Source organism: Diabrotica virgifera, chromosome 7, assembly GCF_917563875.1.
Source record: "Diabrotica virgifera virgifera chromosome 7, PGI_DIABVI_V3a".
NCBI lineage: Eukaryota > Metazoa > Arthropoda > Insecta > Coleoptera > Chrysomelidae > Diabrotica > Diabrotica virgifera.
In genome coordinates, this window is record NC_065449.1 from 20,983,817 (window position 1) to 21,127,995 (window position 144,179).

A 144,179-nucleotide genomic window follows, 5' to 3' on the forward strand; every position below is an offset into this window, starting at 1 on the left:
CTTAAAAAAGAAGAAGGGGTAAAAAAGTTTGGAAAATACTGCTTTAAATTAACTCAAAAAATGCTTTAATTTTTGCGATTTCATTTTTTATTATCTGCGATACTTGCATTGAACACGTCTTTGAGACATTATTCATTAAAAAATAAAAAATAAAAAAATATGAAAAAAAAATATTTTTAAGAAACGCTTTTCTTTAGTTACGAGTGACTAAAATTAAACTAAACATATTATAAAAAAAATCAACTAAAAAGCAAAAAATAAAAAAAATTGAAAATATCTAACACATTCGTCAAAGAAAAGCGTCTTCATCGAATAAACGGTTATCGCCCCACGCTTTTCTTTAACAAATGTTTTAGCTCGTAACACTCGTAACTAAAGAAAAGCGTTTCTTAAAAATTTTTTTTTTCATATTTTTTTATTTTTTACTTTTTAGTCTTACATTTTTCAAACATTAAAATATAACGTCATGTTTATTAAAATATGTATAAAACATATGATGTACAAACATGAAAAGTAGTCGGAATCGGCAAAAAATTTGAAACTTTATTGTTTATTTATGAAGCATAAACGTAAACAATTAACGTAAAAAGTTAAATTATGTATAGTTCATATAATTGGCTACAATCTGTAAAAGTTTCAAGTTTCTTCATTGTAAAAAACAAGAGAATTTAAGCATTTTGCGTTAAAATCGTTTTTTTATTTAAACAATTAATAAACAAAAAATTTTTTATTGACTATTGGTGTATTGTTCCCACGAATGCATATGTCTGCAAATTTTTAGTCATTTGCATTGAAGAAAAGGCAGTCAAATTAACGTCCAAAGATTAGACCCAAAAGATTGAACTAAAGAAAAGCGTTTAATTAATTAATTCGACAAAACGAATTCTAATGTTAATTGTAGCACAAAACGCCTCTACCGGTGGTTTTTCTAAAACTACGATAAAAACACGAATTTTTTGAATTCGAGTTTTGGTTGAAGTTTTGTTTCGTATGGCATTGAAATTTGACACGAATAAACGCGGATTTATATATAAACAAATATATGAGTGTTCAAAATTTGAAACTTAATTGTTTATTTATGAAGCATAACGTAAACAATTAACGTAAAAAGTGAAATTATGTATAGTTCATATCATTAGCTACAATCCGTAAAAGTTTCAAGTTTCTACATTGTAAAAAACAAGAGAATTTAAGCATTTTTCATTAAAATCGTTTTTTTTTATTTAAACAATTAGTAAACATAAAATTTTTTATTGACTATTCGTGTATTGTTCCCGAGAATGCATATGTCTGCAAATTTTCATTCATTTGCATTCAAGAAAAGTCAGTCAAATTAACGTCTAAAGATTTGATGCAAACTATTTAAGTAAAAAAAAGCGTTTAAAAAAGAAATGTTTGTTCCTGCTTCATTTTCATTTCGTTTATTTTCATATTCATCCTTGACCGGTATGGTGATGGTAATTAACACTTTGGATGGCATCAAAACAGTTTCGAGATCCTCGTATTCGTATTCCGAGTTAATAATAGGTGTATTTCCCATAATATTATGTGAGTAAGTACCTGTTCAACAGTTCGTGGAGTTTCCGTAGTATGTGAGTCAAGTATTCTGTATTTGTGTTTGTGTGTATATAAACCAAAAACTATTGCGTCAAACAGTAAGTACTTTCTTTATTATTTCTTATTTACCTTTGATATCAGAGAAAATCATTGAATATTGAACTCACCATTCCTCATCAAGTCATCAACCTTATTATTACCTACAGATTATAGAACATATCGACACATTTATAATTTATAATAATGTTTTTCTATTGTCTTTTATTAATTAAACAAAATATTACTAATGACACTGAATATTCATTATCTAAAGCCTGTCACTCACAGTACTGCGGTGTGCGTGGTTGATGATATCAATTCTGTAGTACTGCAGCAGACAGGCCAGTCTCTTTATGGTAAAATTGTGAGATTTCGTTGGATGCACAGTCACATACAATCAAAATTTTTGTTAATTAGTTAAATTCAACAAAATTAACGACTCCGAAGTATCGTGAGTGGCCGCCTTAAACATTTGAAACTTAGTGAAACAAGTTCAATGCCAAGCTCTGACGTCATTAACTATAAACTTATGAAATGAAAGTGAAATTTGGAAGGTCCTTTCTTTAAATCATTTTATTATCGCATTCACCTTCAAATACATATATGATTTTAATGTGTTGTGCAATGATGACTAACCTGCATATTCGTTGTTACAATTCTACTTCAAACGTTATTCCCCGTTTTACAAATGTGTGGTTATTTTACAATAAACAGTAGCTGCTTATACGCCAGTCAATGGGAGCAAGAATAGGATATTACCTCCAAATTATATCCTACTGCATGGATTTTAATGAAATTTTGGGCCTGGCCTCTACTTATCTCCTAATTGAAAGTCTACCCTATGCCGATGTGTGCTTTTATCTTAGGGGTGGTTCCCACCCCTTCTTAGGGGTGAAAAATTTTTTGGTGAAAATTACGACGGAATTCGCTAGAGAACCTAATTCTAAGCAAAAACTGTTCTATATTTTTTTTTGAAAACTCAATACTTTTTGAGATATTCGTGGTTGAAAATTGGCCATTTTCATTGAAACATAATACCTTTTCTAACGGTTTGGGAGCATCCATAAACTACGTCGTAAAAAATTTGAACTTTTCAATACCCTCCTCCCCCCTCCGTCGTAATTCGTCGTTTAGAGACGAGCCCCCCCCCCATGTCGACGTCGTCGTTGCAACTCACTACCCCCCTTTCATTGATTTAAAAAAATCAATATTATTTCTATTTTTTTTTAATCAAATATGAGGGGGTAGGCCTAAAATCTTGGTCCAATGCTATTTAAATGCATTAATTTTTTTCGAATCCTGAGAAAACTAATAAATATATTTGAAAAATTTAAATGCAGAATAAAAGAATACATTATTACCGAGAGTTGAAAGTCCCTTAGAATAAACAAAAGGTTTCTTTTGAATGAAATATTTGAAATAAAATATCAGACAAAATTTTCTCTTTTTTTTTCACCCCTGTAACTTATTAAAATAAACATTATAGATGTTTTCAGGAACTTTTGGCCCTCGGCAATAATTCAGTCTTTCAACCTGCGTTTAAATTTTTCAAAAATCTTCATTAGTTTTCTTAGTACTCGAAAAAAATGAATGCATTTAAATATAATTGGACCAAGATTTTGCTTTCTTAACTGCATCATATAAATCTTTATATTTATTTTGTTTTGATTTCGATGCCATTTCTTCTAAAGTATAAATACGACTTACTTACTAAATAGAAAACAATATTGTATTTCTATTCGTTCTTTCAGAACTGTTGTTTCACACACAGTATGCAGCATATAAATGAACTAACAATTTAATATTTTTTTGCTCCCAGACGTTGTTCTGTATATAGAAGCGATTGTTTAAACCCAAAGAACAATGTCTTATTGTTTGTTGTCCTGTACAAAAGTGCTACCTAATATATTATTTTAACGATGTGATGTGACTGATAAAAACAAAATGAAAAGGCGGTAAAAGTATCTATAATAGAATTATTCTTTTCAATTTTAACAAAGGTATATTTATTCGTAAACGTTTTGTTTTATTTTTAATTTCATTTCAAAAACTATACGTTTTTATATGAATATCTGATACTTTAATGCTGGTAGAAGCTAGTAAAAAATTATTTTTATAGACACAATAGCGACAAATTTAAATATACCAATATATTAAACGACGTTGAATGGGCACTCATACCCCTTCCCCCCTGTCGTACTTCGTCGTAATAAGCAAGCCCCCCTCCCTCTTCTCAACGACGTAGTTTATGGATGACGCTTTTGCGAATATCTTAAAAACTATGCATCTAACTAAAAAAACTATATTAAACATTTTTGTAGGTTACAAAAAACAAAGAGACACTTGCCTTCATAAATCTTTTAATTATAATACAAAAAGAGATATGGTAGGTGAAAATAATTTGTTTTTTCGTACATTCTCAAATTGGTGTATTCAACTTGAAATAACAGAGAAACGGTCGATTTTAGGTGTATAATGCTACTAATACCTTTTGTAGTGCTATAGACCTTTAAAATGAGCTATATTAAAGGTCCATTTCAAGTAAAACTAAGCGAGATATGCTGCAAACAAAATTGATAACTAATGTATTTTAAGAAAAAAATGAGAAATAATTTTAACCCACATCCACCAAAATGTAAATGCATCGTTTACCTTCTACAATACATTTTACTACAGTGTTATTTTTATGTTCAAAAAGTTGAGCGGGTTTAGAATGAATGGTTTTTGAAAAAAATAAGTTCAAATTACAGAGCGCATATTTAAATTTTCTTAAAAATCTTCCTTTTTCTCCATGTAACTTGAAAAGGATAAGAGATACTGTTATAAAAAATAAAAAAGAAATTTTTATCTGAAAAAGCCCTACATTTTTGTATGGTATCTTTTATTCGTATCTCTTATCTTTTTCGAGTTACATGGAGGAAAAGGAAGATTTTTAAGAACATTTAAAAATGCACTCTATAATTTGATCTTATTTTTTTCAAAAACCATTCATTTTAATCCAGTCCAACTTTTTTAACATAGAAATAACACTATAATAATAAGTATTGCAGAAGGAAAACGATGTATTTAAATTCTGATGGATAAGGGGTTAAATATACTTCTCATTTATTCTTAAAATACATTAGTCATCAACTTTTTTGCAGAATATCTCGCTTAGTTTGAATGTAATCGACATTTAGTATTGTACATTTTAAAGGTATTTTCAAGCACTACAAAAGTTATTAGTATCATTATACACCTAAAATCGACAGTTTCTCTGTTATTTCAAGTTGAATACACCAATTTGAGCAGGCAGCAAAAAAAAAACAAACTCTTCTTACCTACCATATCCCTCTTTATATTTTAACTATAAGATTTAAGAAGGAATGAATCTCTTTGTTTTTTTTATAACCTACAGAAATATTTTAATATACATAGTTTTTTTGTTAGATGAATAATTTTTAAGGTATTCACAAAAATCCGTCCGAAAAGGTGTCATTTTTCAATGAAAATAGCCAATTTTCAACCACGAATAACTCAAAAAGTATTAAGTTTTCAAAAAATAATTTAAATAGAACAGTTTTTGCTTAAAATTAAGTTCTCTAGCCCCTTCCGTGGCTTTTTAACAAAAACATTTTTCACCCCCGAGAACGGGTGGGAACCACCTCCAAGATAAAACGCACATCGGCATAGGGTAGATTTTATTTCTTGAGGTATTCCCTACTTACTGTGAAAATATCAAGTAAATCGATGTAGGATGGAATTCAGAGCCAAATACCCTCATTGACTGCCCTATTAGCATTTTTGGTAAATAAATCATTGTAAACTATAAATAAACTCAAATTTACTGACATTTTACGAAATTGAACACGTTCGATGCCCACGTCGGCACAACGGTTTCATCGAGGGTGCCTACGACGCACGAGTGTCGGCGGTGGTATTGCCACCTCAATTTGAGGTCTGCTTGTATAGTCCAGGGTAATAAGGTTTTTTCCATGACACTAGAGCAGCCAGGGTACTGAAGCGTTTTTTCGACAGGTAATACCGACAAGAGCAAATTGTAACTATTTCCTGCGTAGGATCTGGCGGCCATTTTTATTTATAAACAATTAAGTGTCAAAAAACGGCATTTTTCCCTTTTTTTTTCAAATCAATGGAAAACAGTGAATATTATGGTTTTTTTAGTACAAATATCTTTGAGATTATGAAAAAAGCTTTAAAATGACGTATTACAATGTTTGATATACTCATTTATTGTTAATTTAATTGCGAAAAAAGGTCGGAATTGTAAAAAAAATTAATTTCGCAATAACTAATGTAAAAATTAGTGTACAGCTTTGAAATTTTTGTCATATAGGGTTCTTTGGTGCTTAATATGTGATAAAAATTTCGATTCGAAGCGATTCATTTAATTGTTTAAATTATATTCAAATTGTTTATCCCAGAGAGCATTTTTTTGCAATAACATAAGTCAGAAAAAAATGACGTTAGAACCATTCCACAGATGTCAAATGAAAGAGCATGAGCTATATTTTCAATTGGTTTAAAAAAAGTGAATAAAAAATGCATTTATTAGTAATAAATAATTATGCAAAAGTATCGTAAATCTTTCCTTATAAACTTTATATTTTGTTATACCTATAAGAAATTATATATATATATATATATATATATATATATATATATATATATATATATATATATATATATTTCTTCTTCTTAGCCTTCTATCGTCCACGTTTGGACATAGGCCTCTCCCAACTCCTTCCATCGGTCTCTATCCTGAGCAACATATTTCCAATTCGTTCCGGCTACTCTTTTAATATCATCAACCCATCTCATCTGTGGTCTTCCTCTCGGTCGTTTACTTTGGTAAGGTCTCCAATGTTGTATCGTGGCATTCCAACGTTGGTCTTTTTGTCTAACAGTGTGGCCTGCAAAGCTCCATTTAAGTTTGGCAACTTTTGTTGTTATGTCCTCGACTTTTGTTTTTGATCTTACCCAGTCGCTCCTCTTTTTATCTGACAGTCGTATACCTAACATTGCTCTTTCCATAGCTCTTTCTGTTGTAGCTAGTTTATTCATATTTGCCTTGGTTAGGGTCCAGGTTTGACACCCATATGTCATGATAGGAAGGATGCACTGGTTGAACACTTTGGTCCTCAAATATTGAGGTATTTTGCGGTTCTTAAGTATCCAACCAAGTTTTCCAAATCCTGCCCATGCTAGTCTTGCTCTCCTATTAATTTCCGCACTTTGGTTTTCTTTGTCAAGTTTCAGGATTTGGCCTAGGTAGATATATTCCTGGACTTTTTCTATCTCACTGCCATTTATAGTTATACGTCTGGGGTCATCTGTGTTTGTCATTATTTTTGTTTTCTTCATGTTCATTTTTAGACCGACGTATTGGGAGCTGCCTGCGAGTTCCTCTATCATAATTTGCAGTTCCTCGAATGAGCTCGCTATAATCACAATGTCGTCAGCGAATCTGAGGTGATTTAGCTTCTTGCCATTAACGTTAATGCCATAGGTTGACCAATTTGTCGTTTTGAAGACGTCTTCTAGTGCTAGGTTGAAAAGCTTTGGCGATATTACGTCTCCTTGTCTCACGCCTCTCTTAATAGGGATGGGATTTGTATTTTCGTCTAGTTGTACTATCATAGTTGCATTTTCATATATATTATGTATTAGTTGTCTATATCTCGAATCTATTCTACAATTATTAATAGCTTGTTCTATGGCCCACATCTCGATACTATCAAACGCCTTTTCATAGTCTACGAAGGCAAGAAATACGGGTAGTTGGTATTCATTTGCCTTCTCTATCAATGTTCTCATTGTCAGCAGATGGTCTGATGTACTATATCCTTTGCGGAAGCCAGCCTGTTCCACTGGTTGGTAATTGTCCATTTTGTAGGTCAACCGGTTGTTAATAATTCTCATGAATAGTTTGTATACTTGACTGAGCAACGATATCGGTCTATAATTCTGTAGGTCACATTTGTCCCCTTTTTTGTGTAAAAGTATTACTAGACTTTCGTTCCAGTCTTTAGGGATCTTGCTATTATGAAGACATTTATTAAATAGCTCTGTTAGTATAGGGATTGTTACTGTCTTGCTTGTTTTCAAGAGCTCGGCAATTATACCGTCCTGTCCTGGAGCTTTATTATTTTTTAGTTCTTTTAAAGCTCTTTCTATTTCGAATCCCTTTATATTTGGTAGTACTTCTGATCCCACGTTTTTTATTTTTCTTTTGACGTTCTCCTTTGTTGATTCATTAGGCTGGCTTTGCGAGCTGTACAAGCTTTTGTAGAAGTCTTCGACTATTTTTGTTATTTTATATTTGTCCTTCTCTTCCTTACTATTGGCGTCTTTAATTTTAATGATTTTTTGAACACCCAATGCGGGTCTTAGACATTTTAAGCCTCTGTTGTTTTCAATGACTCGCTCTATTATGTTCTCGTTCCATTTTTGTAAGTCGCGTTTTAGTTCTTTTCTAATTGTTTTATTAAGTTCTATGTATTCTTGAGTATGGCGTTTGTTTTGCGTTAGTAGTTGTCGTCTTTCCGTCATTAGTTGTTTAGTTTCGTTGCTTATTTTTTCTTCTTTAGTACTTGTTTTCTTTGCGACCTGTAGTCCGGCTTCGAGAAGGTTCTTATTGATGTTTTTGTTAATTTCGTCAATTTCATCTTGATTATGTGAAGGATCATATTTGAACTTATCCGCTAAGACCTCTCGGAATTGCTCTTCATTTGTTTTTACTTTAAAGGCATCTATTCGCGTTGTTTTTTTAAATAATCTTTTCCTCTCTTCTTTCATGTTAATATTTATTTTTGCTCTAACTATACGATGGTCACTACCCGTTGTTACGTTGTTTATTGTTGTTACGTCTTCGAATATTCTTTTGTTGTTTGAGAGAAAATAGTCTATTTCATTTTTGGTGGTTCCGTTAGGTGCAACCCATGTCCACTTTCTGTTAGGTTTCTTTTTGTAGAAGGTATTCATAATATACATGTTTTCTTGTTCCAGAAATTCCATGTTTTTCTCCCCTTGTGTTTCTTGTGCCGAATCCAAAATTTCCAATCTTGCTTTCAGAGTCTTCAATCTTACTTCCAATTTTGGCGTTAAAATCTCCCATTATTATTATTTTTTTGGATTCTCTGTTGGTGTCTATAGCTTTTTTAAGATCTTCGTAAAAAGTATTTATTTCTTCATCAGTTGCCTTTTCAGTTGGAGCATAAACTTGCACAATCTTTAATTTGGTTTTTGGATTTAGTTTTAAAATCATGTATGTAACCCTGTCTGAGATGCTGTCAATTATTTGAATTTGTGATTTTCTCTTCTTGTTGATTAAGAAACCTACTCCACCGTATGTATAGTCTTCATTGCCTTTATAATAGAGCCTGTTGCCTGAGTGTAAGTCTACATACCCTTCACCTCTTCTTTTAACTTCTGATAGTCCCATTATATCCCAATTCATATTCCCTAATTCCTCTTCTAGTTCGTAGAGTTTTTCGTCTTTTGCCATGGAACGGATGTTGTAAGTTGCTATATGGAGTTGTTTGTTGTTCTTCTTTTTCAATGTCGACTTGCCTCCCCCAGAATCCTCGAGGCAGACCGTTATTTCGGTGTGGGACTGTGGAATAAACTTCCTACCCACCTGGGGTATCTTCCGTATATCTGTTGAAACCGACATTTTTGATTTGTGGAGGTTTTGGCCATAACCCACCACGCTGGCCAGACGGGTTGGTGGGTTGGAGGGGATATTAGGGAAGGAATTTGGGGTTTGGATAGGATAATACGGAGGTTGGGGCCTGGTTACCTCTAAATAGGAAATGGAGGAAAAAACCAGGAGCTCGCGTGGTCAGGGGCGCTAAATCCCTGAAGTAAGTCTGCTCTCTATCGGGATCATAGAGGGGTACCTACCCGCTACCACTATATATATACGTCTTCATATCAAGGCGAGATCCGACTAAATCGAGGACAACCCGAGATCCACCAATAGGAAATTAATTATTGGAGTATATTGTTCATAACTATCTTTATAATTAACATATTAATCATGGCACACTTAGAGGGGAAAAGATTTTTGTACTTAAATTTTTCTGATAAATTTACAGCGAAACGAGATCCGTAGCTGACAAGTAAAGGGGAGGACTTATATACGAAATTTTAGATATTTACCGGTCAACGCGAGATCACACACTGATGCCAGCTCTAAAGAGTATTAGTCGAGCGATTGGAGCTCGTGTTGTATTGTATATTTCCCACGATATACAGATAGCGTTGTCTCGAATTCTTTATGTAACTTTTAGGTATCGCTTCTTTTGTGTCTTTAACGTCTACCGTGGTTTTCTTTAAATATTTTGAATTTATTGTGTTTCAACCATATTTACTACCCACTTTAACTATAACTATTTAGATTTACCTTTCAGAAAGTCCCTTAGTTTTGTTACATACATAAGGGTGTGAAAAAAGAAAAAGAATACTTAACAAATAATAACCATTTAATAATGATAATTATTTGCAATACAATATTTTAAAACTATACATTAATATTCTTAAAAAACACTTACTACGAAACCCAAATGTAATTATTATATTCTTAAAGAATACAAATTGTTACAAAATAATTATTTAAATGATTGCTTGTTTTAAAAATACATTACAAAAAAGTAAAAATTTTTATAATTATTATTAAAATTTAAAAAATAAAATACCTCAATATGTAATTATTATTTGATAGTTAAAAAATGATTTTAAGTAAAATGATTTAAAAGGGTCAACTCCTAATGCATGAAAAATTGGATTTAGGTTTTACCCATCCCCCACTTCAAAGTTGAAATCGTGCCGTTGATTGCTTTTACTTGGAGGGTGAAAAAATATACGTTCATAATAAGTCCGGAAACAGATCTGACTAACTTTAAGCAACTTTTGTTCTATAGAGTTTTTTTAACTTACGTACTAGGTTAATTCAGTAGTAGGTACTAGAGTCACTTGCGACTAAAAATGTTTACTTTTCGACAAAAAAAAAACACGTTTTTCGGCGGTTTTTCGCAAATACTCAAAAAGTAAGTATTTTATCGAAAAAATATTCTTGGAAAAAATGTAGCATATAAAAAAACGAAAAAATGGTATATTCTTAGTCTATAGAACCAGTAAAAGTAAATTTGTAGCTCATAAAAAAGACGATCTTATCCTTCAAATTCCAAATCAAATATTTTAACGTGATACATAGTACCAAAAAATGAAGCTCTTTTCGGGGAAAAACCCATTCAAATTTTTTTAATGTGTTTACAAAAAGCTTGATTATATTTTATAAAAGTTATATACGGGTAGGAAAGACAACCGAACGAATTTTCGAACGTTTAAACAGACGACATCCCAGATTTACCAATTTCTGGACAATTGATCCAAAGGCTGGATTCTAACAACGAAACAGTTGTGGATTTTCAAGTTTTCAATGAGAGTCAGAATGAAAAAATATTAGTGACCTCGAGTATGATGGTTTGGAGAATTTGGCTGGTTATATCTGCCATAAATTGAAGGACTCCAGTATTCAATCCGAAGATGTTTCAACGTACACGTGGGTGGATCATTTGAGTAAGTGTGGTTTATGTAAACCATCAGACACTCTCTTGTCATATATTAAGTAACTGGAGACAGTTTTTCCTTCCACATGAACGGTGATTCCATTTTGGTAACTAAAAATTATTTAAAAAACCTTATGTCCAAAAGTGTAATTGTAGACTGTTCTAACAAAGCGAACAAGTTATTTTTTAGGTCTCGGATGTACTTCCGAATTAAAGAATTAAACAAGTCTCTTAACAACCTGACATTGCGTAAAAGAAAAATTATGAAAACTGCTACATAGTTGCTGTATGTACGTCTATTTCACATGCACAAAATTTGAATAAAGTGCATGGCATGAAAACTGTAAAACTTATTTTTGTCTTTTCCAAGCCTCTTACTTAAATCTGATGAAATACATTATTTAAAAAGTAAAAAATTTTGTTTTTTTATCAATCCATTAAATTTATGGTTTTATTTTGGGGCTTTTCTTCCCCTTGGTAAAAATTATATTTACTAATGTGTAGGCCACTAATCAATTTTAGCCAACTAACGAAATATAATAATTTTATTAGATATCGATTATATGAATATTTTTATTTTCCGGATACCAATATAATCAAGAAACTGGGAACTTTACAAATAACTGAAAATCAATTTAAATAAAAGTAAATAGTTTAATAATTTTCCTCTAAACTATACAAATCACTTAGTTTCTTTTAGTCATAATTCATTCATTTGTACTATTCTCAAATTTCATTCGCGTTCGTATGCGCCAATCGGACGAGCTTACGTAACTAGAATATCAGGGTGTGCATATTTCCGGGTCCCGGTGAATTCGTATCTATTTTAATCCCCCATCCTAATTACAGGCCAACTGGCAACTCTGGTGCGCAGATAATTTTTAGATAACCCATTAACTACCGGTGAATTGGTAACTTTCATTTTTTAAGTATTGTTGATAATCTAATATCGGTATTCCAGGTATTTAGCGCTGCACTCCTAGAAAATGGAAAAAATGGCACAGGAAGTGAAACCGATGACGAAACGAAACGCAAAAGAGAAAACTTGGATGATTGTTTTAATATAAGTAAAATTACAAAACGGTCACCAAGCAAAGTAGGCAACGAAAACAAGGAAGACATGGAAAATGTTATGATTACAATGATGAAAGAGCTAATGAATAAAAACGATGAAATGCTTCAGAAAATAAAACAAATAAACAAAGAACAACAACAAACCAATAAAAAGTTCATGGATGTAAAAGCAGAGAATCAAAAACTAAAAAAGAAGTAAAACAGCTACATGAAAGAATGGAGCAACTGGAGAAATTTAGCAAAAAGAAAAGCTTGATCGTAACTGGGTTGAAAGTGGAAACAAATGATTATAAGAAATTAAAAGAAGAAATAGAAAATTTCATAGCCCAAGAGTTGCAAACACAAATAAAACTAAGAAGTGCAACAAAAATAGGAGAAACAGTATGCGCAATAGAAACAGAAACCCTCACGGATAAAATGGAAATCCTAAACAAGCAATGTAAACTAAAACAGCATAAAGATCGTGTCTATATAAACAACGATTGGACATCGAAAGAAAAAGAAATACAAAAGGAAATAACTAAAATAGCAAAGGACGAAAGAAGCAAAGGTAAGCAAACGAAAATCGGCTACAAGAAATTAATAGTGAATGGCAAAATCTTGATATGGGACGAAGAGAGAGAACAGCTGATATAAAAATTCAAAAAACTAATAAACGAAGAACAGCGGCTGAAATATGATATTGATATGGCAAAAAAAGACTCGGCAATGCAAACGGTTAACGAAAACAAAATAACGCACACAAAATAAAGAAAGAATCTCGATAAAAAGAAAAGAACAAAACCCATTAGAATGGGATCTTGGAATATTAGAACCATGCTGACAGTAGGTAAGATGCAAGAAATAGCTCTTAAAATGAAAAAATACCAACTAGAAATCCTAGCCATACAGGAAATACGATGGAAGAAAGAAGGAAAAATTGAGAAGAAAAACGTTAGCATGTATTATTCGGGAGAAAACGAACAGGGAACGAATGGTATGGCATTTATGGTGAACAAAAAAATGAGGGAAAAAGTGATACAATTCAAAGCAGTTAATGAAAGGATATCCTACATAAGAAAATAAACAAGCCAACATCTCGATAGTCAATTGCTATGCACCCACCAAAGAAGCAAACCAAGAAGATAAGGCAGAATTCTACGACATCCTGGAAGAAACCTGTGAAAATATTCCGAGGAATGACATATTAATTATATTGGGTGATTTCAATGCAAAGATCGGAAAGGAGGACTATAATCGTAATGTAGCTGCCAAAGAAACCATTCATGAAACTACGAATGATAATGGAGGAGAAATCTGAAACCTAGCAGCAGCAACAGACACATATATAGTTAGTACTGGGCATAAACATAAAAAAGAACACAAAATAACATGGATGATACCAGGAAGAATGGATGGAAACCAAATAGATCATACTTTAATTTCGAAAAAGTGGACACAAATAGTACAAGACGTAAGGTCATATACGAGGGGCAAATGGAGGCACTGACCACATATTGTTGACAGCAAAACTTAAGATGAAAATAATCAAAGCAAATAATCATAAGGAAGGAAAAAGGAGGAAATGGAATATAGACAATCTAAAAACGCAAGAAACAAAGCAACAATATATAGAACAACTGGAACAGAAATTGGGTCAGTACGAGCACGTAGAAATAGATGGAGAATGGAAAAACATAAAGAACAGCATAATAGAGACAGCAGAACAAATAATAGGATTCCAAAAAAAACAAAGAATCGAAAGAATGGTTTGATGAGGAATGTCACCAAAAAAGTCAACTGAAGCACCTCGCAAGAAACAAATGGCTACAAAGTGCCGAACAGGAACAACTGGATTAATATAGAAAAAAAAAACAAGAAGCATTGAAACTCTATAGAAGAAAGAAGAACACATGGATCTCTGAACAAATGCAAGAATTAGAAACGAATAATAAAGACAACAAGAAATTGTTCGAGTAGATAAAACAACAATACAGTACTAAAAAATCTGCCACAAAAATAAACAAAAAAGATTGGGAAAAACATTTCACGGACCTATACAAAAACGACAACAAGGCATATTCAGAGGATGAGGATATAAGAGATAACAGAGATGAAGAGGAAGGCGCACCTACTTATCAGGAATTCATGGAGGTATTAAAACAACTAAAAGTAAACAAAACACCAGGGCCAGATGAAATCAACAACCATTTGATCATCAACGGAGGAGAGGAGCTCACGAAGTGAATGCAGAAGTTAATGGTTACAATTTGGAACGACGAAAGCATGCCCATAGAATGGAAAAACGGACACATCGCACCAATCTTTAAGAAAGGTGATCCAACTAATTGCTGCAACTACAGACTAATTATGCTACTAAATACAACGTATAAGATAATAACCACAATTATAAGAAACCGACTAAATCAATACACAGAAAAAAATTATAGGACCATACCAACAGGGTTTTAGAAAAGGAAGATCAACAATAGATGCAATACACGTACTGACACAAACAATTGAAAAAAGCTATGAACATGACATAGAATTACACATACTATTCATCGACTTCCAACAGGCCTTCGACAGCATATACAGACAACAATTATTAAAAGAAATGAAAAAAATGGAGATACCGGCAAAATTAATAAGACTAACTAGAATGACAATAAAAGACTCAACAACAAAAGTTAAAACAAATGAGGGCGATACCAATGACATCAAAATAGAACTTGAAGTAAGACAAGGAGACAGTCTGTCAACGACACTATTTAATATCGCTCTAGAAGGAGTAATTAGGGACACAGGGCTGAAAAAGACAATTATTCAAAGCTCAACACAGATCATAGAATATGCAGATGACCTGGGACTGGTAGCACGAGATAAAAAAAGACTAGAAGAGGCACTTTTAACCCTTATAAGAGAAGCAAAGACGAGAGGATTAATAATAAATCAGAATAAAACAAAATATCTTATAAGCACACGAGACAATGTCAACAGAATAACAAAAATAAAGATAGGTGAAAATACATTCCATAGAGCAGGACTGCTTTAAATACCTGGGGGTGATGGTGGACGGCTAAAACGGAAGGAGTATAGAGATAAACGAAAGAATTAAAGTAGGTAATAGAGTATATTGGAAATATCACCGACTACTCAAGGACAAAAACCTGAGCAAAAAAACAAAATCAAAAATATACACAGCAGCAATCAGATCAGTGATAGCCTATGGAGCAGAAGTAATGTGCCTTACGAAAAAAGACGAAGAAAAGTTAAGAATAATTGAGAGAAAAATTATGAGAAGAATACATGGCCCAGTAAAGATAGAAACAAGGGAATATAGAAAGCTGATGAACCATGAAATAATAAATATAAATAAAGGAGAAGATATAGTAAAATTCATTAAAGCACAAAGGCTCAGATGGTTTGGGCACACACAAAGAAGAGGGATAGAAGAACTGATCAGGAAGATAATGAACTGGAAACCAGTAACAAATAGACCAAGAGTAAGACCAAAAATAAGATGGGAGGATCAACGGCTAGACGATATATCAAAGATGGAAATTGCAAACTGGAGAGAAAAGATTCAGGACCGGAGAGAGTGGAAGAAGATAGTAGAGAAGGCAAAAAAACATCACAACCTATGAACTACGACCTAAAGGAAAAGCGGACTAATTTACCGCGTGAAATGGATGAAAAGAGCTCATATTTGAGCGAACTATACTCTAACAAGAGTGAACGGTCCATATAATAATTCCAGGTATGTACCTGTATAAATTACCCTCCTTGAAGGTGGTGTAAAAGGTACTTATCATTTATGTATTGTCTTTTGGAAGGATTACTAGAGAAAATCCAAATAAATTTTGAAAAAATGGGTGAAATCGCTGAAATTCTTGTAACAGATTTCGTAAGGAGTGAACATGGGTGTAAGTTATTGGTGGTAAATGATTTTAAATTTCACTTAAAGAAAGTTCTAAAAAGTGGAAAACATGTATGGGTACTGTTCTGCATCTGGTTGCCAGGCCACCTGTTATACCGACGGTTAGTTTTTTTTAAATATTTTGAGTAGTAACTATGTTGGTTATCAACAATTTGATGTCAAACATGCACATTTTGCCATTTTTTGTCTACCAGTAAGAAGAAAAACATTCAAAATAAAATTTAAGATAACCGCATTATAGAGCATGTAAAACAATTTAAACAAGGTTTGATAAATTTCGCTTTACTTAATTGTTAATTATAAAACTATAAATTAAGTCAGTTTAACGTTAATATAACTTATGTAAAAATACAACTTATATCTCGATATTACGTGAAATAGCTCAAAGAAATGAGTAAAAATACACGGTTTTTATGACACTCAGTGTAACTGCATAACAATTGTTTTAGTTTCTATATGGACGGAATAACAAAATTTATGTAAATCTGACCAATTTAATTATTTATTGACAATTTAAATGAGAAATAGCCGATTTTAAGAATTTTCGTCTATAAGTTACAATATTTTACCAAAAAACTGAAAAAAGAACCGATTAGTTTATTGAAATAGCCTTAAAATGAGTTGAAGTAAAATATAATTGGAGCTTTGTTTATCAATAAACATTAATGAAAAGTATACATTTGCGATAGGCTCTGTGTTGGCTTAATCCGTTACTGTTCAAATTTATTTCTTACGTTTTAAGCTAACTACCTGAGGTATAGTACCCTCGGAGATCCGTGGAAAAAATTTACACCCAAAATACCAAAATTCAGTTTGGCAACACTGTGCGAATGTTGATAGTAGCATATCCTTTTTAAGATAAGCACAACTGTAATTTAGTCCAAACAAATTAATATATTTTTTTTGCCAACAAAAATGAGATTTTTCAACCAAATAATGTTTCAAATATGATGTGCAAAATAATTTTTAATTGGGTTCTGCTAATGGGCTTGCTTTTTTTGTCATTAAAGTAAAAAAAAACTAAATTTTACTCATTAAATCAATGTTGTCCGGTTATCGTCTTAATTATTTTAACTGTACTAATATCCGTTGAGTATTTATGAATGATTAATAGGTCGTTAAAACATTTTATCTCTAGCGGCTTCTGGAATATCTTAAAAATATCGAATTTCATTGATAAAATGCGCATATTCCACCGATCTTCGCTTCGACAATACCCCTAAACCCTAAAAATGTCATCAAAACGACTATTTTGAAGCTCTTCCGACTGGATTAAAGAAGCTATTATCGATTCAAACAAAAGTTGTGTATTTTTAATTCTAAATTTCAACAATTTAATTAAAAATAAAGGGTTTCAGTTGAAAATTCATAGTTGCTACACCCACCGCTTTCGCAGGCAAAATAAGAACCCTGATATTGCATAAGTATATAGATTTTGAAAAACCATTAAAAAGGCATTCCAAAGTTTTTTCGATATGACGTCTAGTTCTCGAGATATTTGACAATCGCCTTTCTGGACAGAGCCCTTAAATAATGTAAATATTCTTATTCAAGCTAGATATAAGCCGAGTGAGAGAGCTGACCGTGAAATTCATTACGCGCTGCCCTCTACAGCGGATTTAGTGGAACCACTGCAATATAAAATTCACCAAATGGGGTGCAAAATGAGGTCCAGACAAAAATCGATTTCCTTGTTCCCCAACCATTGTTACATCAAGATGTCACTATATACACGTGAATACAAGGTGAGATCCAAAATCGGATCTCGCCTTGCAAAACGGATCTCATCTTGTATAGCTTATGATACAAACGGATCTCGCCTTGATATGAAGACATATATATATATATATATATATATATATATATATATATATATATATATATATATATATATATATATATATATATATATATATATATATATATATATATATATATATGTAAAATATTATACGGGAAATAAATATTCTACCTTCGTCTGTGCTGCCATCTTGGGAACGTTTTCGCTGTCTACAGCTCATCAGCCAAGCTCTCAGAACAGACGAAGATGTAGAATATTTCCTCCGTATACCCGAGGCCGTAAGACAGCCATGCAGTCCTTATGGGACTAGCGCAATCTGAGTTAGTTAGAAGCAACCTACCTTGCTCGTTTCGGTACGAAACCGATCTGTGCCTCTACTTTGAGGCCACGAGATGTCACCTGGTATTTATTGAAAAATACCTACGGCGTCAAACAAGCAGGAAATAATCGCAACTTTCTACTTTTTAAAAAGTATGAAAATAATATGTAAAATATTATACGGGAAATAAATATTCTACCTTCGTCTGTGCTGCCATCTTGGGAACGTTTTCGCTGTCTACAGCTCATCAGCCAAGCTCTCAGAACAGACGAAGATGTAGAATATTTCCTCCGTATACCCGAGGCCGTAAGACAGCCATGCAGTCCTTATGGGACTAGCGCAATCTGAGTTAGTTAGAAGCAACCTACCTTGCTCGTTTCGGTACGAAACCGATCTGTGCCTCTACTTTGAGGCCACGAGATGTCACCTGGTATTTATTGAAAAATACCTACGGCGTCAAACAAGCAGGAAATAATCGCAACTTTCTACTTTTTAAAAAGTATGAAAATAATATGTAAAATATTATACGGGAAATAAATATTCTACCTTCGTCTGTGCTGCCATCTTGGGAACGTTTTCGCTGTCTACAGCTCATCAGCCAAGCTCTCAGAACAGACGAAGATGTAGAATATTTCCTCCGTATACCCGAGGCCGTAAGACAGCCATGCAGTCCTTATGGGACTAGCGCAATCTGAGTTAGTTAGAAGCAACCTACCTTGCTCGTTTCGGTACGAAACCGATCTGTGCCTCTACTTTGAGGCCACGAGATGTCACCTGGTATTTATTGAAACCCAAGGTAGGTTGCTTCTAACTAACTCAGATTGCGCTAGTCCCATAAGGACTGCATGGCTGTCTTACGGCCTCGGGTATACGGAGGAAATATTCTACATCTTCGTCTGTTCTGAGAGCTTGGCTGATGAGCTGTAGACAGCGAAAACGTTCCCAAGATGGCAGCACAGACGAAGGTAGAATATTTATTTCCCGTATAATATTTTACATATTATTTTCATACTTTTTAAAAAGTAGAAAGTTGCGATTATTTCCTGCTTGTTTGACGCCGTAGGTATTTTTCAATAAATACCAGGTGACATCTCGTGGCCTCAAAGTAGAGGCACAGATCGGTTTCGTACCGAAACGAGCAAGGTAGGTTGCTTCTAACTAACTCAGATTGCGCTAGTCCCATAAGGACTGCATGGCTGTCTTACGGCCTCGGGTATACGGAGGAAATATTCTACATCTTCGTCTGTTCTGAGAGCTTGGCTGATGAGCTGTAGACAGCGAAAACGTTCCCAAGATGGCAGCACAGACGAAGGTAGAATATTTATTTCCCGTATAATATTTTACATATTATTTTCATACTTTTTAAAAAGTAGAAAGTTGCGATTATTTCCTGCTTGTTTGACGCCGTAGGTATTTTTCAATAAATACCAGGTGACATCTCGTGGCCTCAAAGTAGAGGCACAGATCGGTTTCGTACCGAAACGAGCAAGGTAGGTTGCTTCTAACTAACTCATATATATATATATATATATATATATATATATATATATATATATATATATATATATATATATATATATATATATGTATTTATTAAAATGTTTTATCAGTTATGATATAAATAACATTACTTGGTAGTTGTGCACTTAAAACAGGGAAAAAAGTTAATTTTTTTGGAAAAAGTTATTCAAAAAGTTTATAAGGAAAGATTTACGATACTTTTGCATAATTATTTATTACTAATAAATGCATTTTATTCACATTTTTTAAACCAAGTTGAAAATATAGCTCATGCTCTTCCATTTTACATCTGTGGAATGGTTCTAACGTCATTTTTTTCTGACTTATGTTATTGCAAAAAAAATGCTCTCTGAGATAAACAATTCGAATAAAATTTAAACAATTGAATGAATCGCTTTGAAATTTTTATCACATATTAAGCACCAAAGAACCCTCATTTGACAAAAATTTCAAACTTGTACACTAATTTTTACAACAGTTATTGCGAAAATAATTTTTTTTGAAATTCCGACCTTTTTTCGCAATTATTTTAACAATAAATGAGTATATCAAACTTTGTAATATGTCATTTTAAAGCTTTTTCCATAATCTCAAAGATATTTGTACTAAAAAAATCATAAGTTTCACTGTTTTCCATTGATTTGAAAGAAAAGGGAAAAATGCCATTTTTTGACAGTTAATTGTGTATAAATAAAAATGGCCGCCAGATCCTACACAGGAAATAGTTACAATTTGTTCCTATAGGTATTACTTGTCGAAAAAACGCTTCAGTACCCTGGCTGCTGAAGTGTCACGAACAGGGTATATTTTTGTCTTATTACCCTGGCCTAGTATATATGGGCATCGAACGAGTTAGTAAACAAATGATTTAATTAATTTTAGGTACAGTAAGTTTACATACATTCAAGGTAACAGTAATGTCAATAAAAATTCACTTAGATGATCCAGGTATTCTTTCTCCGGGAGCTACAATATCAGGAACTGTAATATGCCATTTTGAACACCCGGAGGTTGTAAGAGGTAATAACCGAAAATATTAAACTAACTAACATTCCTACCCCCGGGCTTCTCCCTAAACCCCCAACCCCCATGAGTTAATTTGTGTAAAACTTTATTGATCTTTGTCTATATTGGTAAAAAATGCATTGTAATAAAAAATATGTAAATGTACTTTATCTATTTGTCTATTTATCTATCTTCTTCTTGGTGTCCGTAGCCGTGGTGACGAATGTTTGCGATTATCATGGCAATTTTCTCTTGTCTGCAGCAGCGCGGAAGAGCTGCCCGGTTCTTCTTTGGGGACTTTGTTGTTCTTCTTCTTTGTGGACCTCGCTTTCCAAACATTTTCCTTGCAGGATGGCTTGGAGGAGGGCATATCTGGATTCATTTAATATAAAGTGTCGGAAGTATAGCTTTCGACTTTTGATGGTGGTCTGTACCTATCGGTTCCTCTTCACTCTTCTGACGGCCACCCCATTTGTGACTCACTCAGTCCACAGGATTTTAAGTATTCTCCGATATAGAAACATCTTAAATATTTCCAGTCTTCTGGCGGTTGTGTTCATCCTCCATAGTACTTCTTCTTCTTCATTGGTGACTTTGTCTGTCCATGGTATCTTCAGGATCCTTCTGTACAACCATAGCTCAAAAGCCTGAAGTTTCAATAGAGTTTCTTCCTTCAACGTCCACGTTTCTACTCCGTATAGAAGCACTGAGTATACGTAACATTTAAGGATCCTCATTTTTGTTTTTAGGGTGCGGTCATGGTTCTTGAACACAGAGCTCATAGCCAAGAATGCACTTTTTTCCTTTCCGATGCGACATCTAACAAGGGCGGATCCAGGACCGATTTTCGGGAGGGGCCATGACCTTTTTTTTTGGAGAAGTACCAGGGGATCTGGTGGTAATTTTTAAAAATTATTGTTGCAATGGCGAGTTTTAAGACACTTTTGAGGGCCATAAAGACATTCAAAACGTAACGTATTATTAAAGTCAGTACCGATTCCTACACATTTCTTCGGATCCAAGTGCAATTATTTCAATAAGTTTAATACTATTTTTCCAATGCTTTTTCTGTCAGGCCTTCTTTTCCCCCTCTTTCTTGATTTTCACTAATTATTTTTATGTTCTCATAAGGGTCAATGAACTTGACAAAGTCTTCACGAATGTTGTTATTGTGTATGTATTCGGCAAATATAACAGAGTAATAATTTGCACTTTGAACCTGATTCATTATTTGTTCAATTATTTCTTCACAACATGTTATCAATTTATTTTGAATGGTGCTACTAATTGTATGTTGCTCAGGAAGATCTGTGGATAGGTGTTGTTTAAGAGTCTGATCTCCTGACGCGATTTTAAACCTTAACAATTCCCCTCCGTTGCTAGGTCCAACATCTTCGTCCAGAAGCAGAAGGTCATTATCACGATGACCTCTTAGAGGACTATTTTGTCGACCTAAGAACCCTATAGGTTCTACTATTGGTCGTAGTCTTTCTCAATTTTCTTGTATCTCTTTAGACCTCTGAGAGTCTATCTGGTTAATGACTTTTGCGGGTTGCGATAACTCTGTAGAAAATCCAACCCAACCTGAACGAACTCCTTGTGGTATGATGATTTTTCATGGGTTTGTATGCCTCCGTCTTTGCCCATGAGTTTGCCAAGAGATGATAAAGGTTTAGTGACAAGGCTTTGGGCTGACATCCCTTTATTGTGACCATATTTTTCATTAGAAAAATAACACGCAATACTTGCAAAACAATCCCTTTTGATTGTGCGAAAGTACCAACCAACTTCTTTGTTCTCAGTGCTGGTGACCCAAGTAATGCTTCTTTTCTTTTTTAGTCTGTATGTGTACAGAATGTGGAAATTGATACTATTTTAATGGCTCCCAAGGTCGTTCTAAAAATCGGCACTGTGTAAAATTATCAACATTTTGATTTACAAAACGTCCTATGTCATTCTTGAAGCTTCGGTTTTGTTCAATTCTCGACCAGAAGACATATTTATCCTCTGTTTTATAAATATATATGTGTTTAAAACTAAAAACATTTTAACTGCAAATATTTAAATTTATATTTTTTTAAATTCTCGGAGGGGGCCATGGCCCCCTTGTCCCCCTCCCTGGATCCGTCCTTGACATCTAATTTCTTGAGTATTGTTCCACGACTCATTGATATCATAATCATGTATATACTCTTTTCTCTATCTCTCTCCCTCTTTATCTCTCTCTTTCTCTCCCTCTCTTTTTCACAGTACCATGGACCTTAAATATTTGGTATTGTACCCTCAGAGTAAAGGAATTCGTTAACTCTTTTTCCAACAATTATTGGTGGAGACTGAACTAAAATCCCACGAGTAGAAATGACCTTCTGTATTCTTTTTCTTACTAACTATCATGATCTTTGTCTTATTTACGTTTATATTATTTGTCTGATAAAAAATTATTATTATTTTGGTTTTAGGGATTACGTGTGTATTTAAAGGTAGAGAATATACCCACTGGGATGTACAACGATCAAGAAATAGTGTTAAGTTCCATGGAAAAAATGACTTTGTGAATCAAGTACGACAGTTTGCCCATGCTGGTAAGCAATTAAGTACCAGTATCACTGGTAGATTTTCTTTTGGCATATTTCTTAAAGTTATTACTTTGCAACATTCTAAGGCTTTTGTTTGGAAAAGCCTGAGAATTGGAAAAATTTTCCTTGCAAACTTTCCGTATTTCTCTATTTTATTAGGTATAATGTTATTTAATGTTGTTAACACGATTTGAGTAAAAAAGAAAGGAAAATGTATAGAATGATAAGACAAAGAGCAATTGAAGAAAGAAAAACTGGAAAACAACTTAAAATTGGCTTTAGTAAAATAATAGAAGGAGAGGTATCGAAGTGGGATAGAGAGAATGAAAAAAATGAAAAAGCAATAAGGGCCGATATGGCTGATATGTAGGAAACGACCCAAGCAAGGAGCAACAATCATTACTGGTTATAATAATTTGGAAAGTATAAATAAGAAAAATAATAGAAAGGGGCAAAAATAGCTGATAGGGGACCTTTAAAAGAGAAAATGCACAAACGAGATGATACTAGAAGCGACCTGGAACATTATAGGGTCCGTTTATGAGAGAGCGTTTAAAGATCTAACCAATGAGATAAAGAAATACAAAATAGATGTTTTGACTTATGGCTTTATAACGGAAGCTGAGGGCATAGCGCTATTTAAGAGGGACGGGGAAGACAGATGCTGGAAACAGGTTTCTTTCAGACCTAGCTCAGACAGAATGTGCGTAAAACAAATGAAGGAAGAAAAAGGATTAATATGAGCATCTACCAAAAAATGATATAAAAATAGTAATCGGTCTAGTTTCAGTTGTTTCTGTGACAAATGATAATGGACAATGAGTAATCAATTTTGTGATGGAAAAAATATGGTGGTGAGGAGCATCCAGTTAGAACATCCGTACATAAGGAACATGGATGTTTCTTCGTGGAAGGACGGTTAACCAGATTTATCACGTATTGGTGGAAACAAAGCATATGAAATGTATAAGGGATATAAGAAAAATGAAAGAAACCGAAGTGGAGTCGGTCCTTTTTGTGGTTAGAGCTTGTATGTGAAATTGATATGATATAGAAAAACTAAGCTAAGTGCAAATAAAAAGGTATACCTATAAATGAAATAAATAACGGGCTATTATCCAAAAAAGACGAAGAGAAATTAGGACTAGAGCAAATGTAGCAAACTACAAGAGTTGCGATAACTATATCAGATGATAAAACTATTTCACAAAATAGCCAAATGAAAGCAGGGAAGAATTGGTTTGATGAAGAATGCCTTAACATAGCTGAGGGAAAGAACAGATTAAGACAATTAGTAATAACAAGTAATAATGATGGTATGAACCAGAGTTGCAAAGACCAACGAAGAATAATAAGAAGGGTGTGTAGATGAAAGATCAGATAATATAACGAAAACCTAATAAAAGAAATAGACGAAATATGAAAAAAGAAATACGGTCGTTCTATCAAGAAGTTAAAAAAACTGAAAGGGTATACCGGAATTACAACTCATACATGAAAAAAGAAGATGGGACACTCACGAATGAAAAATAATCAGAAATGGGTATATACAGGGTGAGTCATGAGGAACTGTACATTCTCCTACCTCGTATGCAAGCCTCTATGGGGATTAACAAATGACCATTAAAAAGGGTCTGCTCCCATTGTTTAATAATATACAGGGCGAGTTGTTGATTTTTACAGAAATTTGTATTCGTCATAATTTTTGAACAGTAAGATCTTCTTCTTCTTCAAATGCAAATCCACTAATGGATGTTGGCGATCACATTTTCCATTAACTCTCTGTTTCTTGCAATGTGTATCAGAGATTGTATGTCGTTAATCCCTGTCCATTGCCTTCTTATGTTTCGGAGCCAGGACATTTTCTTGCGTCCTATTCCTCTCTTGCCTTCAATTTTACCCTGGATTATACGTTGAAGGAACTGGTATTTTTCGTTTCGCATGATGTGACCCAAATACGCCGTTTTTCTTTTCTTGATGTTTTCGAAAAGCTGACGTTCTTGGTTGATTCTTTTAAGTACATCCATATTTGTGACTTTCGCCGTCCATGGTATCTTTAGGATACGGCGATAAAGCCACATTTCGAAGGCTTCTAATCTGTTTATATCCCTTGTTTTGAGTGTCCAGCCCTCTATGCCATATAGCAGCACCGACCACACGTAGCATTTAGTAAACCTTAGTCTCAGTGTAAGGTCGAACTCTGAGCAGGTCAGTACCTTCCTGAATTTTACGAAAGCTTGTCGAGCTTGCTCAATGCGACATTTTACTTCCTTGTCCGATGCCCAGTCTTCAAAAAGCCACGTTCCTAGGTATTTGAATTTGCTCACTCTCTCAATGGACTTAGTATTCAGTGTTATGGTGGAGTTTTCAAATGCATCCAAGTTTCTGAAGATGATCATGAATTTGGTCTTTTTGGTATTAATCTCTAATCCCATTCGCTTACTGTATTCTCCGATTATAATGACAAGTTGTTGAAGATCTGCTATGTTGTCGTAAATTAAGACAGCATCATCAGCATATCGTATGTTGTTGATCAATACCCCATTCACTTTGATTCCCATCTCTGCATCTTCCAAAGACTCTTGAAATATGGCTTCCGAATAAATGTTAAATAAAAGAGGGGAAAGCACACATCCCTGCCGAACACCCCTTCTTATATGTATGGATTTGGATATAGAATTGTCTATTTTTAATTGTGCTACCTGATACCAGTACAAGTTTTCAATGCATCTTATGTCTTTTTGGTCTGTATCAAGCTTCTTGAGGATCTGCATTAACTTGTGATGTTGGAGACGATCAAACGCTTTCTCGTAGTCTAAAAAGCACAGGAATACGTCCTTCCTCTGATCGTAACAATTTTGGACCAACACCTGTGTTGCTACTATTGCTTCTCTTGTTCCCAAACCTTGCCTAAACCCAAACTGAGAATCACTGATGTCCCATTCACATTTTTTGTATAATCTTTGATGTAGTATTTTTAAGAATATTTTTAAAGTGTGACTCATCAGGCTAATGAGTCTGTGATCCTCACATCTTTTTGCATTGACTTTTTTGGGTAGGGGAATAAATGTAGAGAGCAACCACTGCTGAGGATAGCAACCAGTTTCATAAATAAAATTAAATATTTTATGTAATGCTGAAATTCCCCTTTCATCTAGTAGTTTGAGTATTTCTGAAGGGATTTCATCAGGTCCAGGTGCCTTATTGTTTTTTGAATATAATATTGCCTTTTCTATTTCCTCTTTAGTGATTGAAGGGCCAGTCAGCTGGTCGTCTGTATAAACTTCACTCATGGGTCTTTCGTCATGAAAGAGCTCCTGGATATAGTTTTCCCATATATGAATTTTCTCTTTTTCACCTAGCAATACCTGGTTATCCTGATTAACTATAATAGTTGGTCTTCATTTTCTGTATATTCCAGCAGTCTCCTTAAGCTTTTTATGTAAATTCCGATCGTCGTGCTGTCGTTGTAAATGTTCTAGATCGATACATTGTTGCTTAAGCCAATCATTTTTTGCTATTCTTATCTTTGCTTTTATTTGCCTGTTAATGTTTTTATACATATTGCTGTCATCTGGGCCATTCTTGCATCGTCGTCGTTCATCCATTAGTAATAGTATTTCTTCTCTCATCCATTTTTGCTTCTTGTTCTTTGGTTTGTACCCCAAGTTGCTTTTCATGATGTCCGTTACAGCACTTATAATCGTATTCCATGTTGGTGTTAGATCTTCGGTAATGTTTGTCGTCAATATTTGACGACAGTAAGATCGATGAGTCTCTTATTTTGGTAAATCGTTACACTATTCCCACCCAATCAACTGATTTATTCAAACTAGAAAAAAATCAGGTCCGGCTTTAAAAAATTAGTTCGTTTTGGTCAAAGAAAAAAATTTCACCCTATATACGGTTTTTGGAAACTCTAATAAGAATTTTACAAATTAGACAAATAGGCAATTAAAATGGCATATTTATTTTTTTCCCCACACAATTACCTAATTTTTTATAAAAAAATCAAATTTGACTATAAATTTAAAGTTTGGTGAAATGAACCATAGATTTAAAAAAAATAACTTTTTTATAAAAATTAATTTTTTTTGAACAAATATTAAATTTTTAAGTTACCACCCAATCAACTGATTTATTCAAACTAGAAAAAAATCAGGTCCGGCTTTAAAAAATTAGTTCGTTTTGGTCTAAGAAAAGAATTTTACAAATTAGACAAATAGGTAATTAAAATGACATATTTATTTTTTCCCCACACGATTGCTTAATTTTTTATAAGAAAATCAAATTTGACTATGAATTAAAAGTTTGGTGAAGTGAACCATGGATTTAAAAAAATTAACTTTTATTACAAAAATTTTTAATTTATAAATAATAATACTACCACTGCTCGTGCTATACATTTTAAATAATACAACCTTTTTAGCCAATTTCCAGAATTTTAAAAGGAACAGATTATTTTGAATAATACTAAAACATCATCCTGTATAATATTTGTTTGTCAAAAAGAAGATAAACAAATAAACCTAAATTAAAAAAAAAACAAAAAGAACTATTTTCCTGTCATTTTTTGCATCACTACCTTCTAACCATGTATTAATACTATGTATGTGTATAAAAATGATAATTTTAGATTTTCGTTGTTTGAGTACATAATTTGACTTTTCGTTCTCCATCGTTATTATTTATTTGTGTTTTTTACACTGTTTGTACTTTTTTGCATTATCATATTTTACAAAATAGTTTGCCGAATCTACTTGCCAATGTAGCCGTCCGAGGTATGTACTTTATGCACGATGGGGCATCGGCATCACCACATATCTCAGGCGCTGTTCGTCAACATCTTCATATAACTTAAGGAAATAGGTGGATAGGACGCGGAGGGCCTAATGCATGACCACCTAGATCACCTGATTTTAACCCTGTCGACTATTTCCTATGGGGTCGATTAAAAGAAATGGTTTATCGAGAAAATATCAATACGCGACAAGAACTAAGTAATTGATAAAATTATTGATTCTTGTAACATTATTAGAAATGATCCCTTAACTCTCAGGGGGTCTATTAAACAGTTGATAGTCCGACAGAGATGGATTTAATTTTGAAAATCTGCTATAAATCCAAAAAAAAATTTGTTTTATTGTTTTATTTGTTTCATAAGTTATTGTATGGTATACAATTGTTGTACACACATACATATTGTTAAATTTACTTAAACATGCAAATAAATCCGTTTATGTTCAATGTTCTACATAACATGTATTTTCTTTCGGTTAATTTAAAAAATAAATTTACTGTATTTTGCCTCTTGAAATGAAATTCTGAGAATTCAATAAAACGACACTACCTATGAATCACTAAACAAATACTATACAGGGCGATGTTTTAGTATTATACAAACCTTTTTTGAAATTCTGGAACTTAGCTAAAAGGGTTTTATTATTTACAATGTATGGCACAAGCTGTAGAAGTATTATAGCATGTATGAATTGAATATTTGTTAAAAAAAATAGATTTTGCAAAAAAAACTTATTTTCTTTTAAATCTATGGTTCACTTCACCAAACTTTTATTTAATTCATAGTCAAACTTGATTTTTTTATAAAAAATTAAGTAATCGTGTGGGGAAAAAATAAATATGCCATTTTAATTGCCTATTTGTGTTATTTGTAAAATTCTTATTAGAGTTTTCAAAAGCCATATACCGGGTGAAATTTTTTCTAAGACCAAAACTAACTAATTTTTTAAATCCGGGCCTGATTTTTTCAAGTTTGAATAAATCAGTTGATTGGGTGGTAACTTATAAATTAAATATTTGTTCAAAAAAAATTAATTTTTGTACCTAATAAAAGTTCATTTTTTTAAATCTATGGTTCACTTTACCAATCTTTTAATTCATAGTCAAATTTGATTTTTTTATAAAAACCTAAGTAATCGTGTGGGGAAAAAATAAATATGCCATTTTAATTGCCTATTTGTCTAATTTGCAAAATTATTATTAGAGTTTTCAAAAACCGTATAGAGGGCGAAATTTTTCTAAAACCAAAACGAACTAATTTTTTAAAGTCGGACCTGATTTTTTTCTAGTTTGAATAAATCAGTTGATTGGGTGGTAATAGTGTAACAATTGGTCAAAATAAGAGACACATCGATCTTACTGTTCAAAAATTATGACGAATACAAATTTCTGTAAAAATTTACAACTCACCCTGTATATTATTAAACAATGGGAGCAGACACTTTTTAATAGCCATTTGTTATTCCCCATAGGGGCCCCCATACGAAGTAGGAGTATGTACAGTTCCTCATGACTCACCCTGTATATAGGAGAGACATTTTAGTATTTTAGTGAACTACTGAATGGGCAAAATACAGATGAGAATGAAAGATTCCGTATAGAGGATCATGGTATAATAATAGAACTGTCTAGTGAAGAAGAGATTAAAAATACAATCAATAGTCAATACATATAACCAAAAGTCAATATAATCAATAGTGAAAATGAGATAGCTTCGGAAATACTAAAGAATGGAGAAGAAGAACTACAAAAAAGGATGTATAGCCTTATAAAGAGGATATTATGCCCAAAGATTGAACCAAAGCTTTATTACGGCCATATACAAAAAGGGGGATAGATTAGCTTGTGGAAATTACAGAGGTGTTGCTTTGTTGGATACTTGTTAGAATGTATTAGCCAGGATGCTAAGAGAGAGACTCAACAGATTTGCTGAAGATAAACTAGGTGAGTATCAGGCAGGTTTTAGAGTTGATAGATCAGATAATGATTTGAAGAGTTTTGAGAAGAGGTTCGGGAAGAGAGAGCAACAAACAGGGATAAATGGATGAGAATAGTAAGTCAATTTAGTAGGCAAGAAGCATGCTTGAACAAGAAGCCAACCCACTTTAAACAAGTTTTGTAATATATAAGTATTATATGAATTAATTATTGAGCAGACTGCATCTTATAAGTACTTGGGACATGAAATTCGGTTGGGAAGAGATAACCAGACGTGCGAGCTCCCACGTCGCATAGGATTAGCCTGGGCAGCGTTTGGTAAACTGAGCTATGTATCTAAATCGGACTTACCCATATGCCTGAAAAGGAAAACCTTTGACCAGTGTGTATTGTACTCACTTATGGAGGGGAAACATTAACACTCACAAAAAAAATAGTGAACAAGATTCGCATAACTCAGAGGGCTATGGAGCGCCAGATGCTGGGTTTCTCCTTGAGGGACCGAATCCCAAACGAAGAAATACGTCGTAGAACAAAAACAACGGACGCCGTCGAAAGAATCGCGTCGCTCAATATTGCGTCATTATTGTCAGACAACCGATAGACAAAACGTATTGTCGAGTGGAGGCCACGAGAAGAAGCACTACGGAGCAGAGGACGACCACCAACCAGATGGGCTGACGATCTGAAGCGTATTGTCAGCAACTGGATGCAAGCCGCACAAAACAGAGAAAGATGGAAAGAGCTGAGGGAGACCTATGTCCAGCAGTGGACGAGTACGGGTTGATGATGATATGTATTAATTGTATTTTAGCCCTTGCCTTCAAGACCGGTTGAGCTTTTTAAATAAATATTTAATGTTGTAACATTTTAGGGACACTACCAGCAAGGACATACAAATACCAATTCGTGTTTAATTTACCAGATCGTCAGCTTCCTTCATCATTTCTCCACGAATATGCAGCGATACAATATTTTATCAAAGCCAAAGTCGATAGACCATTAGGATTTGATTACAAAGATTCTGTCAGTTTACACGTGGCATCTCCCGTTGACTTGAATGACTTTGTCGACCAAATATCTATGGTAAGACGAAAAAATATTATTAGTCCAGAGAAATAAGATTTTTCTCGTGACACATCCCCTCCAGGCCGAAACCAAATTTTTTGAGTAGTATGGACATCTATATTATTAACCTATATGTTTCCTGCAGCCGATTTTGACGATATACATAGTTATAAACAAATGAAGATCGAAAAACGGTAAATTATCGCTTTTTTCGTCTATTACCAAAAAGTTAAGCACTTTAAACAAATTTGAGAGTAGGAAACTCATAAATCGTATAAAAAATTTCAATATGGCATTCGCTGAATATGTCCATCCTTATTGGTTGCTTAGAAAATTGCAAAATAAATCATAAATTTTGAGTTTTTATAAATATTCATAACTTAGGTAAAAATTAACTTAGAATCTTCTTATTACACGGAATGCCGAGACTTCTTGTACTTAAATTATATTTTAAATTTCAAAGCAATTGGTCAAATAGTTTAAAAGTTATTTAATTTGTTCATCCCAAATTCATTTTTTTTGCAACACTAAAGTCAGAAAATTACGAGGTTACAATAATACTTCAGACAGTTTATGAAAGAAGAATGTTTATACTATTACCTTAATTAAAAATAAATGACAAAAAATAATTTTAAACAGTGTAAAATTATTTTGCAAAAACATGTCGATTTTTTGCTTACTTATAAACAATTAGAATAACTTTTTAACCGTTACCCGTAGAAAAATTATTTTTTCACATTTAGAAAGACTGAATTTTTATACACATTTAGAAAGAAAAACAACTGTTCTAGTACATTTAGGGACAAAGTTAGCCCCCCCATTTTTTAATTCACATGTTTTTGCAAAATTATTTTGCAATATTTATAATTAGTTTGTCATTTTTTTTTAATTAAATAAATACTGTAAATTTTCTTCTTTCATAAACTATCCAAAATATTACTGTAACTTCATCAATTTCTGACTTACAGTGTTGCAAAAAAAATTAATTTTGGATAAACAAATTAAATAACTTTTAAACTATTTGACCAATTGCTTTGAAATTTAAGTTATGATTTAAGCACCATAAGTTTCAGCATCCTGTGTAATAAGAAGGTTCTAAGTTAATTTTTACATAAGTTATGAATATTTATAAAAACTCAAAATTTATGATTTATTTGGCAATTTTCTAAGCAACCAATAAGGACAGACATATTCAGCGAACGCCATATTGAAGTTTTTTATACGGTTTATGAGTTTATTACTCTCAAATTTGTTTAAAATGCCCAATTTTTTAGTACTAGACGAAAAAAACGAAAATTTACCGTTTTTTGATCTTCATTTGTTTATAACTATGTATATCATCAAAATCGGCTGCAGGAAACATATAGGTTATTATTGTAGATGACCATATTACTCGAAAAATTTGGTTTCGGCCTGGAGGGGGTTGTGTCACCAACACGATATTTTTTTCCCTTATTTCTCTGAGCTATATATTCATGTACTAAGCTGTTTGTTTATAATAAACTAGAGCAAATAGGCTATTGATTATGCATTTTAGAAAGGAACTACAACGTTAACGGGATTTTATTGTTTCATATAGTCAATGGACCTCTAAATATGAAAAACTCGCGGAGTGCTGCCATTTAAAGGGGTGCGCTTTTGAGAACGGGGTGAATTAGTATCTAGACACAAGGCAAATTAGGGTGAATTATATGCACTTTTGGTACAAATACATCTACAGGAAAATTATTTCAGGTTAAATCTACTACCGAGTCATCACATTCTAAAGTCAAAAATATTTTTTTTACAAAACTACATGCAAAAGAAAAGCAAGAAAAAAACACGAAAGATAGCAATTTTGTTTTTTGCCGCATCAATTTTTTCCACCATTCTTCTTCTTTAGAATGACGTTTGATAGAAGTCAGTTTCCAAAATACGATTTTTCAAATTTCGCCACTCACAGCGATTTTGGCCCATTTTCCTTGTTACTTCTCAAACATTGTTCTGTAACTGTTGTGTACGTAGCTTAAGGTATATGCAATGTTACACTTAGGAAGAAGAAAAGTCAATTACCTTCAAAATGGTTTATTGCAGAAGGCTGTGTAACTATTTTAAAGCAAGATATGGTTGTTCAAAATTTTATACTTTTAACAATTTTTGATATATTTTACGATTTTTTTTTTAATTTCTCATTATAACTTTTTTTATTGTATATTTAGATATATATATATATATATACATATATATATATATATATATATATATATATATATATATATATAAAAAACACTTTTGAGTTTCGGTGGGTTGGAGTCAATAAAAAGGGGCTGTTAGAATACTATTTTTTATTACTCGAGCTTTCGAATGTGTTTACATTCATTTTCAAGAGCTAAAAAGTAACTGATAAAGTGGAAACAAAGATCATGTAAAAATATAACTCACCAGATAAATCTAGATTGGTTATTAAAACTTGCTAACATTAATACATATAAATAAGAGGAAATTTCCTCTTATTTATATGTATTAATGTTAGCAAGTTTTAATAACCAATCTAGATTTATCTGGTGAGTTATATTTTTACATGATCTTTGTTTCCACTTTATCAGTTACTTTTTAGCTCTTGAAAATGAATGTAAACACATTCGAAAGCTCGAGTAATAAAAAATAGTATTCTAACAGCCCCTTTTTATTGACTCCAACCCACCGAAACTCAAAAGTGTTTTTTATAAACAAGTCAACAAAGTACTTCTTTTTTCTTTACATTTATATATATATATATATATATATATATATATATATATATATATATATATTGTACAATAAAAACGAAAGCTTATTTTCTTTACTTTAAAATGGCGTATTGTAAAAAATTCTAGGACTAATTTTAAACAAGATATATTTTTTCAAAATGTGACATATACACATGCAATAGTTTCACTAAGTTGGAACCATATGGAAAACTTTGTTATTAACTTTATCAAAAAAAAAAGATATTCTCTACAAAATGCTCTGCATAGTCTAAAACCGAAGATGCAATCATCAGATATAAAATTTTATCAATAGTGTACGAGGTATGTTAAAAATATTAATTTCGCTCAAGTGTAAAGTACCTTTATACTTCTATTCGCAATATCTAAAAGTGTTATTAAGAAACGTTATTTGCAATTAAAAATTATGTTATAATGTGCAATTATATTCGTCTAATTGAAAAAAAAATATAATTTGTCTCAAATTACGGATACTCTTGGATATCCTACGGATATCTTGTTTAATAATAGTCCTAGAATTTTTGCAATACACCATTTTAAAGTAAAGAAAATAAGCTTTTTTATTCTACAATGTATACACCTAAATGTACAGAAAAAAAGTCAAAATGAAAAATTTAAAAAATAAGCATTAAAAATATCAAAAATCATTAAAAGTATAAATAGACAAAGCGAAAACGGCGGGTTCGTTGGGACAAATATTCCCATGAGATTTTTTTGCACAATCACATTCGTGAGACATCACAGAATAAGGTTCAAGAAGCCGCCACGTGAAAAGTGGTCCAAATTTTTTTTAACAATTTTTTTTAATCAAATTGCTAAAATCAATTTTTTTGGCCCAGACAATTTTTTGGTAGATTTTTTTGACCATTCTGGATAAAAAAGGTCTCTTATACTTTTTCTCTAAAGTTGATCGTTTTCGAGTTATAAGCAATTTAAAATTGAAAAAAACGAAAAATGGCGAGTTGCAAGGCTTAATAACTCGGTTAAAAGTTATTATGAAAGTCAGAAAGTGACTAAACCAAAGTTTAATGCCCCCCCCCCCCCCTACAAGATCCTAAACAAATTTTTGTCATTATTTTATTACTAAGCTGTTATTTTTAAGTAAAAATAATGAGCGCCATGCACGTGTTAGGCGGCCGTAAATGCTGAGTGCGAGAGAGATGCCATTCCGGCAGTCCAGTTGTGCATCTTACTTGCACTCACATTTACAGCCGCGTCAATACGATCTAACCGCCCATTGTTATTAATTAAAAATAACAGCTTAGTAATAAATTTATAACACAGATTTCTTCAGGATCATGTAGCGGAGGCTTTAAATTTTGATTTAGTCACTTTCTAACTTTCATAATAATAATTTTTAACCGAGTTATTAAGTCTTAAAACGGGTCAGTTTCGCGTTTTTCAAATTTTAAATTGCTTATAACTCGAAAAAGGTCAACTTTAGAGAAAAATTATAAGAAACCTTTTTTGTCCAGAATGGTCCAAAAAACCTAAAAAAAAATTTATTCGAGCCAAAAATATTGATTTTTACAATTTGATTAAAAAAAATTGTTAAAAAAATGAACCACTTTTCACGTGGGCGACTTCTTCATTGAACCTTATTCTGGGGTGTCTCACTCCGCGGTTTTTTCAAACTTAGAGGTCCATTGTTCCTATTAGCTCTCTTATTTTGAACATAATTAATAGCCTAAAATAACAATCAACTCCCGTTTATCCGCGACTCTGTAGTAGCTATTTTAAGTAGTAATGAAAATTGTAATATTGTGTTGACGATTAATCAAAAGTTAGAACTCATAAGTAAAATTGAAAATGGTTCTTTCGGTAAACTTCCCGTAAATGTGTCTTCAGTACGTTATCGGTGAGTCGACAGTGCTAGACATTTTAAAACAGAAAAAAACTTCTTTCATTTACATCAATGAAAGAAAGCTCTTCTGCAAGCTCAGCAGAGATTAGGTCTGGTCAAGGCGCTTCATTATTTTTGGTTTGCTGCATTGCCTTTCTGACTTCTAATTTCAGTATACAGATTTAAATATGTTGTTGTATAATTCTTTTTGGGAAAAATTTAGAAAATAAATTTATATCAGAGACCACGAGATCATAGATTTTCATCGCCCTGTATATGACCAAAAATTGTAAATATTATAATTTAGTTAGTAAACAATGTTTTCGCGGAAAGTGAAATCGTTAAGGTGGTTTGTTAATGGGTCTCGGAACGGAATTAAACAATGGTGCGCGAAGATTAGAAAGTACATTTTATTTCGCTTTAGAATCGACAATAGGACATTTGTAAATGATTCGGAGAAGGAGAGACAGTAAAAAAATTTATTGAGTTTAGAATATAAGGCTTTTTGTTTAGCATTTTAAAACAACGAAAAGTAATTTGGTATCTCCTAGAATTTAACAAAATGAAAAAGTTGTATACAAAATAAATGGGTTCTTAAGAAATGAAAATATGGATGTAGTGGGTATAGAGGATGTCTGTGATTGGCGGAGAATGATGGATGGAAGGGATGAGAGTGTTGAGTCTGATTTTGAAGAGAGAAAAAATGAGCACTGTGAAATGAATATCTGGAGAGTACAGTCCAGTTTTTTAAAAAGTGAGAAGTCGGTGTAAAGTGGTGAAATTGGCCTTTGCGAGCAGATCGTGGTGAAACGAAATCGTTGACCGAGTTGAGAAGTTAATTTTCCTTGTATCCGAGGAGATTCCTGTTTTCTGTCTAGAACGAGTAGCCGGTGGGTATCAATTTTGCACAAGATATCAAGCAGAGAAAAAACTGAATAGAGATTTTGAGCGAGTCCCGTTGTTTATTTGTTTGGGAAGCAGTTGGGACGAGAAGGACCTTTCGCTACATCCCAGGAGCATGTGTGGGAGAATCGAGGACTACGCCATCCAGAAGAGGAAGTAAAGAAGAAACAAAAGGTTAGTCAGAAATTTGTGAAACGGAGAGAGTTTGTTTTATATCCACACCATATTTGTTTATTTTTTGTATTGAACAGTTCTATAGCATAATTTAGTCATTCCAAAATTTAAAGAAGAAATAAGTAATCAATTTAAAAGGAGAAAAGTAAATTTTAGTATTTTTTGTAAGAATAATCTAACGAATGATTTAAATAAATTTTTTGTTAAAACAAAGGAGATATCAGAATTAAAGTTTAATTTAGTAGATGAAAAAGAGTTGCAACAGAATTAAATTTTAGTATAATTTTTAAATCTTATATTTATGGTATATTGGATATATAAAAAATATTTGTAACATTTATATGACATCGAATGTGTTTGATTTCCCTGTTTGGTCCCTGGATGAAGTAAACAACTAGAGATACTAGAAGCCACAAACCGAAGGCAATGCATTAAAATTAAAATAGCCCTGAGAATAAAATTTATTAGAAAAGTTAATTTAATTTTGGTTTTGTTTTATATAAATAATAATTAAAATAATTAAGTAATTAATCAAAATAAGAATTTGCCGATCAATCTCATAACAGAGAGAAATACAGAGCATAACAATATATATTCAGACATTTCAATATATAAATCAATGTTGATATGACAGAAATGTATATTGCATTTATAGGTTTTTAACCCATTCGCTGCCTATCGGAACAGGATGGAACTCGGCTAGGGGCCCCTCTGTTGAACTGCACCTGACTGAAGTAACCATATTACTCGATGGCGCGTGGACGGCAGCGAATGTGTTGAAACAAATAAAATAATACAGAAAAAATTAAAACAACCTTTAAAGGGAATGAGAATCTCTCTAAATTACAATATTACAAAGACAAAATAATAAACCATACCTAAGATATTAAAAAAAAATTAAAAGGATGATTTACGATGAATTGATTTACATTAACTAAAATATCTGTACAACAATTTCTTAGATATTTTTTTACATTACGTAACTATACCTAATACAATTTTTTCTTATACAGAGGCCTCTCAGAAATCAACTAGAAGAATTCCCATCGTGCTGTTTCTTCACCAGTGAGCCTCTTCTTTTAGATTTCACTATAAATAAGGATGCCTTTATTGTAGGAGAAACTATTTTAGTAAAAATAAATGTAAACAATACATCTAGTTTGCATGTCTCAGAAGTCAAATTGTCCCTTATACAGGTAAGCAATTTTTTTGGTATTATAAAAAGAACTTATGCTTGGTTGCACCAACACATCTTAAGCTTAAGACGTGCCTTAAGCTCAACTTACGAAACACGCGTTGTACTATGGAATCTTAGATCAATTTTCAGCTTACCAAAATGGATTGCCATGTAGATTGCCTAGATAAGAATCAAAGATTATGGTGCAACGTAAGTGAGATTTAAAACGGCCCTACCTGAAATCTTAAGCCGGAGCTTAAGATTTGTAAGCCGGAGCTTAAGATTTGTTAGTGCAACTAGGCATTAATAATATAAATATATAATCAAGAATAGTCATTTTTTGCGCAGTTTATACCTATACCCGATAGTGATGTTGATTAATAGTTACTTTCGAGTATTCGTTAAAAATCGTTACTTTTGTATAAAGTAATAATTTACAGTATTCGTTACTTTGATTACTATGATTACTTTTATTACTTTTGTATTTGAGTAGCGGTAATCATATCGAGAATCGTATTTCTCAGTAGGTAAGTATTTTGTATAAAGTATTCATTTACAGTATTCGTTACTATGATTACTATGATTACTTTTGTTACTTTTGTATTTGAGTAGCGGTAATCATATTTAGAATCGTATTTCTCAGTAGGTAGGTATTTTATATAGGTATTTCGATATAACAACGACATTCACCGATCTGTTTAAGGGATAAAAATGATTTGATTACTATGATTACTTTTGTTACTTTTGTATTTGAGTACCGGTAGTCATATCAAGAATCGCATTTCTCAGTAGGTAGGTTTGTATAGGTATTCCGATATAACAACAACCTTCACCAATCTGTTTAAGGGATAAAAATGATTTGATTACTATGATTACTTATGTTACTTTTGCATTTGAGTAGCGGTAATCATATCGAGAATCGTATTTCTCAGTAGGTAGGTATTTTGTATAGGTATTCTGATATAAAAACGACCTTCACGAAGTACGAAGTAATCAGAGTAATCAAAGTAATCAAAATAGATATAATAGTCGTTACTCGCTCTGATACGATTGGTACGAAGTAACGAAGTAATCAGAGTAATCAAAGTAATCAAAGTAGATACAATAGTCGTTACTCGCTCTGATACGATTGGTACGAATTAACGAAGTAATCAGAGTAATCAAAGTAATTAAAGTAGATACAATAGTCGTTACTCGATGATTACTCCCCAGGCAACCAAACGACGTTTTTATAACGTAGATAACACGTCATAAAAATGACCAATTGACGTGTTTCTATGACGTAGTACTGACGTTGAAAATCACGTGTATTTGTCTCATCGATTTGACGTCATAATTGTGACGATTTTAAAACGTAATCCTATCTACGTTTTTTTAATAGTTACTTCTTCAACATCACTAATACCCGATAGTGAAACATCAAACGGGCTATAGGAAAGTTAATGGGAAATTAGAATTAGAATTTCCCATCGAGTTTCCTATGGCCCATTTGAAGAGATTTCTTCGTCCCTTGAAGAAAAGTCAAATTGGCGCCCTTTTTGGCAAATTGTTTTTAACTTGTTTTTCTTTGTTTTATTTATTCAGTATTTCTGGTTTAGCCTAATAGCTCATCCTATGATTTTTCTTCTTTTTTTTTTCTCTTCAATTTTCTTTTTGCTTATACATATGCAAGTAAGAATGGGCGCGTTCACCAGATGCAAACGTTGGCAATGAGTTTACGCTTTATGCTTCTGAACGACTTCCTAACGTCAAACATGTTTGGAAAGCGGTCGCCATTTTTGCAAGCATGAAATATTTATGTTGAACTTTGCAAGCGTGTTGACAATTGAAAAAATATGGCGGGAATTTAAATTGTATATATTACAGAATATATTTATAATGGTTTTATATATATAAAATAACGGCTACTGAAGACATTCAGCTTCGTTATTATCTATTAAATCCATTTTCTTCCTTCTCTTAATAAAAAGAATAATTTCAAAAATTTATTTATTGATAAAATTATTTTAGGTTACGTTCAAACCAAACAACAAGCAAAATGTCAAACTTTAATCTAAACAGTAAACCGTTCAGCTCAATGTCAACAAGTTTAAGAATCAAAACGCAAACTGTTATGAACGTGTTTGCATCTGGTGAACGCAGTCAATGATCCAAACAATCACCCACAAATCTCTTCCGATTCTGAGCAACGCGGCCTCGTTCTGTTTGTATGCCTCAAGCACAGACCATCGTGTTTTTGAGTGCTACAACTCACATCCCAGGCAACCAAATAACGTTTAAAAAACATTGAAAAAACGTCATAATTATCACCAAACGACGTCAGTTTATCACGTTTTTTCGACGTCGAAAATCACGTGAATATGTCCCACCATAATTCACGTCATTTTTATCACGTTTTAAATACGTGATATGAAACACGTAGTTTTCTTAGAAGGAATCTTAGAAGGCTAAAAATTAATTTAATTAAACTCAATAACACATAATTAGTTACTTCATTAACAGAAACTAATCATCAAAAACAAATAAACATATCCTCAAATATTTGTCAAGAAGAATTACTGTAACAAACTGTTGGTATACATACAATACTCAAAATGGTCTGGACCTACAGCAGCAAAATCCAACCTATCCATAATGAGATTGTAATCTAGTGTTATGCTCTATAGGGCTTTTCATCGATTGTCATTTGTTTCGAGCTTCTGTCATGTGTCCTCATAATATTAATATATCTACATCATACGTCTTTGGTTTGTATCATTGTTATATACCAATAACTTATGATGTAGATATATTAATATTATGTGACACATGACAGAAGCTCGAAACAAATGACTGTGAATGAAAAGCCCTATAACAGACGCCCTATGGTTTGTGTCAAACTTGTTATGTTTTTTCCATACTAGAGGTCCAGTCATATTGGACTGACCTAAAGTCAATTTTTTACTTCGAGCCCAAAAGTTGTTTATTGTTAGAATGTTTATAAGTAATATATTGCTAAATAAAAGTTTAAAAAAAAATCCTCATACTTTAAACGATACAAATACATAGGCATATCTTTATTATTGTTATACGTTGATAGTAATTAACACAATAAATACACAATTAAAAGACTAATACATAAACTCATGATGAAGAAGTCAGAAGTACATTATAATTAAAAATGAATAACCATTTTCATATCGCTGCAACACGAAGCCAAAGCCGTCTTATATTTCAGTTCGTTTAGAGAGCACAACAAGCACTCTGACCGAACAGTTTCAAAACTTATTAGTTTTTCATCAGAGAATGCATAAATATGTTGCTATCTCCAAACCATGTACATAGCTGTAATATCTGTACATGCATTGGGTTCTTCTTCTGTCTTGCTGTGGGCATACTCAGCTGCAAATAATATTGCTGCAATATGGCCGCAGACTTCACTATTACCGGTGTAGCAATTTTGACACCTTCAAAATATGCGACATGCACTACTGGGTATGCAACCAACATACACCCAGAAATTGACAGGTAGACGGCGCTCGGCACGCAGAGCGAGGTGGATAATTTTGAAAAGCGACCCTGATTGACGCGCGAAGAAGGACAGCACTTTTTTACGTTGGGGATGATGGCAGAATAGTACCGTCGAGGTAGAATCAAGTTTTTCCGTTTTTATTGTGGCCATCCTTACGTATTTTCAAAAATAGATCGAGTTTGTTGTAGTGGTAGATGATATAGATAATTTGTAAACAAATATTTAAGTGATTAAGGGTGGTTTTCGAGTTCACCGTGCCAACTCGTGTTTTGTTTGTTTGTTGAGCCATTTGTGTTTAGTGAAAGCCCTTCTGTTGGTTCCCGTTATCGCCTTCCTTTCGTGGGATATGTTCTGGTGGGATGTGAAAGGAGTATATAGTGCCGCTGGCGATATTTTCCTGTGCCAGAGTAAGGTACCGTTGCTGCATTAAGGTAACAAATTATTTTAATCTGACTCTGGAATATTCAAGTACCTACTTCGACAGATAAGAATGTCTTTTTTAAAGACAGATTCGTGTAATAGCCGACTTTGTCAGGATACATAGACTGTCCTAATTTTTTTGTCCAGTGGTGACCAATTAATCTGACTCTCGAATGTTCAAGTACCTACTTCGACAGATAAGAGTGTTTTCTTTAAAGACAGATTCGTGTAATAGCCGACTTTGTCAGGATACATGGACTGTCCTAATTTTTTTTTAATTTTTTGTCCAGTAGTGACCAAATTAACTTTCCCTTTTTTATGCTTAATTCTACAAATAAAGAAATGAGATATCGTATATGTATTTAGCTAAGGTATATTTTAATATTAACTATCGGGAATTTGTTGAGCTCAGCATCTTTCAATAAAACCTACAGTGCTGCCATTTTTCTAGTTTTCCAGTTTTAATTTTTATTTTTTTTAAATTCATTTTTTTACAAAAATAACAGGTGCACAATGTGCTTTTGCGAAGGTAAGATTAAGTAGTAATTTCCATACCAATAGATACAGTATCTCTAGGTTTTATATTTTTTTTTTACATTTTATATTTTTACATTTTATATTTTTACATTTTATATTTTTACGGCTTTGTGTTTTTTTCTTGTAGGTTTATATTTACGTTTAATATAATTTTGGTTAATGCATAGTCAATTCCAGTGCCGGCGACTAACAGAACTGACTTGTACTGAATTGGCATTGCGAATATGTTTTGTCCATTTTTGTATTATTGTGCAACTTAACGTAGAATAAATGCTTAAAATTTTCGTTTCTTTACGATTTTCATTTTTTTATTACATTTAAATTTTTTTATAATCACTACAAAAGTTAATTTTTAACACTCATTTAGTTCCGGTTTAAGGTGTATCTATAAGGTAAGGTAAGGTAAGGTAAAATCCTACGTATGTAGGTTGGCGTCCAACTTTTCGTTTTCTTCTTCGTTTTCATTTCAATTTTCTTCTTCGTTTTTTTATCGACCCCGACCCCTCCGAAAACTTCAAAGAGCAACGGTGCAGTATTTCATATATGTCGGCATCTTCAGGCTGTTGCCACTTTATAGGCACCCAAGGTTGCCGCACATAAATGACGCCCATATGTGGGGCTTTATTTTCTTCTCTTTGTCTACCTTGATCTATTTTTATTTTTTTTGCCTACGAGTTTAGTGTGTGAGTATTTAGTTATTACGTTCATGTCACCTTCCGTTGTTTTATTTATTTCGTCTCGTACTTCTAGATATCAGTTTTGTATGTCGTTTGTTCTCGTTATCTTAGTATAGTTTAGCCTATTTATAGTTAGTATAGTTACTTATAGTTAGTATAGCTTCATAGTTCTGCGGTGTGTGCTCATAAGTCTCCATTAATATTCAGTTTTCTGTTCCGGATACTCCAGTTGAACAATGGCATCCCTTTTTGTTGACGATTTACTTGAAGAGCAAGTAGATTATGAGTTGTGTATTAGAGGTACTGCACCACTGGACACTCCTCTAGAAGATAAGCGTAGTGTCCTAGACCTACTTATCGAAAACAGTACTCCTATAATTGGTACTGACAAATTAGGCTCACTGCAGAAATTTGAGGACGAACTACAAAGCATCGAGAATTCTATTTCTGATGCTAAAAATTTGATTAAACAAATCACTGAAGGAAGTACCGACGTATCTTCCCGTACTGTCACATCTCGTCTATCCCACATTCATCACCGGATAGGTTTGGTAGTAATCCCACTCGATAATTCTTCGGCATCAGACAGTTTGGCTAAATTACGAATGTCATGCTTAGTAGTAGAAGCCAATTATCGTCGAAACTCTCGTACATCACAGGTAGGCCTTTCTTATGCTTCTGCTCCGTCCAGCAACCCTTTGCCCGAAACACCCCAACTGCCAAACTCTTCCTCTCTTAATACACCGTCCACAATTACGTACGTACAGAAAACCCATTTGTCGGACTGGAATATTAAGTTTACAGGTGACCCAAAGTCCGTGTTCTCGTTCGTAGAAAAGGTTAACGATTTGGTGGAATCTAGAAACATAGGACCAGATATTCTTTTCCGGTCAGCAGTGGAATTATTTTCTGGTAGCGCGGCCGTATGGTATCGTAGCGTTAAGCATTCCGTTTCGTCTTGGGAAGATATCGTGAGTCTGGTAAAAGAATCTTTTCTCCCGCCAGATTACGACGAAGAAATTTGGGACCAAATCAAGTCTAGAAAGCAGAAGAGGGGAGAATCCGTTGTTCTTTTCGTAGCTCATATGGACGTACTGTTTAAACGACTCCCTATCTACCCCTCTGAAGAAAAAAGGATTAAATATCTACGTAGAAACGTAGCTCCCGAATCGGCTCAACACATAATCCTGCAAGATACCCCGACCGTCACTGCGTTTACCTCTTTAGTAAAACGTCTTGAGGAAAGTATGGTACAGCTATCCATCAAACCTCAGCCCAAGCCCACTTTCGTCTCTCCCGTAGATGTCCCCAGGAACAACCGACCCCCAGAACAAACAAGGTCTCGTACTCCCCAGGCCAACGACCAAACTCCCGCAGTTATGTCCAATTCAAACACTAACTCCCAAAGAGTATCGACTCTGTGTTGGAATTGCTCAGGCACGGACCACACTCACCGATCTTGTAACGCCCCTAGGACCGTATTTTGTTACCGATGTGGGAATAAAAATCATACCGTTCGTACTTGTACGAGTTGTCTACCAAAAAACGAATAAGTCAGGTATGTTCCGTCGGCCAACATACCTCCACAAACGCAGTCACAGCCGACAAAAATAAATCAGAAGACTGGTCTAATTGGGTCAGTTTTGTGCATAAGTTTATGGCTAGCGAAGACCATGCAAGTGCGGCTCCCGTCTTAGTTAATAAAGTTTCAGACAACAGACCATATATCGTAATAGAAGTGTATTCACAAGAGTTTACCGTTCTTCTAGATACGGGTTGCAGTACTACCGTGGTAGGATCTAACGGCTTAAAGTTTTTAGAGTCTATAGGAGTCAAAACTCTGTCGTCAAAACATAGTTACGTTACTCTGGCAGATGGGTCTTCAAAGGATGTTCTGGGTACAATTGATCTTCCGATTACTGCGGGTGATTGCACCCATGTCGTGAACGCCCTTATCGTACCGAGTCTTCCGTGTAGCTTCATCCTCGGAAGCAATTTCATTAGAGAACTTGCGTTAACAGTCAATTTTTCAGACAATACCTGGGAAACCAAAGGTAAAGTCAGTATTGTACATAGTCCCAATCCCGACGAAAATACGTCCCTATGTAGTCTTTGCACCATAGACGATTTGTCTCCCGATCTTCGTGCCATCGCAGAAGATACTATTAGGTGTTTCGAAACGATTACTAATGAGGAACACTTAGGGCGAACGGACAAAATCCAAATGTACATAGACACCGGAGATTCAAAGCCCGTTAAAAAGAGACAATATCCAATGTCCCCTTACATGGCCAATATATTGGGTAAGGAACTCGACGAAATGCTCAAGTTAGGAGTTGCTTGTGAAGAAAAAATCTGGTGAGTACCGTTTCTGTTTTGATGGTAGGTCGCTAAATGAAGTTACTCGTTTCGATTCCTATCCGTTGCCTAGTATTGATCGTATCCTGTCACTTCTTAGAGGAGCAAAGTTCATTAGTTCTATTGATCTCCGTAAGGCTTTTTGGCAAGTCCCTCTCGATAAAGAATCTCGTGAAAAAACTGCGTTTAGTGTGGTAGGTAGAGGTCTGTTTCAGTTTACCGTCATGCCTTTCGGACTCTCTAATTCCGCCCAAACTCAGCAAAGATTGGTAGACGCTATCTTTGGTCCTGAGCTCGAGCCCTGGGTATTTTGTTACCTCGATGATATAATCATCTGCTCCCCAAATTTCGATGAACACATTCGAATTTTAATGTTAGTTTTGGACAGGCTCAAGGAGGCCAAACTAACAATAAATTTGAAAAAGTGTGAGTTTTTCAAAACTCAGCTGAAATTTTTAGGATATATTGTGGGAGACAACTCGCTCCGTACCGATCCCGATAAGATATCTGCTATGGTTAGTTACCCTCGGCCTTCCAATGCTACCGAAATTAAAAGGTTCATTGGATTGTGTTCATGGTATAGGCGGTTCATTAAGGATTTTTCGTCTGTTGTCTCGCCAATTAATGATCTGCTCAAAGGGAAGAGAAAAAAGCAGTCTGTCGATTGGAATCTCGAAGCTGAAAACTCTTTCCTACGTATAAAGGAGGCACTGGTTTCTGCACCCGTTCTGTCCCAACCCGACTTTACACAACCTTTTGTTATTCAGTGCGATGCAAGCGACACTGGACTAGGTGGTGTATTGACACAAAATTTAGACGGAGGAGAAAAGGTGATTGCCTATGCCAGTCGCTCGCTCACTAGGACAGAACGCAATTATTCGGTCACTGAGCGAGAATGCCTTGCTGTTCTTTTCTCCATTGAAAAGTTTAGGCCCTATGTTGAAGGTGTTAAGTTTGTCGTTATCACTGACCACCACTCTCTGTTGTGGTTGAGTAACCTCAAAAACCCGTCTGGACGTCTGGCTAGGTGGTCTATGAGACTTCGTCAGCACGATTTCGATCTCATTCACCGCAAGGGATCCTGTCATAATGTTCCGGACGCCCTTAGCAGGGCTCACGAACGTGAAGCGGCTCCCGATCTACCAATTCACGTAGATCCCGTTTCCGACATTCCCGTCGTATGTTACGTTGAGGTAGATGCAGATAGAATCGACCCTTCTTTCGATAATTTTCGATCGAGAATACTTCGTGATCCCGATCAATTTCCCCAGTGGAAGGTCGATAACGACCTTGTATACAAATTTATGCCTACCAACTCGCCTTTCGTTGCTAACGCAATTGAGTGGAAAGTATTAGTCCCGAAACCCCAACGCCCCGAGGTGATTAAGTCATGTCACGATCCGCCTACGTGTGCTCACTTAGGTTTTTATAAAACTTTGTCCCGAGTACAAGAGCGATACTATTGGCCGAAAATGAGGCGTGACATTCTCCAATATGTTAGGTCCTGCTTAATATGTGGTGCACAGAAAGCACCAAATACGGCTCCTATGGGAATGATGGGTCGCGAGAAAACGGCCGACCGTCCGTGGCAAGTGATTGCCGTAGATTTGATAGGTCCGTTAACTAGGTCCAGGAAAGGTTACACATGGCTCTTGGTGATTGCGGATTGGTTTTCAAAATACACTCTCCTACACCCACTAAGGAATGCAACCGCCACAAATATCGCTTCGTATCTAGAAGATAACGTCTTCCTTATATTTGGCGTTCCTGAATACGTAATGTGTGACAATGCCCACAACTTTACCGGCCCCCCTTTGAGAAATCTCTGTGAGAGGTATAACGTCCGTAAGATATGGTACAGTGCCGTTTATTCGCCCCAATGCAATTTTGTGGAGCGAACCAATAAAACAATTGGTACCGCAATTCGGTCGTATATAGATGAGCACCGCGATTGGGACAAAAACTTGTCGAAGATCCGACAGGCTCTAAATACAGCTAAACACGAAGTTACGGGGTATACGCCATGCTTTTTGAATTTCGCTCGTCACGTCCCGATCTCTGGTAACTACTATCAGTCCCCCACCCCTGCTCATGATGATTTTGAAATTGTCCCGGGTGACCGTCAAGCTTATGCAGCTTCCGTAAAAGGTCTGTCCGAAGTTTTCCCGATAGTCCGACAAGGACTACACAAGGCATACACGAGGAATGCCAACGCTTACAATATGCGGAGACGCCCCATCCAATTTTCAGTCGGCGATACCGTGTGGAAGAGGAACATCGTGCAGTCAAACGCTGCTAAGAATTTTATGTCCAAACTAGCTCCCAAATTCGTCATGTGTAAGGTGCTAAGGAAACTATCGCCTGTAGTATACAAGCTGAGCAATTTAGATGGTGTCAGCATAGGCAATTGGCATATCAAGGACCTTAAAGAGTTCCATTCCCCTGACGATGAAGTGGACGACACATCAGATACCGAAGTAAACGAGTGAAACTGCACGAGGATAGGTTAGGGTGGTACTAGAATCCCACTCGCCGAGGGTCCTGCGGTTCCACCGCGTCAATACGGTATTTTATTCGATGTATTTTAAGTCCTTCTGTATGTTGCCGTAGTGGCACACTTTCAACTGCCCGTCAGTGGCCTCTAATTTTCGTTAGGTTAGGTTAGATATAATTTTTTTTGGTTAGGTCAGGTTAGATATAATTTTTCGTCATGTTATCGAATTCCAATTCAGATGTTATCGTCAATTGCCTCTGTTTACCGTAACGTGGTATTTGAATTCGAAATAGTATGTATACCGTTCGTTACGTTTACCGTCAATTGTATATAGCTTCCGTTACTTTATCGACTTCTCGTTCGTAGGTGTACCGATCGTTACGGTACAACTTCACGTGCAATCCCGTTCTTTTTGCTTTATTTACGTCTAGTTCTCGAGTCGCACTGGGTATATTACTTAGAAAAACTGGTGACCCGTTTTCTCTCTCGGGGAGAGGCTGTGTAGCAATTTTGACACCTTCAAAATATGCGACATGCACTACTGGGTATGCAACCAACATACACCCAGAAATTGACATGTAGACGGCGCTCGGCACGCAGAGCGAGGTGGATAATTTTGAAAAGCGACCCTGATTGACGCGCGAAGAAGGACAGCACTTTTTTACGTTGGGGATGATGGCAGAATAGTACCGTCGAGGTAGAATCAAGTTTTTCCGTTTTTATTGTGGCCATCCTTACGTATTTTCAAAAATAGATCGAGTTTGTTGTAGTGGTAGATGATATAGATAATTTGTAAACAAATATTTAAGTGATTAAGGGTGGTTTTCGAGTTCACCGTGCCAACTCGTGTTTTGTTTGTTTGTTGAGCCATTTGTGTTTAGTGAAAGCCCTTCTGTTGGTTCCCGTTATCGCCTTCCTTTCGTGGGATATGTTCTGGTGGGATGTGAAAGGAGTATATAGTGCCGCTGGCGATATTTTCCTGTGCCAGAGTAAGGTACCGTTGCTGCATTAAGGTAACAAATTATTTTAATCTGACTCTGGAATATTCAAGTACCTACTTCGACAGATAAGAATGTCTTTTTTAAAGACAGATTCGTGTAATAGCCGACTTTGTCAGGATACATAGACTGTCCTAATTTTTTTGTCCAGTGGTGACCAATTAATCTGACTCTCGAATGTTCAAGTACCTACTTCGACAGATAAGAGTGTTTTCTTTAAAGACAGATTCGTGTAATAGCCGACTTTGTCAGGATACATGGACTGTCCTAATTTTTTTTTAATTTTTTGTCCAGTAGTGACCAAATTAACTTTCCCTTTTTTATGCTTAATTCTACAAATAAAGAAATGAGATATCGTATATGTATTTAGCTAAGGTATATTTTAATATTAACTATCGGGAATTTGTTGAGCTCAGCATCTTTCAATAAAACCTACAGTGCTGCCATTTTTCTAGTTTTCCAGTTTTAATTTTTATTTTTTTTAAATTCATTTTTTTACAAAAATAACAGGTGCACAATGTGCTTTTGCGAAGGTAAGATTAAGTAGTAATTTCCATACCAATAGATACAGTATCTCTAGGTTTTATATTTTTTTTTTACATTTTATATTTTTACATTTTATATTTTTACATTTTATATTTTTACGGCTTTGTGTTTTTTTCTTGTAGGTTTATATTTACGTTTAATATAATTTTGGTTAATGCATAGTCAATTCCAGTGCCGGCGACTAACAGAACTGACTTGGCTACTGAATTGGCATTGCGAATATGTTTTGTCCATTTTTGTATTATTGTGCAACTTAACGTAGAATAAATGCTTAAAATTTTCGTTTCTTTACGATTTTCATTTTTTTATTACATTTAAATTTTTTTATAATCACTACAAAAGTTAATTTTTAACACTCATTTAGTTCCGGTTTAAGGTGTATCTATAAGGTAAGGTAAGGTAAGGTAAAATCCTACGTATGTAGGTTGGCGTCCAACTTTTCGTTTTCTTCTTCGTTTTCATTTCAATTTTCTTCTTCGTTTTTTTATCGACCCCGACCCCTCCGAAAACTTCAAAGAGCAACGGTGCAGTATTTCATATATGTCGGCATCTTCAGGCTGTTGCCACTTTATAGGCACCCAAGGTTGCCGCACCGGCCATACACATACAATGTGCATTTGCTATGCCATCAGAACTAGCTATCACCCAAACACTTAGCATTAGCTTTTTGGGAATGCTTCACCTAAAAAAATATTTTATCTTTGTGGGAATGCTTCAACTACAAAAATTTATTTTTATTAGAGTATTTGCGATCTTTACAATGATTGAGAATATTTTATTTAAAATCAGACATTCATATAATATAATTTTAGAAAATACAATCATGACTTAATCTCTTTTGTATCATAGCGATTACATGTCGTCGACCTAATCTGTAAACTTCGTAACTCCATTTATCCAAATTTTACAGGAGACACAAAAAATTATTTCTCTAAATATGACTAATATGAATACTACCACATTTTAAAAGATAGGATGCTAAAATGGAATATTTTATCGATGCACATATCACTAACATTTGTATATTGTTTAATGAGTATTTAATATTACTTACCACCAACTTTTTCTTGAAAATATCACTTCCTAAACAGTGAGGTCAGTCGTGTGGTATGACAAACTGGAGAGTTGCATATTTTTCGTACTAAATTTGCCGCAAGGGAGATACTGTGTATACGAAGATGTCACTATTTACTCATTTGGTAAAAATATGCATGTGCATCCTTTTTGAAACGAGAAGTAGGGACTTTTTCAAACACATGGCAGTAATAACTCATTTTCAGAGAATTATGGAGTTACACAGTTTACAAATTAGGACGACAATATGTCTGGTTTCATATAGATATATAAACGTAATTAAATCTAATATTTAGAACCAATTTATCCAAAAGACACTACTACTGTTATCCATATGTTTCTTAATTGTGAATAAATAAAATAAAGGCATACCTTTCCAACAATAATATAGAAATCATTAACAATTTTTACTCCAAATTTCAAAACAAATCCAGTTGTGAAGGCTTTTATGTGCCTGAAGGCTTTTGTATACTTTCATCTGCTACTTATAGTAGTAACGGTGATACTCCACCAGATATGTATGAATATCTATAATAGTAATTGGTGGAATGCACTTTACTGTAAAATCCAATTCTGATGACTGAATTGTATATGGATCTAAATCCCCAATTATTTTCAGCTTCAATGAATATCTAAAACAATAAAAGAAATAATGTTATCGCTTGCAAAATTCATCATTATTGATAAATATCATGGAAGGGAAAATGAACAGTAAATAAAAATTGTTTCGCCTACCCTTGTCCAACATCTGGAGTTTCCAATAATAATTTCCTTATATAATCACTTTGCATTGTGGTAAGTTTATAAAGTTCACAAAATGACAAAAAAGTTTTAAAAAATACACAAAAAAACAGCAAACAAAAAATGAATCGAAAATAGGCAAAATACGACGATAAACAATGAAATGAAACGACGATACAAACATGAAACATAACCTTTGTTTTGTAACTTTTAAGCTCCTCCCAATTTCGTGACGTCAGACTTAGGCTGTCTGAAATAAAAAGGTTTTATAAACGTATTTTAACGTCATTAATCTTACGTATTTAAAATCACCTACAAAAGATGTCTATATGACGTAATGTTCAACCACGTGTGTATATTCAACCAAATACTGACGTTTCCTCGACGTTATATGACGTCTCTTGGTTGCCTGGGATATGAGTTGTACGTGATTCAATAATTTTAGAACATAATTATACAATAAAATGTCTATTTCTTAATAGATAACACCATTGTTTAATGATAACACCTTTCTTGATTGTTTGTGAATTCGTTCCTACTAATTATGCAACCTACAATTCACGATCTTTAACTTCACGATCTACAATTTCAAGATCTTTGAATAAATTATGCCATATTTGTGCGAAGATCCAATAGATCAACTGTGAATAATTGTATCATTAATTACAATGAATACTTGAATATTAGATACAGGATAGAGTATACTTAATACATAATGTGTAACAAGTTTTAGTTTTAATAAAATATACCTATAATTATTACATTTAATAACGGCTTAATTTTTGTTTTTAGCGTTTAAATCTTATGGTGGAGGATCCAGACAAAAGAGAACGGGAAGAAAATGAAACAATAAATCAGGTTCGCGCATTGGGAGTCGAAGCACATAGTGAAAAGGAGTATTTTCTTCAACTAAAAATACCGCAAGACTTACTGGTTCCTTTATTTTTAAATTGTCGTTTAATAAAGCAGTCGTGGGTTGTAAGGGTAAGTATATCATCATCTTCATCATCACACAGCCAAGTTTGTCCACTGTCGGACATAGGCCTTCTCAAGAGGTCTCCACCCTTCTTTGTCCTGCGCAGCTGCAATCCAGTTTGTCGCTATTCCTTTAATGTCGTCGGTCCATTTGGTAGATGGTGTTCCACGACTTCGCTTGTCTGCCCTTGGCCGCCACTCTAAAATCTTCTTTGTCCATCTGTTGTCTCTCTGTCTTGCGACGTACCCTGACCATTTCCACTTTAACTTAGTAATGCGTTTTATGATGTCTTCCACTCCAGTTCTTCTCCGTAAGTTAAGGTAAGTATATACTGACATATTATATATTAACATTATTCTTTTTCTTATAGTCTTCTTAGGGTTGCACTTTTTCCCTCTTCAGAAGCATTTTTTTGTGCAGTTTATCATTCCATCTTTGTCTTGGCTTTCTTATAGTTATTCGAGCGTTTAATGAAATATCTCCTGCTGCTTTATTCTAGTTTATTCTCCAGTTCTACTTATGTGGTTCTTCATGTAAACAAAATTTCAAACGAAATCAGTGTGATAACCCTGTAAAGAAAGCCCCAAACCGGTTTATGCGCGGTTCACGTCTATTGCTATTCTAGTCGTAGTGTACGTTGTATAAAACTGACTGAGCTTGAAGGTCCGAAACACTTTTCAACACCCCGCAATATATCAATAAGATTTTGGGGACCTTTCCAATATCTCTTTTTCATGTTTATTCCAGAAATTAATCCTAAAAAAGCTCCTGGTTATGATCTGATAACGGGTAGGATACTACAAAAATTAACAAAAAAAGGAATAACGGCAATATTACAAATTTTTAATGCAATAATAAGATTATATTATTTTCGGCAACAACTGAAAATGGCAGTTATCATTATGATCCCAAAACCAGGAAAAAAACTAGAGGGATTAACATCATATAGGCCAATAAGTTTACTGCCTGCGCTTTCCAAAGTGCTGGAAAAATTAATAATTAAACGCATCAAGCCAATACTAGATAGCAAAAATCTCATACCAGAACATCAGTTCGGGTTTAGACAAGAACATGGAACCATGGAGCAAGTCCATAGATTAGTAAAACATATCAGCAACGACTTTGAAAGTAAGCGATATTGCTCAGCAGCGTTTCTTGACATAAGCCAAGCGTTCGATAAAGTCTGGTACAAAGGTCTACTCTATAAACTAAAAAACCTATTGCCTCATCCGTATTATGAACTTTTAAAGTCTTACTTATCTGACAGATTCTTTTCAGTTAAATACCATTCAGAATATTCAGAATTATACCAAATAAAATCAGGAGTACCGCAAGGCAGCGTGTTAGGACCAATGCTGTACCAGCTTTTTACTGCAGATCTACCAACTTCAAGAACTACAATAACAGCAGATCACACTGCAATACTCGCCTCACATCATGATCCAGTAACTGCCTCAAGAAACTTACATACCAGCCTTAATAATATCCAAGCATGGTTAAAAAAATGGAAAATTCGAGTTAATGAGAACAAATCAATCCATGTTACCTTTATACTAAGAAGAGGTATATGTCCAGCAGTGTTATGAAATAATCAAATGATTACTCAGAGAAATGAAGTCAAATATTTAGGTTTACATCTTACATCTTGACAGAAGATTAACATGGAGAACTACAATGGATATTTACAAAACGAAAACAATTGGGTCTCAAACTAAGACAACTTTACTGACTTATTCGCAGGAAATCACAATTAAATCTCACAAATAAGATCTTAATATATAAAGTCGTAGGTACTGAAGCCAATATGGACGTATCGAATTCAATTATGGGGTTCTGCTAGCAATTCAAACCTAGAAATCATACAAAGATTCTAGAACAAAGTTCTTGGAATTATAACCAATTCCCCGTGGTATGTTTCAAACAACATAATAGAAAAAAAAAATAAAAAATACCAAGTTTCTTGTAAAAGGTATATATTAAAATACCCTAAATAAGGGTCACAATAGAAAACGTTTTCGGATTAAGGAATCCATCATCAGTGTTTAAAAGCCAAAATTTGCATGCCTGAGACACCAAAATGTATTAGGTAAAAACCCTTTAAATGTAAATGATAAAGTTATTTTACATATTTATATAAAAATCATCTGATGCTAAAGATAAACCTGGATGTTACCCAGGGCAACACAGGACTCTCCCCACGTGGTTGGAACTTTTTTTGGAGAAAACCTCACATATTGGATTTCAATGGCCAACTTCAGTTCCAAGAAATCCAATATGTGAGGTTTTCTCCATAAAAAGTTCCAACCACGTGGGGAGAGTCATGTGTTGCCTTGGGTAACATCCAGGTTTATCTTTAACATCAGATGATTTTTATATAAATATGTAAAATAACATGTAATAATATGTGTAATAATCATTTACATTTAAAGGGTTTTTACCCAATACATTTTGGTGGCTCAGGCATGCAAATTTTGGCTTTTAAACACTGATGATGGATTCCTTAATCCGAAAACGTTTTGTATTGTGACCCTTATTTAGGGTATTTTAATATATACCTTTTACAAGAAACTTGGTATTTTAGAAATAATAGAAAAATACGTGGATAATAGAAAAAGACCTCCAAGTTCAATCCATAAAAACTGAAGTCACAAAGTACAGTGAAAAATAAAAAACAAAACTAGTGCTCACTCTAATGACTTAGTGCGCGAACTGTTTAATGTCAACGATGAAGTGCGTAGACTAAAGCGTTTTAAGCCTACAGACTTAATAAACACATTTAAATAAAATTAATTAACATTTACCACTACATTATTAACTTTGTTTGTTAATTATATGTTAAAGGAAGCCTCTCACTGAAGAGAATTCCTACATGTCATGTTTTCTTCTAATAATTGTCATAAAATTTACTTATTGTTATGAGTGATAACAGATTGTAAATTAAATGGAGCTAAATAAATAAAAAAAAAGAATGTGTGTGTACTTTGTACGCACGTAAGAAGTTATACTTCTATTATATGATTTAAACGAAATTAATATACTTTTTTTTATATTTTGTTTAAATATTAAACTAATTTATACTTACTACTTCTCAAACATTTTTATTAGAACAGTGCCAAAAATTAAAATAATAAAAGAATAAAACACACACAAACACATTAAACAAGCCACAAATGATGTCTGAACATTAATTGTCGAAATTTTTTTTAACTAAATACGTATTTTCTGAAAATACAATTATATAATAAATATACTTACAATCATAAAATGTATTAAAAAAAAACAAAAAAGAAAGTTTCTATTGGGACGAACCAGCGCTGATAAGAGCGGTTGGTATTGGAATTCATTCGCCTTCTCCGCTTAGCCACGGGCACTATGTGTCATTATTTACGAAGATCGACTAACTAAACGGATTAAACTTGTGATATTTTGATATTTTGAAAATTGATCAAATTATTTTAATTTTGAATTGAAATGATTTAGAATTGAAAAAATACAACAAAACATAGAGTAAAAAAACAATATATTAGGTGAATATTGATAGAAATTTTGATGGTAATCAAATTATATAAATAAAAGTATTACATACTATGTATTTTGGCAGATCAAATAGGTAGGTTTATACTCATGATACATTAACAATTATTACGTACCTGTTGCTTTTAAAAACTATTTAAAAGTCACTACAATATTATAAACTTTTTTGTTTCTGTCCTCACAACAATAAAACTAATATATTATACATTTGTTTACTTTTACCTTTACCTCCAAACCACAGCTGCCATATCGGATAATTTTTGACATGTCATTTGAACATCCAATCAGAACAAAGTTATAATGCGCATGCGCCGGGCTGATAGGTTTTAACATATAAAAAAATCACCCTCTATCGCCGGTAAAGAAGTATAACTTCAAAAATGTTTATTCTAGATGATGTTTTATTAAACAAAATGAAAATAATCGGTTTCGTTTTGATTCAAATCGGGTCCCTCGCCGACACGTGTTTCTAGGTTTACCCGTTATCCAAGATGCTTTGCAAAAATTGATATTTTCACTCATTTGATATTTTATTATCCATTTCGACACTCATTTCACTCATTTGATATTTTATTATCCAGAATTTCTTCTTCTTAGAATTAGGTACACATTTTTTAACTTTCCAGGCCAAGTTTACGTTTCAATCCTGTCACAGTGATATAATCTGCGAATCTATCATAAAATTGGGACATATCGCTATTGGGACAAGAGGTATCGTCACTGATTTACCATTATCCGAAGCAAGTAAGTATCTTAAATAAGATGTTAATTAGAAATCATATTATGTTTCATTCCTAGATATTTCTTCCACTTCTTTCGAACACATTCCTTCGGCCGCTTTAGTAGAACAAGAGCTACTTGGTAAGTTTTTATATATAAAATTTTTTCTTTATTTTTCATTTCTCATCCATTTAAATATCAATTGAGTGTGAAACAATGACCATCGGCTGGGGCATAATAAACAAAAGCTTAAGACCCGGCGCAAATTGAACCTAAGCAGTTTTGCGCAGCCTACTATCAGTGCATTCGTTCGCAGGTCTCGCTTGGGAACGTTTGTCATCGGCGTACAGTTTTCTTGGGCCATGGGACGCGTGACTCACTGCCAGATGTTTATTTTCACTTGTTTTTGTTTGCGAGATGGACTTATCTGAAATGAATACGGATGGTACCTAAATATTAGCATAGTCCAGAGGTCGGCAACGTGGCGCCCGCGGGGCCACTGCGCCCTTCAATAAATTTTAATGCGCCCCTAAAACTATTGTTAATTTAGACAAGAAATCCAAAACGTATATTTTTTATACGTTTATACAGGGTGAGTCATGAGGAACTGTACATACTCCTACCTCGTATAGAGGCTCCTATGGGGAATAACAAATTACCATTAAAAAGTGTCTGCTCCCATTGTTTAATAATATACAGGGCGAGTTTCGCATTTTGACAGAAATTTGTATTCGCCATAATTTTTGAACGGTCAGATCGATGTGTCACTTATTTTGGTCAATCGTTACACTATTACCACCTAATCAACTGATTTATTCAAACTAGAAAAAAATCAGGTCCGGCTTCAAAAAAATTAGTTCGTTTGGGTCTTAGAAAATATTTCACCCTGTATACTCTTTTTGAAAACTATAATATGAATTTTATAAATTAGACAAATAAGCAATTAAAATGACATATTTATTTTTTCCCTACACGATTACTTAAATTTTTATAAAAATATCAAATTTGACTATGAATTAAAAGCGTGGTAAAGTGAACCATAGATTTAAAAAAAAATAACTTTTATTACAAAAATAATTTTTTTTTAACAAATATTTAATTTATGTTACCACCCAATCAACTGATTTATACAAACTAGAAAAAAATCAGGGCCGGATTTAAAAAATTAGTTCATTTTAGTCTTAGGAAAAATTTCACCCTGTATACGCTTTTTGAAAACTCTAATATGAATTTAGACAAATAGGCAATTAAAATGGCATATTTATTTTTTTCCCCACACGATTACTTAATTTTTTATAAAAAAATCAAATTTGACTAAGAATAACTAAAAGTTTGGTAAAGTGAACCATATTTACTAGAAACCAGATTTAAAAAAAAATAACTTTTATTACAAAAATTAATTTCTTTTGAACAAATATTTAATTTATGTTACCACCCAATCAACTGCTTTATTCAAACTAGAAAAAAATCAGGCCCGGATTTAAAAAAATTAGTTCGTTTTGGTCTTAGAAAAAATTTCACCCTGTATACGCTTTTTGAAAACTCTAGTATGAATTTTACAAATTAGACAAATAGACAACTAAAATGGCGTATTTATTTTTTTCCCCACACGATTACTTATTTTTTTATTAAAAAATCAAATTTATAAAAATAAAAAAAAATTAAACGTTTTTCTTAAAATTAAAAGCTTCACCATTTTTTTTCTATACCACGTCTAGATCTAAAACCCATAACACTTCTCTTTGGACTCTATAGTTTAACATAGACGCGATCAAATAGATAAATTTTAAATTTTTTCACTTAATTTTTGCGATTTAACTTTGCAATTAACGAATCTGCACCTTTCGTTTTTAAAAATTCATAACTTTTATGAGAAAAAGACTGAAAGTCTACAACAATTTTCATAGTCTTCACAATGGTAAGAGATATGTGCTGTAAATTTTTCAAAAAAAAATATTAAACTGGAACAGAGTTATAGCGAGTTAAACGGTGATTTAATTTTTTTTTTTCATTTTAGGTTAAAATTCCGATTTTGACAAATTTGATTTTTTAATAAAAAATTAAGTAATCGTGTGGGGAAAAATTAAATATGCCATTTTAATTGCCTATTTGTCTAATTTCTAAAATTCATATTAGACATTTCAGAAAGCGTATACAGGGTGAAATTTTTTCTAAGACCAAAACGAACTAATTTTTTACATCCGGGCCTGATTTTTTTTGTTTGAATAAATCCGTTGATTGGGTGGTAACATAAATTAAATATTTGTTCAAAAAAAATTAATTTTTGTAATAAAAGTTATTTTTTTTTAAATCTATGGTTCACTTTACCAAACTTTTAATTCATAGTCAAATTCGATTTTTTTATAAAAAATTAAGTAATCGTGTGGGGAAAAAAATAAATATGTCATTTTAATTTCTTATTTGTCTAATTTGTAAAATTCATATTATAGTTTTCAAAAAGCGTATACAGGGTGAAATTTTTTCTAAGACCCAAACGAACTAATTTTTTTGAAGCCGGACCTGATTTTTTTCTAGTTTGAATAAATCAGTTGATTAGGTGGTAATAGTGTAACGATTGACCAAAATAAGAGACACATTGATCTGACCGTTCAAAAATTTTGACGAATACAAATTTCTGTCAAAATGCGAAACTCGCCCTGTATAATATGGGAGCAGACACTTTTTAATGGTCATTTGTTATTCCCCATAGGAGCCTCTATACGAGATAGGAGTATGTACAGTTCCTCATGACTCACCCTGTATTTATATATTTGTTAGGTCAAAAAATAGTTGGCGCCCGCTATGAATTTTTAATTTAGTATTTCACTCTTTACATTAAAAATGTTGCCGACCTCTGGCATAGTCAATACCCAGAGTGAAAACTGCGTTGTCTTTGTCATTAAATTCTGATAACTTTTGGTAGACTAAATAAGCGGCGATACGAAATTAATAATCAAAGTTATGCCTTTCTAAAAAACACATTATTAGAAAAATAAGGTGAAATTCATGTTACTTAAAACCGTGATCTATAAAAATTTCGCATTACCCTCAAATTCAACTTGTCGGCATATTACATTTTTGTTTATTACATATTAGATAGATTTTTTTATGCTTAAAAATTAAAAACGAAATATGCAGATAGTGTTATTTTTTATGACCGATCAGTAGCGGAGGGATTATTAATTATTATGACCTGCAGTAATTCTAAATGATTGCGATCCTGCAGTAATTGTAAATGATTGTGATCCGAGCAGTAAATTGAGGAATATGAGTTATGACCGAGCAGTAGGGGAGAGAATATTTTAAATATGTAGGTGTTATATGCAGAAATAAAATACAGATAGTAAGATATCTTTTTATACACCCGCTTATGATCAAATTCGATGTTTTCGAAAGTCATACCGCTACGACTACTAGGGACCTGTAAGATATTTTTAAAACGTTACTAGTTACAAGTACCGAAATACCGATTTTAAGTTGCCTACTCAATTCAGAACAAGGATTAGATACATCAGTATTTTTACTCAGTACCACTGAGAACCGGTATCAAAAGTAACCGTTACATGTCCGCCCTGATTTTGGCCGTCTCTATTCGCCACGTCAATAGCCAACAGTTGGGTTGGGTTGTGTTCAATATGCGGCACGCTAGAAAAATAAATGCACGGGTCACCCGTCCCGCCGGCGCAGGTTGTGTCTGGCTTAGGTTCAGTTTGCGCCGGGCCTAAAGCTGGACGTGTTACAGATCTATAGGGAAATCCAGACAACACACTCCTTTGGTGTATAATCCAGTACGTAAAGGTACCCTGTTGCCGAAAAAGTGAAAGGTAACCCACAAAACTTTAATCCATAAAATACAAATTTGGAAACTCATTTTATGTTCGTGGATTTATGCAAGGCTGGAAGTACTGGAATACACTTCAAGAACCCCTATAAACAAAGATCTGGACCAAGGGTGCTTCACCGTCATTGTTTAAGATATGTTGTAATTTTTGCATATACAATATACATTCTGTTTGAATGTAACGAGCGATCCACAATTATTGGGATCAAAGCTATCCGTGCAAAAAATTACGTATGTCTTGTTTGAATCTGAATTTATATCATTGGTTTATCAATTAATTTTGATTAACATTATAAAACATAAAAAATCAGTCAAAACCAGAACTTTAATCAAAAATAAAAAGAATTAACAAAATTATAAGTAACAATAATAAATAAAATCAAACAAGATCTCTACATAACCTTACTTTTCTTGTTAAGTTGACGTACACTGCAAAGTTGACGTAAGCTGGAAAGTATATCTGAATTAAGAATACACATGCCCTGTATAGCTATCTCTGTCGTTCAGAGCCACCTATGGTGACAATAATTTTGGATCACACGTTATGTGTGTTTCAAATCATCAATATTATGAACAGAAGTTTCCATTGTTTGGATAATAATAATTACGTATGGCATTTTTGCCAGGGAGATTTTTCGGATTGTTCCAGCGCCGCTGCATCTTTAATCCTGTTTGAAGTAGCTAGTGTCGAAGCAAAACTAGCCCAGGGGGACCGACGGCTTAACGTACCCTCCGAAGCACGGTGGGTCCATTCCTTTTAGAAATGAAAATATCGTTGTTGGTGCCGACTCGAACTCGTGAGCTCTGGCTTATAAAGCCAGTACCTTGCCGCTGAAGGGTCCCGGTGAATTCGTAACTATTTTAATCCCCCATCCTAATTACAGGCCAACTGGCAACTTTGGCGCGCAGGTAATTTTTCGATAACCCAGTAACTACCGGTGAATTTGTAACTTTCATTTATTAAGTAATGTTGATAATCTAATACCGGTATTCCAGGTATGTATGATCGAAGCGGCGCATTTTATCAATGAAATTCGATATTTTTAAGACATTCCAGAAGCCGCTACAGATAAAATCTTTTAACAACCCATTAATCATTCAGAATTAGTCGACGGATATTATTAGTACAGTTAAAATAATTAAGATGATAATGATTTAATGAGTGAAATTTTAAGTTTTTTCTACTTTAATGACAAAAAAAGCAAGCTCATTAACAGAACCCAATTAAAAATTATTTTGCACATCATATTTGAAACATTATTTGGTTGAAAAATCTCATTTTTGTTGGCAAAAAAATATATTAATTTGTCTGGACTAAATTACAGTTCTGCTTATCTTAAAAGGGATATGTTACTATCAACATTCACATAGTGTTGCCAAACTGAATTTTGTTATTTTGAGTGTAAATTTTCCCAGCGATCTCCGAGGGTACAATACCTGTATAAATTACCCTCTTTGAAGGAATTGTAAAAGGTATTCATCATTTATGTATTGTCTCTTGGAAGAGTTACTAGAGAAAATCCAAGTACATTTTCTAAAAATGGCTGAAATTCGTGTAACAGATTTCGTAATGAGTGAACGTGGGTGTAAGTTATTTCTGGTAAATAATTATTTTTAATTTCACTTAAAGAAAGTGCTAAAAAGTTTAAAAACATTTATGGTACTGCTCTGTATCTGGTTGCAATGCAACCTGTTGATTATCAACACTTATGTTGGTTATCAACAATTTGATGTCAAAAATACACATTTTTGCTTTTTTTTGTCTACCAGTAAGAAGAAAAGCATTTAAAACAAAATTTAAGATAACCGCATTATAGTGCATGTAAAACAATTTAAACAAGGTTTTATAAATCAGCTATACTTAAATCCTGCTTTAAAACTATCAATTAAGTCAGTTAATCGTTAATAACTCATATAAAAATAAAACTTCTACCTCGATATTACGTGAAATAGCCCAAATAAAAACAGACCAAGTGCCAGAGACTAACGAGTCTCGCCTGAGTTAAGAAGAAGAAGAGCCCAAATAAATGAGTAAAAATACACGGTTTTTATGGCACTCAGTATAACTACTATATGTAACAATTGTTTTAATTTCTACAAAAATTATCTATTCTGGATATCTATTCTGGATAGAATAACAAAATTTATGTAAATCTGACTAATTTTTTCTCAATTTATTTATTTATTGACAATTTAAATGAAACATAGCCGATTTTAAGAATTTTCGTCTATAAGTTACAACATTTTACCAAAAAACTGAAAATTGAACCGATTAGTTTATTGAAATAGCTTTAAAATGAGTTGAACTAAAATAGAATTGGAGCTTTGTTTTTCAATAAACATTAATAAAAGGCATACATTTGAGATAGGTCCCGTGTTGGCTTAATCCGTTACTGTTCAAATTTATTTCTTAAGTTTTAACCTAACTACCTGAGGTATTAGATTTAATCCATGGTTTCGAATTCACCTGTAGAAGATTTCGAGTTTGCAGGTTCAGGTAGTAGAAAAGTTACGAATTGGCCGGTGTACATTTTAATTTGAAAATGTTTGTCATTAAAAGTTGCGAGTTGGCGCGTGTCCGCCGCTGAGCTATGGCCGTTCACATTGTTTGGATAGTAAAAGCCAAAGCATTGTCTCGTAAATCATAATTTTTAGTTTACAAATAGTCTTTTAAATTTAAATATCAGAATACGACTTCTATGATATTAAAATACTATTGTTTTAGGAGAAGTATTATCTGCACCTCCATCATACAACGAAGTTAATGGATATCTACCAAATTATGAAACGAAAAAATAAGAGCTGCTAAAATTTATTTATTAGGTCATTATTGTTATTATAGGCATTATTTTATATTATTTTTGTTTATCTTATATTATATCGACGGTTGGAAGGTAAAAGGTTGTAACCCACAAATCAACTTTTTTCAGGAAGTAGAAAAAAATTTAAGTAATTTAAGTAATTTTATGAGGAATTAACCCAATAATTTTTTCATTAATTTGTAGATCAATAATGCATCTATAAATTAATGAAAGAAATTATTAGGTTAATTCCTAATAAGATTACTTAAGGGGAACGGAACAAAATGTAAAATTTTGACGCATGTCAAAATTTTCAATATGTTTTAAATGTATTCATTTTTTTCGAATCCTGAGAAAACTAATAAATATTTTTGACAAATTTAAACGCAGAATGAAAGACTACATTATTACCGAGGATCTAAAGTCCCTGAAAACTTCTATAATGTTTATTTTAATAAGTTACAGGGGTGAAAATAAAAGAGAAAATTTAGTGTGATTTTTAATTGCAAATGTTTTATTCAAAAGAAACTTTTTATTTATTCTAAGGGACTTTCGGCCCTCGGTAATAAAGTGGTTTTTATTCTGCATTTAAATTTTTCCAAAATACTTATTAGTTTTCTCAGGATTCGAAAAAAAAATAAATACATTTAAAACACATTGAAAATTTTAACACGCGTCAAAATTTTGCATTTTGCATTTTACCCGGTCCCCTTAAATGGAGCGTGTTTTCTACTTCCTGAAAAAAGTTGATTTGTGAGTTAAAACCTTTCAGCTTTTCAACCGTCGAGTCATCTCATTATTTTTCGTAAGATTTTGTAAATGTGTAATTATGCAGTTTTAATATGACTATTTTGAAGGGGACTAATAAAAATATTTATTTTTATTTTTATAAATAAAATTTACTCGGAAGACACATATACATTTTTTTTGTCTTCTTATGAGTGCAATTAGAACAAAAATATGCAATGTTTCGGAAAAATTCAAACAAGCTTATATTTTTCTAAAACTTTTTTTGTTAGTTTATATACATGTTAAAGTAAAAAGTTCTACTCACAGATTTGGCCGCTAATTGTTTATTAATTGTTTAAACAATAACAATTGTTTTGTATAAATAATTCTAAAAATATCGTTACATTCATCATTTTACTTTGATCAAATATGTTTCTATTTTGTTTTTGATTATGCTGAATCCGAATATGACATTGCAATTTGAAAATTCTTATACAGAAGTTCTTATAATATAGTATATCTGCGTAGCTAGGAACAACATGGAAAACTTTTTATTATCAATTTTACGAAAGAAAAGTTATTCTTCATAAAATGCTCTGGATAGTCAAAAATCTAAAACTCAACCATCAGATATCAAATTTTATCAATTTTATACGAGTTATGTCAAAAATATGAAAAAGACAAAGTACCTTTATATTTCAGAATATCAAAAAATGCTATTATGGAAAGTTTGAAATTAAAAACTATGTTTAAATATACAATTACACCATTCCAATCGAAACAAAAATTTTTCAATTTTTTCTTAAATTACGATATTTATCATCATTTTATTACAATTACGATAACTATTTTATTATCACTTTTACGAAAAAAAGTTATTCTTCATAAAATGCTTTCACTGGACTAAAATCTAAGATACAACCATCAGATATCAAACTTTTTTAATTTTATACGAGGTATATAAAAAACAAGAACTTTTCTTAAGAGTTAAGTGCCTTTATTATTCACAATATTTTAACTAGAAGAATGTAATTGAACACTAAAACAATTTTTTTAATTTCAAACAACTTTCCTTAATAACAATTTTCGATATTGTGAAATGTAAAGGTACTTTACTCTTGAATGAAATTCATATTTTTGACATACCTTGTATAAAATTAATTAAATTTGATATTTGATGATTGTATCTTAGATTATATACGATGTAGAGTATCTTATAAAGAATAACTTTTTTTCGTAAAACTGATAATAAAAAAGTAAGCAATAGGTTCCAAGTTACGCAAACATACTGTATAAGAGCTAAAAAAAATTTTTTGCTGAACATTTATTATTGTTGAAGCTTATTATTAAAAATGTATTTTAGGTAAGTTTTACAGAAAAAAGTTTTGATCACTTTGTATAAACATTTTTTTGGCTGGTAATTTTCGGTTTTTGTATTACATTTTTGTTATCTTTCTTAATTTTCTCAAAAAGAAATAGCTTATTTCATATCTAAAGCAAAATAATTTAGTGCATTTTAAAGACTACATTCTAAGCTTTAAAAAAGCACTTATAAAACTGTAATAGATTTGTTCAAACTTGAGTAATACCGTCTTAAAGTGGTGGTAATTCTATAAAACTACGAAGATTTCAAAAATTACATTTTTTAAGACATCATAACATGTGAATTAAATTTTTGAGATTTTTTTTAATGAAACATCATTTAGTAAGATGCTTAAAAGGTAAGTTGTGCAAAATTGAGAGGTTTATAAGAAAAATTGTATTAGTTATACATTTTTAAATCATTTTTAAACAAAATTCATGTAAGGCTCAATTTCCGCCCACACCGTACTTATGCCCATACATTTTATTTCTTTTTATTATAACCATAAGATAGCTCAATTATTCTTCTTTCATGTTCAATTTGTAAAATTTCATTTGATCCATTGGTTAAAGAATTACATTAAAATAACTCAACCGTACACCGCTAGTTTACAGTGCGCCAATGTTTGTGAGAAGGGTGACTTTAGCGTTATAAATAAAAAATTATAGAAGATACAGATTTAAATTTAGAAAATTCTTTATATAAGGTTTTTTTTGTAAACTTTTCTGAATTTTTAAATGGTCAAGTCAGATTTTTTCTGAAATTTATATTTTCGGAGTTATTTAAAAAAATCTAATTTCGTAGGTCATTTGTTTAATAAAAAATGAAGCACCCACTTCTCGAGTATTGATGTTGTTTATTAAACATTTCTTAATGAAATTACAAAAAGTTCTATCTTTCGTTTGATTTTTTCTGAAGTGAAAATCTATATGCACTCCCCTATCTCATGTATGATGAAGGTGGTGTCAATTTGAAAAAAAAAACAGAATGTACGTCAACCTTACACAATAAAACGAGCAGATTTTAGAAGTCAATAAATTTAGTATATGGGGTGTTGGATCAATAGCAGCCTAAATCCTGAACTAGTAACAAGATCGAGAATAGAACAGTCCAGAAAATCTTTCGAAAAAATCAAAAGACTGCTAGGTGATTCTCGAATAAAACTCGAAATTCGACTAAGTTTATCAACATGCTACATCTGGTCGACTCTTCTCTATACAGCTGAAACGTAGCTCCTTAAAACAGTAACAGTAAATAAATTGGAGGCCTTTGAAATGTGGATCTACCGGAGAATCCTCGAAATTTCATAGATATTTCATACCTCAAACGAAGAAGTGCTGCATGAGGCCAGGGTAATAACACAAAAATATACCCTGTTCGTGACACTTCAGCAGCCAGGGTACTGAAGCGTTTTTTCAACAGGTAATACCTATAGGTAAACAACAAATTGTAACTATTTCCTGCGTAGGATCTGGCGGCCATTTTTATTTATCAACAATTAACTGTCAAAAAATGGCATTTTCCCCTTTTTTTCAAATCAACGGAAAACAGTGAAACTTATGATTTTTTTAGTACAAATATCTTCGAGATTATGGAAAAAGCTTTAAAATGACGTATTACAAAGTTTGATATACTCAGTTATTGTTAATATAATTACGAAAAAAGGTCGGAATTGCAAAAAAAATTATTTTCGCAGTAACTGTTGTAAAAATTAGTGTCCAGCTTTGAAATTTTTGTCAAATGAGGGTTCTTTGGTGCTTAATATGTGATAAAAATTTCAAAGCGATTCATTAAATTTTTTAAATTTTATTCAAATTGTTTATCCCAGAGAGCATTTTTTTGCAATAACATAAGTCAGAAAAAAATGACGTTAGAACCATTCCACAGGTATCAAATGAAATAGCATGAGCTACATTTTCAACATGGTTTAAAAAAGTGAATAAAAAATGCATTTATTAGTAATTAATAATTATGCAAAAGTATCGTCAATTTTTCTTTATAAACTTTTTGAATAACTTTTTCCAAAAAAATTAACTTTTTTACCCTGTTTTAAAAGTACAACTACCAAGTATGTAATGTTATTTATATCATAATAAAAAATTGTAATAAAAATATATAATTTCTTATAGAACAAAATTAAAAAGTTTATAAGGAAAGATTTACGATACTTTTGCATAATTATTTATTACTAATAAATGCATTTTTTATTCACTTTTTTTAAACCAAGTTGAAAATATAGCTCATGCTCTTTCATTTGACACCTGTGGAATGGTTCTAACGTCATTTTTTCTGACTTATGTTATTGCAAAAAAAATGCTCTCTGGGATAAACAATTTGAATAAAATTTAAACAATTGAATGAATCGCTTTGAAATTTTTATCACATATTAAGCACCAAAGAACCCTTATTTGACAAAAATTTCAAAGCTATACACTAATTTATACAACAGTTATTGCGAAAATAATTTTTTTTGCAATTGCGACCTTTTTTGACAATTATATTAACAATAAATTAACATATCAAACTTTGTAATACGCCATTTTAAAGCTTTTTCCATGTTCTCGAAGTTACTTGTACTAAAAAAACCATAAGTTTCCCTGTTTTCCATTGATTTAAAAAAAAAGTGAAAAATGTCATTTTTTGACACTTAATTGTTTATAAATAAAAATAGCGGCCAAATCCTACGCAGGAAATAGTTACAATTTGCTCTTATAGGTATTATCTGTCGAAAAAACGCTTCAGTACTCTGGCTGTTCAAGTGTCATGGAAAAAACCTTATTACCCTGGACTACATAGAACAGGCAAGGCAAGAGAACTTTTCAACACAGTGAAAGTAAGAAAAACATCATACCTACACCACATACATACAAGAAACAATAAGTACCAACATGTTCAACTAATAGTGAAAGGATAGATGGGAGGAAAGAGATGCAATTAACCCAGTTATCATTTATAATTCAAATGGAGATACCGACGACAGTGATTATGAGTATGAATGTAATTTTTGATCACACTGTGTAGGTAAATTTTCATTTTCTCATTAAGAAACATTTTGAGTGTTATTGTTATTATTTTATCAGTAAATACTTGCCATTACAATTTAAAAAGAGTAAAATTTGTAATGGTCTTCTATTTATACACTAATAATGATAATTATAATAACTGGAACCATCATTCCTAACTCAGGGAACCACTTATTTGGTACCGACGAAGGATCAAAATAGCACCCAAGATCCAGCCAAATACCGCCCAATTACTTGTCTTCTAACTTCGTATAAATTTAAAAAATCCACAAGGAAAAGAAAATGTTTTTCCTGTAGTTGGCTGTATACCATCAATCACAGAAATTGAAAAAAATCCTTTTTAAAAGGTATAAAATTTTATTAAAATCCCTTCAAAGGGCTACATCACAACAAAAATGCCCTATGATGGTCACATGGCAACTGGGATAATGCCCTAAGGTAATGTATTGAAATTTCCCAACACGTGGGATCCAAATTGAGTTGTTTTTATTGCCATGTGATCATCATATGGCATTTTATTAAAGTACGCACTTTTAACGCATCGATATTATATTTAAAGGGTTTTTACCCGGATATTTTTCTTTGGTGGCTCAGCTAGCATCCAGTTTATCTAACACTGATGATGATTTTTTTATAAAAATCGAAAACGTTTTGTTGTGATGTAGCCCTTTGAAGGAATTTTAATAAATAAAATTTTATATCTTCTACAAAGGATTTTTTCCAATTTTTGTATAAATTGGTCACATCCTGTGTAGCCCGGCTTATCTACCAACACTGTGCTCTGAACAATATCATAGAGCCTCAACAGAAAGGATGCGCTAAGGGTTCCATGGGTTGCAAAGAACAACTCATCATCGACTCAGTCATTTATAACCAGGCATATTCCAAAAAGAGGAATCTTTTTACTGCCTTCATTGATTACAAGAAGGCCTTTGATTCAGTGCCGCATGAATGGCTTATAGATATATTGAGAATATATAAAGTCGATGATAATATAGTGACCTTTTTAGAGCATATAATGACAGAGTGGAAGACTAGAATTCACCTTCAAATAACTGGTGAAAATAACATCGAAATTGAAAATATCGCAGTCAGCCGGGGCCTGTTTCAAGGAGATTCGTTGAGTCCTCTGTGGTTCTGTCTAGCTATGAACCCACTATCTCAGCTATTGAACTCCACAGATGCAGGTTTTAGCATCAAAAATAACAACAATGTGGTGGCGAAGCTTAATCATTTATTGTACATGGATGATTTGAAATTAATGGCTTCCACTCGAAACCAACTCGATGAGATGCTAAAAACTGTAGAAACTTTTTCTCATGATATTAGTATTAGTATGCACTTAGGACTAGACAAGTGGCGTATTTTAAATAAAGTCAGAGGAAAAGTTCAGCCCGGAGGATTCGATATGCAAAATGGCCAGAACATCGAGGCCATGGGTGAAAACGATATGTATAAATATCTTGGAGTAAAGTAAGCGCGGAAAATTGACCATAAACAAATGAAAACAGAGATAACTACTGAGTTTATACGAAGGGTAAAATAGCTGCTTCGCTCATACCTTAACAGTAGAAATTTGTTTAAAGCATTAAACACCTACGCATGTTCCGCACTTAGCTACTCATTTGGCATTGTTAAGTGGACAAAAACGGATATAGAAAATCTTCAGCGAAAAGTAAGAACGCACCTCACAAAGGCACAAAAACACCATCCCGATAGTGCAGTAGAAAGAACGACATTACCACGGAATTCAGGAGGAAGAGGACTTATGGATATAGGTGAGCAATTAGACAAACAAATTGCTAACTTAAGAACTTATTTTCAGATGAAGCTGAGACATCTACTCTACATCGCGCTATCTGCGCAGTAGGTGACATAACACCGATCAAACTGGGGGAACCAGAAATGCGCATAAACCACCTCACTAAAGACGAAAAAATGCGCACCTGTATGGGTAAACCTCTATACGGGCGACATTCCAATGAGGTCAGCCAAGAATATGTCGACAATACAGCGTCGAACTATTGGTTGACATCAGGCAGGATCTTTCCTGAAACGGAAAGATCATTACTGGCTATTCAGGATCAGGTTATACCAACCAGAAATTACCTGAAATATATCGTCAAAGACCCTCTGGTCCAAAATGACAAATACCGATATGGATGTCAAAGCCAAGAAACCATCCAACATCTTACAGGGGGCTGCCAGGCATTTGCTGCAACTGAATACAAGGAACGGCATGACGCAGTGGTAAAAATTATTCATCAAGAGATAGCTATCAAGATGAGACTTCTCCAAACGGACCATCTCCCATATTATCAATACGTCCCTGAGAGTATGCTTGAGGATGGCAACTACAAGCTATAATGGGACCGCACTGTGCTCACAGACCAAACAGTGGCACATAATAGACCAGATCTCGTACTAGTTAATAAATTAACAAGACAAATAATACTAATTGATGTGAAGATACCTAACAACAATAATCTGCGTAGTATATTTACTAAAAAAATCGCCAAGTACAGAGATCTGGAAATTCAAATACGGAGACAATGGAGAATGCAAAGTATTCAGACAATGCCGATTATTATGTCTACTACTGGAGTCATTCCGAAGATCCTCCTCGAAAGCATAAAAAAGCTGGGTCTCAATGAACATGTTTATAGGACCATGCAGAAAGCTGTACTACTCGCGACGGGCAGAAGTGTACGAAAATTCTTGGGAGATACACCTGCATACCAAGTCATCTAGGGCTCGATAACATGGAAAGAGTCCACCAGAGCTCAATCCTTTTGATACCGTAGGTATCTGGGATTAGTCAATTTTCCCCCTTACAGGGAGTGTGAGTCGTATGGCTAAAACTGGAATAACTGGCGTCTGATCGGCCTATGGAGGAGCGGTACGGCAGGGGATAAGGGCTTGCGGCTTGGTGATACTCCTCCATAGATCCCTACCTCAGGGCGTTGACGCCTAATAACGGTGTATAATATATATAATAATAATTGTATATTTCTGTAAATGAACTTAAAATACATTATCAGTTAAAACCGTATTTTTGCTTGTCTTCAGGGGTACTTCAAATATTGGGAGAATTTTCTATTAACTTTCTCAGCACAGCGGACCGTTTAAGTCAAAGCTTTTATCCCTAATTCAAAATAGTCGCAAAATCGTGAAATATACCATACATACATCTCCTATAACTACTGAGAAGAACAGAAGCGATTAGAGTTGCCTACCTCCAGAGCTTAACGCTTTAAAATTTTCTCAGTTTTCATCTTAAAGAGGCAATGTTGGTTGCCTAACTAAGAAAGGTATGAAAATTTGTAACATATTACCATATTACTCATAGAGACTAAAAGTCTCCAATACCTATCACATAAATCATTACAGGGAAAACCCATTCTAATGTTAGCTGATAAAATTATATCAATATTTGCATTATTACCCATAGACGACGACGACGTGGAAAAAGGAATGAATGTACATGGGTTACAAATCCACCTTGTATTTTTTATCTTTAAATAAACATTTCGAGGTACAGGTATTTATTTTTGCGATCTCCGTATAATCACTTACGGAAAAAGGTCTGAAAAGGAGATGTGAGAAAAAAAGATTGTGAAATGTTTATTTTTCCCAATATAAATACCTATACATGCCTTTTTGTGTGTTTTTTTCAAAAGGACTAAAACAATGTGTATCATTCGTATTTTTCTGAAGTAGATACCAGATACCTATATAGGTACATATTTCCATACAGAGATCTGTATCTAAATAATCTAAATCTAATAATGATTTTATACCGAGTTTTGGTGAAAATTACTGAGATTATTTCACGTTTGTTTGTTGAAATATTTAACAAGAAATAAAAATCATTGAAAATTGACAAATACATCCTTCTTATATCTACCCAGTGGCGTGCTGGCCATATAAATGAATCGGTGCAATCACCGAGAGGCCGCGGCCTCTTGAGGCCGGTCAAATAGGTTTCCACAAAAATTTTTAGATGTAACAAAAAATATTTTTTTAATTTCTAATCGGATGTTAATTTTGCTAATAATATAATAAAACATTTAAAAAAATCAAATTTTTTTAATCGTGAAATACAATTTAAGTAAATGAGTAAGACTCTATAGTCTATATAATATACATAAATAGATTGCTACAGATAATATTATTTATTTTCATACATACAAGTATATTTATGGTTTTCCAATTTCCTTCAAACCTGTATGTACTCTGCAGAATTAAAAAATGGAAAAACGTCTTGCTCATTTTTGATGGAATTATTGAAAGTATCTAAAAACGATTTGATCAAGACAAATCAAATCGTTTTATGATGATACAAGCACTCTACATCTTAGAAATTTTGATACAATAAAAAATGGTATACCTTTGATGGCATTTAAATAATTTACTGAAAAATTAAGAAAGTTTTATCCTACCATATCTGCGACTGCAATTAGAGAAGAAGTCATGGATTTTGCTGATAAATGGATTGTATTAAAAATAGGATTTTGCAAAATCATACAAGATGGAGTTAATGATGAATATGTTCAGCCTACAGAAAATGTGAAGGATGATATTATTAATCTAAAGTGATAATGAACACGAAATAACAAATGACAATATCCAAATTTAAATAGTATAATATAAAGCATTTATTAACTCTTTCAGTGACACAAGTATCTTGCCAAAAAATCTTTTCAACATACATAAAAAATCGGTTAAGTAGTACTTTAACACAAGATCACTTTTATGCTAATGGCTATAGAAAATAAGCTTTGTATAAGCTTAAAAATGATGAAATAATCGAACGAATTTGCTCAAAAATCTATTTTAATGCGGAAATTATTGATCGAGAGTTAAGTAATTATTTTATAAAATAATTGCAAAAGAATATTTAGATTATTGCGTTGTATTAACATTTTAAATATTGTTAAATTAAAGTATTTGCACTGTACTTGTATTTGTGCTCTCTTGTATAATGTATAATTGATTTACTAAAATGCAGCTTAATACATAATTGAAAAATTCTCAATTTTATTTTACTTGTACCTTAATTACATCAAATTCATATTATATTTATTTAGGAAATTATGGTTTTTGCCTTACCGCATACAATATTGTTATACATGTAAATTATTATTTGTAAGATTGATTATTCTTAAATGAAAAAATATAGCAAATTAAGAAAAAAATCATTGAATTCAAAGTTTTATGTTTGATTCAACAATAATTTATATCTTTGTTTTTTTGTTTTTTTAAATACCGAATAAAACATCCTGATAATAGAAGGTAAAATGAGGATGGGAGGCCGCTTTTCTATAAAATCACCGGGCCGCTTGAAAAGTTCCAGCACGCCACTGTATCTACCTACTTTTTATGTAAACGGCATGTTTTTTTAGTTTATTAATCTTGGTTTGAGTTTTCTGTCTTTCTGGTCCATTGGCCAAATCCATTCTCTGTTGATCATAATAATCACCATCATCGTAGCAGTTCAACGTTTTCGGATTAGGTATGACCTAAAAGCATGTATCCACTAGGTTGGCGCTCCCTGCAACTGCTCCAGTGGATATGGCATGTGCTCCTCAACATATAAACTGCCACCGATTGGAGCACCCACTATTTCACGATCCGGGAGCGCCAACGTATCCACTATGTGGAGCAGTTGCAGGAACCTTGAAGTGCCTGAGTGCCAACATAGTGGATAAGTGCCTTAAGCTGTCGCGTATTATAATATTCTAACGTGGATTACATTTTACAATTATTATTCTTTTGGTTACAATTTATTGTGTGCTTGAGCTGATTTCGTTATCTGTCTCTATTCCTTTCAATTTCTGCATTTCCCTTTCCATTATTTAATTTTCATGACTTTTATGTGGTTGTCCATCTGATTTTGGTAGTGGATTACTCTTATACGATCGCGGTATAAGACAAATCTATTTCAGGGACGCGATCCTCACCACGCAAGCCATGCCTATCCCCCAATTCCTTCAGAAAGAGAAGTCATGTCGCAACCCAAGCTCCCCTTCACATCATCATAAATCCATAAACATATATCCAATCCCCAGGAGTAAACCTAACACGAAAAAGAAAAATCATTGGGAAAGGCAACGGAAAACTACCCTAATTAATTTTTCCTACAAGGAGCTCAACAGCCAAGAAATATTACTGAGCATGGTCCTCGGAAACCAAGATTCGGCAAAGGAGGATATACAACATCAGACTGTGGGACCTCCCCAGTCGTTATCACACGAAATCCCTACAGTTTAAGACATAAAACAACACCCCTAAAGACTTTCGAGAACTCAATTAGGTTAGGTACATGAAACGTCAAAAGTCTCTGTATAGCAGGAAAACTCAGAGAAATAGTTGGCCTCTATCGTAAGAAAACTCCTCTTACAATTGTAGACTCGACAGGGAAAATGATGATAATCAATGAAGAAGAAGTGAACAACTTGCTATGCGTACATTAAAACTATTTAATGACGTGAGACGAAAAGAACAACAGCCATTAGATGAAGACGAAGACTAGGAATACCAGATAGTGTGTTATAGTACTGCGTACTATAAAGATGGTAAATAACAGAAAATCTGTTGGTTCTGAGTCCTGCTGACATCCCTGCCTGCAGGTATGTTAAAATTAATTAACGAACACAATATTAAAATATATTAAATAAAAATGTATACCATTTTTATCCAGTTTCAACGCGAAGGCAAAACTGTCTTATTTTTCACTTAGAACAGAGAGCGCAAACCAGCACTCTAAATCGACGATTTTCGACTCTAATTGGAGTCATCATCAGAGAGGCGTAGGTTTGCTGCTCATTGCCCCAAGTGACGAAACTCCGAGAGTTTATCCCAGAATTGCAACTGACGTTATGGAGTGGGTGCCTAGCCACATCTACTAAATGAAAGTCAAAGTTATCAATATAATAAAAATATTCAAAATATTTAAAAATATCCAAAATGTTTCTAAAAGATATTTAATTGAAAACTTATTGGACCGTTTTCCTGGTAACACCTCCACGGCTTCTAAAAATTGCAGGCCAGATGGATGCTGCAGTAAAGACAAGAGGGAATTCTAAAAATTTACAATTCACGACCCCGTCTTTTTTTTAATATATTAGTTAAGCTTTTCAATCATGTGCATATAACTGATGAAATCCCAGAGGACTGGTTAGGATCTGAATTCATAACTTTATCAAAAAAACAACGTCCGAAACACTGTAGCGACTATAGACTTATGTCTTATGATCCACACTTTGAAGTTATTCATACTTGCCATAGTAGAATAAGGTATAAGTGTGAAGAAGATTAGGTTATAAAAAATGTCAGTAGACCCAAAAATTTATTGTTTAATAAGTCTTAACAGATTGTGGTGTACGCAGACGATGAAAATTTGGGTCCCGGTGAATTCGTAACTATTTTAATCCCCCATCCTAATTATAGGCCAACTGGCAACTGGCACTCAGGTAATTTTTTGATAACCAATCAACTACCGGTGAATTTGTAACATTCATTTTCTAAGTGGTTCTTAACCGTGTTAATAAATCTATTACTTTTTGAGTTACATATTTGTGAAAAAACGTGTTTTTTTGTTGTTGAAAAATAAACATTTCACTCACAAATAACTATACAAGTATTGACTTAGTGAAAAAACTCTATAAAACAAAAATTCCTTAGATTTAGTCAGTTTCTCTATTTACAATTCCGAATTCATTTGTAGAAAGTTTCGAGTTGGCAGGTTCAGGTAAGTTACGAATTGGCTGGTGTGCATTTTAATTTGAAAATGTTTGTCATTAAAAGTTGTGAGTTGGCGAGTGTCCGAAAATTTGATGGGGTGAACCGCAAGTGGTATTATAACTTTACGTGGAACTTAAAAAAAATCCAAAAAACGAAGAGATAATTTACGAAACAAACGCCCATTTTGCAGAGCTTAGGTTGCTTATCGACTTAATATTTTGTTGGGTACTTAATCCTCGGTCAGCGGAATCATTCCTTTTGATATTAGGTACTGGAAGCGGACATTTAGCCATGGTGGAATTTATTTAAACGAATTTATTTCACAAGAAAATTATAAATTTGGCAGGCCACATCCAGTTTTAGAGCAGTTTTACTGCAACTACGATTTTCCGCACATTAGGTATACAAATAATGAATTATCAAAAATGCTCGAACAGTATTTGGTAAACTCAATTCATTTAATATTTCACATTTTATACTGTTGTGGATAAAAGCTTGGGGTAAATTAGCAAAAACCACAATTTATATTAAAATGGCACAACCACTGAAAATAAACAGATCGAACATGTAAATAGGAAGTCTGCAAAACACACATACGGCAACATAACGATTTAGAAATAATGCGCCTCATCGAACAACCAAAACAAATATACGTTAAAATGATTATACATCTGTTGTAATAAACGGCTTCTTTAACAACCCGCTAAATCCTGATTTGTGTACTGATAGGTACGTTAATTTCTTATGAAAGGTCGTGAACAATAAATTATAATGTCTTTTATCGCCAGAAAATCATTTTATATATAAAGATGAAGAAGGGAATGTGGTGGAAGAAGCATACGAAATGCAAGCGGATGAAAACAAAATTTTGAAAATATAACTAATAATAAGAATGAAAAAAGAACAGAAGGCTAAACAGAATATATTAATGCAAGAAAAATAGTCAGAAAATTGAGTTTGTAGACTATAATGTCGTAAAGACGTAAAGGATCGAAAAACCGACTACTGTATTTCATCGTGAAGGACCAAACTTACTACTGGCATTTGCAGTTGATATCGATCTAAAGGAAACACCCGATTAAGGATGAAGGAGACTTTCGTGAGGTTCGAGAAGGAAGCAGAGAAGATGAGGCTCCAAATTAACGAAAACAACACGAAATATAAATATGTCTGTATATAAGACGGCATAAACCAAAGCAGAGACAGGATCGGTCAGAACATCACCATCGATGATTTTAACATTGAGCGCGTTAGAGAATTTAAGTATCTTGGAACAACAATAACTGAAGACAATAACGGATTACAAGAAATAAACAATAGGATACAGGCCGGCAGCAGATGTCCTTTTGCCCTCCAAAACCTTATAAAATCGAAACAACTAACAAGACGTACGAAGATACAAGTGTATAAAACAATCATACGACCCGTTGTTATGTATGGAAGCGAAATGTGGACGATAACAAAGGCAAACGAAGAGAGACTATGTGTTTGGGAAAGAAAAATCCTAAGGAAGATCTTTGGGCCTGTGCTCGATGAAGCATCAGGACAATATAGGATAAGAACTAACAAAGAGCTCGAAAAACTTTACCCAGATGCCAACATCATAAAAGAAATAAAGTCCAGAAGACTCCAATGGGCAGGACACCTCAGAAGACATTCTGACAAAAGAACAGTAAAACTGGTGTGGGAGGAAGTAGAGTTGCACAAGTTTGACTTGAATGTTTGAACTTGACTTGAGTTTGACTTAATTTCAAGTCAAACTCAAGTCAATCCTTCTGACAAATAATTAAAGTCAAGTCAAATTGGTCAATCGTACAGGATTGAAAATTCAAATTCAAACGGTTTGTCAAACTAGATTGAAAGAGTTTGAAAAATAATTTATTTAGTAGATATACTTTTTTCTCGAGATATGTTAGTTGCCAATTAAGATAAGAAAATTAATAATATAATGAGTGCCATATAAAAGTAACTTGATACAGGGAGCGATTATAATCAAAATAGGGTTCTAAAATTCTTGAAAATGATTCCTGTACGCTTAGAATTGCTTGCAGGCAAGTTTCGTTTTATCGATATAATTTTTTTATATTTTTATTTGAGTGTTACTAGATTAAAACAAAGAATTCGTTGGATGGTTTTTTTATCACACCAAGCGTAATCAACTTTAGCAAAAATTTATGAAGGAACAACAAAATATTATATTTTTGATAGAGTAGGTTTAATGAATTTTTTGTGACTTTGCAATGTCGTTTTAAAGAATTAGTTCACTATTTGTAATAATTTTATAAGGCTGTTCTTTATTTTTACATAATACAAGTATCCACTTTCAGAGTTGGTCGTATTTGAAATACATTGTATTTCAAATACTATTTAAAATACACCATTTAAAATGCTTATCTGTTAGGATGAATCACCTCTTTGCGACGGTTACCTGAAGTTAAAATTAGGGGAGGAGGGCTCATAATCCTGATCCCAGCAATTTACTTTATGGCTGTGTTTGTGGTAATTCAATTTGGATTATTTTATTCTTGTTTCTATAAAATACCAAATGTGTATTTACACCAAAGAATATTTTACACCACAAGTTAGGTATTTCCTAAAGCAGTGTTTCCCAAAGTGTGGGTCGCGACCCCCTGGGGGGTCGCAATGAGGTACTAGGGGGGTCGCCGGAAATTTGCAAAATAAGACAAAAACACTAATTTGTTAAATCATGTATTTTTATTTTAATAAAGCCGTAAATAAAAATTAACAATTAATTATCAAACGAAACATAAAACTAAATATTAAAAGTCCTTAAAAAGTCCTTAAAAGTAAAAGAAAAAAATAAAGTCAAATATTACAATGTTAATGAGACCCATGCGCCTGTTTTTTTGAAACCAGTCTTTCAAATCTAGGCTGTGTATTTGAGACACACACAATTATATCGTTTTCAAGTACGAGACGATTTCTCACTTTTGTTTTAATGGCAGTCATAGACGAGAAACTTAACTCACATAAATATGATGTTACAAATGGAACCAAACATTTTACAGCTTCATTCGCCAACTGAGGGTATTCCTGCATCTTTTTGGTCCAAAATTCGTCCGGGTTCTGGGAAAAAAATTGGAGCTTCAACATTCCATCACTTGATATTTCAATAAGTTGTTCTTTCATGTTTATTGGTATTTCAGCATGTTGAAAGGAATCGGCTAAAAACGGATTCAGTATCCATCTGCAACTGTCGTAACTGTTTTGAATTTCTTCGGGGAAATAATCACAGAGCTGTTGTTTTAAATTAAGCAAAGTAACTTGCATGCCTGCATAGACTTGTTCAAAATTTGTAGCACTGTAACATACATTTTCTATAATTTCCTGAACGGACTGGAATGAATCGAGCTGCTTTTTGCCAAGTGAAGTTGACCATAAATCGATTTTTCTTATAAACCCCTTAATTTTATCTGTGGCTGTAATTATATTAATGTCGCGACCTTGCAAATTACTGTTCAAAATATTTAATTGTTCGAATATATCAGCAAGGAAACCTAGTTTCAAAAGCCAAATAGGATCGGAAAATTGATTTTCATATGGGGACTTCTCATCTTTCAAATACATTAAAAGCTCTGCTCTTAAGTCAAATACTCTTTTTAAGACGTTGCCCCTTGAAAGCCACCTTACTTCGGTGTGATAAAGAAGATTTTGAAATATAGCACCCATGTCTTCGCAGATTTTTCGAAAAATACGGGTCTGTAAAGCTTTTCCTTTAATGGAATTTACAACTTTAATGATGGATTTCATAACACAGTCCATTTCAGGAGGTAAAGCTTTTGACGCCAGAGCTTCTCGATGTAAAAAACAATGTCTCCATGTGGCATTAGGCATTATTTCTTGTAATCTGACGACAAGGCACGCTATTTTTGTCGCTATTTTGGTTTGGGTGATGAGTAGGGGGTCGTGAACAATTTTTTTAACAAAAAGGGGGCGCGCTTTAGATAAGTTTGGGAAACACTGTCCTAAAGCAATAAAGCATAAATCACAGCACGAACTCATAGTCCTATTATTACTTCTTGCATTTTCGTCGTCAGAAACATGTGGCTGGCCAGATGATCCGTCCCGCCCGGCACTACGAAAGAACAAATTACAGTAACTGCATACTTAAAATATGGGTTCTTGTCTAAAAAAAACTAGGAAGATTGAAAAATCAATTGAAATTTACATTTCGGAATATAATGAACCTAAGATTAAAAAAAATTTAATCATTTTCGATAAAAAGTCGACGGCGATCAATGTGTTAAGAATGTATGTGTAATATATGTAATTTAAAATAACATTTCATTCAAACAAATAAGTTTTTTATTTTCGGTTTTTTGTTTTTGAAAAATAATTAGGTTAACCTTCAAAAAATCTTGATAAAGAACACCAGATTGTAACCTCTTTGCAATAGCGACGGATCTACGGGGAGGGAAAAGGGGGAAATTTCCCCAATAAGGCTCAAAATTAAATAAAAACAATGGTTGAATGGGGAACTTGCACATTTTTTTTTATTACATAATAATGTTCAGTTTTGTATAAAAATGAGATTTCCAAAATTTCCCGCTTCAAAAACTCATAATAACTTAGAAATACAAATTTAAAGTCTTCTTTATTTTAAAGTAGTTCAGACGGCCCGTGACGTCACATAGTTTTACATTAGTTTTTTATATGGTTATATCAGTGATGTGGGAGGGTTATATGTAAGTATATTCTTCTTCTTCTTCTTTAGTTTATTGGCCTCCACCTACTTGGGTATTTGGCCACAGCATCGTCGCGAAATATGGGAAAATATTTATATTGTAATGACATTTTTTGATCACTATACTTAATAGGAAGTGTGTACCTACTAAGTTTTATCGTTAAATACTTATGAGAATAATAATCAGAATAAAATCACAGTATAAAATTAGTAGGTATAATGGGAGTATAATATATATAATATATGTACTTACTTATCTGCTTTAACTCCCCGAACTTCTCCGACGGAAAAATTTTCACTCTTTTGAAAATATGTAGCCACCATACACATATCAACTATAGGTAAGTTATCAGACTGCCCTTTACAAAAACCCTCTTCGGTCATTTTAAAAAATATATCTTAAAAACACTCAAATATATCAGAAATAGAAATTATCAAATATATTTATAAAACTTAGTGTCAGTGTCAAAACGAATGCCAAACCTATGAGGGAACTTACACATTTTTTTATTACGTAATATTATTCAGTTTCCTTTAAAAATAATATTTCCAAACTTTCACGCGGTAAAACCTCATAATAACTAGAAGATAATTTAAAATCTATATATTTTTTTCTGTTTTCTGGCCTTGGTTTAGAAGAACCCTTAGCCAATGTAAAATAGTTCAAACGATCAAAAACGCTTGTGACGTTACATAACTGTATTTTCTACTGACGTTTATAATGTCTAATTTAAAATTATATACAATTTTGTTTACTTTGTTGGTGCAGAATGTACATGCACAACTATATGACGTCACTATGCGTTTTGGACCACCTGTTTTAATTTGAATTTTTAATCGTCTTTAGGGGCCAAACGAAAGACAAACAAAACTTTTTTTATCTTTTATACATGTTTTAAATTATGTTCTGTTGTGATTTATAACATTTTTTTCGAATTTAAAAATTTATGCAAGTTCCCTATTATACATTTATATTATCTGACTGAAACTTAAACCACAGACAGACAAAGTCAACCCAATAAACACGCTAGTTAGAAAAACTGAGGGAACTTAATACATATAAGTTATTATTTACGACTTTTTTGTAGTTTGGATTTATCTTTCTTATGTCTTTTGGTTAGTATTTCATTTGAAGTCCCCCCCCTAAAGCAAATTTCCTCTCCCAAGACAAATGTCTAGATCCGCAACCGCTTTGCATACAATACAGAAAGTAGGTATTTGTATTTTGAAAGTATTTTCAACATTTTATTTTGTATTTTGTATTTTAAATACATCGATCGGAGCAAAGTATTTTGTATTTGAAATACAAGTGCAAGAGTATTTTTGTATTTTGTATTTCAAATACTCATATACACTATTTTGCCCAACTCTGTGCACTTTGCAATTTTCATTGTTTTAAAATCACCTGCCGCAACATCAAATAAATCAGTATATACATTTTTCTGAATTAATTCTGCTTCGACTAAAGATTTTTTTCTTTTAATTTTTGCAGTGTGAATACCTTCAAAATCAGACTCAATTTGTTCTGGTACTTATTCTGTGCCGAAAAATATTCAGGTTGAGATATTATGTTTTCACAAAGCACACACTTCAAAAGGAACGTATTATAAACAAGCCAAGCATAGACTTCTTAATATGAACTACAAACTAATTTTCGGAGTAGCAGAGTACAGAGATTTAGACCTACCCAAATAAGTCAAAACAAAAGTCGGTACGCTCTTAATTAGAATTGGAAATATACACGTTGCGCAACATAATATTCAAACTTCAAACTGTTTGAAGAAGTTTGATTTCAAGTCAAGTCAAGTTTGTTGAGTAAAATCAAACTAGTTTGACTTGATACATCTCTAGGAGGAAGTCCCAACTGCCCTCGACTCCGGTGGCGAGATAATATAGCAGAATACCCGAATGCTAGCGGGCGTGGAGAATTGGATGGAGGTTGCTCAAGACCGAGAACAGTGGAGGTATGTTGTCGAGTCGGCTAAAACCCACGAAGGGTTGTAACGCCACGGAGTAAGTAAATATGTAACACTATAATGTCAGAAAGAATACTGATTGTAGAGGTCAAAGATGAAAACCAAAAATTAAAACTAGTAAATGCATATAGGACTTAGAAAACTGCAAACTACAATACGAGAGACTGAAATTTTACGAAAATATTCAAAGAGCAGTAGACACAAACTCCAAAAAGCATTACATCTCACAGCATCTAGAGACATAACAGTGATCATGGGTGATTTCAACGCAAAAATTGGCGAAGGAAAATACATTCTTTAAATTACCTAAGAGACGCCTTTATACATGGAAATCGCCAGCTGACAAAGACCACAAAATCGTCAGAAATCAAATTGACTACATCCTAATAAAGCACAGATTTCGAAACTCAATTCAGGCAGTAAAGGCATATCCAGGAGCAGACGTATCTTCTGATCACAGTCTTCTTATTGCTAGGCTTCAACTTCAACTAAAAAAGACGCAAAAAAGCTGCAACAACAATAAACTTAATATACAGAAACTAAAGTCAGAAGAAACAAAAGAAAATCTGAAACACGAAATCAACACAAATCTAGACAGAAACCCAGGAAATAATTGCAACGTAGAACAGCAGTGGCAATTCTTTAAAACCTCTATATTAGAGCCAAGTAAGAAAGTACTTATTACAACTAACTGTAAGAAAGAAGAATGGATGACGGAGGAAATTCTAGAGTTGATAAATGAAAGAAGAAGAAACAAAACCATTAATAAGACCCGCTATAAACAGCTTCAAATCCAAATAAGGAGAAAAATTAGGGAGGCTAAAGCAACCCACTTCTCTGAAAAATGTAAAGAGATAGAAGAACTGCAAAACACATATGACAACTTCAACCTACATAAAAAAATCAAAGAACTAGCCGGAGTAGGAAATCGAAGAACCTCAAATATATTGCTCGACAAAAATGGAAATATTATAATGGAGACAGAACGAAAACTACGACGATGGAAAGAGTACGTCGAGGAACTATTTCATGACCAGAGAGAAGCTAGTACATCCGTAGATAGCCAAACGGGAGATGTAGGCCCAGAGATAACCAAATCAGAGGTTAGTCAGGCAATAAACTCTATGAAAACCAATAAATCTGCTGGTCCAGATGAATTACCTAGCGAGCTGAAAAAGTTGGTCAACGAGAAAAACCTGGACATCCCTAGAGAAATGTTGACATCAGCAATTGTGTGTTTGCCAAAGAAAGTGAATGCCAAAGAATGCAGTGACTACCGAACCATAAGCTTAATGTCACATACCTTGAAAATTCTATTGAAAATTATCCACGCCAGAATACACTCTAAACTGGAGCTGTTCTAGACTACAATGAATAAAGCGTTTGATAAAGTAAAACATGATCGACTTCTTTTTCTTCAAGTGCCGTCTCCTAATCGGAGGTTGGATATCATCATCACTATCTTTACTCTATCTACCGCTGCTCTGAAGAGTTCTATAATAGAACTGCATTTAAACCAGTCCCTTAAATTCTTTAACCATGACACTCTCCTTCCTATACTCCTTCCTCTTCGTATCCTCTTCTGGCTCTTCTTACTCTCTCTGTATTATCAGTCTTAGCATTTCATATCGCTGTCTCCTCATTACGTGTCCCAGATATTGTAACTTTTTTATTATTATTATAACAGGAAACTAGAGCAATAGTAATCAGTAAAGAACCAATGAGATGTAAAATGTAAACTGGAAGTCGATGGAGTTTTGTCAAGTCTTTTCTGTGATTTGTCTCAGTACAAATACGGCGTCTACGCAGAATCTTCCGGCTGTGAATCCTTGTTGTTCATCTGATAAAGTTGTTAGTTTATTGATTTTGTTAGTTAGGACTTTTGTGGTTATCGTTATACCTCTATAATTGTTGGGGTCTTCTTTGTCTCCTTTCTTGAACATTGGTATCATAATGCTGTTTCTCCATGCGTCTGGTATCTTGCAGTGCAATATTAGTTTTTGTATAAGTTTTGTCATCTCTAGGGTTATGCTTTATCCTCCGTATTTTAGAAGCTCGTTGGTTATTCCGTCTGATCCTGGTGACTTTCTTTTTTTGAGCGAATTTATGACTATCTATCTACTTCCTGAAAACTGATTTCTATTTCGTGTCTTAATTCAGGTAGGTTATTTGATTAATATTTTCCTTTCCTTTAAACAGTGCCGTCAAGTATCTTTCCCATTCGTTTGCTGGTATGTTATTGTATTCCTTCAATTCTGCCATTTCTTTCCGTTGGTTTCTTATGAATCTGAATATTTGTTTTGGTGTTCCGTAGAAGTCGCTTTCCATCCTTTTTGAAAACTGTTCCCAGTGTTCATTTTTTGTTCTTTTCACCAATTGCTTTGTGTCATTTTGTATTCTTCTATGGATTCTGGATTCTGGAGTGTTTGATGTTTTATACTTCATGTAGGCCTCTCGCTTCTCTTTACATTTCTCTTTTATTTCTTTTCTGAACCATGGTGTATTGTTGTTGTTTCTTTTGTTCAGTATGACTTTGCGTTTTCCTAGAGCTTCTGTTGCTGCCTCTTCAATGTTGTTGTTTTTAATTTTCTCCCAGCTTGCGTTTATATCTTCGATGTCTCTATTTGTTTAAGCTGTATCTTCTGTGCTAGCCTCTTTTGGTACATTTCCCTTGTAGAATCGTTCCACAGTGATTCTACATTGAATTTTTCCTCGGTGATATCCTGTAGAAAATATTTTGGTGTTAGTTTCATACTTATTTTTGCTAGGACTAGTTTGTGTTCACTCCCTGCGTCTGCTAAGTTTAAAGTTCGAATATCTAGAATCTGCTTCTGGCGGATTTTTCTATTAGTGGCTATAAAGTCAATCATAGATTTGTGCCTCCTGGAGTTTTCAAACGTATATTTATACTGAAGCTTATGGTCGAAAAATGTATTATTGATTCTCAGTTCGTTAAAAGCACAGAGATAAACTAATAAAAACAACAATTGGTTTCCTCTGATTTGTCCATTTCACAAATATACCAGCAGTGGCGGATCCAGGGCATGATTTCGGGGGGGCAAGGAGGATTATGTCTTAGGAGGATTATGAGCGGTCTTGACGGTCCAGTTAGCTGGGGCTCAGTCGATCGACAAGTTTAGTGGATTTGCGATTTGCGGTCGCTGATTCGAGCCTCAGCTAGGTCATGAAATTTATAAAAGGCCAACGCCGTAGTATAAAACTCAATAGAGTCTACGGCTTGGTCTGGAATAAACTGGCGTCTGATCGACCTATGGAGGAGCGGTACGGGAAGGGATAAGGGCTTCCGGCTTGGTGATACTCCTCCATAGATCCCTACCGAAGGGCGTTGACGCCTAAGAACGGTGTATACATACAAGGAGGATTATGTGGGGAACCTTCCGGGGGGGTCTGGGTCTGGAAAAATGTAACTGAAAATTCGTGTTTTTAGACAATCTAGAGACTAAAACATGATCATATTTTGTAATTTAAATCTATAGTTTTTAATTGGATTTATTCATTAAAGCCTACTTGGTTAGGGAAACAAAAACACAAAACACTTTTTTGAAGATTCAAAACATTACTTTATTATTTACATACTTTCTCCATAAAACTTAAACAATAAAGTCCAGCCTTCTTTTTCCTCCTTTAGCATAACGCTCAATTACGTTCTCAACATTCACCTCAATATCACGATGTATGTATAAAAGGCACAATCCATTCGACCTCTCTTCAACCATTCTTGTCCGTAGCCAGGATTTAACGAGCTTAAGGCTGCTGAATGACCTTTCAGCACTTGCAACACTTACTGGTAGTGTGATAAGTATTTGTAGAAGTGTTCGTACAGTTGGAAACATATCTCCATAGCAGCATTTGAGTACTTCTATGGCACAGTTTGGAATTTTCATTCCTTCTTCTTTCTCCCTTGACCACTTCGCTCTCCAAATGCTTAACTCTCCTTCAAGTACAACTTCAGAATCACTGGGCAAAAGAGTTTTAAAGTTCTGGCAAACTTTCTGCAGCCTCGCGTTCAACTCCAAGCATTTTTCGCTGACATTGGTGTTCAACATATTTGCAGGCATTAAAAGGTTGAGGTCAAAGCACAATAGGTTTTCTTCGGAGAACCTGCTTTGTAGATCAGTGATGACATTGTCGAGAAGTGGTATATACATGGACATCCTATAATATTCCATCACTGTCTCTGCTTCGTAGTTTTCTCTATGCCTTTGGCATTTTAATTTAATTATTTTTAAAGAGTGTTCACATACTCTTGTTCTCTCATGGACGAGCCACTAAAGAAGGTTGTAGGCCTACTGCAACGTGCAGGTAAAATATTAAACCTACTAACCTACCAGCTTTTATTACTATGGCTTATGGCATATGAAATAGAGTAACCTTATCTGACGTTGTCTTCAACTTTTTGAAGAACGTTGTAATTTTGGCAGCTCGTTTCATAACATCAGCTCACAACAACAACAAAGCACAAATAACTACTGAAGTAAAACAGCGAAGCACCGACATCAAAATGGCATCTTATTTGTTGTTGTACATGCGCGCGTTCTAGCGTCAGAATAAGGAACTATGTCGAGCGCAATCTAGGCCCCCGCGGCCGAAGTTCCGTTTCTAATTTCTAACGCTAGAGCGTGCGCACGGTTATAAGCTTTACAGCAAGCAAATTAAAATCTTTACGGAACTGTTTCAATGAATATTATTCGACGAGAGAGCACGGGAAATTTGCACGCGGAAACAAACTTTGAATAGGACAATCCCTAAATATATAAAGCTCTTTTCTGTGTGGCCAGTGGCACTCGTTATCCTCAATTTAGAAATAAATACACAATTTTTTTTGTCCTCAGATTCTCGGGGGGCAATTGCCCCCTCTGCCCCCCCTGGATCTGCGCCTGTATACCAGGATTAATCTGTAAAAAACGTCTATTTTTGGATGTGAGAGGTGGCATTCGGATTGTTGCAGATAAAGTTAGGTGACACCTTCAGTAATAATAATTGACTTATGCTCCTTCTCAAATATGCCCGGAACATTAATAAAAAAATTAAAATATTTAAAAATTTCGAAAAAAGTCGATTTTTTCCTGCTTTCTTTGCTTATAACTTTAAAACGATTCGTTTTGGAACAAAGTCGTACAGAAATAAAATAAAGATAATTGAATTTTGTATGATATACGACTGGTCAAAAATATCTTAAGGTATTACCTTTTCTGCAATAATAGCAATAAATACAAAATAAGGGGGCAAAATACGCCTGTTGTTATTCAATCTTTCTTAACCCCTTTGGTGGCACTTAGAACCTTAGTAATTCGCTTAGAAAATTCTTATAACTTACCTAAACGGTCTACCAAATTTCATTAAAATCAACCTAATAGATTTTGCATAATAAATTTGCAATCTAAATGTTTTTAAAAAGGTTCAAATTTTTTAAAATCTTTCTGAACACAAAGTAGACCATTTAGAAGTTGGCTAATTTTTTTACATATAAATAGGTGCTTTATCTATCTAATACACTTTACAGAATTAAAATCGGATTATTTAAGGGGTCTCAGCAATGTTTTAAAATTATAAACAATTTTTGAAGTTATACTTCTTTAGGCGCGATTGAGAGTAAAATTTTTCATAAATCTGCGCGCATGCGCACACAGACAGTATGGCGTTTAGTTGCTAATCTTTCAAATTATGTATCAGCGCAAATAAGCCATTAAAATAATATATTAGTGTTTTTTAGTAAATGTATTATTTATTATAATTTTCGTGTCTTTGAATTTGTCTTTCTTGGGCGTAAAATAATAAAATATCTATTTTTATATTGTCACTTGTCACCGTTATGTGTAATTATGTGTATCCGAAACGTCAATAACACGTGCCTTGATAGCCTGGTTGGTAGAGCATTGGACCAGAGATCGAGAGATCGCGAGATAGCGGGTTCAAATCCCGGACGATTCATATATTTTTTTAATTTTTGGCATTGTTAAGTTTTGGTTAATTTTTGGTAATTATTGTTAATTTTTTGTATTGTAACTGTTAAGTATATTTATTTCGTTGAAATTATATAATAGAAGTATAACTTCTTACGTGCGTACAAAGTACACACACATTCTTTTTTTTGGCTTATAAACAAATAGCTTTATTTAATAACAAAAAATTAATTTTTAGCAATGCAAATAATTAAAACCGGTATAATTTAACTTAAACTTTCAAATGTTGTCAGCAGAATTGCTAATTTATTTTTTAATCAAAAGTTATTCGCCTTCAAAAATTGCAATTTTTCGATTTTTTGTAAGTTCCACCGCGTTTATCTCAAAAACTATGCATCCTACGAAAAAACTTATAAGAACATTTTTTGATTAGAATTACCCAAGAAATACAAAAAATGTTTTATTTTGCGAAAAATCGCTGTTATGTAATTCCTCGAGTTCTTTATAACAATCTTATCGACATCCGGATCAACTGTTACCCAAAAAATTCGTGTTCTACGGGTCAAAATACATAAAAAAAAACTTGGGTAAGTCCATCTAAATAAAGGAGCCCATAGTACCCCCCTCCTGGCCACAGCACATGTGGAGTACTTCTTTATATGTACAAAAATTTGCAAATCTTTGTATGCTCTAGTTTTTGTTTTGCAAGATTTTAAAAAATTTTAATTTTTTAAAAAAAGTTTAGATTGCAAAATTATTATGCAAAATCTAGTAAGTCAATTTTAATGAAATTTGGTAGACGGTTTTAGCACATTACAAAATTTTCTAAGCGAATTAGGAAGGTTCCAAGTGTAGCCTAAGTCAGCGGTCCGCAACCTTTTTGATATTGCGACCTCAAAATTAAAAAAATAGTTATGAGCGACCCCAGAAAAAATATCATTAAATTAACAAGAGCAGACGTTGGTTCAGGACAAAATTAAGGCAAACTTCAATTTTCCTCCATGTTGATCGTTAGCTGTATTTTATTTCGTAAATTTATGTTGAAGAGTTTATTTATTTTGGAAAGTAATATTAGAGCAAACTATGCATTTAACATAATATTTATGATGAAATTAAATTGAGACAAGCAGGTACGTATACGTAAGTTTATAAACTAATGTGAACCTTGTGCTTGCACACTAACTTGAAGTCAGTATATTAATTCGTGGTGATATTATCAGAAAGATACACCTTCAAAGCAGGTTCTACGTTAAGTCTGGAGCGATATTTTGTTTTTATAGCAGTCAATGTGGAGAAAGCTGTCTCGCACAGGTATGTAGATGTGAATGGCAGCAATTTCAGCAGAGATGTTTTGTATAACAGTGTATATTCCTTTTCCATCATTATCCAGAACTTGGATAGATCCGTGGTTTTGAAAATACTTAGATTGAAGGCTTTCATCGGACAATAAATCGATAAGCTGCTCCTTTTTTTTAAGTTCATCTTCACAGTGTTAAGTTAAGATCACAAGTGAATGGATTAATTTATCCATTGGTCGCCGTGTGACGTATCTGGGAATCGTATTACCAAGTCTTGCTTAAGGCTTGTAAGATGCATGATGATTTTGGTTTTAATTTCTTCTTCGAGCTTTATATTGTTTTCTTCAGAAAATTTCTCCTAACATGCATTTTGTTAGCCAAAATCAATACATTTGTACTCTTCCCTTGCAACGATTGATCTAAATCATTCAGTTTTTTAAAAATGTCCGAAAGATAGCCAACTATTGTCAGAGGTTATATTTTACGCATAAACCTTAATAAAATTCGATAAGCACAGGACCTTGTTGACTTTTTTACTTTTTTGACGACCCCATAAAGACCTTTCGCGACCCCGCATGGGGTCGCGACCCCAGGGTTGCGGACCGCTGGCCTAAGTGATGGAAAAACATTGAATACGGACAGGCTTGTTTTGCCCCCTTATTTTATATTTATTGCTATTTTGCAGCAAGGGTGATAAATTCAGACATTTTTAACCAATCGTATCTGATAGAAAATTTAATTATCTTTGTTTTATTCCTATACGACTTTGTTCAAAAATGAATCATTTTAAAGTTATAAGCAAAGAAAGTAGAAAAAAAAACGAAATTTTTTGAAATTTTTAAATATTTTATTTTTTTTATTAATGTTCCGGGCAAATTTAAGAAGAAGCATAAGTCAATTATTATTAACGAAGTTGTCACCTAACTTTATCCGCAAAAATCCGAATGCCACCTCTCACATCCACCTAAAAACAGATCCTTCTTGGTCTAAAATGTTGTACATGGAATTTCTTTTAGAAGGAATAAATAATGTTACATTACCTTTAAGTGTTATTTATAGGCTAAATATATGATCAAACACGGAAATGGCGTAAGCTATTAAAAAATATGTAAGATTATATTAGGAATCCACACCGCATTATTATATGCACGCTAAATGCGGTTATATCTGTGGAAGCTGATAAACGAAGTAAGTTCCTGAAAGAACTTTTTGCAATGATAATAGAGAGATTACATGCCGTCAACCGGAAAATGCCGTGATATACCTACGGTCAAAGATGTCGGTAACATTTTGTAATAATTGTGTAATAATAACATCAGAAATATTTTGTTTAACGGAAAACGATAGTCTAGGCACCAAATGGAATTCACCGTAGCCTTTTCAATTCTGATGGGCAAACTCAACGGTTTGATATGGATTTTTGGCTGCTGATTGCGAATTTCGAGGGTAGATTTAACCTGACTAACTAATTAATGACTGAAATGATTCTTAATGACTAACTAAGAAATTACAGTAATGTAATGTAACCAAACTTATCTGTATTTGGGTGTCACATGCAGCAGCTTAAACTTATTAGTTCCTATGTCTATAAATAGTTTACTTTGTTGTACTTATATTCACTTTGCAATTTCTATAAATTGTTGCAATATATCAATTTTGTTTTTTTTTCTTTACTTTATTAACTTATATTTTGTATTTATGTATATTTTTTTTATATTGACGATTTATCAAATTTCAGAAAATTGTATTTGTTATTGTTATTGTTAGATGTTATTTATTTTTTTTTTCTGACTTTAATTAAGCTTTGTCCATAAAATTTGTATTTTCAGTGACAATAAAGCATATTTCTATTCTATTCTATTCTATTTCGATCCGAGTGGTCAAAAAATTGTTATAAACAATCTAGCTCACAAACTAATAGAGATAAAAAAAATTTTCAAGTAAAATTTGTTACTTAATAATAAACAAAGAAAATGGCGTTCATTAGAACTCAAGATATTGTAAAATTAGTGCATAATGCAAATTACAAATTGCAAAATAAGTATTTTTCGAAGCTTTTCAGATCGTAACTCGGCTTCTAGTCATGCAAATGAGCTTTACAAAGTCTCATTTTAAAGCTTAATCCATATACTTCCAAACAAAGTTTTATGACTTTATCTTTATTTGTGTTAAAGTTATACCCGTTTAAAGTTATAATTTTCTTAAAATATTACATTAGTTTGTTTATACGGGTTTTAAGCAAATTTGAGCAACAAAGATTTATACTTTAATTAACATTAATTATAGAATAACTCAAAAGGAACATTTTGAACTTAGAAATATGGTCATAGGTTTATTTTTAGCCAATATATCCATATTTTAATAGCGCGCTCTGAGGCGCAAGGTCGGCCCAAAGCGTAAAGGATTGCGTGCTAACCTTCGTATGCGCGTATACGTTATCTTCATTTTTCATTTTTGAAGATCCTAACAAAATTTTATCATAAAATTCTTATAATTTAATATTCATAAAGTACCTCGTATCACCTTTCATTCTAGTTATTTTAGTTCTATTTTTTGTACTAAATGAGAAAAAAACATGAAAAACTAAGATTTCAGAAATATAACTTAAAAGGGAGTTGTTCTTATAATCTGGGCTAATTAGCAAACTACAAGGAAAAGTTATTTGCCAGCAATTTTATTGCTGGAATCGAATCTTATCATTGTATATATTAATAATATAGGTATGCAAAGTCCGCAGATAGTGTGCTACTTTTTATATAACCAAAATGGCGCCCGAAAATCGTGTTTTTTTCAATTTTTGCTCTATAACTCTAAATATTTTAACTTTACACCAAAAACACTCAAGTAAAAATTCACCGTAATTAAATTCTGCATAGAGATGTGTTTTCCCGATTTACTTCGACGAAAATTTTCCTTGGAAAATGCGGGTTTTTCCAACAAAACCTTTAATTTTCAACTAAAATTTTAGGTAAGTAATTGTTTATCAATAATTAAATAACTTGGTAATATATAATCTCTTTTTGTATAGATTATAATTCCAGAAGCCGTTGGAAATCGAATGAACAGTTTAGCAACAATTGAACTGGGAATTAAAAATTTACGGTCGCTATAATAACCACAATAATTATGATACATAAGAATAACTATGATTTTTGTATAAAAAGATACTGTACCTATCTAATGTACTTTACAGAATTGAAATTGGACTATTTAAGCGGCCTCAGGAATATTTTAAAACTATAAACAATTTTTTGACTTATAAACAAATAGAATATCTTGGGAAATATTAAATTAAGTTAAATCATGCAACCGGTATTGGAAAAAAGCGGCAGAACGCTTCTTTTAAAAGAAAAAACGTTTAATTGTGATGAGTGGTTCCTGAGATACAACCGGTCAAATTTGACCGGCATTTACGGCAAAGATATAAACAGTAGGATCATAATTTTCGAACCACCTTTTTATTTCAGTTCTCTTTCTCCACCCCAATTTTCATATCTTTAAAATACAATAAAACCTCGATATAACGGACCTCTATTTAACGTACTTCGGATATAACGGACAAGAAAATCCGGTCAAATGTGAAAAAAATTAAAAATGGCTCTGTATTTTACAAAGAATTTCAATAAACTTTTTATTATAGCATAATGCGGACACATTTCTAATTATAAAAAAAAACAGTACAAACATCAAAAGTGCAAACAAAACTTAAAAAAAGTTTGTTGATTTATTTTAAACCTATTTTTATATAACGGACTTTCGCCTTTAACGGACACCCCGTCCCCCCAATTAGTCCGTTATATCAAGGTTTTACTGTACTCTTAACATATATTATTATAATAAAAACTATCGATATTACGAGTGAAAATTGCCAAAAATGGCAAAATTCCAACCAAAAATTAGGTTGGAGAAAATTTTATCTCGAAGTTCAAAATCGGTATACGTTAAAAAATGCATTTTATCGGCTTCCCATGGAGCAATTTTCTTCATTCTTTTTTTGTTTCCAAGTAACTCGAGTAGAGCCATCTAACTAACGCATTATTAAATGCCAAACTTGCTTTTGTTTTGTTATAATAAATTAATTTATTTATTATAACAAAAATTTTTAATTTGTTTAATTAAAGATTGTTTAAATAATTATACAGCTTTCAAATGAGAATATTTGTGTTTTTAACGTTAAACGGTACACTTGTAGTAAGTTTATCTAAACAAATTCTACAACTGGAAAAAATATGTAGTTTTCTTTTCTTATAAATAAATTAATCTATTATAACAAAACAAAAGCAAGTTTGCTATTTAATAATGTGTCAGTTGGGCTCTATTCGAGTTACTTGGGAACAAACAAAGAATGAATAAAATTGCTTTATGTGAAGCCGAGAAAATGCATTTTTTTAACGTATACCGATTTTGACCTTTGAGATTACATTTTCTCCAACCTAATTATTTTTTGGAATTTTGCTATTTTTGGCAATTTTCACTCGTAATATCGATAGTTTTTATTATAATAATATATGTTATGAGTATTTTAAAGGTATGAAAATTGGTGTGGAGAAAGAGGACCGAAATAAAAAGGTGATGGTTCGAAAATTATGATCCTATTGTTTATATCTTTGCCGTAAATACCGGTCAACTTTGACCGGTTGTATCTCAGGAACCACTCATCACAATTAAACGTTTTTTCTTTTAAAAGAAGCACCCTGCCGCTTTTTTTCCAATACCGTTTGCACGATTTAATTTAATTTAATATTTCTCGAGATATTCTATTTGTTTATAATCCGCTTAAATAGTCCAATTTCAATTCTGTAAAGTACATTAGATAGGTACAGTGTCTTTTTATACAAAAATCATAGTTATTCTTATGTATCTTAATTATTGTGGTTATTATAGCGACCGTAAATTTTTAATTAACAATTCAATTATTGCTGAACTGTTCATTCAATCTCCATCGGCTTCTGGAATTATAGTCTATACGAAAAGGGCTTTTTATATTACCAAGTTATTTAATTATTGATAAACAATTACTTATCTAAAATTTTAGTTGAAAATTAAAGATTTTGTTGGAAACCCCGCATTTTCCGGGGAAAATTGTCGTCGAAGTAAATCGGGAAAAAAACACATCTCTATGCAGAATTTAATTGCGGTGAATTTTTATTTGAGCGTTTCTGGTGTAATGTTAAAATCTTTGGAGTTATAGAGCAAAAATTGAAAAAAGCATGATTTTCGGGCGCCAATTTGTTTATAAAAAGTAGCACACTATCTGCGGACTTTGCATACCTATATTATTAATATATATGTTACAGTTCAAGTTGATTCTCAGTTAGAGTTGACTATTCCTAGTTCGAGTCAACTCCAACTGAAACGAGCAGTAAGAGTTGATTTAAAAAATTTAATTCAACTTTTACTAGTTGAAGTTGACTCTTCCTAACCCTTGTTAGTAAAAGTAGATTATACGATTTATACGAGTATAATCTCACGTGCTTTTTTGATAAGTGTGCGTCTCTTTATTTTGACCGTTTCAACTACTTATCACGATTTAGTTCAGGCTGTATCGTCGCCCCCGTTAGGTAAATTAATCCGATTCAATTTTTTTGCACAAACTTACTTAAAAAGAGGTCCTTAGAACAAATCCACAGGGTGTCAGGCGGTACCGTGGTCGAAAATTTGTGTTAATAGTTATTTATGTACCAGGTCAGTAAAGTGACTCTTTATCGAACGAGTCTGATATTACGAGTAGAGGGAGCGAAGCGAGCGAGGCGAGTAACAGACGAGTTCGATAAAGAGACTTTATTGACGTGGTGCATTCAAAAGTTTATCGCCAATCATAAAAAACATTAACACTTACCTATACTGGGGCCACAGTAACGTATAATGCCGTTACTGTGACCCCAGCATTACAATTTAAGAAATTTTTCAATTTTAGACGAAATAAAAATTTCGTATGACAGTAATGACATATGACTTTTGCATAATGGCCGGTTTCGATTTATTTTATATGAATATAATTGCAAAATATTACAGAATTTCACTTTTTGGCATAAATTTTATTGATAATAAGGTAAATTTTGTATAATATTTTTAATAATTAAAGTAAATAAATTTTAAGTTCACTCAAATAAATAATCGATTACTGCCATCGACCACTTACATTCAATCTCGGTTAATTTGATTAATAATCGCGGCAGGTAAAGTAAAATTCTTCTTTCAGTACAAATAAAGTGTTACTTTACTGCCGTAAATGAGGGCAAATGAGTACAATAATGAATGACTTTAAAGTGACGGTTGGCGATAAACAACTTTTTTAAACAAACTCGCAAAAGTAATTTTTTTTTACTTCGGACAAATTTTTTTTAGATTCTTTAAGTCATTTTTTTCTCTCTAAAATTGACTGTTGTCGAGTTAAAATAACCATTTTCAAGGTTTAATACCTCGATTAAAAATACTTACTATGAAAGTCAGAAACTGACCAAATCAGAGATTAAAGCCCCCTCTATAAGATCCTGAAGAAATTGTTGTCATTATTTCATTACTACGATGCCATTTTTAATTATCAACAATGAGCGCTAAGCGTGTATTGAGGCGGCCGTCAATGTGAGTGAGTGAGATGCACCATTGGAAGGGCGGCCGTCAACATTGACGACCGCCTAATACGCACTTAGCGCTCATTGTTAATAATTAAAAAAAAACAGCTTAGTAATAAAATGATAAAAATTTCTTCAGGATCTTGTAGAGGGGGATATAAACTTTGATTTGGTCACTTTCTGACTTTCACAATAATTATTTTTAACCGAGTTATTAGGCCTTGAATTTTTCAAATTTTAAATCGCTTATAACTCAACAACAATCAATTTTAGAGAAAAATCTCAAGATACCTTTTTTGCTCAGCATAGCCCAAATGATCTAAAAAAAATTGTTCGAAGTGAAAAAATTATTTTGTTGAATTTGTTTAAAAAAATTGTTTAAACAATTTTTCGACCAAGGAACCGCCTGGCACCCAGTGGATTTGCTATAAGGACCTCTTTTTGAGTAAGTTTGTGCAAAAAATTCGTATCAGAGTAATTTATCTAACGGGGCCGACGATACAGCCTGAACTAATTTGAACATATCCAGTAACTTTTAATTTCTAGAATCGGTTGTTTGTATTAATCAGAATCAACTCTTACTAAATGGCATTGGGAAGAGTATACTTTTTCTAGTTGGAGTCTACTTTTACTAGTAAATGTTGAATATAAATCTTCATTTTATATTTATAATCAACTTTTACTGAAACCAGCCGTTTGAGTTGACTCAAACTAGGAATAGTCAACTCCAACTGGATAATCAACTTGAACTGTAACATATACAATCATAAGATTCGATTCCAGCAATAAAATTGCTGGTAAATAACTTTTCCCAAAAATGACCTATTCTCCGATAATCTGCCCAGACTATTATTTATTAATACCTTTTTACAAACATTTTCTTTCATACATCTGCACCGAGACATACAGGAAATCTCAGCTTTTTTACATCTAAGCTTTTAGAGCAATTTTTGAGCAAAGCTGCAAAAAAGTGTCCGCATAGCGAAATTGTAATTTCTAATGTATCGAAGCGATTAAAGCAACATAATAGGATCATATACGATCCACCCAAACGAGAGGGTTTTGGAACAGATACCACCTGGTCTATATCTTCTTTTTTGAAGAACGTTAAGGCACGTATCCATTACGTTGATGTTCCGTGCTCCGTGTAACTGATCCAATGGATACGGCATACGCTCGTCTACATATAAACCGCCACCGCTTGGATCGCCGAGTGTGAGCGCCGAGCGGGAGCAGCAACGTATCCACTATGTGGGTCCAACCGTAATGGATACGTACCTCGATTCGGCTTCCTGAGTTGGTCCAATATTTTGTTGCTAAGATCAATCTTAAATCTTCCATGGAATTCGAGGATGAAAAACGACCAGAGAAAATATAAACTGCGAAAACCATTTTCCAGACGTTGATATAAAAATCCTTCTAGTATCTAGAAGTTTCAAGAATTTCCCATTTTCAAGACAAAAACGATTAAATTGCCTTTCTCTGAATAAAAAACTTCTTTCCACTTTTATTATTTCAAATTAATTTAAAACTCCTTTCCACTTTTATTGTTCCAAATTAATCTGTCAAATATCCAGTCAAACGGTATTTAGTCAAACAATAGCAGATAGCAGTCCAATTATCGCCCTCCCGACCATTATATCATTCATTAAATGTCCTCCTCGTTCACCCGATTTGAATCCTAAAGATTATCTTTATTGGGGACAATTTAAAAATCAGAATTTATAAAACTAATCCAGCAAGTGTTTCAGAGCTAAGGCAAAGTATCCTTCGCCAAAAAACAGCATTTAAGATTGATCGGCCATGTAATATTTTTCTTGCTAAGAAAGTTTAACACTAGATATAAGTACATGAAAATATTAACCTAATGGAAAATATTTCTGTAAATTAATGAATTTTCCATGGAATTCGAGGATGAAAAACGACCTGGAAAATATAATTAACGAAAACCATTTTCCAGAGGTTGATGTAAAAATCATTCTAGTAGAAGTTTCAAGAATTTCCATTTTTCAAGACAAAAACGACTGGCTTTCTCTGAATAAAAAACTCCTTTCCACTTTTATTGTTCTAAATTAATTTGTCAAGTATCCAGTCGAGATGCAAAAAAGTACCTGTATTTAATCAAACAATCGCAGATAGCAGTCCAATTATAGCCTTGCCGATCATTGTGTCATTCAATAAATGTCCTCCTCGTTTACCCGATTTGAATCATAAAGATTATTTTTATTGGGAACAATTTGAAAATCAGAATTTACAAAACTAAACCAGCAAGTTTTTCAGAGCTAAGGCAAAGTATCCTTCGCCAAAAAACAGCATTTAAGATTGATCGGCCATGTAATATTTTCCTTGCTTAGAAAGTTTAACACTAGATATACATGAAAATATTAACTTAATGGAAAATATTTCTGTAAATTAATGAATTTTCCATGGAATTCGAGGATGAAAAACGAACTGGAAAATATAATCTGCGAAAACCATTTTCCAGACGTTGATATAAAAATCCTTCTAGTATCTAGAAGTTTCAAGAATTTCCCATTTTAAAGACAAAAACGATTAAATTGCCTTTCTCTGAATAAAAAACTTCTTTCCACTTTTATTATTTCAAATTAATTTAAAACTCCTTTCCACTTTTATTGTTCCAAATTAATCTGTCAAATATCCAGTCGAGATGCAAAAAAGTACCTGTATTTAGTCAAACAATCGCAGATAGCAATCCAATTATCGCCGTCCCGACCATTATGTCATTCATTAAATGTCCTCCTCGTTCACCCGATTTGAATCCTAAAGATTATCTTTATTGGGGACAATTTGAAAATCTGAATTTATTAAACTAATCCAGCAAGTGTTTCAGAGCTAAGGCAAAGTATCGTTCGCCAAAAAACAACATTTAAGATTGATCGGCCATGTAATATTTTTCTTGCTAAGAAAGTTTAACTAACACTAGATATACATGAAAATATTAAGATAATGGAAAATATATCTGCAAATTAATGAATTTTCCATGGAATTCGAGGATGAAAAACGACCTGGAAAATATAATCTGCGAAAACCATTTTCCAGACGTTGATATAAAAATCCTTCTAGTAGAAGTTTCAAGAATTTCCATTTTTCAAGAAAAAACGAATAAATTGCCTTTCTCTCAATAAAAAACTCCTTTCCACTTTTATTATTTCAAATTATTTTAAAACTTCTTTCCACTTTTATTGTTTCAAATTAATTTGTCAAGTATCCATTCGAGATGCAAAAAAATATCTGCATTTAATCAAACAATCGCAGATAGCAGTCCAATTATCGCCTTGCCGATCAATATGTCATTCATTAAATATCCTCCTCGTTCACCCGATTTGAATCCTAAAGATTATTTTTATTGGGGACAATTTGAAAATCAGAATTTTTAAAACTAAACCAGCAAGTGTTTCAGAGCTAAGGCAAAGTATCCTTCGCCAAAAAACAGCATTTAAGATTGATCGGCCATGTTATATTTTTCTTGCTAAGAAAGTTTTACACTAGATATACATGAAAATATTAACTTAATGGAAAATATTTCTGTAAATTAATGAATTTTCCATGGAATTCGAATATGAAAAACGACCAGGGAAAATATATTCTGCGAAAACCATTTTCCAGACGTTGATATAAAAATCCTTCTAGTAGAAGTTCCAAGAATTTCCATTTTTCAAGACAAAAACGATTAAATTGCGTTTCTCTGAATAAAAAACTCCTTTCCACTTTTATTGTTTCAAATTAATTTAAAACTCCTTTCCACTTTTATTGTTTCAAATTAATTTGTCAAATATCCATTCGAGATGCAAAAAAGTATCTGCATTTAATCAAACAATCGCAGATAGCAGTCCAATTATCGCCTTGCCGATCATTATGTCATTCATTAAATATCCTCCTCGTTCACCTGATTTGAATCCTAAAGATTATTTTTATTGGGGATAATTTGAAAATCAGAATTTATAAAACTAAACCAGCAAGTGCTTCAGAGCTAAGGCAAAGTATCCTTCGCCAAAATACAGCATTTTAGATTGATCGGCCTTGTAATATTTTTCTTGCTAAGAAAGTTTAACACTAGGTATACATGAAAATATTAACTTAATGGAAAATATTTCTGTAAATTAATGAATTTTCCACGGAATTCGAGGATGAAAAACGACCTGGAAAATATAATCTGCGAAAATCATTTTCCAGACGTTGATATAAAAATCATTCCAGTAGAAGTTTCAAGAATTTCCATTTTTCAAGACAAAAACGATTAAATTGCCTTTCTCTGAATAAAAAACTCCTTTCCACTTTTATTATTTCAAATTAATTTAAAACTCCTTTCCACTTTTATTGTTTAAAATTAATTTGTCAAGTATCCATTCGAGATACAAAAAAGTATCTGCATTTAATCAAACAATCGCAGATAGCAGTCCAATTATCGCCTTGCCAATCATTATGTAATTCATTAAATATTCTCCTCGTTCACCCGATTTGAATCCTAAAGATTATTTTTATTGGGGACAATTTGAAAATCAGAATTTATAAAACTAAACCAGCAAGTGTTTCAGAGCTAAGGCAAAGAATCCTTCGCAGATTTATTCAGCATTTATGATTGATTATCCATGTAATATTTTTCTTGCTAAGACAGTTTAACACTGGATATACATGAAAATATCAACTTAATGGAAAATATATTATCTGCAAATTAATGAATTTTCAATGAAATTCGAGGATGAAAAACGACCCGGGAAAATATAATCTGCGAAAACCATTTTCCAGACGTTGATAGTAGAAGTATCCTTCAAGTAGAAGTTTTAAGAATTTCCATTTTTCAAGACAAAAACGATTAAACTGTCTTTCTCGGAATAAAAAACTCCTTCCCACTTTTATTGTTCCAAATTTATTTGTCAAGTATCCATTCGAGATGCAAAAAACTACCTGTAATTAATAAAACAATCGCAGATAGCAGTCCAATTATCGCCTTCCTGACCATTATGCCATTCATTAAATGTCCTCCTCGTTCACCCGATTTGAATCCTAAAGATTACCTATCTTTATTGGGGACAATTTGAAAATCTGAATTTATTAAACTAATACAGCAAGTGTTTCAGAGCTAAGGCAAAGTATCCTTCGCCAAAAAACAACATTTAAGATTGATCGGCCATGTAATATTTTTCTTGCTAAGAAAGTTTAACACTAGATATACATGAAAATATTAACTTAATGGAAATATTTCTGTAAATTAATGAATTTTCCATGGAATTCGAGGATGAAAAACGACCTGGAAAATATAATCTGAGAAAATCATTTCCCAGGCTTTGATATAAAAATCCTTTCAGTAGAAGTTTCAAGAATTTCCATTTTTCAAGACAAAAACGATTAAATTGCCTTTCTCTGAATAAAAAACTCCTTTCCACTTTTATTAATTCAAATTAATTTAAAACTCCTTTCCACTTTTATTGTTCCAAATTAATTTGTCAAGTATCCAGTCGAGATGCAACAAGTACCTGTATCTAATCAAACAATCGCAGATAGCAGTCCAATTATCGCCTTGCCGACCATTATGTCATTCATTAAAAATGTCCTCCTCGTTCACCCGATTTGAATCCTAAAGATTATTTTTATTGGGGACAATTTGAAAATCAAAATTTATAAAACTAAACCAGCAAGTGTTTCAGAGCTAAGGCAGAGAATCCTTCGCCAAAAAAGCATTTAAGATTGATCGGTCATGTAATATTTTTCTTGCTAAGACAGTTTAACACTGGATATACATGAAAATATTAACTTAATGGAAAATATATCTGCAAATTAATGAATTTTCCATGGAATTCGAGGATGAAAAACGACTAAGGAAAATATAATCTGCGAAAACCATTCTCCAGACGTTAATATAAAAATCGTTCTAGTAGAAGTTTCAAGAATTTCCATTTTTCAAGACAAAAACGATTAAATTGCCTTTCTCTGAATAAAAAACTCCTTTCCACTTTTATTGTTCCAAATTAATTTGTCAAGTATCCAGTCCTGATGCAAAAAAGTATCTGCATTTAATCAAACAATCGCAGATAGCAGTCCAATTATCGCCTTGCCGACCATTATGTCATTCACGAGAAGACGGTCGCTAAGGTTCGATAGAATCCCGGATCAGCTTAAAAAAAATTATCACAGAATTATCAGATATCTGACATCAGTTGTACGAGCGTAAAATAAAGTAATATATAGGTGCAATATCTCATTGGCCATGATCCATGGTCGGTCTCCTGCGCACGGACTTTGCGCATACGATCGAAACGCTTTCATAGCGGTTGTGGCGCCGCGTGACGAAAATACGAAACTCGCAGAGGCGAACATCCAAACCGATCCGTGTGCTTAGTTTAGAGGCGGCGACAACCAACTAGTTATTTTGGAACATCGTATCTTTAATGAACTTTAAAATACACATTTATTAAAGTACAATGAAAAATATACAATAGTTTTACCTTTTTATTCGTCAATCTGATGTATCTATGTTTGTTACACTTCACATTTATATATAAAAATTATTGACGTTTGTTTTTATTTGTTTATTTTCACTTAGTTTCTTACAAAAAAACTAAACGTTTTTGGTTGTAATCTATATACATAGTTCATAAGATATAATATTTATTAATTGATCACCTTTCAATACCTTCTGTTTTACTCTCTCTGTCTTTATGCTCTCGTCCAATAGTGGTAAACTTGCTCCAATTATTTTGTTACACTGCCATTTTGATTAATTTTGACCAATATGCGTGTTGAACTTCCAAATTTTCGTTATAATGAGTCTTAATCCATGTTTTGAAATATTTGTATCAAGCCCGAGCTACCTTTTTAAAAATGAGAAACGTACTTTGACGTAATGACATATTGATATAACTTTCCAGTGTAACTGTAAGGAGTGGAAGCGTGGACTTTAAATTAGGCTATGATTAAACGCTTGGAAGCCGTTGAGATTTGGGTATACAGACGACTGCGAAGAATAAGCTTGGTCGACAGAGTTAAAAAAGATGGAGTCCTTAGGCGGCTGAACCAAACAACACAACTGGTCAATAATATAATAAAGAGATGCAAACTGAAATACTTCTACTGGTAGAAGAAGAACATTATGAAAGAAAATCGACTACATCATTATTCAGAGCTGCTACATCATTATGGCAGCCAACATGATATCCAACGATTAATATCGGTCATGGAACTAGAATAAGAAGAAGGTGATAACACGAAAAATAGTAAATCCTTTATAAAAGGTATATAGTTAAAATCCCTAAAAAGGGCTACATCACAATCACATAACTAGTTTTCGACTGGTTTACCAGCCATCATCAGTGCTTACCTAAAATGAATATAACTTGATAAAATAATGCAAAGATATTGAAATTTTGACTATGGTTAAAAAAGGTTGTCGGTTATACTCACGTGAAGTTTACGTGCTAACCACCAAGATATAGTTTAACAAAAATATGTGGGTCAAAGCCCTGTATAAGTGGTCCGTTAAGGAAACATCAGTTAAAAATGCCAATTAAAACATGGATGTTTAAACTATTTTAATATTATGCCCCAGGTATTATTAAAATAGTTTAAATAGCTTTAAATGGCATTTTAACTGATGTTTCCTTAACGGACCACTTATACAGGGCTTTGACCCACATATTTTTGTTAAACTATATCTTGGTGGTTAGCATGTAATCTTCACGTGAGTATAAAAGACAACCTTTTTTTTTCTAACCATAGTCAAAATTTCAATATCTTTGCATTATTTTATCAGGTTATATTCATTTTAGGTAAGCACTGATGATCACTGTTAAACCAGTCGAAAACTAGTTATGTGATTGTGATGTAGCCCTTTTTAGGGATTTTAAATATATACCTTTTATAAAGGATTTACTATTTTTTGTATTACATGGTATACAACCAACTACAGGAAAACTGTTTCCTTGTGGAGTGATAACACACTTAAAATCATACTAATGAAATAATTTGATTGTATAAGATTTGTGGTAGTTTTTATTTTGTATTATGTATCTTTAATTTTTAGGTTTTTTTGTAGTACTTAATCGCCGGTTTGGACATTGTCAATCCAGTCTCCAGTACTTCAATCTAACTCTATCAATTCTTATAAAGTTTTCAAGATTCTCATATTATGTACTTGTTAAAAGAGTTGATAATTTTTATATTGTCCTACGTCTTTCGGTTCCCAGTCTCCATTCATGTCTGTCGCCCAGACACTGCTTTTGGACTTCAACGCCAAGTTGTTTTAGGTCTTTCTCGTGTTTTTTTTTGCTCAAATGGCTAACAATCCAACATTTATTTCGTTATGCGATTCTCTGTACATGTCCGTATAAAATAAACATTTTTGCAATATTTCCTCTATGATGGTTCATACAGCAAATCTACAAAAATCAGTGGCGGATGTAGACATTTACCTTGGGGGAATTGCCTTTGGAGGGGTGGGGAACTTCCAATGAAACACCAACCAAAAGACATAGGAAAGATAAACCGAAACCACATAAAAGACATACATAATAACTAGCAGGTTTATTGGATTGGATTTGATTGTCACTGGTTTCGTGTCAGCTAATATATTTTTGTGTCTCAACAATTGAAGACTACAGGGGAAAAACAAGGAATGTAACTTTTTCATGAATTTTGGCTTTTCTCTCCATGTGGTAGCAAAAACTGTGTACTATCGAATAGCCTATCGATTCAGGACAATAACCAGAAAGATCAGTCTATTTAAATTTTCTAAGAATTTGTATCCAGGCGAAGAACCCAGATTGTCCGCACGCCACTGAACAAAAATATGGAAGGTTAGCAGTTTTTTGGTGCATTATTAAATGAATAAGTTTTTTTCCTTTGGAGTTGTATGACTACGGGCCCTTCAAGGCTCATTCGCCGATTCACCAATTTAGCTCATTTATTTTACAATATATTTTCCTATACCTATCTACTTAACATTTTCTATCCTACTTATTCTACATACAGTCCGTCTAATTTACTTACCGTTGCACGTCATTATCTACGATAGACATCTAAGTTGACATTGTTGCCCAATTACAAAAAATTCTTGAATTCATTTTAAATCAAATACATCACACAATTTTTGCGGAAGTGAATTATACAGCAAAACAAATTAATATTCAATGTAAATAACTAAAAACTTTAGAAATAGAAAACAAGAATTAAGCTATAATCTTACATTCAAGTACATAATAAAAACAGTAAATATCATGAAACAAATACTTATAGTAAAAAATATAAACAAATATGAAGTGTCATCACCGCAACTGTCAAATAAATGTTACCAATTTATGCCAAAATATCACCTTCGTTCGATTATAGCTACAGTGTATTTCGAACAAATGTGCTTCATAAAAACGCTTTATAATCCATTTATACAAATTAAATGAAACATAATATTGTGTATTTCTTTAAGTTAACATTAATAGAAATCTTTAAATATTATTTCTAAGCGTACATAATAAAATATGTCTAGTGGCTGTAAAGCCAGTGTACTCGGCAACGTGATTCTAAAAAGAACACACCTACCGCCTAAATATTTCGTGTTGGTATCATGTGAGGTCACGGGCTATGACGCGGATGACGTGCAACGGTAAGTAAATTAGATGGAGTATACTTTATAAGGATTGACCACTGGTCAGTGGGAATACCACATCAGGCAAAAGCACAGGTTTACTTATATATGTATTATAATAGATTTTAATTTCGGTCTTTACGTTAGTTAGTTTATAATTTGATTTTTATATTTTTAATATGTTTAATATTTACGTTAGTTAGTTTATAATTAATAAGTTAATATAGCATAATATTATATTAGGATTATAGAATAAGAATTGCTAGAATTCTGCTAAGCATCTCCTAAGTAGTTTTTAGATATCATGAGAATTAAACCTTTATTGGTGTTTATCTCAATATATTATATTATATATTGTTTTCTTTAATTTTGGACCTAGTTGGGGGTTTGGACCTCGTTACATTCCCCCCTGTAGATCCCCATGACAAAAATTAATAGAAAATAAGAAACCCGGACACAAACAACATCTGTCTAGTAGAAAACAGTAAACAATGAAGAAAAAAAAAAGAAAATCTTACAAATTTATGGACAAAACACAAATCATAAGGTAAAAATGGACCAAATTAAGACTAATAGAAGATCGAAAGCATTAGCTGATAAATATTGCCATCAAGCAAACAAAAACAAACAGAAGAAATTCAATACAACGCTTGAGTATTTTTTTAAGATAATTATTTTATTCATACATACATGTACATACAGGTACATACATGTATATCTATTACCTTTTTAAGTATACCAGTAGCAGTTAGTGATATGCCAAATTAAAAAGAACAATTTTTTTTAGTTAGTCATTTTTATTTTTTTAAATCCCATATTAACATAACATTTAACTTAGGCATATGAAAAGAGAACAATTATTTTAGAACTTTTTTAATTTTTAATTTATTTCTACTCCAACATTATCAAAATAGTTTTATAAATACATTAATATTAAAATAAAAATATATGAGTCCACTACTAATATAATCTCAAAATAAATAAATTTCAGAGAAAAACTTTAAATTTGTGGGTAGAATTTAATCAATACAGATTGTGTAGCATCCAGTAAGCGTTACCGCTAAAGATAACCGTTCCCCACCTCTACATTCTACCCATGGCAGAGGAAGACGAATGTCCATAGACCACTAGATCAGTCGTGGTGCCGCGAGGCTCTGCAGTCAGTACAGAGAGAAACTTTTTGCTTCGCTATAGATTTAAATACCACAAATCTCAATTTAAATACTATTGGAATTGTTGAAACTTTCGCATTTAAAATCTAAATGAACTCTACTAATATACTGTTAGACTAGCCGGGGTTTCCTATGCATTTAACTCTATATATTAAATAAAATCAGTGTGTATTTGTTTTGTTATTAAGTGAAACACAACTGTAGTGTAGCAGCAGTACTGTTATTGTTACTGCTCAGTCTTCTATGTGTTAGAATTAGGTTATAGAATGCCGACAACGTGATACAACAACCAGGGATTTTATACAGTCACTCATGTGTGGTTTTTGTGAGATTTTTGTGTAACGTGCAACATCATGGATATACTTCCGAGCGTTGACATCTTCAGGGAGCTCCAGGACATTCACGACACTGGATACTTCTCAGCACGACCTTCTCTGGATGATCACTGGCAACAGGTAAATAAAAAACATAATTAGACCCCTTTTTAATTCATGCTCGACCTGTCAAATGTGTGCATCTTTCCTGCTATCTATAAAAAAACTACGAAACCTTGTTTAGATGCATGACACTCGAATATTTCTTGATTTTAAAGAAATAGGAACAATTTCTTCATTTAACTGTTAATGGTTATGAAGGAGTAGGTCAGTTACAACCAATAATATTTTAGAATGTCAAATATACATATAAATATATAATTAAATGCCATAATAACTGGTTAAATGTGAGTATTTTGTGTTTATTGTGCCTTTCAAATGCAATCAAAGGTAGTGTGTCAATTAATGTTTATTTATTTTGTTTTTGTTGCGTTTTCATGAATGTTTTTATCGATTTTCATTGAGATTGGCGATATCTGAAGTTTCCTGCGTTTCCTAACCTTAAAATTCCTGCTATGCTCCTTGCATGACAGCATGGCCGTCTGTCTGGGCCATTTCGGTTGCACCTGCATTTTGTTGCTATCCTCTAGTGGGGTCATTGATTTCTAATTTGACGTTAAAATGACAAATTGTTGTCTGCTTCGCTGGTAATGTAACGAATCCCAATTTGGAGAGAAATTAACGTAAATGATAACTGGTAATCAGGCTGAGTGCATTTGGTTATCTGCTGACTTCCTAGGAATGTTGACTAGTGATAAATTGGCAGATAAATAGAAACGTGGCTTCCCTTTATGGCATGTACCCGATTGCACTTGGGAATTTTAGATAATGCTCTTGAAACAGCTGGAAAAGTTTACCTACACACTTGTTTTAAGTGATTATAATTTTTAGATAGTCATGAAATATACCGCTCTTAAATTGATTGTTAAAGTGAATTAGTGAAAGTCAGTGGCGGATCCAGGGGGGGGCGATGGGGGCGATCGGCCCCCCCTCTCAACCCAAGTGATTTATTTTTTTTTTTAATTATAATACAGTAAAACCTGTGTTACCGGCCACCTGCCAAAATCGGCCACCTTTACTAACGACCAGTTTAAAAAATCCCCAAACCAAGTATAAGTAGACTACAAAAACTGGCAATACCGTCCACTTTTCCATATCGGCCAATGGTTCTTTAATTTTTAGTGGCCGTTACTGACAGGTTTTACTGTATAAAGATTACAAAAACATTCATTTATTTTTCAAATGGATAACTATACATGTTTTAAAATTACAATATTATATGAATTACATATAAATATATTTTTTTGAAATGAGTAATTTATAATTCTTAGGTATACCTACGTTAAGAATTAAAAATGATTACAATAAGCATATTTAAACAAATATGTAATGTACTTATATATACTGTGAACGCATACCTAAGCATGTCCACTCTCGTATAATTATAAAATCGGTTGCAGATAACGGATTCTTCGAAAATCTCTCGAAAATAGCGCGCTCAGCAAAACTATATTAATTTGCCGAAAATATAAATGTATTATGTTCAAACGCCGATTGCTGACCACGAAAAAAACACCCTTTGCTTATTAATTATTAGTCTATTAGTCATTTTAGTGTATTTTGTGTATCGATGCAAGTAAGTAACATCTCTGATGCAAGTAACATTCTGATTCGTACAGATCTTAGTTTGTAAATTGTTAGAGTGATTAATATTATTTTGAGTTTATTCTTCTTTTCTATATTAATATAGTTTGTGATTTACGAAAAGTTATAAAATGTCAAATAAACGAAAATAAGCTTCTACCGAGAACTTGAAAAGTAAAAATTCAAATGTCGCAATATAGCTGATTATTTATTTTGTTAAAAATCAACGTAATTTGGGTGATAGTGATAATATTAATAGTAATGAAGATAATAAATATGTACAAGGTATATCTTATCAGATAGATCATACTATGACTGACACCTACTGATCTTGGAGCAAATTTAAGTTCTGAGAGCATTCAAAACAAGTCATGCGATTTTTCAGTGTGTCCGATACAAATCAACGATGATGCAGTAAATACCAATTCTACTTTCGAGAGTTTTATGGAAAAAGGTATGTCTTAGGTATATATGCATGAAATGTATGTCTTATATATTATATAAGTTTATTCTATATCACGTTTGACAGACGTGAGTATTTATGCACGAGTACGATAGATAGTCATTTATGTCACGGGATGCAATCATCCACATATAAAATTATGGTAATGAATTAAATTTTAAACTTCATATGGGAAAGTACATCACGTGACACCTCATTTAAACGCTTTTGAGATAGTGATTACAAAAATGTATAGGTAATGCTTGTGCAAAATCTCGGTCCAATGCTTTTTAAATGCATTCATTTTTTTATAATCCTGAGAAAACTAATAAGTATTTTTTTAAAATTTAAACACAAAATGCAAGATTACATTATTACCGAGGGACCAAAGTCCCTGAAAACTTCTATAATGTTTATTTTAATAAGTTACAGGGGTGAAAAAGAAGAGAAAATTGAGTATGATTTTTAATTTCAAATACTTATATCATTCACAAGAAACCTTTTGTTTATTCTAATGGACTTTCGGCCCTCGGTAATAGTTTAATAGGTATTTTATTCTGCGTTTAAATTTTTCAAAAATTCTCGTATTAGCTTTCTCAGGATTCGAAGAAAATGAATGTGTTTAAAAAGCATTTGACCAAAATTTTGCGCATGTAGGTATTATACATTTTTGTAATCAGTATTTCAAACGCTTTTAAATGAGGTGTCACATGATGTACTTTCCCATTACGAAATAACATTAAAACTATTTCGACTTGAATTTGTTTGCATTAAAAAAAGAAAAGTAGTTATTTTGATTTTTTGAGAATTACATTCGTTTAATTCATTATTACATTTCCGAAACTACTGTAAGTTGTTAACTTATAAAGTCTCATTTTGTAGTTTTTTTTTTAATTTTAATGATAATTCACTACATATTATATTTATTTTTCTTTCATCAACTTTATATATTATGTATATGGTGTCCCAACCCAAAAGTAGCGGAACCGTTGAATATTTCGCGAAATGAACATCGAATCGAAAAAATGAAAAATATGTGTTCAATAATTTTTAAAAATCTATCAAATGATACCCAACATGACCCCCCCACTCGACCCCCTGAAAGTGGGATGGGGGTAACTTTAAAATATTAAATGGAGACCCTCAGTTTTAATTGCAGATTTGGATTCCTTACGTAAAAGTAAGCAACTTTTATTCGAGACATTTTTCGAATTCTGGATAGATGGCGCTATAATCGGAAAACCATTAATCGTGATACCATAGGTAATTTATAGAAATGGTTTAATCTCTCTAAAAACACTCTCAAATGAAAAATCAAAATACACAAGTTTAATATTTTTCAAAATCCTATCGAATACCACCAAACACGACAGGATGCCATTCGGTAGGTTTTTGAAAAATATTAAACACGTGATGTTTAGTTTTTTATCTGGAAGTGTATTGCTCGAGAAAGACTATTTCTTTATTATTCTATTTCTATATTCTATATATTATAGCGCCATCTATCCAGAATTTGAAGATATGTCACGAATAAGAGTTGCTTACTTTTACGTAAGAAGTTCAAATCTTCAATAAAAACTGGGGTTTTCCATTTACGATTTTAAATTGAGCCTATACCCCACCTCCAGGGGGTGGAGTAGGGGGTCGTATTTGGTGTCATTCGATAGATTTTTAAAAATTACTGAAAGGGTATTTTTCAGTTCTTCGATCCGATGTTCATTTCGCGAAATATTCGACCGTTCCGCTTTTTTTGACACCCTGTATATACATATAGTTAGCTCTCCAGAGCTCCAGGCCTAGAAGGCCCATGGCTTGGTTTACTATTCTTTTCCATTCTTTCCTCCTTGCTGCTTTATTTTTCCAATTTGTAATTTTAAGTTCTTCTGTCTCTTTATATCTTTAACACCTATGTCTTTAACACATAAAAAAATATAAAAAAACATTTTTGAAGAAACGGTTTTTTTTTTAGTTACGAGTGGCCAAAATTAAAAGTATTTTAAAAAAATCAACTAAAAACCAAAAAATAAAACAAATTGAAAAAATCTAACACATTCGTTAAAGAAAAGCGTGGGGCGAAAACCGTTTATTCGATCAAGACGCACCATGCTTTTCTTTGACGAATGTGTAAGATTTTTTCATTTTTTTATTATTTTTTGGTTTTTAGTTGATTTTTTTATAATACTTTTAATTTTGGTCAATCGTAACTAAAGAAAAGCGTTTCTTAAATTTTTTTTTTCATATTTTTTGATTCAATTTTTTATTCATTATCAATATGTTATTACAAATTAAGTACTTAGATAAAATGAAATGATTTCATTTTTGTATGAAAAATTAAAAAATTTTAAATATACTTTTGTATTATCTACATTTTTACGCCTACATGATTATTTATATTATAATTATTATTATCCAGATTTAGCCATACTGTTCACACTCCCTCTAAGAGGAAAATTTACTTATCCCAATACCTGCGGTAACAAAAAGATTGAGCTCTGGTGTGACTTTTTCCGTGTTATCGAGACCTAGGTGACGTGGTATGCTGGCTGGAGTATCTCCCAACAATTTTCATACACATCTGGCAGTCGAGTCGAGAGTAATATGTACAGCTTTCTGCATGGTCTTATAAAGATATTCATTTAGAGACTCAGCTTTTTTATGTTTTCGAGGAGGTTCTTCGGAATGACTCCAGTAGTAGACATAATAATCGGTATTGTTAGGGTATTTTGCATTCTCCATTGTCTTCGTATTCTTAAAGCCAAATTATTATTATTGTTATTGTTATTACAGTAAAACCTGTCAGTAACGGCCACTAAAAATGAAAGAACCATTGGCCGATATAGAAAGGTGACCGGTATTTCCAGTTTTTGTAGTCTACGTATAATTGGTTTGGGGAATTTTTAAACTGGCCGCTAGTGTAGGTGGCCGATTTTAGCAGGTGGCCGGTAACGCAGGTTTTACTGTATATAGAAATTTAGGCAATCGGCCCCCCCTCTTAATGATGCTGGATCCGCCACTGGTGAAAGTGTTAAAGAGTACAATAACTAATACTAGCTTTTTTTCTCAAAAGAGAAGGACCAGTTTTTATGCAATGTAATTAAATGACTTTTCTTACATACTTTGAAGATTTGGAGATGAGACATCACAAGTCATACATTTTGTTTTCACCATTTTTGATAAATTGACAATTAAGTATGTAAGCTAATAACATATCGAGGCTACATCATTTATATTTTAATAATATTTTCATATTTATGTACTATTAAGGTAATATTATTTAGGTATATTTTAAACTAGCATACATATAAAATCAGAACTTGGTGTTAATTTTTAGAGTAAACTGAATGTAAGACCAAAATACTTATTATGTCGGGATAGTATCATGAAGTTTTTTCCTGGATTTTCCTCGTGATTTACTATGGAATCACTACCACGAGAATTTTACTGCATGTCATCATTGCATGTGGTAGGCTTTTTAGACAAATTATAAAAAAATACATGCTATGATTTTTCTGACGGATATTCTTAAATTCAAGTTGATTTCATGTACATAATCGAATGAACTATCTTCCAATAAAGTCGTTTCAGGAACGCAACTCATAAATATTATCAATATCATTTTAAATAAAGTCGTCTTCTTAGAAATTGAAATCTTTAATATATGTCTGAAGTCTGAATTGTCAATATGAATTATTGAATCTGAAGTCAGAAAAAATTAAATTATTAGAAGATTTTTTACGAAGCAACATAAACAAGAATTTCTTTAGTTTATTAATATTTTGCTTTTGACAACGATTTCTGAAGCGGAAGTCGAATCGTCAAATAAATTTCATTTCCAACTTAAATTGTGGCTTATTTCCAAGTAAAATATTAAATTAAGTACTTAATAAGCTTATAAATTACAAGCAAAAGTGGTTCCTATTATGTGGTAAAATATAAACAATGACTGATCGGTAGAGTTTACATTTTGTGATATCGTCTTTTTTTATTCTAAGCCACAGTACTTCTAAATTCGAAAACTTTTATGATAGTGAAATCCAGAGATCACAAAATTGTATTATAAATTAACTCAATAAAATTCCCTAGTTAGCAAAACTAGGGAATTTGATCAATCGCAGGCAGATACGCAAACACGCACAAGACGAAAGCAAATATAGTCAGTCCTCTATTCATTCGTCAGTTCATCATTAAATTATAATTTACAATATATTTTTTAATGAAATCATAATAGTAAATAATTCAAACAAATCCAATTTTATTGTTGAGTCACACGCCCGATTAGAAGGGTCTTATTTTATTGTTCCATTGGAAACAAACTGAATGGGGCAGACACCCATCCCATGCCACAAGTACAAACACAAAAGAAGCTTGCATACCTGCCGTAATAATTGTATGGACTGTTTACTGGGGCGAGAAGAAGGACCCTAGAAAGGAAGGTGATTATTATCTTTGCCACCTGTGCAGCCATAGAAATAACGGTTCTTTAATCAAGTGAAAGAATCTAGCAAGTTGTGTCACAAACGTAAATATTTTGGTGCTTATAAACAAAGTGTTGTGTAGAGTTTTTCGTTACAAAAGAATTAAAGTTTCTAAAGAAATTTCTGGAGTTTACGTACAATTTTATTGATTAGTTTTATAAGAAATATTAATAGTCCAAGTAATGAAGCCTAAAATAGGACAAAACCTCGCAATTTTTACAGAATGGATCGATTTGCTTGAAAATTTGAGAATAAGTAGTGGATAGTCCAAGGATCAAAATCTATACTATGCCAAAAGGCGCTTTTACCTTGGGGGTGGTTGCCACCCCATCTCGAGGGTGGAAATTTGTTCTTATAATTTAATCGAAAAAGTTGGTAAAAACGTTCTATACGTTTTGTTCTAAAATTGATAGTTTTCGATTTATTCGCTATCGAAAGTATTAGTTTTATATCGAAAATATCAATGTTTTTAAAAGTTTTCTGCTAATAACTCCAAAAGTTTTCGTTTTATTAAAACAACTTTACTTAACAAAAATGTACCCTTTGAAAAAATAAACACAACCGTTTTTTTAAATTTTCTTTAAGACCAATAGTAATCGAGCTATACTTTTATATGATGGCTCTTCTTCGTCAAATGCTAAATATTGTAGTTTCAATGTCAAAAGTCGGGAAAACTATGCATTTTTCGAGAATAACTTTTTCAAGCTAATTTAAAGTACTTAAAAATATCTATCTCCAGAAATAAAAAAAGTCTCTAGCTTAAAAATTAAGTGACATAATGAAAAGAATAACAGTCCCTATTTTTTTTCAGCGAAAAGTAATCGCAAGCAACCCCCTAATCACCACCCTAATTAAAATTAATCATTGACCCTATTTGGTCTTTTTCATTTATGTATTATTAATAGGTTCTAGAAGTTTGACTGGCTTAGAATGATTAGTTTTTAAAAAACTGGAGTTAAAAGTGAATGACGAATTTTTGTAGTTTGGAAAAAATGGTTTTTTCTTCAGAATAGCAAGATTAGCATCAGAGATATGAAAAAATGTTTAAACATAAAATTATAGCTTATTTAATTCCCAAGAATATGGTTTACAAAAATTTTTTCTATGGTAAAAATTGAGTAAGCTATTAACAATTCAAACTTCTAATAACATGCAAAAACCACCTTTACCAACCATTTCAAAGTCACCTCTTTTTGCGACTGATAATTTTAAAAAGATTTAGTATTAACAGTCTTACAGATATTGTAAAAGCCAATCAAATTGTTTTTACTAAACTTTCTAAGATAAAAAATAAAAAAGTTACGGTTAAAAAATCAATATATTTTTTTGAAAAAAAAAGAAGAAATCCAATTGGAAGCATAATAATGTAAGTTAACGGTGTTTTTAGTCATTGGCCTTATCCATTCTTATTTATTTATGTATTGTTAATATATTTTAGAAATTTGACTGGCTTAGAATGATAAGTTTTTAAAAAACTGGAGTTAAAAGTGAATACTTAACGAATTTTTGTAGTTTGGTAAAAAATTCCAGTTTTTTCAGAACAGAAAGATTAGCATCAGAGGTAGGAAAAAATGTTTCAATATAAAATTGTAGGTTATTTAATTTCCAAGAACTTGGTTTGAAAAAATTTTTTCTACGGCAAAAATTGAGTGAATCATAAATAAGTCGATAGCGAATAAATCGAAAACTATTAATTTTATCAAAAAAATGTATAGAACATTTTTTGCTTAGAATGACTGGTTTTATCAACTTTTGCTGTCAAAATATAATAAAAAATTTCCACCCCCGAGATGTGATGGCAACCACCCCCATGGTAAAAGCGCCTTTAGGCATCATATAGATTTTGATCGTTGGACTATCCACTACTTATTCTCAAATTTTCAAGCAAATCGATCCATTCTGTAAAAATTGCGAGGTGAAAAGCTTCGGTTCCTGGCCTATAAACATAACAAACAATCTATTTTTATAAAATACAATTATTATACAGTGAAACTTGGATAATTCGAATCTCAGACCGTTAAAAAAATTCGAATTATCCAAAAATTAAATAATTTCTTTCGAATTTAAAAATAAATCTATAAAAACAAGAATTACCAACAAAAACATCTTCAAATGATAAATATCAGTAGTTGATCAGCAAAAAAATAGTAGTTGATCATTTTTATCGATTGGAGATGTTTTTGTTCCTATTCTTGCCCGAGTTTTGCCAACCTAAAAAAATGAGCTAACAAAATTCGGCCAAAAATACCAATTAAAACATTTACAAGCTATAAAAAAGACCGACTTTATTTTTTGCCAAAGATATCCGAAATTTTTAGCTGCTTTTTAGAATTTAGCTTCTCAGTAATGACAAAAGATTCTAAGATATTCAGAAAAGATAGCAGAAAAGTTCGAATTATCCAAAATATAATTCGAATTATTCACGACTTTTTACCATTACTTATATAGGAAATGCTAGGTAGGGACTAGAATAAAAATTCGAATTAAAGAAGATTTCCAATTATGGAAGTTCGAATTAGGCAGGTTCCACTGTATTTTATGATATAAAATAATATCATCTTTGCCTTTATCCCTATATGGGGTCGGTTCTCCAATTACATATCTTCATAAGTTTCTATCTTGCGTCAAACCAATACCAATTTTCATACCAACACCCTTTCAAATTCCTGTTTCTATGATTGTAGTTTCTCTGTTATCTAGTCCAATACCAATAAGAATATAAACATACTAAGCACTGAGTACTGACTTAGCGATCCTACTTTTAGCAACATATCTCTTACTTACATTCTTCACACATTCACCGGGGACTTCTTTTTATGGTAACCCACAATCCTTAAGTATTTCTGTCATAAAATACTTTCTCATATTTCTGAGATTTTTCCAGGATTGTCAACTGTATCTCTCAAATAATACTAACTACCTATATATTCCTCATAATTGTATGAGGACTTCCTTTCATGTTATAAGTTCATTGTTTCTACTATTTACACTGAATTCACCTTATTTCTTATATTTTAACATTCACTATTTGATTTTTTCTGGTTTCTTCCGATATTTAAGCATCTACGCATACCTTGGTCATGGTGTGATGTGTGACAGAAAAATTTCAATGAAGCTGTGGCCCAAACAGTCATAACGCCGGCTATGATGTACAGAACTGAACGTTGGGCAGTGAAGAAGAAATAAGAACAACGAATGCATGTGGCGGAAATGAGAAAGTTTAGATGGATTAGTAGATTGACAAGGAAGGTCAGATTAAGAATGAGTTACCAATTATGTCCAAAGTGGCAGAGAAAATCATTGCAAGTAGACTAATTATTGATATACATACAGACAAACAATATTATACCAAATCATCAGTTCGGTTTTCGCCAAAACCACGGCACAACTGAACAAGCGCATAGGGTGGTAGAAAAGATACAATCAGCCTTCCAGGAAAAGAGCTATTGCAATGCCATTTTCCTGGATGTAAGTCAAGCATTTGACAAGGTCTGGCATCCAGGTGTGGTATTATAATATCACCCTGTACAAAAGACGTGTTATTCAAAGAAAAACATATATCATTCATCGTTCGCCCTTGACCAAGGCCGAGCGTGAGGTTGCGAGAGTTCATCATGTATATAAGTGAACGCCCGATGATACGGATCATCGTTATCGTTAGAATTTTATTAGTGTACGTAGAATTGTGACATGGTTTGGCTGATATAATGTTATTGTTTATAATACACTTCAAAGACTTGTAAATAAAGTATGTTGTAGCAGATGAAGCAGTAATTATTTAAATAAGGACTATAAGGGTTAATTGTATACCAACCCTTCAACTTTCCTTACACAGGATTGTTATTCAAACTGAAGAAAGAAATCTCACAGCCGCTATATACAATACTAAAATCATATCTCGAAGAAAGGCTATTTTACACAAGATGTCTGAAATTCACAACATAAATGCTGGGGTCCCGCAAGGCAGCGTCTTGGGACCAATTCTCTACACAATCTTTACAGCTGATTTCCAACTGGAGAAGAATTTACAATCGCAACATTCGCAGATGACACTGCAATTCTGGTAAAAAACATTCTGGAAATATGGGCTAAGAAATGGAAGATAAAGATCAACGAAGCAAAATCAGTTAGCGTAGTATTCACTAAATGTCACAAAGAAACACCGAATATCCTAATGCATAACAAGAATATTCCTAAAAATGATACTGTAAAATATCTCGGATTACACCTTGACAAGGGGCTAACATGGAGAACACACATCTGGCTGAAGAGGAAGCAATTAGGAATAAAATACAAAAAACACTACTGGTTACTCGGCCGAAAATCCACCTTATCTCTATCTAACAAAATATTAGTGTATAAAGCAATCATCCGGCCCATCTGGACATACGGGATTGAACTGTGGGGAACTGCAGCAGACAGCAACCTAGCAATACTGGAGCGGTTTCAATCCAAGGTTCTTCGTGCTATCACAATGCACCGTGGTTCATTCCAAATGCAGACATTTACAGGGACTTGAAGATCGAGACAGTGAAGCAGATGATCATCAAATTATGCAGTGATAAATATTTCAAACGACTGGAAAAGCACCCCAACGAATTAGCAATGAATTTATTAGACAATTCTACACAACTAAATAGACTGAAAATTAGAACTCCTCTTGACTTGCCATTTAGAACATAGTGTTTTAAAGTGTTTTAAGGTTTTTAAGTGAAAATAAGTGACTTAGTATAGTTATTTAGTTATACAATTTAGTTATACAAACCTACTAGGAGTTGATAGTCATTGGACTAAAACTCCTCTCACATTTGTTCGTTCAACAAAAATGCTTAGTGTTACTTTTTTTTTGTGATGTAACAGATTGTATTTAAAAACAAATAAAAAAAAGGAATGAGTATATTATGGGTAGTCTAGTGGTCACACCAATTGATACCAAAATGAGAAAGTATTATAGGTTGAGATGTTTTGATTATATGTTCAACTTCGAGACGTTAGTCACCCAATACGAAGAATTTCTGAACTGCAAGTTCCTGGAAGGAGTAGGAGCGGAAGACTAAAGAAGACCTGGAGGAGACGCTTTGGCAGGACATGTCGGTAAAGGGGATTGGTATTGATATGACCCAAGATAGAAACTCATGGAGAAATGCAATTAGGGAGCCCCGCAAAAAAATAAGCCTGCTCCGCAAAGGGATAAAGGCGGCAAAGATAATGATGATATAAGTTTAGGATTCTTAAGTTTGGATGTTCACATTAAATTAAATAATGAAAAAATTGAAATGGTTCAGGAAATAAAGTATTTGGGATTCATATTGGATAGGGAACTAACTTTTAGTAAACATGTTGATTACATTTGCAGAAAGATAGGGAAAAAAATAGGTTTTTTTCGAAGAGTATCACCATTTTTGACATTTCAAACTAAATTAACAATTTATAATTCGTTAATATTACCTCACTTTTTATATTGTTGTTCATTGATTTATACAGGACGTTCTAATTATGACAGGCTTCAAATTCTCCAAAATAAGGCTATGCGAGTAATATTGAGATGCAATCGATATACTCGAATTCAAGATATGCTGAAAACTTTAAATTGGTTAAAAGTTGAACATTTTATGTATGTCCAATCTATGACATTCTTATTTAAGATGGTAAACCATTTATTGCCTGAGTATTTGAACAGTCAGTTGGTCCCGATAGCAAATGTTCATGAGCATAGCACTAGAGCTGCAAATTCAATAAATTTTTATGTTAGAACAACCAACAAGTCCAGTTCAATGAAAAGCTTGTTTCATAAAGGAATTGTACAGTTCAATAATATACCTTATCACATTAAAAATAGCCATAATGCAACTATCTTTAAGAGATTATTAGTCCATTATATTAAAACTAAGACCTAGAAACCAATTGGCAATGTTTGTTGTACTTCCAGTGTTTTTGTTTTTATTTTATTTTTTTCTTTTTTTATTTATATATTGAATGTTTCTGATTAATTTAATTTGACAATGCTTATTTCTTTATTTGTTTAGTCTCATGTTTTTAATTTTTGTAAAAATTTTTGTAATACTTTATGATAATTATACAGCGCTCCTTGCCTTGACAATTCTTATGTAATTTGTACAGGTGTGGAGTGCAATGTTTCTGTTTTGTGTATTATCTATTATGATAAATAAATAAATATCTATCCATATATGTACTTGATGGTTGTAGGCAACAGCCAGTTTTGGCTGGAAAGATATGAGGGTGTATATTTTTATGCCCTATGATTATTTTTCAGTATCATTATCATTATTTTTCAGAATCAGAACCAAATTCTGATTATTTTTGTGTATTTGTGCAATAATGTTATGATGTTTGGTAGTGTACGTAATATCACGTTTGTTCTTTTAACCGTACTTCTTTCGCCTGCTTGATTTTGTGTTTTATTTGTTTATCCACGTGTTTGTACATATGATTATCTTTGTTTTTATGTTGACGTCTTTCTTCCATTAAATCTAAAATTTCCTCCGTCATCCATTTTGTTTCTTTTTCTATCTGGTTGGTGTCAGGAATCCTATTTGACTTTGATTTATCATATTAGTGCTACTACTTTGCCCAACATACTGTATCATTCATGTAGTTCTTTCACTTTTTCCTTTTCACTATGTCTCTTGAATGCATGCTTTTGCTGAACTGTACCCTCTACCTTCTATTCTCCTAATAGGTACTTTCTGGATTCTAAGACAATATTTAAATTTTTCTAACTTGTAATAGATATTCTCTCTGAATCAGTTCCAGAAAAATACCTTCTTGAAAATGAAAAATGATTTTTAAAATGATGTTTGATGAAGACTGCCAAATTTTATTTAACAAAATCTTTGTAAAAAGAAATCAACGAAATGCAAACCTTATTTAAAATCATTAATAGTCCAGGGCGAATCTGTTTTGAGATGGACGTTGAGAGGTGACTCAAATTTTTTTGCAGAAATTGCTTGAAAATAAATCAAATAATAATATTTGAGCTATCTTCCCTCTCAAAAAGGTCCGGAACATTGTTTAAATAATCAAAATGTCAAGAATTGGAGGAAAAATTCGACTTTTTCCTTCGTTTTTTGATTATAACTTTAAAAGTATTCATTTCCGAGAAAAGTTGTACTAACATAAAAGTTGCGTAATTCAATTTACTACAACATAGAATTAGTTAAAACTTTAAAAAATAGTCACCCTAGTTGCAAAATAGCAATAATTGCGAAAAAACCATACAAAAACAAGTATTCGCATTTTACGTTTTTCAACAATTTATGCTACACTTAGGACCTTCATATTTCACCCCGAAAAGATTTATGATACAGTAAAACAATACTGTAAATTTCATTATGATCGGTTCAATAGATTTTGCAAAATAAATTTTGCAATACAGCTTTCGCAAAAAAAATTCATTTTTTCAAAATGTTACAGGACTGAAAATAAAGCAGATAGCAGGTTGAATTTTTTTTTGCTTATAGAAGTGTACTGTACCTTTCATTTGCAATTTTCAAAATTAAAATCGATTAATTACCACGGCGTCAGAAAATTTTTGAAATAAACAATAATTTTTGGTGCTACGCGCAGGACAGCGGTGTTCGATTCACACAGGTTGATTTCCACCAAAATTTCTTCCAATCTTTATCTAATATATTATTTTCTTACTCTATATTTTGTTGTATTTTAATTTTTTAATTTCACAAAAATCAAACTAATTTTATTATTGTTTGTGAAATATTGTTTAAACAATTGCATATGTTTAAAAATAATAAACTTTTATTATGTAAGTTAAAATATATGAACAAAGAAAGTTTTTGCTAATAAAAGTGTTATTTCAAAGGATAGAGTATGTGTTTTTATTTTGCAATAAACAAATTTATTTATTTATATCGAAATGTCATAAAAATTAAAATGTATCAATCATTATCAAAGGTCATTGGAATGCCCAATCATAGCAACCTATCCGCTGTCCTGCGCGTAGCACCAATAATTAATGTTTATTTAAAAAAATTCCTGACGCCGTGGTGTTAAGCAATTTTAATTTTGCAAAATTGCAGATGAAAGGTACAGTGCACTTCTATATGCAAAAAAATTTTCAACTTGCTATCTGCTTTATTTTCAGTCCTGTAACATTTTGAAAAAATGCATTTTTTTACGAAAGCTGGATTGCAAAATTTATTGTGCAAAATCTATTAAACCGATCTTAATGAAATTTACAGTATTGTTTTATTGTATCATAAAATTTTTCAGGGTGAAATATGAAGGTCCTAAGTGTAGCATAAATGGTTGAAAAACGTAAAATGCGAATACTTGTTTTTGTATGTTTTTTTCACAATTATTGCTATTTTGCAACAAGGGTGACTATTTCTTAAATTTTTAACCAATTCTACATTGTAGAAAATTTAATTACGCAACTTTTATGTCAGTACAACTTTTCTCGGAAATGAATACTTTTAAAGTTATAATCAAAAAACCAAGAAAAAAATCGAATTTTTCCTTAATTTTTTGACATTTTGATTATTTAAACAATGTTCCGGACCTTTTTGAGAGGGAGGATAACTCAAGTATTATTATTTGATTTATTTTCAAGCAATTTCTGCAAAAAAATTTGAGTCGCCTCTCAACGTCCAAATGTACTAATATTTTTACAGATGCGCCCTGGTCTATAAACAATTCTTGTAAATTTTATTAAATATAACTAGAATGCTTCTAACAAGCCGTGCAAAATTCTTCCATTTTTATCCTCTTTCCCATTCTGCGCTTCCTCGTCAAACTTAATTTAAAAACCTTATTATTATTCCTAAAACATTTCCCGAAAAATTTCCAACTTTAAAAATGTTTTATAATATTTAATGAATTCCTTTATTCTACAAAATGTCTCGTAAAAACCCGCTAATTATTTTAAGACCGCCAGTTTCATTGTTGCACGGAATTGGTGTGGTGGTGCAATATGTTTTTGTTCTTTGTGTTATGTGCAAACAAAATAGAGGTTATTACAAAATGTAGTGTGCTTCTTATGTTGCATGTTCTGCATACTCGTATGGAATTCGGCATTGGTCTGTTTCTGTGATTGCATGCAGTTAAAAATGGTTTTCATTGTACGAGTAGTTATTATATACAAATTGACCAGGTTATGTACTAAACAATGACGGAAAAAGACATTGAAAAGTTTAATAATAATTTAGAGACATTATTAGCATCTACAAAAAATACGAGCTCAATATCGTCATAATTTTAATGTGAGTACAGTACGTCCAGGAAAGCAATAGACGTGAGCTGCGCTCAAATAGTCTAGTCGCAACATAGGGGTCCCGTGGGCAATTCTAACTCACCGTGATTTGATGGTGGTATTATAGGTTTTTTGGGTCGCTGAATCCAATGGAAGTGGTCTGGAAGACCAAATGTGGTGCGTTTAATTGTTATTAACAAATTATGGCAAAATTAGGTATTTTTCAGGAATTATTAGAAGCCCTGTAAATAAATTGATAGTGTTAAGGTCTTCTCTGGTGTATTTTTGGTCGCTGAATCGAATGCGACTACTTACTCAAAATAATTGTTTATTCGCCGAAAAGCTCCAAATAATGCGCTATCTACAGCAAGTTTGTAGTCTTTTTCATAGTATTTTTATACGCTAAATCGATTGCCACCACTCGTGATAGCTTAAACCACGTTCTGACTTTGTTATTAATAAATTATTGCAAAAATAACGGTTTATAGTACGTTTACTCACGGTTTTTGCTCTAAATTAAAAAAAAACCACTTGGATTGACATGAAATTTGGCACAAACGTAGCTAACATGTCAAACAAAACAAGTGATATTGTATTGATCTGTGCTTTTACCATGAGGGTGAATTTCACCCCTTTTCGGGGGTGAAAAAAGAAAACCTTTAAAATAAGTCCGGAAGTGGATAAACTGATTAATTCTAAGCAACTTTTGTTCTATACAGTTTTTTCACTAAGTCAATACTTTTTGAGTTATTTGCGAGTGAATATGTTCATTTTTCAACAAAAACCCACGCTTTTAGACGGTTTTTCGGAAATAACTCAAAAAGTAAGTGTTTTCAAAAAATTTCAAAAATTTTCTTAGCAAACACATAGACTATAAAAAAGTGAAAAAATGGTGTAAACGTGAGGTCCGTAGACCCAGTAGAAGCGGAGTTGTAGCTAATGAACAACATGTTCGTATTTGTCAAATTCCCAATCGAATATTTCAACATAAAATAACCAAAATATGAGGCACTTTTTGAGGAAAACTCATTACAACTTTTTTAAAGATTGTAAAAAAAAACTTTATTCTTGTTTTTTGAAAAAGTATTTAGTATCAAAAATAAGCAAGTTACGTTCAAAACAAAGTTGGTCCCTTTTATTTTGGTAAAAAAAAACGGGAAAATCATCCCTTAATTAGCATCTCAAATGAAATTCATCGTTACCGCTTCACAAGTTGCTTTACTTATGTCGTATTTATATGATCTGTAAGTTTCATCAGTTCGAAAGTTCTTGTAAAACCACCAAAAACGTGTTTTTTTGTTGAAAAATGAACATATTTACTCGCAAATAACTCGAAAAGTATTGACTTAGTGAAAAAACTGTATAGAACAAAAGTTGCTTAGAATTAATCAGTTTATCCATTTCAGGACTTATTTTAAAGGTTTCTTTTTTCACCCCCGAAAAGGGGTGAAAGTCACCCCCATGGCAAAACCACACATCAGTACAATATCACTTGTTTTGTTTAACATGTTGTTCATGTCAATCCAAGTGGTTTTTTAAAATTTAGAGCAAAAACCGTGAGTAAACGTACTATAGACCGTTATTTTTGCAATAATTTATTAATATAGTCTGTTCGCTAAACTCAGACGCAACTTTCTAGATATTTTAGTCGGTAATTTTGCCAATTTTAGTAAAATTGGCAAAAAATAATTACTAAATAGTTAATAATCACTAAATAGTTAGTAATTTTGCCAATTTTTGCAAAATTGGCAAAAAAAAAAAATTATCGACTAAAATATCTAGCCAGTTGCGTCTGAGTTTAGCGAACCGACTATAACAAAGTCGGTTTAACCTTTAACTACGCGCGCATCAAGTTATAACATAACTACACACGTGGTGTACTTTATACGCCTCAAGAAAATACACTTTATTCCGGTGGGTGAGTTGCCGGAATTTAATTAAAAATGAATATAATAAAACGAACGGTAATTTTATTGTTGTAACGAAAATGTGTTTCGCTTAAGACACTCGGAAGGAAGGGTGGATGTTAGCGACGACCAAAGGGTGTGACCCGATACGTATGCATGTCGAGCTGTGACTGAAGAAAAAAACCACAAACGATAATATGTTTGTGTTTCTTTTACATTGACCAGCTGTCAATAAATCACTAGGTCTGGCGTACACTTTTGCAGTTTTAAGAAAACAATTTCGATGCATTAAGTGAGTTGTTGACATAATGGTCTGATAAATGGTAACTAATTTATGTGGGTGAGAAAACAGATGGTGGCAGAGTAAAGCCATGTCACTCTTAACATTTTTGTACTTAATTTAATGTGAATTTCGAATGACTAAGTTGTTTCACTTTTGAGAAAAAATATTAAAATTAAAATTAGCGAAAATAGTAATTACAGCGTATCGCTATAACTTAAAAACAGCGGATTTGTTTTTTTTTTGAAAAAATACACTTAGTTGTTTGTTATAAACCTTATTCGGCATCAGTGAATACTTGGAGTTCCTTCTCAGTAAGCCAATTGGGATTTATAACTGGAATCATGGAATAACTAGATTCCATGATAAATAAAATTACTAATAAAAAATTTTTTGAAATGTGATTTTTTACAGGAGAAAAAGTAATGTTTATAAAGAAAAATATATTTTGTGCCATAATGACTAAAAAACAATTGAAATATGTACTTATATTACTACTTATATTAATATAATCGTGGCGTATATTGTGCACCACCAGAAACAACAAAAAATAAACTGTAAATTACGATCTTCCCAGAACGCCGATTATAACGAAACTAAAACCAAATTGTAAAGCACATTCCAGTGATAGGTTAGAGAGATAAACAAGGTCAAAAATTAAATTTTTAAATATATTTGCAGTAGAATTCTTATATCTGGCGTACAAAATACGCCAGTGCGTGTAGTTAAAGGTTAAGCTATCACGAGTAGAGGCAATCGATTTAGCGTATAAAAATACTATGAAAAGACTACAAACTTGCTGTAGATAGCGCATTATTTCGAGCTTGTCAGCGAATAAACAATTATTTTGTTATTAACAAAATAAGAACATATTTTGAGTAATCGCGACTAGTCGTATTCGATTCAGCGACCAAAAGTACACCAGATAAGACCTCAACACCATCAATTTATTTACAGGGCTTCTAATAATTCCTGAAAAATACCTAATTTTACCATAATTTGTTAATAACAATTAAACGCACCATTTTTGGGCTTCCAGACCACTTCCATTGGATTCAGCGACCCAAAAAACCTATAATACCACCATCAAATCACGGCGAGCTAGAATAGGGATGTTCACAAAAAATTAAAAAGTCATTTCAAACATGTAAAACGATTAAGAAACACCCTAGGAATAATTGTCCAAAATTTCAACAAAATTGAAAAAGCCTTTCTATAAAAAATCTTTATTAGAAATCTAGCATTATTTTAAATTTCAAGAACGCTTCTCTATTGGCCTGACGTCACTAGTTGCATACCCCAAGCGCGCGCCATTCTCATAGTGTTACTGTTTACCTGTTTGACGTTTCAGGTCATTTTATTTTGTTCTCTTCTTGTTTTATCAGGGTTAAAGTGGAGTTTTATAGTGAATTTGTTTAGTTTAAAGTGGATAGACTGTAAGGACATATTTTGGGTTTTACAAAAATAAACAAATAAAAGGGAAGAAGGTTTTCAGAAAGCCGATTCGTATAAACTACCGACTGTAGTGTAGATCTAACAATGGTGTATGATTTATTGGCATCTTGTAAAAAAATAAATCTACCACAGCTTTACTGAGTGTATATTCCATATAATTTTCCATGTCTTCTTTAAGCTAAAAAAATAAATGCTTAATACTCCACAAAAAAAAATAGAGAAAATTGTATGCATGCATTGTACGCATGCATATTGTATGCAAGATGCAACATGCTGAATGCAAGAATGCAGGGAAGAAGACCTGTTGGAAGACCTAAAAAGAGATAGGAAGACGAAGTCGATGAGGATGCCAGGAACTTCCTGGGAACGCGTTCATGGAAAAGAAAAGCGGTAAATCGAAATGATTGGAGAAGCTTGTTGAAGGAGGCCAAGGCTCGATTTGGGCTGTAGTGCCATTGGATGGATGGATATTGTATACATACATTGGCTGGTTATTACTTTACCTTGGTTAGGTGTATTAAAAATATTTTTATTCTTCTTCATGTGCCTTGTCCGTTGTGGACGTTGGCTATCATCATGGCAATTTTAATTTCATTTGAGGCGTTTCTGAATAACTCGATCGATTTTTGTCCAAATCATTGGCGTGAGTTTTTAAGTCATGAGTGTCTTTTCTTCCGGGTCCGCGTTTGCTCTCTATTTTACCTTGCGTTATCAGTTGGAGTATACGATATTTATCATGCCTCATGATATGACCGAAATATTTAAGATTTCGTTTCTTAATTGTAAAAGAGATTTCTTTTTGCTTTCCCATTCGACGCAATATCTGTACGTTGGTGTGGGTCGCCCAGGATATTTTGAGGATACGTGGGTATACCCACATCTCGAATGCCTCTAGCTTTTTCATTAATGTTTCCATTATTGTCCAGGCCTCTGCGCCATATAGCAAGACCGGAAATAATAACATTTTAGCAGCCGCATTTTTAGTGGGAGAGATATTATGTCGCAATGGGTGAAAATATTTCTCATGCATGTTGTTAAATGTTGCTATGTCCTTTTCAACTCTAGATCTTATTTCGGTTGTTTCGTATTTCGAGTTGACAACTGTTCCAAGGTAAAAAATATTTTTGAACTTGGGTATTATACATTTTCATTTCAACCAATCTTTTCACTAAATTATTAATGATTTTAATATAATATAAAGTCATACCTACATCCACATGGAGTTATTTTAAGGTTTACTTTTACTGTATGTATTATTACTAATATTAGAATCCCGTTTTTAGGAATATCCCAGTTTAAGGAATACAAATTTGAGGTCCCGAAACTTTTTCATTTACTCTTTAAGGGGTTAGGTGCAAAATCTTGGTCCAATGCTATTTAAATTCATTCATTTTTTTCGAATCCTGAGAAAACTAATAAGTATTTTTGAAAAATGTAAATGCAGAAAGAACAATTACATTATTACCAAGGGCCGAAAGTCTCTGGAAAACTTCTATAATGTTTATTTTATTAAGTTAGTTCTTTAAGTTAGTTATTTAAGTTCTAGCTGCAACAAACCATTTCTTTTTCTGTTTTAAGTTGGCTGGAACGGTAATAAAAATCTTGTCAGAACTGTTTTTTGATGTATTTACACACCCAGGAACAAAACACCACTTATTTGGCTTTATTTTTAATAATTAAATACGTAAAAAACTGCTCACATTCAAATACACTGAGTAAATAAGTATACAAAACTAGTCGTCGATCAAAGACGTTACGACTGCTGACGTCACAGACCGTAGCCTCGCTGCAGGGTACCGTTTTTCTAGCCTCCAAGAAAATCAACATTATGAACTCATTTATCTTAAAAAATATACATTTTTAAACAGTTTTATGATTGTTACGTTTTTATATACCTTGTAATCTATTGAATTTAACTATATTTAAAAATTAGTGAACATCCCTATTGTCCACGGGACCCCCTATATTGCGACTACATAGACTAAAACCGGAGAAAGGATGCAGAATTAGTTTGTGGCTTAAATTACAGGGTTGCCACGGTTATTCCCAATATTGACTGATTTCTTTGTATATAGACTTATTTTTTGCATGAATCATTGTTTTGCAATGACTGTATAATGACTGTATAGGTACTAATGAATTTCATTTAATTAGTTAAAATTTTTAAACTTAGTTAAAAATTAACTAACATAAATTTTTATATTATATAAATAATCTATATAAGCTAGAAGCTGTAAGTAGTCCTCGTCCTCAGAAATCCTCATCGCTGTCGTCAGTGTCTGTGTCTGAGAATGTATATTCGCTATCAGGATCTTCACCTAAATTAATAATACACCATTCTATGGCAGCTTCAAATAATAACTTCTTTGAAATGACATCATCCTCAATAATTTTCACTTTACTACAATTTTTTTCCACCCTTCTACGAAAAATATTTCAAAGAACTCATTTGTTAAACAATTTTGAATACGATGAAAAGCAGCTTTTTAATAGAACTAAAATTGAAATCTACATTTCGTGTTCCAACTTAATTTTTTAGAGCTGCTCAAACAAGCTCTATCGGGCTTAAATCTGGATATGGTTGAAGCCTTAAGACGTAGTGTACGTTATTTCTAATAATGGAATCAAGAACAAATTTTTCTAGCATTTAGCGTAGCCATTCTATTACTTTACTCTTTGTTCCAGAGTAAAATAAAGAAAAGTTTTCAAATATTTTTAAAAACTAAGAAATTCCGGAGAAACAGCTTCAGAACGATAGTTCTTCAATCATTTTTTTTTATCAAAACATCAAATTTCTCGATAATCTCTGTACATATTTGTTTCTTAAAAGTCGATGATAAAATCCAAATTGTTGTTTTGTATACAGTTTGCATATTATAAGTGTTTATAAAAAAACTGTATCAAAACCCATTTAAATCGTTTACCTTTTAATCCGCTTGAATATCGACCAGTAACTGAATACCTCATTTTATTAGGTACACCAAACAAATGGATAATAATTGGCTTACCTGTTCTTAAGGAGATTTTAAAATAGTGTTTGTAAAGCAAAAACGTTCAGTAAATAATTCTAGTTTGAGGTAAGCAATTTCCAGAACAGTGGCGTTCTTAAAAACAGTGAAAAATTCTACGAACTGGAAAATTGACGTAACTATTTTACTATGTTAATGTTGGTATATCGGTAGTCGATTCTACAATCTCTCAAAGCTCTTAAGATGGCTACCATCTCGATAGTGTCAAAGTGTGTGGTACAAGTGTCCTTGTACGCATCCACTTAATCATAAAACGCAAAAAATGTGAATTCATATTCCCATCGATCGATATGTCGTAAGTTGTCATCCCTTAAGTAGTTTGTATTGTTACTTTTAACTTTCGCCCTAACACCCCGTGTTCCGTGCTAATGGAAGCTCCGAGTTGGGCCTAGACTTTTTTGAATAACGATATTAATTCAAGTACATAAGAAGCTCAATCTTTTATCGACACCATCGCGTTTTGCAGAGCAGGCTCACCTGAACGGAAGGTGAGTCGACGATATTGTATTTTAAACGTTTTTTTTTCTGGATACTTTGGTATAGTAAACCATCCAATGGTTTTTAATCATTGTATGTTTGTTCGGGAACATCGGGAATCGGGAGATCTCCTTTCAACAAGCCTATTCGATATTGTTTATCTAAAAAATAACTAAGTGTATTGTTAATTAAAAATAAAAATATATGGTTGTAAATAAAATGAAAACTGTGAGGAATATACAGGGTGAGTCACCACTAACGGGACGGAATATTACAGCGAAACGGTAAAAGATTTGAAAAAAATTTAAATTGAATAGTTTGTAAGTTGATAAAAGCTACATTTTAAAATTATTTTGAAATATACAGGGTGTCCCAATAAATGGCGGCGTATCAAAGTTATATTTTTTCTTATGAAACACCCTGTATTTTATTGAACTTTTTAATTGTCCGCAAAAAATAAGGTATAGTTTCATAAGGCTACGGCTCCACGGGCGAGAAATTGACGCTAGCAGTAGCCGTAAAACTAACTTAAGGTTCCGCGGAACGGAATAGGAATAGCCGAACTGTACCGACTACAGGACTTGTGCGTAGTCGGTTCAGTTCGGCTATTCCTATTCCGTTCCGCGGAACCTTAAATTCGTTTTACGGCTACTGCTAGCGTCCATTTCTCGCCCGTGGAGCCTTAGCCTAAGGCTTCCCTAAGTACAGAGTGTTCTGAGTTATGTTGACTTTTCTTAAAATGTAAAGTTTTAAAAGAAGGCTTATTCTCAAGTTATTTAAGAAATTATAAAAACATTACTTTTACATCTAAATAGTTGGATATTGGTTGAATGTATTCCATGATTAATTATTACACATTTGTCTACAGGGTGTTCAAAATTTATAGTTTCATTAGTGGGGTATTCATTGTGTCATATGATGCGTATTTTAAATGGAACACCATGTATATTAATAAATAATTATACTTAACAAATTTACCTCTTTCGAATGGTATATGGATGTCCTATACCTAGGTCTGATAGTTTTTGCGTAATTTACAATTATTTAAATTCTTACTCTGTAAATCGATTTTAAAACAAAAGATGAAGTTAATTAATGTCATTGTATGACATTGTCATTTTATGACAATACGGTCTGGTAATTATCTTATAATTAATGCATTCCATGATTGATTATTACACATTTATTTACAGGGTGTTCAAAATTTACAGTTTCATTATTAGATTATTCAATGTAGCATAATATGATGGGTATTTTATTAGAACACTATGTATATTAATCAAAGATTGTACTAAACACAGGTTTCTGGGTTAGGAAGTGCAGCATTTACAATATTTTTAATATAACCTTATTTAAAAAAATTCATCTTGGTCAATCCTGGTGACCTAGGTGGCCAAATATATGGACCGAATCAATCTATCCATTTATTTCTAAATTTTATGTTGAGGTTGTTCTTAACATCACGTCAAAAATAAGCAGGAGCTCCGTCCACTTGGAGCCACATGTTTTTTCGCACGCTAAGTGGAAGGTTTTAAGAAGGATTCAAAAAACTTGTTTTAAGAAATTTAAAAAAGTTGCTCCATTCAGATTTTCGTCAAAAAATATGGTTCGATAACGTACTGGCTCAGAATACTGCCCCAAACATTAACACTTCATCGGTGTTGGCGAGCAACAGTAAAATGTTTGTTTACTCTAGTAGATAACCAAAGCGGGCATGACTATAGAGATAGGGAAATCAATGTGTTAGAGAGAGAAGTACCTTCCCAATGAGTAAGAGTGAGATAGATGCTGACGTCACAAGGAATCTTCCATAATGGAATCTTCCATAGTTATTTTCCGCTAGATGGCGCCACCAATCCGCCATTTTTATTCCATTTCAGTATTTTTATTTAAATTCGCCATTTTTAGTCCATTTTTCCTTGACATTAGGGCACTAAAGCATATCTCCGTTGTTATTAGTCCGATCGTGGCATGTGAGGTATCATAGGAAAGGGGAGGGGGTAACGAATACGTTAACACAAAAACAAAGATGGCGGCATAGCCAAAACGGCACTAAAGCATATCTCCGTTGTTATTGGTCCGATCGTGACATGTGAGGTATCATAGGAAAGGGGAGGGGGTAACGAATACGTTAACACAAAAAATAAAGATAGCGGCATAGCCAAAACGGCACTAAAGCATATCTCCGTTGTTATTGGTTCGACGTGTGAGGTATTGGAAAGGAGCGCGTTGGCTCGTGACATACAAAGGGATCGTTGGAAAGAGGCACGTTGCATATACTATATTTTATCTACGACCATAACACAATATGTTATTTAAACCAATCACGTGCAGAAATCTAAGCTTAACGAGTTGCATACTATATTTTATCTACCGCAACATATTCGGCATCTTTTTTTTCCAATTCGCCATTTTTATTCAAATTCACCATTTTTATTCCAATTCACCATTTTTAGTCCATTTTTCCTTGACATTACGTCGAAGAAATCTACCATAGTTTACCTATTAGCCGCTAGATGACGCCATTTTTAGTCCATTTTTATTTAAATTTACCATTTTTATTCCAATTCGCTATTTTTATTCCAATTTGTCTTGATACCGATATTACGCTGAAGGAATCTACCATAATTCGTTCTAAATATGATCTCAAATAAAATCCCTTACATAAAACAAAGTGAATTCATCGATATGAAAAAGAACTTCGACTGAGTTGACAAAGACAAAAAAATCTAGAAGGAATATATTTAATAGAAAAAGATTGCAAATTTTCAAAGCAAAAGTCTTTTAGAGTAATTCGATTGAGAAAATTATATATACACAAGTAAAAAGAGAGGCATAGACAATAAAAGTTGTAGGTATGTAGTACCTAATGACAAAGACAAAAAAAATCTAGAAGGAAGATATTTAATAGAAAAAGATTGCAATTTTTCAAAGCAAAAGTCTTTTAGAGTAATTCGATTGAGAAAATTATATATACACAAGTAAAAAGAGAGGCATAGACAATAAAAGTTGTAGGTATGTAGTACCTAAACGGCTTAACGTAGAGAGGCATATATTTTATCTACGACCGTAACATAATTTATGTGTAAGCGATGGTGACATCTCATTAGCATTGGTCTGATTGGAGATTGTGGTACGTTAAAGGTGTGGGAAGTATCGAATATGTTATTTAATCCATAAACTAACCGTTACGAGCTGCATACTATATTTTATCTACGGCCATAACATTTGGTGCCACCAATTCGCCATTTTTATTCCAATTCACCATTTTTATTCCATTTCAGTATTTTTAGTTAAACTCGCTATTTTTATTCCAATTTGTCCTGATACAGATATTACGTTGAAGGAATCTACCATAATTCGTTCTAAACGTGATCTCAAAATCCCATACATAAAACAAATTGAATTCATCGATATGAAAAAGAACTTCGACTGAGTGCATTATAAATGACAAAGACAAAAAAAAAATCTAGAAGGAAGATATTTAATAGAAAAAGATAGCAAATTTTCAAAGCAAAAGTCTTTTAGAGTAATTCGATTGAGAAAATTATATATACACAAGTAAAAAGAGAGGTATAGACAATAAAAGTTGTAGGCATGTAGTACCTAAACGGATTAACGTAGAGAGGCATAGACGTAAGGAGAGACGTGGACAATAAAAGTTGTAGACATGCCTAAATGAGGTCCGTGAACTTAGCCCGAAAAAGTCGGGAAAAAAAATGCGATTGATGCCATTCGTTTGTCCATTGATTGTCCACGTTTGTCCACCATTTTATTTCGTTAGTCCACCTATCAATTCTTTTTTATAAACAAAAATTTTTTTTCGGGCTAACTTCACAAATCCACAAATTTTCGAAAATTTCAAAAAAACTCTTGCTATATTGTTTGTCCATCGTTTGTCCATGTTTGTCCACCACCTAATTTTTTTTGTCCACCCTCTGAAACAACCCCCTGTTAATTGTAATTATTTTTTTATTTCTTAATTCGGGCTAACTTCACGTTCTCTTATATGGGCATTTAAACGTTAATTCGGGTGCAGAATCACAACTAAGCGTTTGTCCACCCCTTTGCAGCATTTGTCCAACCCCTTAAAGTGCGAAACAATCCCCCTGTTAATTTTAATTATTTTTTTATTTCTTAATTCGGGCTAACTTCACGTCCGTTTAAACGTGTATTTTAAAGTTAAATCGGGTGAAGAATCACAACTACCCGTTTGTCCACCCCTTCGCGGCGTTTGTCCTGCCCCTTAAAGTGCGAAACAACCCCCTCGTTAATTGTAATTATTTTTTTAATTCTTAATTCGGGCTAACTTCAAGTTCTCTTAAATAGGTATTTAAACGTTAATTCGGGTGCAGAATCACAACTACCCGTTTGTCCACTCCTTCGCAGCGTTTGTCCAACCCCTTAAAGTGCGAAACAACCGCCTCGTCAATTGTAATTATATTTCTATTTCTTTATTCGGGCTAACTTCACGTTCTCTTAAATGGGCATTTAAACGTTAATTCGGGTGCAGAATCACAACTAAGCGTTTGTCCACCCCTTTGCAGCGTTTGTCCAACCCCTTAAAGTGCGCAACAACCCCTCTGTTAATTGTAATTATTTTTTTATTTCTTAATTCAGGCTAACTTCACGTCCGTTTAAACGTGTATTTTAAAGTTAAATCGGGTGAAGAATCACAACTACCCGTTTGTCCACCCCTTCGCGGCGTTTGTCCTGCCCCTTAAAGTGCGAAACAACCCCCTCGTTAAAATTGTAATTATTTTTTTAATTCTTAATTCGGGCTAACTTCAAGTTCTCTTAAATAGGTATTTAAACGTTAATTCAGGTGCAGAATCACAACTACCCGTTTGTCCACCCCTTCGCAGCGTTTGTCCAACCCATTAAAGTGCGAAACAACCCCCCTGTTAATTGTAATTATTTTTTTATTTCTTAATTCGGGCTAGCTTCACGTTCTCTTAAATGGGCATTTAAACGTTAATTCGGGTGCAGAATCACAACTACCCGTTTGTCCACCCCTTCGCAGCGTTTGTCCAACCCCTTAAAGTGCGAAACAACCCCCCTGTTAATTGCAATTATTTTTTTATTTCTTTATTCGGGCTAACTTCACGTTCCCTTAAATGGGCATTTAAACGTTAATTCGGGTGCAGAATCACAACTACCCGTTTTTCCACCCCTTTGCAGCGTTTGTCCAACCCCTTAAAGTGCAAACAACCCCCCTGTTAATTGTAATTATTTTTTTATTTCTTAATTCGGGCTAGCTTCACGTTCCCTTAAATGGGCATTTAAACGTTAATTCGGGTGCAGAATCACAACTACCCGTTTGTCCCCACCTTCGCAGCGTTTGTCCAACCCCTTAAAGTGCTAAACAACCTCCTCGTTAATTATAATTATTTTTTATTTCTTTATTCGGGCTAACTTCACGTTCTCTTAAATGGGCATTTAAACGTTAATTCGGGTGCAGAATCACAACTACCCGTTTGTCCACACCTTTGCAGCGTTTGTCCAACCCCTTAAAGTGCGAAACAACCCCCTGTTAATTGTAATTATTTTTTTATTTCTTAATTCGGGCTAGCTTCACGTTCCCTTAAATGGGCATTTAAACGTTAATTCGGGTGCAGAATCACAACTACTCGTTTGTCCACCCCTTCGCAGCGTTTGTCCAACCCCTTAAAGTGCGAAACAACCCCCTGTTAATTGCAATTATTTTTTTATTTCTTAATTCGGGCTTGCTTCACGTTCCCTTAAATGGGCATTTAAACGTTAATTCGGGTGCAGAATCACAACTACCAGTTTGTCCACCCCTTCGCAGCGTTTGTCCAACCCCTTAAAGTGAGAAACAACCCCCCTGTTAATTGCAATTATTTTTTTATTTCTTAATTCGGGCTTGCCTCACGTTCCCTTAAATGGGCATTTAAACGTTAATTCGGGTGAAAAATCACAACTACCCGTTTGTCCACCCCTTCGCAGCGTTTGTCCAGCCCCTGAAAGTGCGAAACAACCCCCTAATTAATTGTAATTATTTTTTTATTTCTTTATTCGGGCTAACTTCACGTTCTCTTAAATGGGCATTTAAACGTTAATTCGGGTGCAGAATCACAACTGCCCGTTTGTCCACCCTTTCGCATCGTCTGTCCAACCACTTAAAGTGCGAAACAACCCCCTCGTTAATTATAATTATTTTTTTATTTATTTATTCGGGCTGGCTTCACCTTCCTTTAAATGGGCATTTAAACGTTAATTCGGATGCAGAATCACAACTACCCGTTTGTCCACCCCTTCGCAGCGTTTGTCCAACCCCTTAAAGTGCGAAACAACCCCCCTGTTAATTGCAATTATTTTTTTATTTCTTAATTCGGGCTAGCTTCACGTTCTCTTAAATGGGCATTTAAACGTTAATTCGGGTGCAGAATCACAACTACCCGTTTGTCCACCCCTTCGCAGCGTTTGTCCAACCCATTAAAGTGCGAAACAACCCCCCTGTTAATTGTAATTATTTTTTTATTTCTTAATTCGGGCTAGCTTCACGTTCTCTTAAATGGGCATTTAAACGTTAATTCGGGTGCAGAATCACAACTACCCGTTTGTCCACCCCTTCGCAGCGTTTGTCCAACCCATTAAAGTGCGAAACAACCCCCCTGTTAATTGTAATTATTTTTTTATTTCTTAATTCGGGCTAGCTTCACGTTCTCTTAAATGGGCATTTAAACGTTAATTCGGGTGCAGAATCACAACTACCCGTTTGTCCACCCCTTCGCAGCGTTTGTCCAACCCCTTAAAGTGCGAAACAACCCCCCTGTTAATTGCAATTATTTTTTTATTTCTTAAGTCGGGCTAGCTTCACGTTCTCTTAAATGGGCATTTAAACGTTAATTCGGGTGCAGAATCACAACTACCCGTTTGTCCACCCCTTCGCAGCGTTTGTCCAACCCATTAAAGTGCGAAACAACCCCCCTGTTAATTGTAATTATTTTTTTATTTCTTAATTCGGGCTAGCTTCACGTTCCCTTAAATGGGCATTTAAACGTTAATTCGGGTGCAGAATCACAACTACCCGTTTGTCCACCCCTTCGCAGCGTTTGTCCAACCCATTAAAGTGCGAAACAACCCCCCTGTTAATTGCAATTATTTTTTTATTTCTTAATTCGGGCTAGCTTCACGTTCTCTTAAATGGGCATTTAAACGTTAATTCGGGTGCAGAATCACAACTACCCGTTTGTCCACCCCTTCGCAGCGTTTGTCCAACCCATTAAAGTGCGAAACAACCCCCCTGTTAATTGTAATTATTTTTTTATTTCTTAATTCGGGCTAGCTTCACGTTCTCTTAAATGGGCATTTAAACGTTAATTCGGGTGCAGAATCACAACTACCCGTTTGTCCACCCCTTCGCAGCGTTTGTCCAACCCATTAAAGTGCGAAACAACCCCCCTGTTAATTGTAATTATTTTTTTATTTCTTAATTCGGGCTAGCTTCACGTTCTCTTAAATGGGCATTTAAACGTTAATTCGGGTGCAGAATCACAACTACCCGTTTGTCCACCCCTTCGCAGCGTTTGTCCAACCCATTAAAGTGCGAAACAACCCCCCTGTTAATTGCAATTATTTTTTTATTTCTTAAGTCGGGCTAGCTTCACGTTCTCTTAAATGGGCATTTAAACGTTAATTCGGGTGCAGAATCACAACTACCCGTTTGTCCACCCCTTCGCAGCGTTTGTCCAACCCATTAAAGTGCGAAACAACCCCCCTGTTAATTGTAATTATTTTTTTATTTCTTAATTCGGGCTGGCTTCACCTTCCTTTAAATGGGCATTTAAACGTTAATTCGGATGCAGAATCACAACTACCCGTTTGTCCACCCCTTCGCAGCGTTTGTCCAACCCCTTAAAGTGCGAAACAACCCCCCTGTTAATTGCAATTATTTTTTTATTTCTTAATTCGGGCTAGCTTCACGTTCTCTTAAATGGGCATTTAAACGTTAATTCGGGTGCAGAATCACAACTACCCGTTTGTCCACCCCTTCGCAGCGTTTGTCCAACCCATTAAAGTGCGAAACAACCCCCCTGTTAATTGTAATTATTTTTTTATTTCTTAATTCGGGCTAGCTTCACGTTCTCTTAAATGGGCATTTAAACGTTAATTCGGGTGCAGAATCACAACTACCCGTTTGTCCACCCCTTCGCAGCGTTTGTCCAACCCCTTAAAGTGCGAAACAACCCCCCTGTTAATTGCAATTATTTTTTTATTTCTTAAGTCGGGCTAGCTTCACGTTCTCTTAAATGGGCATTTAAACGTTAATTCGGGTGCAGAATCACAACTACCCGTTTGTCCACCCCTTCGCAGCGTTTGTCCAACCCATTAAAGTGCGAAACAACCCCCCTGTTAATTGTAATTATTTTTTTATTTCTTAATTCGGGCTAGCTTCACGTTCTCTTAAATGGGCATTTAAACGTTAATTCGGGTGCAGAATCACAACTACCCGTTTTTCCACCCCTTTGCAGCGTTTGTCCAACCCCTTAAAGTGCAAACAACCCCCCTGTTAATTGTAATTATTTTTTTATTTCTTAATTCGGGCTAGCTTCACGTTCCCTTAAATGGGCATTTAAACGTTAATTCGGGTGCAGAATCACAACTACCCGTTTGTCCCCACCTTCGCAGCGTTTGTCCAACCCCTTAAAGTGCTAAACAACCTCCTCGTTAATTATAATTATTTTTTATTTCTTTATTCGGGCTAACTTCACGTTCTCTTAAATGGGCATTTAAACGTTAATTCGGGTGCAGAATCACAACTACCCGTTTGTCCACACCTTTGCAGCGTTTGTCCAACCCCTTAAAGTGCGAAACAACCCCCTGTTAATTGTAATTATTTTTTTATTTCTTAATTCGGGCTAGCTTCACGTTCCCTTAAATGGGCATTTAAACGTTAATTCGGGTGCAGAATCACAACTACTCGTTTGTCCACCCCTTCGCAGCGTTTGTCCAACCCCTTAAAGTGCGAAACAACCCCCTGTTAATTGCAATTATTTTTTTATTTCTTAATTCGGGCTTGCTTCACGTTCCCTTAAATGGGCATTTAAACGTTAATTCGGGTGCAGAATCACAACTACCAGTTTGTCCACCCCTTCGCAGCGTTTGTCCAACCCCTTAAAGTGAGAAACAACCCCCCTGTTAATTGCAATTATTTTTTTATTTCTTAATTCGGGCTTGCCTCACGTTCCCTTAAATGGGCATTTAAACGTTAATTCGGGTGAAAAATCACAACTACCCGTTTGTCCACCCCTTCGCAGCGTTTGTCCAGCCCCTGAAAGTGCGAAACAACCCCCTAATTAATTGTAATTATTTTTTTATTTCTTTATTCGGGCTAACTTCACGTTCTCTTAAATGGGCATTTAAACGTTAATTCGGGTGCAGAATCACAACTGCCCGTTTGTCCACCCTTTCGCATCGTCTGTCCAACCACTTAAAGTGCGAAACAACCCCCTCGTTAATTATAATTATTTTTTTATTTATTTATTCGGGCTGGCTTCACCTTCCTTTAAATGGGCATTTAAACGTTAATTCGGATGCAGAATCACAACTACCCGTTTGTCCACCCCTTCGCAGCGTTTGTCCAACCCCTTAAAGTGCGAAACAACCCCCCTGTTAATTGCAATTATTTTTTTATTTCTTAATTCGGGCTAGCTTCACGTTCTCTTAAATGGGCATTTAAACGTTAATTCGGGTGCAGAATCACAACTACCCGTTTGTCCACCCCTTCGCAGCGTTTGTCCAACCCATTAAAGTGCGAAACAACCCCCCTGTTAATTGTAATTATTTTTTTATTTCTTAATTCGGGCTAGCTTCACGTTCTCTTAAATGGGCATTTAAACGTTAATTCGGGTGCAGAATCACAACTACCCGTTTGTCCACCCCTTCGCAGCGTTTGTCCAACCCCTTAAAGTGCGAAACAACCCCCCTGTTAATTGCAATTATTTTTTTATTTCTTAAGTCGGGCTAGCTTCACGTTCTCTTAAATGGGCATTTAAACGTTAATTCGGGTGCAGAATCACAACTACCCGTTTGTCCACCCCTTCGCAGCGTTTGTCCAACCCATTAAAGTGCGAAACAACCCCCCTGTTAATTGTAATTATTTTTTTATTTCTTAATTCGGGCTAGCTTCACGTTCTCTTAAATGGGCATTTAAACGTTAATTCGGGTGCAGAATCACAACTACCCGTTTGTCCACCCCTTCGCAGCGTTTGTCCAACCCCTTAAAGTGCGAAACAACCCCCCTGTTAATTGCAATTATTTTTTTATTTCTTAAGTCGGGCTAGCTTCACGTTCTCTTAAATGGGCATTTAAACGTTAATTCGGGTGCAGAATCACAACTACCCGTTTGTCCACCCCTTCGCAGCGTTTGTCCAACCCATTAAAGTGCGAAACAACCCCCCTGTTAATTGTAATTATTTTTTTATTTCTTAATTCGGGCTAGCTTCACGTTCTCTTAAATGGGCATTTAAACGTTAATTCGGGTGCAGAATCACAACTACCCGTTTGTCTACCCCTTCGCAGCGTTTGTCCAACCCCTTAAAGTGCGAAACAACCCCCTGTTAATTGTAATTATTTTTTATTTCTTAATTCGGGCTAGCTTCACGTTCCCTTACATGGGCATTTAAAAGCTAGCACGGATTAAGAAATAAAAAAAGAATTACAATTAACAGGGGGCTGTTTCGCACTTTAAGGGGTTGGACAAACGCTGGGAAGGGGTGGACAAACGGGTAGTTGTGGTTCTGCACCCGAATTAACGTTTAAATGCCCATTTAAGGGAACGTAAAGCTAGCCCGAATTAAGAAATAAAAAAATAATTACAATTAACAGGGGGGTTCTTTCGCACTTTAAGGGGTTGGACAAACGCTGCGAAGGGGTGGACAAACGGGTAGTTGTGATTCTGCACCCGAATAACCGTTTAAATGCCCATTTAAGGGAACCTACAGCTAGCCGAATTAAGAAATAAAAAAATAATTACAATTAACAGTCGGGTTGTTTCGCACTTTAAGGGGTTGGACAAATGCTGCGAAGGGGTGGACAAACGGGTAGTTGTGATTCTGCATCCGAATTAACGTTTAAATGTCCATTTAAGAGAACGTAAAATTAGCCCGAATAAAGAAATAAAAAAATAATTACAATTAACGAGGGGGTTGTTTCGCACTTTAAGGGGTTGGACAAACGATGCGAAAGGGTGGACAAACGGGCAGTTGTGATTCTGCACCCGAATTAACGTTTAAATGCCCATTTAAGAGACCGTGAAGTTAGCCCGTATAAAGAAATAAAAAAATTATTACAATTAACTAGGGGGTTGTTTCGCACTTTAAGGGGCTGGACAAACGCTGCGAAGGGGAGGACAAACGGGTAGTTGTGATTCTTCACCCGAATTAACTTTAAAATACGCGTTTAAACGGACGTGAAGTTGCCCGGATTAAGAAATAAAAAAATAATTACAATTAACAGGGGGTTGTTTCAGAGGGTGGACAAAAAAAATTATGTGGTGGACAAACATGGACAAACGATGGACAAACAATATAGCAAGAGTTTTTTTAAATTTTCGAAAATTTGTGGATTTGTGAAGTTAGCCCGAAAAAAAAATTTTGTTTATAAAAAAGAATTGATGGGTGGACTAACGAAATAAAATGGTGGACAAACGTGGACAATCAATGGACAAACGAATGGCATCAATCGCATTTTTTTTCCCGACTTTTTCGGGCTAACTTCACGGAGCTGCCTAAATGGCGTAACGTAGAGAGGCATAGACAATAAAAGTTGTAGGTATGTAGTGCCCAACGGTATGGGCGCACAAAAAAATTTCCTAGATCTACTGACAAACTGGGCATTTCGCAACATCTAGCAACAGCGCCTCCCATAAGAGTCTGTGTATTAGAGTTAGATAGAAAATCAATTTTTCCCCAGATGCTGGGGGAAATTAAAAAAAAATTTAAGGTCCATTCTGCTCATTTTTGTCTCGTTTTGTGGTGGAGGCCCGACTTTTACGTCACGATTGGACCAATAAAACAGAAGATATAACTAATGCCCTTTTGGCTGTATCCTGAAAATACGTAACTAATGCCCCTGATAACGTATAAGATATAATAGAAGCAGTATTTTGATATGTCCAATCCATCCCTCTCTGAGAGATATGCGAGGTATCTGTGATTTAACAAATTGAATAATATAGAAAAATTAAACATAACATCATGCCATAAAGACATTAGATACAAATGATTTAACCACCAGACACAGAAAAATCAAATAGAGCAGAATGTTAAAAAGGAGTTCTGTATCTTCGGTCCTCTTGGTGCAATAGGGACATACGAATTCTCAAATGATACGATTTAACCAATAGAGTTCAGTGACAGAAAAATAAAATACATCATGTCAAAAGGGTCTTAGATACGTATTTTCCGTCCAATCGTAACTTACAGTACCTCAACCAATAAAATACAATGGAATAAAAATCAAATACATCAGCATGTCAAAAAGGCTTTAGTATTTTCTTTTCTACTGAGAAACATCCAAATCTTTCGTAAAATATTAAACACGGGCGTTCTTTCTATATGTCCAAACTAGTAAACCTCTTATTTTTAACACGCAACTCTCAATATTTACATTATTTCTTCCTAGAAAATATCAGTGTATCAAAATGGAATACAAATATATGCAAACCACCAATTGCTAAATCTATCATTATATCGCTAATACCTAAAATACATATCAGATAAATTCTTTCGCTAAGTCCAAACCACCGATATTTCTCACATTATTTTCAAACCAGATTTAGAGTTCTAGTCAAGCATAAAAATCAAATACATCAGCATGTCAAAAGGGTTTTAGTATTTTCGTTTCTACTAAGAAACATCCAAACTTTTCGTATACTATCGTGTTGTATACTTTTGTACACTATTGGTTTTTATAATTTGTTTAAATTTTTTTAATAAATGTAGCAATAACTTCGAAATTATGGCATTTAGTTGTAGGGAAAATAACATGAAAAATAATCAGTATTTCTTTAGGACTTCAAAACTCAAATAACGACTTCTTGTCCTATTAGAAATACGGAATTGGATTTCCAGAAAAACGGAAAATCTGACAACAATGTAATTGTCACTATAATATAGACCGCCTCAGAAAATTCATACCCATCAAAATCTATAAAAATCTTGCAAGCCGTTTCCGAGATAATTGAGTGTTTCCATACATAAAACTCACTCTGTATGCAAACCAGATTTAGAGTTCTAGTCAGACATAAAAATCAAATACATCAGCATGTCAAAAGGGCTTTAGTATTTTCGTTTTTACTGAGAAACTTCCAAATCTTTCGTACTCTATTATACACAGGCGTTCTTTCATTATGTCCAAACTAGTAAACCTCTTATTTTTACCATGCAACTCTCAATATTTACATTATCTCTCCCTAGGTGCAAAATGTCAGTATATGAAGCATAAATATATGCAAGCCACTAATTGCTAAATCTA

The 144,179-nt window shown here is 33.1% G+C and overlaps 1 protein-coding gene across 1 annotated transcript; it reads left to right on the forward strand.

The window, feature by feature from the left end:
* The first annotated feature begins 1,443 nt into the window (after positions 1-1,443).
* On the forward strand, positions 1,444-64,144 carry LOC114325977 (arrestin domain-containing protein 4-like). The gene is made up of 9 exons (XM_050655449.1): positions 1,444-1,655; positions 20,685-20,822; positions 23,267-23,389; positions 30,996-31,207; positions 37,870-38,052; positions 52,182-52,373; positions 56,526-56,643; positions 56,698-56,760; positions 63,186-64,144. Exons 2-9 carry the CDS (start codon positions 20,720-20,722, stop codon positions 63,257-63,259), a joined length of 1,068 nt encoding a protein of 355 aa, XP_050511406.1. The 5' UTR covers positions 1,444-1,655; positions 20,685-20,719; the 3' UTR covers positions 63,260-64,144.
* The last annotated feature ends 80,035 nt before the right edge of the window (positions 64,145-144,179 follow it).

Bases quoted from the DNA above. Each gene is read 5' to 3' on its own strand.
- LOC114325977 (XM_050655449.1), top strand. From the start codon at position 20,720: ATGTCAATAAAAATTCACTTAGATGATCCAGGTATTCTTTCTCCGGGA. The intron at 38,053-52,181 runs GTAAGCAATTTT...TTTTGTTTTTAG, and splicing joins TCAAATTGTCCCTTATACAG to CGTTTAAATCTTATGGTGGA. The intron at 52,374-56,525 runs GTAAGTATATCA...TTAACTTTCCAG, and splicing joins AGCAGTCGTGGGTTGTAAGG to GCCAAGTTTACGTTTCAATC.